General features: G+C 38.6%; 1 protein-coding gene across 1 annotated transcript; it reads right to left on the bottom strand.

The window, feature by feature from the left end:
• Positions 1-64,393: 64,393 nt before the first annotated feature.
• UBE3D (ubiquitin protein ligase E3D) lies at positions 64,394-143,847 on the bottom strand. Its single transcript, XM_077782526.1, has 12 exons — positions 143,786-143,847; positions 143,500-143,694; positions 143,041-143,353; positions 142,775-143,003; positions 140,720-140,810; positions 136,247-136,478; positions 132,031-132,100; positions 129,548-129,617; positions 128,613-128,721; positions 123,493-123,662; positions 96,888-97,026; positions 64,394-65,319 (listed from the first exon to the last, which is right to left on the bottom strand). Exons 1-12 carry the CDS (start codon positions 143,845-143,847, stop codon positions 65,299-65,301), a joined length of 1,701 nt encoding a protein of 566 aa, XP_077638652.1. The 3' UTR covers positions 64,394-65,298.
• Between the last annotated feature and the right edge of the window lie 332 nt (positions 143,848-144,179).

Below are 144,179 nucleotides of genomic sequence, written 5' to 3'. Positions count from 1 at the left end.
TCACAGGTTTCTGGTGATGCAAAATAGGGAGGCCATTTGTACCTTTTTTTATGCCAGAGTCACTTTTTACTGATGCTTTCCCACTCAAAGGCTAGGACTTCTGACTTTGCAGAGCCTTTTGATTCCCTACAGCCCTTGCAATATTTATTGATAACACTATCTGCTTTACCCTGGTCTAGTACATTTTATTCAGAGCCTATCTTCACCCTGCACACAAATTCTCTCCCTCCTTTGCTGAAATAGATTTCCTACCACCCAGTTCCAATGTTCTCAGAGTAAGTCCAGTCCATAGCTGTAACATAACTGGGGTGCAGAGAGCTGTGCTGGGTACCCACACATTGCAGCTGCCCAGCCCCAGCACAGAATGCAGTGCTTGCACGGGACCCTGGTGAGGAGTGGGGCAGGGTGCCCACAGCTGCCTCGCACACCACGGACACCTGGTTGATCCCCACCCAAGCCAAGCACTCTAATGCTAGCACATGCATCAGCTTTAGCACAACAACAGCCACAACATTTTGCCCTTCATCCCAAAATCAGAGGATAGGTGTGAAGCCAAACTCAAGAAACTGGAGCAAAACAGGATCTTATACTGAAGATCCTCTACTGCAGCTTTAATTTGCAAAACATAGTTTAAAATAAGAAAGAGCTCAACATTTGTCTTTGTCCCAACCACTTGAATAGGAGCAATGCAGAAACTAAGAATATTCCCAGATGTGCTTCAAGCCTAGAGTAAAACCAGAGTTAGGTTGATGCTGAGGGTCAAAAAGGGGTCAGAAGTCCTTAGCTTCACAGGTAAGAAAAAGATTGGGTAAATGTAAATTATATGAAATTCTAAAGGTGTTGTGCCTGTCATGCCAGAAATATAGATAAATACAATTGACTTCAAACTGAAGAATTCTTGATTTTGTGTACCAAGCTACATTTGCCTGTGCATGACCATCAACTCAGATCTGCAGAAGCTTTATAAAAACAAGCCCCCAGCTGCATCTAGGAGGCTGAGGTGGGGAATTAGAGGCATAGAATCACTGCAGCAGAGGAAGTAGAATATGGGATCTGGGTTAGGAGTCTAGAGGGATAAAGTGTTAGAGGGGGTAGCTTGCAGACAACCTCCAGGGAATGCACATGAGAATAAGAGGGGGAGTGTGTATATTTAGAAAGTGACCTGGAAAACATAATTCATGGTTTCTGTTGTGCTGAGACCACAATGAACCAATGTAAATGTTTGCCCTCCCTTCCTTACTGCAGATCAAGTAAATGCCTGGCTCATAGGGATTTGTTTTTCAGATCTGTATAATTGTACAATTCTAATTAAAAGTTCCAAATTTTTTACTCATTTGTGCAAACCCCTTGAACACCCTTTAGTTGAGTCCTGTTATGTGAAATTTCTCACCCATTACCCTTTTTGTCAAAGCAATACTAGTTAAAGACCTCTAACTGGGTTCTAGAACCCTGCCTTTGACAAAGAGTGTCAAAATGCTCAGAGTGTCTGCTCCAGGCAACAGCTGCATCTTACACCAAAAACTGCTCCAGGAGTTCCCCAGTTGGCACTGACTGGTCAGTGGACATTTGAGAAATGTGCTTCTCATGTTAAACACATAGCATTTTATTTGAAAATTATTATTAAAGATGCAAAATAAAGAGTATATTCTGCCATGGGAAAAATGATAGACATTTAAATGGAATATTAGAAACAATTGCTAAAGAAAAATAAGAACATGGAGAAAAAAGGGATGAGCAAATAAAAGAACTGTGTAGGATATGCCATTGAAAACTCCACTTCAAGCCTAATCTCCCATCTTTGACACTTTGTCAAAGGTGTCTGCTTTTTTTCAAGGGTAAGGGAAGGCAGGCTCCAGATGCAGACCCAAAGCCTCTAATTTCCTTTTATCTCCCTCCCCAGGTTGGAATATTCTGTATTAGTTATCCATTTCTTATGAGTCTCTGCCTTCTTGGATCCTCCAACCCAGTACAGCAGCATTATATACTGAAGGGAGAGTAGGTTCCCGTCATGTGGAAATTAACCTTTCATTTGGTTTTCCTACTTGGCACTTCTTCACTGTATTCATTGCCTTTTTTTCTTTTTTTCTGACTTCTGCAGCTTTGGGAAAGCATTGTGTAAAACCTCCAAAATCATAAACCATGAAAAACAAGCAATTCATCATTTTTTCAGGCTCAAAATATTATTGCCAAAGTAATAGTGTCTGGTGCATACATGCATGCAAAGTGCCAATTTTTCCAATCTAAAACCTTTTTATTTATTCACTAGGTTAAAAGCCATAGAAATTCAGAAGTTATGATCAAGATCTGCATTGCAAGTTTAATACACAGGTAGTTATTTTGAAGGCAATGTAATCTGTGATAAAAAATTGAGTGAGTTCATAAGGAGTAAATCACACCAGAAATCTGACTGTTGTGCTTGAGGAAATTATGAAAATAAATGGGAAATAGGAATAAGGTGGATGGGTTATTTTGATTTTGCAAAGCATGTGAGAAAGTGGCATGAAGTCTACAAAACTATTACATCAGGATTAGCTAGAAGATGAACAAATGGTTTCAAAGAGATTAAAAAACCGTAACAAGGGATAACAAATAATTTTCATGATAAAATGTCACTAGCTGTGTGATGAGATATAGAAAAAATACTGTACATTTTGACGATATTTCAAGACAGCATTAGTCCTTTAAAAATCTAGATTTTGATCCTCTTTATGGAGCAAAACCAAAGAAAATCTCAGGAAACACTTTTGAATCTATGGGCATAATAATCACATTTCAAATCCAATAGGAAGAGAGCTGGCTTTGAGAAAGAAAATTTAGGAGTTTAAAACAAATCAGAAATCAGTTTAATCTCCTACTCTATTAATATTGCCAATGCCTTGTAAACAACTTTTGCTGATGATCCAGAAAACACATTCCATGTATAGGCAGTGCTGAGATAGAGAAGTTTGGCAAAACCATGCAGCTCTGAAATTATAACATAATGAGGATCAGAAAGAGCATAAATATTAAGCAAATTAAATCTATCCTAGGAAACAAATGTGTTGCTGTAAAGCAAGGAAGATAAAAAATTACAAACCATACAGAGAGCTAAAATAGTAGTGAGGCAAAGCAGGGAGGGACTGGTGCCAGCTGGGGCTGTGCAAACCGGCACAGAGCTTGGGGTGGGCTGGGCCTCTGCACACAATCTGTCCAGGTCTGAAACTCTGCGCTTGAACTGTAAGCACAATGAAGCCCTGGAAAAAGCAACAGAGGCAAAAACTTTTTAAAGAGTCTGTGAAAACAATATAAAAGGAGCCAAAACCTGAGGTGGTGTCCACTGAATAGCATATAGGTTTTTGCTATCCATCAGTCTAAACCCCGGTTTATTTATTCAAGGAACAAGCTGTCTTTTCCCATTTTTTTTTCATATTTTTATGTCCAGCCTACAAATACTTCCCCTTATATCACCTGAAGAGTGTTTTAATCCTTTTATTTGCATTCCCTGCCTGTTATGAAAACATGCAGAAAAACAAAACAGTAAAATGGATGAGAAAAAGTTGACTGAATCTTTGTAAAACTCTAGACAGGCTTCAAATGAGAAGAGGGCAAGGTTTTTGCTCTATTTTTATTTCAGTTGGAGACAGCTGCTCATCCTTAATTGTGATTCTGATGAACACAGACAAGCATGACCTGTTGAACACTATTGGCCCTATAGTATTTTCCAGGTTCTGCAATTGTTAATATGTCAAACAATGGGATGTTTGTGCATAAAGAAGAGATGCAAAAAAATATTTCTCTAGAGTAGGTGATTGCCTACAGGCTGCTCTCATTTACTGAATTGAGAGAATGGCACTCTTCTAAACTTGTTCACAGTTAGAATAACTTCTACCCAGATCATCAAAAAAATGTCCTGCTCAAGACAAAGAATGCCCCCTAGGCACAGATAAAAAATAATGGATATTATCTACTAGCAAGCTGTCTTGGAGTCTGGAGTTAAGTTAGGGCCATACCATCACTGGGAAGGACTATGGTGTTTTCAGAGAGGCAACAGGGTGTTTTACAATGCTAACTGCAAGAATGTGAGAAGACTGGAGACTTTCAGAGGGAGAAGAAGAGGAAACTGGGAAGACTGAAGAAGCACAAAACTGTCTGAAAGGTCAGATCATCTGGACAGGGTTCCTGGTGAACACAGAACTCAAGGAGACCTTACCAATACAAGGCCATCTGAAAAGATAACATTTGGTCCTTTTTAATCAGTTCTGCTCATCTTGTTACCTGTTTAGTTATAATTTTCATACAGAAAGGTGGCCACAATTAGAACATTAAGTATCCTACCCTACATTAACTCTGTAAAGATGCTAATGAGCATTTCTGGACACTAAAATACAGGCTGGAAGAACAGCATATCAGGTTTTTATCTCCCATATATCAATACTTAGAAAGTCTCAGACCATTTTCAAGTCCCACTTCAACCCCTGGGTCCAAAAATCTTCCATCACATGTAATGATACCACAGCAGGGGAATGTTAGCCCACCCAATGACCACTATCCCTCTGAATGCTGTATCTCAAGAGTGTCACCAACAGCCACAGAAGACCACAGACGCATTTTTCCCTTCTGAACGTCATGAATAAACTTCAAAGACAAGATTATGTCCAGTCAGGCCTTTGTTTTCACTCCACTGACAAGACAGGGCATTCCAGAAGTGGCTGTTCACTTTCCATTGGAAACAAATGCATGTCTTCAACTAAAGAAGGCAGTGCTTGGATGAGCAAAGGGGACATTGCCCTGAATCTGAGATATAAAATATCTCAGTGTTAAAAGGACAATGTATACTGTCATTGTTCACCAGATTTTCTTGAAGAGAGCTAGGTGAGCCATGCAGTAAATTCAAGGTCTTAGCCTTCCATTAGAAATTGAAACATAGATTCTGGGTACAGTAAAGTGTTTCCGGTTGTTCTTCAAGTAAATAAAAATGTTGATATACATTTAGAAAAATTTCAAATTCTATTAATGAAAATAATCTACAAATTAGATTTGTAAAGACATACTTTCGTACCAAATGCAATGTGCTATTTTCCAATTCTTAATGCCCTCTGGCACAGTGCATCCTATATATATGTTGTCACCTCTGACCCAGGAGTGTTCATCTAAACTTCCTTTTGGGAATGATCACTGAACCATGCAATGTCACGCTGTATATTGTATGTAAGAGAAAAAATATGATCTAAGAATCATCTGTATCAAAATACTTTTCTGATTTTTTAAGATAGAATAAATATAATTATTGCCAAGAAAGTTAAACTAAATTATTTCCTCAGTGACAAATGGCATATTTCTAGTATAAAATACTACCCAATTCCTGTATTTATTCTCCCCATAGGTCTTCATCATCATAAATCTCTTTTAAGCCAAACTGCTCCTTAGGTTTCATACTAATAAATAGAAGTTCAGTAAGTACGTTATCTATGGGATGATTTATATAAATCAAACACTTATAGATCCTACTCTTAATGCTCATATACATAAAAAGACCTTACATATTTTACAGAGATGTGGGGTTGTAAATGGGTGCATAGATGTGATGGCAGAATTCACTATAAGACAGAGAACATAAGTGTAATATTTTAGACATCCAAGGGACCCATTAAATAATCTTGGCTTATTTCTCAAACAGCTGTTGATAAGAAGTACTTAACTTCTTAATTAAAAATTTGCCGCTGATTACAGCTGCAGCTTCCTACTCAGCATGATTGAAAGGGCAACTGATAATTACTTGAATGTGAACACAAATGCTGTGGTCATTCAGGAGCACAGAAAGGTTCAGTATCACTGCTACTGACAGCCTTGGTGAAAGAGGTGAGTGGTTCTGAACATCTTGGCATCTCCCCATCCCCTGCACCTGCCCGGACAACTCAGAAAACTATTTCAAATATTCAGCAGAATATCCTGTTTTCTTAAAAAAAGCACAGCCCAAGACAATGTTATTTTCTTGTTCAGTTTTAAAGATATTACATATGGGGAAATCTCCTAGCTTGTTGCCTATTGGAGCAAAGGAGTGCTCTTCAAACTCAGTCTCAGTGATATGATTAGGAGACGCCACTGGAAAAGAACTGACTGATGAATAGGTACAAGGGAGTAATCAATCTATCATATGTATTTCACGTAAACTCACATCCTCATCCATGAAATCTGCCATATGCTGAGGTGGCTTTTTTTTAAAAAAAAAAAAAAAAAAGCCCTAACCAAATGAGAGGAGATTTAAAGCCCCAAACTGTCATTTTAGATGTTATCAAAAATGGACAGAAGGTTCCTTTGGGGATAAAGGGAAACAGCTGAGATGCACAGAAACTTCTGTTGTTTGTGTCATTTTTGAGAGGCTCTGTTTCTTTGAAGACAGAGCAAGACAAAAATAAACAAAACAAAATAAAAATGCAAACAAACAAGCAAAAACCCATCAACAACCCCAAAATAAACCCCAGAAAAATCAACAACAAAGAGAAAATTTGTTTAATTAATGTCCATGTCAGACAGTTTTTCTTATCAGAGGAAGACTTACTCCTGGAGGAAGACAAGCCCAGGTCTGAACCTTCTTGAGTCCAGGCAAGCTCATGTCAGCTCCAGATCATGTAAGAAGGTTTTGTTTTTAGTGCCTTCCCTAGCTGTAAGGTTCACTGCAGTGTTGCAAGATACCAAGCTGGTCAAAGGCACCTTTTGAAACAGAAACCATAGGCAGAGATCTGGAGTTTGGAACACCAAAGGAATACAATGAACTGTCTTGAAGTTTTCAACCCCAACTGACACCTAGAACCCTATCTTACTCAGATCTGAAACATCTCCTAAACAGGCTTTCAGGAGGGAGGTCTCCCACGGGGTCACAAGCCCTGCCATGTGGGCTCCTCCCTCCATGGGGCTGCAGGTCCTGCCAGGAGCCTGCCCCAGCACAGGCTTCCCACGGGGTCAGAGGCCCTTTCAGGCACTCACCTGTTCAGGTCTGGGTTCCTCCAGGGGCTGCAGGTGGATCTCTTCTCCAGTATGGTTGTCCATGGGCTGCAGGGACACAGCTCCTCACCCTGGTCTGCACTACAGGCTGCAGGGGAATCTCAGCTCTGGCACCTGGAGCACGTCCTCCCCTCTTTCTTCACTGCCCTAGAAGTCTGCAGGCTGTTCCTCTCACATATCCTCATTCCTCTCTCCAGCTGCAGGCTTTTGGGCAGTTTCCTCCCCCTCCACAAATATTTCACCACAGAGGCACCACCACTGTCCCAGTGGGCCCTGCCTTGCCCAGTCTCTGGACCTGGCATTGTCTCTGTCAGAAATGGGGAAAGCCCCTGGCAGCTTCTCACTGAAGCCACCCCTGCGTCCCCCTTGTCACCAAACCCTTGCTACACAATCCTGATACAGCATTTCATTTATGAATTCCTGGCTCCACATTCCTGTTTACCAGTCACAACTTTAGCACAGTTTCCAAGCTCAGTAAAGATGGTTTTCTTCTTTGAATTCACTCGTTCTTATTTACTTAATTTTTACTAAAATGTACAATATACATTTTATGACATAAGCAGAGTGGCTTTTAACAAGTTAGGTAAGTGCAGGTCTCCATCCAGCCAATGACCCAAACTGAATGCTCACAAAGAAGCAAATCTTACCAAGAATCCTGCTTGTGGCCTGGATGTTTGCTTCCTACCAAAGAAACACAAGCCAAAATCTCTATTTTCAGTTTGTTCCAAGATTAATGGCTTTTATTTGTTCCTTATGGGTGGCCATCTCCTTCCCTTTCCTCTGGCACCTGCCAAAGTCCTCCTGAAAAGTAGAGGTCCCCTGGGAGATAGGATATTTACTGGGTAAAAGGAATGCTACAAAAGCTCAGCTGCTTTAAGAATCTTATTTTGCAGATATACTCATGAGACTTCAGTAAGGAGAGTAAATCATTACAGAGTAATTAAAAGGCACCTCACATATTCTGAAATGGCACATGTGAAATATATTATTAAATTATACAACAGCATAATCAGCCACATAGGAACCCCTACGAAAAGTCCAGCTTTCAAGAGTCAAGTAAAGGCAATAGTCATAAGATAGCCATGCATACAAAGAGGGTACTGTATGGTCCCAAAAAATTGTCTTTTGAGAAATGCCATTTCACCACTGAATGGCTATTCTGCCTGATACTATTTTTATAGGTTGAAGCTATTAATGTAGTTGTGGGAATTTTTATCTTAAAAAGGTGGTGATGAGTCACCTGGTCAATTTAACACAAATGAGAACTCACTGGAGGCTTTCTGAATGGCAATGCCTTCCTAAACTCAGAGCTCAATTAAGCAACTGAAGGCTAATTTCCTTTAGGAGAGCTAAGACACAGGTGGAAGTAAGAAACACGGTTTGGGTAGGAGATTCCAGCCCAGAAATGATATTGTAGATCTGGAGTTTAACAAGGAGTTTTAATCAGTTTGGAATAATGTTTTTATACAATAAAAATGAAGAAGCTTCATGCAAAATTCAGAGGCAATTCCCACCCAGCAGAGTACATGTTTGAGCACCCAAACTACCCACAGGTCTAGGCATGCAGGGAGCTGCAATAAGGTGTTCAGGATTGTCTGAAAGTCCCACCAGGAAAACTCCTGCCCACTACCAGGTTGTGCTGTCATGAAGAGAGTCAGGAGTTCAGACACTCATCCTGCCTCATGTTGGTCCATTGCCCCATGCCAGCCCATTGCCTCCCCTGCACAGACAAGGGGCCAGGAGCACGCAGGAAGTCGTGCCAGGTCCCTGCTGTGCATGCCCACAGCTCTGCTGTGGTTTCACCCACAGGACAGGCATCTTCCCACATGAGGCCAGAAAAAAGCTCTGACAGTGCTCCTGGGATTCCTTTCCCTCTTTTCAGTCCTGTGACATTTCACCAGCAGCCAGCATAAGAGCAAAGGCAGTGGCATGGTGCATGAACTCTCCTTGCAGCAGCAGCCACAGCTTCCCAGTGCTGCAGCATGGGTTTGCCAGCTCTCTTGGGAGCAGCCCTCTCTGAGCCCTCAGTCCAGGCACTGGTGCCTCTGGACAACTCAGAGCAGGGGAGATTGCACAAGAATTCTCATGTCTTTCATGCTAACAAATGCAGAGGCATAGTTTTGGTAATGTGTTCCCTTCGATAAAGCAAAATCTTTCTATAAAGGTGTTTTGAAATATGGGGTTTTGTCTTTTAAATGGGCTGTGTTAAGGCTGTGGATGACCATCTGAAATATTTTCATCACATTTTGAAAGAGGTATTATGCAATATTTTCTTACTGGTTTTTGGAAGCTTTGTCAAACTTACTAACTTTGAGGATTCCCATACATTATTCATTTTCTTTTTCTAATTTTCATTGTTTATGTTAGTTGGATGCAATCATGACATTCGTAAAATGTACTGACTGCTGCTATTTCCAAGCAGGGCATAGAGGACTTAGGTAAAAACTTGCTCTGGAGGTCCAAGTAGAGAATTAGCAGTTGGTTTATCAGATTAGCAGGAAGATACCTTTCAGCTGAGAGGACAACTTTTATAAGCTGTCCTTGTTCTGCCAAAAAGTAGGCTGGACATTACAAAAAGAGACAAATACCAAAACTGGAAAAGCAATTAATACTTGACAGATACTTTTCAGGACTAGCATATTTCCTGATGTCACTACCATTGCATTTGGGTTGGTTTCTAAAAACTTCAGGTATCATTATCATACATTATCAGTCTTGGAAAATGCTAAAACGTGATCTTACAAGAGCTACAGAGCATGTGCCTGGCTCCATTTTGAAGAGACCCTGGGCAGCCACACTATGAATCTGAGCCTGAGGGACAGCTTTGATGCCACTAACCTCAGGGAGGAGGAACTGCATTCCCATAGCATTCATTAGGTGTAATGGAAGTGGAAACATAGGTTAGAAAGAATGAAGAGACTAAAATAGCATATGAGAATAGGCGGGTTATTTTTACACTTCAATGCACATGGAGTGCCCATTAATTTTAATAGGAGCTTTGCACTGCAATTATTAATAGGAGAACATGGCCTGTTGTATTCTTTTATGGCACTCTGGCCATGTTCAGTGACATTGCAAAGGAAGGCTGAAGTACTGTTGACATAGGGGGAATGGAGAAAAGAAATGAAGCAGCTGTAGTAGAGAGGTTCCAATAATATAAGCCAAGATTACATGAGAAATAGGACTAGGGTTAAGGACTCTGACAAGACACCTACCCTAAGAAGAGGAGGTCAGGCAAAGGGATTGTACTGCTGCAGGTTACTGTGAAAAGCCCCATTTACTTTTCTAGAAACAGCAGAGAAATACATCTGAAGAGATCATCCAGCTATTAAAACACCTGAATGTCTCAGGCTGTCACTAACCTGAAAACTGGGCTGTGTTCTTTTGGACTTAAGGCTGCCAGAAATACTTAAAAACCTCCAAATGGAGGATTAATGGGTGCACCATTATCATGATGGATGCTGAGTGAAACAGACCAGGTCTCTATACAGGCCTCTTGGGATGGTCAGCAGAGTCAAAGGGAAAATCCTGCCCTCCTCTTCCAAAGCTAGGAAATGGTCTCAGCTGACCATTTGGGAATCTGTGTCACTTTGCTAAATGTATTACTATTTCAGATAATGTTTCTGGGCTACCATGATGACATCACCAGGGATTGTGAGCTTATAGGGCTATATGCAAAAGCCAGTCCCAAAAAGCCAAAAATATTAATAGACTCATAAAATGGGTTGGGCTGGAAGGGACCTTAAAGACCTATCACTAGACCAGGTCCCTCAGAGCCCCATCCTTCTTGGCCTTGAACACCTCCAGGGATGGGGCATCCACAGCTTCTCTGGGCAGCCTGTTCCAGTGCCTCAACACACTCACAGTAAAGAGTATAGTAATGTATGAGTATAATGTGGGTTTTGCATGTAGCTTTATAAATTTATAAATAAGTATGGACAAGATGAGGTGAAGTATGACAGTGAGGCAACATGTCTGGCTGCAGTCATACCCTGCTGATAACTTCATTGTTATCAGTTGCTTTTCCTACATATTATGAAATGTCAACACTTACATCATGTTAGAATCATATTTTTACTTTGTGGACCTATTTTTCATAAAATTAAATGCTTACAAGCATCAGTTTAATTTTCCTTCATTACAGACATTTTCCTAAGTATAACAAAGAGCTAAAGGAACATAAAAAGTAAATTATTTCTAAAATCCTGGTGATTTCATGCCCATTAACATTGGCTTTTCTAATTCAGACTAGAAGTTAAGATTTATTGAGTGACATCTGGTTAATTAAACGTCTATTTCCTATGGTGTGCTACAGGAATCATAATGCAGAAAGTCAACATTGAGAGAGTAATTAAAGTGCACTTAAAGAGCAGAACTAACCTTGTAGTTCACTGTAATTAGAAACAAAATGGGAACAATATGTTTAGAGAATTACCTCCTTTATTAGGTTGCCATCAACAGAAACCTGTTTATATATTTGAATTCTCATTTTGTTATCTTCCATTTTACTTGTACCCATCAGCATAACTTAATACCTCAGCATGGATGACTACATCAGAAGTAAGCAGAGCTCAGTTCTCTCTTCAAGACATGCTGTCTCAGGGGCACTGAAGTTACTTTGGTGTGCAACATCTCTTTTTGGTTTTAATTCAATTTTTCTATCTTTTCATCAGCTGCAGAAGATTTAGAAAGTCACCAATGATATTGCCATCATTGGTAATGTTAGAAAGTATAACGCTACCATATCACCAAAATGTACAGTGGCCTCTCCCTGGGTTTCTATCAGGTTGTGCTTTCAAACCCTCAGCTGCTTTCTGTGAACAGCATATTTCCAAGATAATCTGGCTGTGAGAGGGAAGGAAGCCTGGGGTAGTAGGGAAGAAATGTCAGGCTGGTTGAGAAATTTTCTGTGTTGTGATAAAGTAAAAGTACCTCTAACCTGAATAGACACAGGTGATCTGAGTGGCCCATTGTGCCTTGCCACTTTCCAGGTAGCAGAAGTGGAGGTGGCCATCCAGCCCTTCCCCATCAGGTCTCACCACCCACCTGAGCCCTTCTCTCAGAGCCGTGTCCCCACCCACACCTCCCTCAGCCGACACCTTCCTGCCAGCACAGGGCACCAAATCATCTGCCAGGCAGGGAAATCTGGACCTTCATTTCCATTATAACTACATTAATTAATACATTAAAATCTTCAGCTGAAGTCCACCAAGGTATAAGAAGTGACCTCCTTATGTTGGTCCAAGGATTCTGAGTCATAGAGGGCTTGTAGTATGTAGGAAATAGCCAGAGAACAAATCCCGTTTCAAATATTTTGTGTTTAGAATACTACTCTAAGTAAAGTTCAAAGTAAAAAGAAAAATTGAGATATAAAAACAATTCAGCTAAACTTCAAATCCATGAAGTAGTCTCAAGGATTTTTGTTTTCATCAATGAAGATAAATTTATTTGAGCCTTCTGCCTAGGCTACCTAATGTCATAAATCTCTTCAGCTTGTCAGGGTGATTACAAAATGAACTATTACAATGTCTAATATTATGGCTTAAAGGAATGCAGAGCAGGATTTTTAGTAAGCATTTATATAAACAAACTGCATTTTTATTCCAATGAATGAGAAAAATTCTCTTTTATTTATAAAGAACATGGATGTAAGAGGCAAGGCAATACAAGGCAGAGCCTTATGTGTGAACATGGAGTACAGCAACCTGGAAAAGTATGCTTGATCAGGGTTCTGGCATGGGATTGCTGGCAAGAGCTCCTATTTGGTGCATCTGTCACAGGCACAAGGATGACTGCAGGGCTGAAATACCATCAATTTATGAGCCGTGAGCCAAGACTGGAAGATCAGAAATTATGCAAATGAAAATTTTTCAACAGCCCAACTCACCTAACTTTGGTACCTGCCTGAACAAAGAAAAAACTGTCAAGGTGAAGAATGACAGTGAATGCATTTTACCTACCCCAGCTGCTGTCACCATGGCATATGCTTGTTTACAAGAGCTCTAAGGATTCAGACACCATGTTTTGCTTCAGCAGAGCATCTAGACCCTTTATCTAAAAATCTTGGTGACAATTCCTCCACTGCCTTCCCACTGGGTCTCCTGGGTCAGCTTGTCTGGACACCTTTGAACCAAAGGTTTTAGATTAATTTTATATTATTAGCCTCAACTCAGTTTTACTTTACTCAGTTCAACTCAGATTAGCCTCAAATCAGTTTTTGATTCTCTCTTTGATATGTACCAGCTCCAGGTTTTCCACAGTCTGTCTTTCTTGATGGAAGTTTTCATGAAAGTTTTTGTGAAGTTATTAGTGAAGTTATTCACTGGTGAAAATTCCTTATTTTTAAGAACTGTTATTTTAGAATTAAAAACAAACAAACAAACAAACAAAAAACCCAAAAGCAGCAATACAAAAACAAAAACACAAACAAATAAACAAACAAAACCACACCACAAACCACACAGTATTTTGCCCTAGAACAAAAGGAATGCCATGAGTTTGTTTACACCTGACATCAGGCTTTGGCCAGGCTCATGTTCTCTTCCTCTATTCCCCATTTTGACCTTGCAAAGCTCCTCTTTGGAGGCAATTGTCCTGGTTGTTCATCCTAAATCAGGCCCCACATCAGCCAACAGCACAAGCTTCAAAGAGCTCTTTTAAATAAATTAGTGTCACAATAACGTTCTTTGCAACTCGTTAGCATTCCCATTTCAGGTAGAAGATAATATATGCAACACATTAATACTCTTTACAGAACCTTTATGTTTCTTTTTAACTGAACAGGCATGAGAATACATCTAGTTTCTCCCCAACTCTGCAATCTAATAATTTACTTAGCACAGTATTACCAAATTGTACATTACTTTTATATTACCTTTTCTTGCAATTTTGTTTTCAGAATTGCCATTTTGTCCTTTTCCCATTTCTCAGAAATGCTTTGCACTCTGCTAGGAATGTATTCAAATGAACATCAAGACTGATCGAAACACCTAAATTTTTTTTTATTTTAGCAAGTATAGGAAAACGTACATGAAACCAAGATTTACTCCCAGTGTTCCAAATGTTTCCAGTGATGGCAGATTTTGTCACCACCTCACAGTGTCCATCACAAAACAAATAGTTTATAAGTTTCTTTGTGCTGATCTCCACCCTGTCTTAATGGTCCACTAGTACTCCTTGTTACATCCCAAATTTTACATCTTCCATGGAGTTATTTTGATAATATACACAGGATATGGAAGATCTCATGAGGTTTATAGCAGCTCTTTCATATCTAATCTCTCTCAAAATATTATCAGCAGCACTATGTCTCTGTTCTTCAGACCACTGTGAAGAAACCATGAAGGGAGCACTTTATACACAGTTCTAAGAACGAGCTGCTGCCCTGAATATCATATGGACAATCATATATAGTGAGAATTTGGGAAATAACTCAAGCCAGAGCTGTAAAATTAAGTTCTTATTAGCAGCAATTTTACTCATTGTTAGCCAAAACATCAGTTCCAGTGCTCAAGTCTGCCATTTTGTGATTAGCTGACACAGTGAATTCAATCTGGAGCTCTTGGCTGACGTCTACCACACACAGAGTACTCTTCTCCATAGAATGTAGTCTGAGTTTAAAGACTGAAGTGGGACAAAATCCATTGTATACTTGAAGCCACTTCACCATTTAACCGAATTCCTGATTCTCATTTCTAGTCCCTGAAGCTCTCTATGTGTTGTTTCTACCTATTCAATGGCTTTTTCCATGAGAAGTCTTTCCAGAGAATCAGGAGCCAGGTTGCAAGCTGCTAGGTGACTTCCAACTTGCAGACACTGGAGAAAAGGAGACTCAGGGGTGACCTTATCACTCTCTACAACTCTCTGAAAGGTGGCTGTAGTCAGGTGGAGGTTGGTCTTTTTCACCAGGCAGCAACTGACACAATGAGAGGACAGTCCCAAGCTGCACCAAGAGAAATATAGGCTGGATATTAGGAAGCAGTTTTTTATAGAAAGAATGATAAAGTACTGGAATGGTCTGCCTGGGTAGGTGATGGAGTCACCATCCCTGGATGTGTTTAAAAAACAACTGGATGTGACACTCGGTGCTGTAGTTTAGTTGAGGTGTTACGGCATGAGTTGGACTTGACGGTCTTTAAGGTCTCTTCCAACCCCATGATGCTGTGATTCTGTGAATTCTGCAAAGCGCAGGAAGGATCTTGCCATAATCATGTCTGCAAGTAACATGTGAATGCTAAACAAGCTCCCAAATCAGGGGTAACTGCTGCAGTGCAGCAGTGGCACACAGCGGTGTGCTGGGTGCGAGTGACAGGAGGCTGCAACACCTCCCCCGCGACCCCGAACCTCCGAAGCAGTCGCTGAGTGGTCAATGTGGAAAAAACGAGATGGGCCTTGCTTGCTTATCCATGGATTGTTTACTATGCCAAAAGGGTGAAAGAGAAAGCACCCATAACTCCAATAAACAGCAGAGGCAAGGACCAGGACACAAGCAGGGCAGTGGGTTTTAAGGGATGGACAAGGGTGGAGCTTGGGACCAGGAACCAATAGCAGAGTGGCAGGGGAGGAACATAAGGCAGGAATCACAATGTTTAAACCAATAGGGAGTTCCAGGGGTGGGGGACAGTCTAACTAAACCATGGGACAGCAAGGGATACATAAATGACAGGGAATTCTCTGGAATAAGGGGTAGGTATGAGGGAGGACTGACAGCAAGGACTAAACCAATGCCTCAGGGAAGGGGGGAGGTACAAAGCCAACTATTGAAAACAATAATAAAAAAGAAAACACACCACAACACAACTTCATTTTGATATTCATAAAGTGTTTTCAGTAATAGTATTTAAAACTAAACAAATATCTCCAATTTGCTTAACTCCACAAAAAACATTTTTTACATTTTATTTTCATTCAATATTAGATGTTGAAAATCCAAGATGAAGCTGGGGGTGATGTGATTTTTCTTTCATAATTCCCTTTTCTCTCTCTATCACCAAATGCCTGTCATTTTCTCATCACCACATGCCTGTCAATTTCATTCTTTTTTCCCCCAGTTTCTCTGATCTTCTGAAAACTTTCTCAGGCTTGAGTATCAGTTTCAAGGGTGTTAAAATAGCAATTAATCACATTTTTGATTCTTCTCCTTCTTCCTGTGAGAAATTTTGAAATTGGAAGAAATCTTGAAAAGGTGAGAAGTTAAAAATACAGTAAGAAAAAAAAGTCCCTCTGAATCTAATTAATTTTATTGCACTCAGTAAAAAAATGTGCATGCAGATGGAAGTTGTGCAGGCTGAGATGGAGAGAAGTTAAAATAATATTGCTTTTAAAGGATCTGGTGAAAAGTATCACCTGGAAACAACTTAAACAATAAAAACTAATCTAATATTATTTGAAAAGTTGCTTTCCTCTTTCAATAATCTTCCATTGCTCCAGAGGAACAAGAACTACTATATTGCAGTAGAAGGCATAAGCAGAAAAAGATATAAATATTCTGAAGTCATCCTTGAATTGTTCATTTTACTTAGGGGTTTTGTAAAAAGAAGTTCCAAAGGGAACAAAAGAGTCACAAAAGCATTCATTCATGAAAAATTAAAAAAAGTGTCTGTTTACAGTCACCAAACCTCTATATTGGAGCTCTTGTATTTCATATATCTGAAGATTTGCTTGACTTCACACTCCACTTAAATTGTTAGAGTTTAAACGAGAGTTTACTTCTAAATGAACAATCTTGTATTCCAACCACCTGCTAAAGTAAATATCAAAGCAGTTGCCAGTTTACCAAAATACTCCAAATGAAAACTGTAGGTGTCTACAAATACTGAAGTGAGACTACTGCTATATTTGCATGTAGCAGAACAGGAAAAAAGCCCAAGTACAAATCTAGGGCACGAGGATAAGTAGCTGAAACAGACTGCCATTTGTACTAGAAGGGAGGTGCATCTTGCACAGGGTGCAAGTCCAGTAACCCCTGTGCCAAGACAGGAAATAAAATTATATAAACAACATTATAGACCCTACTGCAATATTAGAATATTAGTTTAGTACAACTGACAGAGGCTCAAGACAAAAATTAATTGAATTGTGTTGATTTAAATCAATTTAGAGGAAAGAAACCATTACAATCTCATAAGTAAAGGTTGTTCCAATTACAAATCCCAGCATTTCATCTTTTTAGGAAGGGATTACATGAATCAAGAAGTATTACAGGAAAAAAATACAATGGGGGGAGCATAACGAGTTAAACTGAAATCTCATTAATGAGAAAGATAAGCAGACTCATGATAAGTTGTTACTTCAATACAAGTGAAAATGAGGACAAAGCAAAGCAAATGAAACCAGGATAAGCTTGATGTGAATTGTGTTTTAAATACTTACAAGTTAAGAACATACCTTGTATGCTTTAAAAGTATTTTATAACCTGTGAAACGCACTCATCCACATAATTTATCTGAAGGCGATCTATTCATGTATTCATTGCTCTTTGCCAAAATCACAGAGCTAGATGAAAGCCTTTCTTTTTGGCACCTTTATATATCTATGGCATATGGTGGCAGCATCTTGCATTACTTATTTGTAATTGGGTACACAGAATTACACAGTCTAAATTCATGCCAGAAAAATTTCTACTGAATACTGTTGTGCTCATGAAAGCCTTCTATGACTGCTCACCAGGACAGGAGTGCCCTCCAGGCTCAGTTAACTCTTTCAGCTAACTTCAGTGGATGACAAAGTCCAACAAAAATTATGTCACCACTATTAGACAAGGGCAAAAGGAACCAGCATAGCCCCAGCTTATAAATTAGTGACTCTCACTTGACCATAAACCTCTCTCCTTCCCTTCCATTCTTTTAATGTAGAAATATCTCCATAATTTATTTAAATCACATTAAGTAAACCAGTAAATTAATTGATTTGTGCATTTTAAGAGCAGAAGGATACTCCAGGATTATTTATTCTGATCTTCATATTGAGGATGTGGAATGTAATCCAGTTACTGCTGGGTCACATTATCATGAAGTCATGAAGTGAGGCCAGCACAAGTCTTCTAGAGGGACACACAGGCTTGATCAGAGACTTCAGGCCATGGCAATCCAGAGCAGCTAAGGATACCATGTACCTCTGTTTGCCTACAACATGTTAGAAAGAAGCATCTCATTTCCATTTGGGGTTTGTGCTGATTCGGCTCAAGGCACTTGTGAAATCTTCCACTGGCAAACTGAAAGGGATGCCAAACCCCTTTCTGCCACTGTACATCATTTCAGACTATGATGAGGTAACCTAAATGAAAACAAGCAAAGAGCTGTGTATTTCCTGAATAAAAAAATTAATATCTATCAACCCTAAATTAGAGAGATGAATTAGTACAACCATTGTAACAGCTTTCATGAAGCCATATTAACATTGGCTGCTATGTTTTAAGGGGAAAAATAATTTCTTCTTCTATTTTGTACACACCACTATTTGTTGAATATTAATATATTTAGATGTTAAATTCCTATTCCCCCCACAAGGCATTATATAGCAATATATATGCAAAATATTAAAACAGAAATAGATTTGCCTACACATCAACATTTCAAATGCTCATTAACACCAGGACAAACAAAACACCGTGTTCCAATCCTCTCTGCATCATCTGTTATTTGGAAACACTAGGTATAATGAGGCAGAACCTTAATATTTGTCAGTAAAAAAAAAGTTGTTCTTCATCTTTCATTTCCAACAAACATGATACAATGCCCTTACACAGATTAGAAACCAGAAAGCCCCAGGCCTGGATAATGGAGATACAGATCCACACCACAAATGCCCCCAAGAAAGAACTTTTTTCCCATGTACTCACCAGCAGTTTATGGTGCTTCTGCCACTGCTCTTGGTCCATCTCCTTACTGTTTGTTCTTTGCTTCAAACTGAGAGACAAAGGAGTCTGGTTTTCATTAAGGACTAACCTAAACATATATGTGTGGATGCTCCAGTGCCAGAAAAAAATGTAATTTATTGCACATGTCTTTTTCAATGCTGCACAGTGAATTTATTAATCCACTGTGACCAGTGCTGAGACCAGTTGAGATCACCAGTCAGTGGCCATATTTAGTCAGAGTGCAGCTTTGTGACATATGATGTTATTAGTGTTAAGAGATGCACCTGGGGAGCTTGCAACAGAGGAGACAAGATATGTTTCAAGGAGTAGAATTCTCCTCAACAGCACAGACATTTTGTTTTCACACCTGTTCAGACAGCTTCTACTGTGATTGTGTAATGACAGGTGGGAAAAATCTAAAAAGTCATAACACAATGTATGCTGACATTATTTCAGTTTACTGTTTGTGAGGAAGTTTCTGATGGAACAAGATGGAATTGGATGATAAAATATTCTGGAAACCCTGATTCTAACCTAAAATACATATTTTGTGAGACCCGGCATGTTGCCAACTCATCAATTTACTACTGTCCCTGTCTTTTCCAAAGTAATGCTCAGACGAGTTCTGTTATGACAAAGTATTCTGTTGGAAAAGTGTGACATCTTCCATTTATTTTGTGTTAGAATAAACTACATAAGAAAAAAAAAAGAGTATAAAGGATCACCAAAAGAATGAGGCTTTGCTTTTCTTAACAAAAAAAATGAACAAGGCTGGAACAGAACTTTCCAACTGCAACAGTAACCCACTAAAGATGTATTTGCATGATAATACAAATCATGGCAAATCAGTTTTAAAATCTTTAATTAAATCACCTTTTCTTGCTTTTCAGAGATATTTAGATTATTTCATGTGAGGGGCTTTTTTAAAAAAATTGCTTTCTTTTGTTGTAAGAGTGACATTTTAATGCTGCCCCTTGATATAAAAAGAATCAGAACAGAATAACTAGACTTATAAAAATTAAGGGTCAGTAATAAACACATAGAAAAGTTTTCTATTCTTTCTTGTCTTTCTCCACCAAGGTCTTGAGCAGCTTTCAATTCTTTTTGTAGTTTCCCTGGTTTTCCCCTTCTTATCTATTTGAGGGATGGAATCTACTCTGAAATCTGAGTGGCACTAGAAAGCTTTAGCAACATATTACCAATTTTCTAAATATATGTGTGCCAGTAAAGCATTTCAGCACACAAGATGCCAGACAGATGTGTATAAAACTGAAATTTGAGAGTATGTAGCTATTGCTGTGATTTGTAACCTCTTTTCTATTCTTCAATCCTGTAAATCTGCTAAACAAGATAGGTATACCTGTTAAAGAAGGTATAAGTCACCAGAAAAAAATCACCTCCTTCTTCTCAGATATTTGGCATTCTACAAGAGCCATCAGCAGATGCCATTTAACTCAAGATAGAATCATTATTTTTAGCTTGCAGGAATGACAATATAATAACATAGGCATAAAAACAACCTCATAAGCATCATACAACCTGAGATAGTCCTTTATTGACTAGTGTGCAGCTCCAGCAGTGGCCACAGATGACTCTCCTATGGGTCAGAAAAGTGGCACAAGTGTAAGGGATAGCTGTCAAGATGAACTCTAAAAAACAAATCCCCTGGTCTCCCCATGACCCATCTCCTCTGTGGTCAGACTCTAGGAAAGCTTCAGCCCCCAAAGGTGCTTTGCAGCTCAAACTCAGTTTAGCAGCACTCACTGAAAAACATTTCTTGCTGCTTTTCCTCCAAATTGAACCAGAATTCCATTATACCATCATCAGCCTCCACAGGATTTTATTCCTCGTGTATCAGTGGCATCATTCTTCCTTTTAATCCTGTGAAAAATCAAGGTGAGCTTCAAAGCAAGGTGGGCTCCACTTGGCCAAGGCAGACAGTAAGTGTCACCACCAGGACCAGACTTTTGGGGATGGCAGCATGGGAAGTTTGTATCCCTTGAAGTCACCAGCAAATAAAGAATAGGGAATCACAACTTTTAGGAAATGTGACATCAAAAAGCAAATGAAACGACAGTCCTTTCCTATTCTAAAATTTTTTTTCAAATATTTGTTGAAATAAGAAGTCTTCTCAGGGCATCATCTGTCCTCTGGTATAATTTCTTTTCTGCCACATAAGGACCAGTGAGTTTGGTGTGTGGCTGACTCTTCTATTGCCTGTGTTGACCATGGCAGCAGAGATTCATCATCACATCTCCTGGTGGCCAGGAAATGCTTAAACCTGATTGATGTTTTTAAAAATGTGGAAAGATACCTATTACTACTAACCTTTCCTCAGGAAACCACTCAGCAAGGACAGTTCCAGACTCCAGTTGATTTCTACAATGGTCTCCCCAGGTTAGGAATGACTAAGGGAGTCCTTGTCCTCATTGCCTACTGCTAGGGAATAATTGAGGAGGGAGCAAGGTGGCTCATTGATATTGCCAATAACAGGCATAAGCCAAGAAAGTGAGGGTACAAGAGGTCTTTGCAGTCACCTGCACAGCTGACTCAGCTCACTCACCAAAGAATATTTATTGGCTAAATAGATCCCAAATCATTTTCTGTGCCAGATAGGACCTGGAAGCACAAGGCAGGGCAGTGCTGGCTGGCTGTGCATATGTAGGTTCTGGATATGTTCCCAGATGTGGAACATCTGGCAGTGCTTCCTGGGCAGCTTTCATTAGAAAGGACTCGTTTATACTCTAAGGACCCTACTCACAAGAGTCACAAAAACCAGAAGCAGATTGCAGGTAGTTCAGGAAATTAAATGCCAGCATCTGATCAGCAGAACAAGGCCACTGAAATTTTCACAGTGAATTAGTAAAAATTCTAGATGGCAATAAGATGTCAAATAGTAAGGAAAAACATCCCAGTTAACTTGTTTTTCATTAACTCCGAAAGAGGCATTATGATATGTGATTTTAACTTGTGCTTGTGCAAAAATTTGGTCTATCATGAGACATCTTATTTCTCTGGAATCTTCTAATATAATTTCCTGCTCTTTTTGTCTGTTTTCTCCTCCACAGACTGATGGGGCCTAATGTGAGCAAGAATCAGACCCTCGGTTGCCCTTTTTCTGTTCAGCACCTTCAATATCCCTCTTCAGAATCGGGTAAAACATAGCACTTATCAAAGTCCTGGGGCAAGCAATTAGTCTTTCAGTGATTCTGATAATGACACTGTTTTAGGTCAGAGACCTGATACAGCTTTAAATCTGAAAGCTGAAAACCTCTTTTAATAGAGTAAGGCCTCTTATTCCAGCCATCTAAGGCTACATCCGCAAAGACTTACATCCTATAATTAGAATTTGTTCTCTAGGAACTGCAAACATAACAGATGGTCAAACAAAGGGCAAATCTGTGGTCTGCTTGGGATAATGCTGAACATCAGCTTGTTTATGTCAGGTTGCAGAATGAATGGAATACAATATGACAAAACTATGCTTTTCTCACTTGGCAAGAGCCAGACAATGAAGATGCTGCAGAGCTTGCAATGGTGGAGCAGTATAGTTCATTTTAATAAATTGCATTACTTTAGACTTTTGACTTGTATAGAACAAGTCAGGATTCCTTCAAGTCGGCTAACTCATGTCCTTTTAATGCCCAAGAATAGGCAGTAGTAGCACTCAAACTCACACATATGTATACATGCACACCTGTGTATACATTTATGCTTCATGAATGCAGCAGTCAGCAATAGCTGGGAAGCCACCTTTGTGCATAGAAGCTGTCCTTCCATTCCTCCTCCTTGCTTATCATTCCAACTTTCAAATCTACTTCTATCCCACTTATTTAGGTATGTAAGCTGTGCTTTGTATACAAATATATTTAAATGCCTCAATACTTAGTATTCCATCTTTCTGTCAATTGATGTTTCCACTGCTAAATACACAGAAATTCATTATGTTCAAGGCCATTGTTTTCTCAGTATCATTAATATCAAATATTTACAGCTTCTGGCTCTTACTAGTACTTCTACATATGTGACAAATGTGTGTAATCAGACTGATACCATGCACTTTATGTTCAAATTTAACCCTGTACATGCATTAAATCAGTCATTTGTTGACAGAGATCATGTCACTCATCACACAAACTATTGAGTTTGAAAGAAGTCATGAAATGGATGTAACAGGGACTGCCTCTGCCACAGGACAGCAATGATGCACTAAATAGTTTAGCTAAGGTGGTAGAAATCCAGGTCTCCCTACCCACCTGTGTGAAACAATGAGAAATCCTCCAGCAAGACAGACACATAGAGAGAAAGGTGCTAGCTCTAAAACAAAGATGTTTTCTTTGGTGTGAGTAGGAGAAAGAATTGGAAATGAAGACAGGAAACTACAATTTTCTGATAACTCACATAAACCTTGTCTGAAAAATCAGCTGGTTTCAATACCTTTTCTCCTAGTATCTCATTTAGATATTAGGAGCAGAGAAAAATCTTGACAGTAACACTGAATTTACTTGCTTTGATTTCTCAGAGAAGAATTTGTGACACTGAATTTTAGAGGCAATTCAAAAGAAAAAGAGGAGATATGATAATACAATACATTTTAAAAGCCTCATGTCATGTTTCATTTACGCTTGAAACATGACAGATGAATTTCTGACAGCAGAAGATGATATGTACGCATTCATGTATTTCCTAAGGAAAACAAGTGCAAAAAAAATCCCTCAAAAGGAGAAATGCCTTGTACAAAGCTTCAGCGTCAAGAGAGAAGAAGGTATTTTGGGAGATAATTTTGTGACAGCAGACCAACAAATACCATTGATAAGATTAAGTGACTTCTCTCAATTATGAAAAAAAATCTGTTTTAATAAAAACCAGGGCACAAAGGAATCATCTTAGAGATTTATCTGTTTGTTAGGCAATTGCTTTTAAATTAGCTTTGAAATTTCTGTTCCTCTAATACCTCTTGAGATTGCCTGCTTTCTTTGCTTATTGTTACATATATGTGATAACAGCAAAGGCTGAGGGGTCTGTGGCTTAGCACACTAAGCTGAGAGTGGAGATGCAAGATTCCTGCCCATACAGTCTGATCTCTCCAGGACCCAGTGCCTTGGCCCAGCAGCCTCCTGTGCACAGACACGTGCTGATAAGAAGCCACCAGACGAGGACATGTGAAGGTCTCACTCGAGGGACATCACAGTCAGAGCACAGAAAAGCCCTGACCACGCACCTGGCCAACAGAGCAGACAACTGCTTGCATGGGAGGCAAGAAGAGGGAGTCATGCAGGAGGACAGCAGGCATCAGAGATTCGAGAGGTCACAAGAGCCTGCATCCACCTAAAGGGCTTGGTAGGGCATCACGGGTGCTGGTGGCTGGTGTGGATCCTTACACCTTGTTAGAGAGCCCTGTCATCCCCCAGAGCCCCAGCTGGATGGCACAGCAGGAGCAGAACTAATTACTGCTCAGGGAGGAACATGATGGAAATGTCTACACAACATAGTGCTTAACTTTCTTTTCTTAACAGAGGAGCTATTGAAAAAGATGTTTTTTACCTCATTGAGAGTTCCAACTCAACATCTGAATTTCAGCTCCATTTTCCATTCAATTAGGGCTATTAAAGTCATCTTGACATTTGAGAAGTTAAAATGATTTACAGAGTACATAAGCTGGAGCTCAGTAGATAAAAGAAGCTGTTTTTTCATTGTGAGCCTTATGGATTTGATACTAAAAAAAGGCAGCATGTCCTACACAAATACTCCCCGTTACAATGCCAGATGGGAATCTGGCACTAGAAGCTGGAGCTGGCAATAAGCAGGGGTCCTGATTTGTGATGTGAAAGGCTCAGAAATAACTGTCAATCATTGATAGAGATGGAACCATTTTGGTAAAATGAAGTCTAAGTAGCCCATCTGAATAATTTATTGTCACAGCATAAATCTGCAGATTTCAGCTGTGATTACAATATGAGACTCTATTAAAGACTAAAAAGTACAGAGAATAAAGCTCAGAATAAATCAGAATTGTAAAACCACTGTCAGCAAGAGGAGAGAAAAAGTTCTCGGCTCTGTGTGCTGAAGGCATCATTTTGGGAGTTTCTGAGAATTTGGTGCATGAGTTCAGATGACAAGTTAGAAATCTAAGTAGCATTCTTGTTTTGTTTCCAGAAAGATGTTGAAGTTCTTGAAGTTAATGCAAATTGTGGGCATCAACATTTCTGGTAATTCAAGAACTTACGAATAGAGCTTTCAATTTGAATTTCATAAAATTCAATGCTTGGACACTGCCACAAGAAAACTGAGTATTTCTGAGGAAAGTTCTGTCTCTGCAGATTATTAGGTTTTGACAGAGAAACTAACACAGTAAACTCTACTCTTCACTTCTGCCTCTAAGCTCTAACAATTATTAGCCTTAAATTGTTAGATAGCTGAATAAATAAAATACTGAAAACACTTTATAAATGGACCTTAAGTCAAATAGTGGGATTTAACCCCTTTTTCTATAACAAGGGACTGCTGCATTTTCACCTCAGTAACCACTCTATGGGACAAGCCCTAACTTACCTTGAAATGCTTTTTATGACTCGGACAGCTGTATATGACACATTGGTTTTATTCTTGGGGTTTTGAAGGCACAAATGCTTTCGAGTCCAGCCCCAAAACAGCTTTGGAGATGGCAGCTGTCTCCTTCCTCTCACACAGTGGGGTCAGTCAATGACAGCGGCTTCTGGGCAGTTTATAATGAGCATAAATAAAGAACCCAGAGCTTCCTGCACAGGCTCTGAGAAGCACAGGAACAAAGAAAAAAATGAAAAATGCAGGGGTCCAGATTAAAACCTGATGGATAGAAAGGCAGCAGTAATGTTTGCACAGATGTCTCCCAGTGGAACCTGTCTTCAGTCTCTCCATGTTAGGCCTGTGATAAATGACATGGAAGGTACAAAAACTGTGATTTCAATTCAGTAAGAAGAGGATGTAAACTTACTTTAAAATTAAAGCAAAACCTAAAAATGTGCTTTTCTCAGCAAAAAGTGTTAACTAGATTAAACCTCCTGCTGAGAACAGGTCTAAGCAGAGGGAAGGGAGAAGTAAACAAAAGATTTCTTGCAATTATATTTGTGTCTTCTGGCCATTGTTGGATCCCCAAAGACTTCTAAGAAAGGGAAGAGAAAGAAACAGATCCTGATACAGATGAAGGTAGCTGAAAGGTATTCCAGGGAAATTTGGACACCTAAGTTCAAACTGCATCACTGGGTTTCTTTGCCAGCCATATTCCATAAACATATGAAGATATAGGCAAAATGAAAACAGCAACAACAAAAATTTAAGAAAATAACTCTGTGCTGTAGAAATATACATGTGACAATAGTGCATACAGGTAAACAGCTGAATGTCAGAGTAATCCCCTACATTTTTAGAAGGGATCTTTTCTACCTTGTGCACTTTCAGACTTTTTAAAAAGGTCAGCCCTAATGCTGGCTGGGTGTCCCGTTCCATCCACCCTTCACTCCAGGGGAACATACCAAAGCTTTCTTTGCTGGTATCTATGGCCGAAGCAACAGTTTTGTGTTTTCCAGTTTTTAAGGACAATAACATGTTGCTGGATTAGACAACAGAGATTCCTACCCAATCCTGATCTCTGTGGTGACAGTAAAAGTGGTTATTTATGGGAGCACAGGAGCCTCAACACTTTCTCATACTTTACTTTTACTAGATTAACTGCATATTCCTACAATTTTCTGTTTATGTACTTGTTGGACATAGATGTGTTTAATCCCTTCTTCAACCTGCTGACACGTCCTCATTCATGTCCAGTGGTGTCAAGCTCCAGAAGCTCACAACCTGTTTTCACAGCAGCCTCTCCTGCATCTGCTTTAAACCATTCTGCTCATTTCAATCAGTGTCCCTTTTCAGGATATTTGATGACTACTGATAGCACAGGCAGCATACCTGGTACCTCCACAGTTCTGAAAAACCCCACTGAAATTCCTTCATACTTCTTCCCTACCAAGGAGGTGAATTCTCAGGAGGTATGGTTGATTTAGAAATATTGTTTTCATTACTCAGATGTAATTTGTCAAAACTGGCAATGACTGCATAGTAACGAGAGTCCTTGGAAAGTGCAGCAGTCCGCAGTGTGAAATGGCATTTACCAACAGTAATTACTGTATTTCTATCTCTGTGCTTAGGTAAAGAAAATAGCTGTGACAACACTTGGCAAACCAAGTCCTCATGATAAATTCCATTCCACCAGCAAACCTGTGCTTATTTTGGTTAGTTCCCTTGCCCTTCACTGCACAGCACAAGTAAAACCTGCTCTAGTGTGTGGCAGTTTGTAATTTATCCATCAAAGATATTTATAGAGCACTGGTCCCTGGAGAATTCATGCTCTAGACCCACTGATGTGTTAAAAGAAAGAGAATTCAGCTTATTACAAGGGACTCCTTAAGCATTTTTCTTGGAAAAAGGCTTGATGAAGGAGTTTGTATAGACCTTCCTTTGAAAAGCTAAAGGTTTTAGGAAAATATTATTAAAGGAAATGTTACTGTCTGAATGCACAAAAAGGTGAAGACAAGAAGATAGCCTAAGCTGTACAAAAACATCTGTTTAAGAATAAATGTAAATAAAGTTCAGAAATAATTTTTTTTTTTTTAATATAGTGAGAAAATTAGTTCACTTATTTCAGGTAGTTCCATTCCTGCCCAAAGCACCAAGATTCTGAGCACCCAACTGAAATAAAAGGTCATCCTCATCAATCAGAATCATGTTTTCATCAGCAAAATTGATTGTATGGTGAGATCTCCTTCCCAGGGAGACAACCATGGCACAGGAAAAGGTTATGGGGAGTGAGGTCTAGTGAGGGACATGAGCTTTTAGGATTTTCCCCTTTGATAGTGCTTTATGCCCATCACCCCAGTGTTCATCTCCTCTGAAAGAGCTGGAAAAGAAACCAAATTATGGAACCACACTGGCTGGAAAAGCTCTGGTTTTAGACTTCTTATTTCCAGCCACAAGACAAATGAAGAAACTTGTGTCTCAGTGTCTTAGGGTGTGATTTATGCTCCGCTCAACACCCTGAGGCCAAACTGACACTGGCAAAAGCAGCTCGATGGGAGCCAAAGTCGAACCCAGACATGAGGTTTATGCTGTACATCAGCTCCACAAACACTTAGAAATAGAAAGATGAATGAAGGCTGTTAGCTGGACCATGGGGGCTGCTCTACACATGGCAGATTTGCACTGTCTCAGCTCAGGGTGAAGAGCTGCAGCCTGCCAGCCCCACATTACTCCTCCTAGCACATTGAGCCCACCCAAATACCACAGATGTTGCCAACAGCCTCCTTCCCTCTCCCCTCTGTCTCCAGAGGGCACTGTCAAGAAGCCTTCCTGGCAGCATTTTAAAAGCAGATGAGATCAAGCATGCATTTAAGAATAAATATATTTCAAACAACAAAGCCCTTAAAACCCATCTATTGCTGCAGAACATAAATTCAAATACTATTCATACACATTTTAACTCAGTGCTCATGAGAAAGAGAAAAAAAAGATGAAGCTATTTGCTGATTTCCCTGACAATATTCATATGGTACACCCCTTCTTGGGACTAAAAAGCTGGTTGTTTTTCATGGCTATGCAGCACAAAGTGGTTCATTTTAAGGCAGGTTCTCCTACAGCCACTGGGCAGGAAAAAGTGAAGGGTTTGAAGACTGAAGGTTGAGGGATATTAGGGGGTGAGACCTAAGCACCCTACAACTAACAATGAGTGAAGAAGACACAAAACGTTGGAGTGGGATGGAAAAAAGCAAACTTCCCACAGAGGGAAACTGGAGCTCCTTTAGTGAAAATAACATACTTTAAGCCAGGAGATCCTTTTCCAATGCCCAGGAGTGGGACAGTGGATTCATGTTATCCTTACTCAGCCTTGCTGGAAGAGGCAAGCAGAGTTTTACCTCCCACAGGTGAGAAGTGGGCAGTGGGCACGGTCAGCACAGGCACTATATAAGAGGAAAAGGGACATCAACTGGCCCATGGAGTGGCTGGGAGACACACAGCTGGCCATTTGGCAATCCAAGTTACTGCGTTTCAGCAAAGGCTTTTTATCTGTCATCACCACAGGAGCTCATGTTTTTTTCCTTTGTAAGGCAGCAGCTGGCCTCTGGGTAACCTCACCATGGGTGAGAGAGGGTCTAGGAAGCTTCTCACAGCAAATCAGGCTGGCTTCTCTCTCCTGCACAGCCAGACAAGGAGGGAGGGCCTGGGGGGGTGGGGGAGAAGGGAGGTCCCAGGTCAGATGGGCAGCAATCAAAAATCAAAGCTACTGGCTTTGCTTTTGCCCACCCCACACTTGGCTTCCCCCCTCCTGGTAATGCTAGAGGCAGCAGTGGCACTCTGGTGCTGAGACTGTCTGCTATCAATCTGATGTGATGCCAAGGCTTTCCAGCAGAGCATCAGTGAAAGAAAAAACCAGCAACTTAACAGCCTATATCTCAGCTAAGTATAAATGAATTTTCATGGGCAGGAGTGGAGAGGAAATAGCATTATCTACCCCAAGCACTTGTCTTCAGCTGAAAATCTCAAAAGCCTCACACAAGCAATGCTGCTAGACTTTCTTATAAAAGGGCTCCAAGGAGTTTTATAATAGCACATAATACCCTAAATACAGGGTTGCTACTGACTTTCCTTAAAAGAGGCAACTATAACACAAGTGGTCCTTGATAAAAAAAAAAAAAAAGTTTAAACTACTTGTTCTAAAGAAATTTCCTCACCCAAGACATCTTTGTTTAGTTAATAGAAAGAAAAATATGAATGGACAGTATGCTTGACATTACTTTTCATCAAACCAATGTCTTTCTTTTCTTTCTTACATGTGTTTTATAAGAGGAAAAAAGTCAAAATGGACAGCAGCAATCCTAAGACTAAAAAATATAAGTTATGAAAAGACATTAGAAAAGTATGTTCATAAGTAGAATTTTAATAGAAGTGACCAAAATAATAAGACGAGATAACAGAAGCTTCTTCTTTAGCTTTATTGCAGAAGACTGAATAAGGAGAACACAATTGGAAGTTAAAAAACATAAATTCAAAGTAAATTTTAAAAAAATCACTTTACATCTCTCATAGCTGTAAGCAGGTTGAATGACCTGCTGCTCAAAGCTGTGAGGTGATGACCTTGGGGCTGCTCAGGAAGGGGACTGGACTAGAAAGTGTTGCAAAATTAGGAAACTGCGCCAAGTGAAATAGCTGCTACTTCCTGCTTCCCATGTGTTCTGCTTTTATAAATGTTTCTGCTTTAAATATCATCTACCCATGCTGGTAAATCTAACATTCTGCAATGTGATTTTCCAAGCTTGTAGAAATATTAAGTATTTATTTAGACCAAGAAAGCAATAAGTTTCTGTAAGAACTTGAGATTTAAGTAACTTGATATTTAGGATGCAGCATATAACCATCATTCTGATGTTTTAGACACATGAGAAAATAAACACTGCTTATCTCTGTACACATAACAAGTGTAATCATGCTAATGACAGAAATCATAACCCAACACAGATGTGAGAAATAGTCCCAATATAATAAATGTATATTCTATTACATTTGTGCTACAAGGGAAATTTTCTTCAAGGTGAAAGCATTGAAATGAGCTCTCGGCTACCATCACCATTACATGACAGCCTGGAAAGATCCTTTTGAATCAGCATCTCTTTGGTGCCCTGGTAACCACCCACAACCTGCATGAAGCAGGACTGCCTTTGCATAGGTTTCCTGGAGAGTGGTTCTGCATGGCAGCTATGAGGCACCAAAGGCAAAGCTGTTTTTATTTAGCACTTCCACTTTCTTGCCTGCCATAATAACTTAAGCATGAGCTACAAAGCTGCTCTGGCTTATCAATTCAACAAGGCATGCAGGAAGGCACATTTGAAATAATTCTGAAACGAGGTCTGAGTCACTGCTCCAGAGCCAATAAAATCAATGTCTTCTTCGGATTTTGGATCAAAGCAAAAGCTGGTGTGGTAGGGATTTTTCCTCCCCACCTGCTTCATCCAGGCATCTTGATGCTCCCCATGCAGATTAGGCAAGTCACTCTCCCTTTTGAGCTGTGTCTTGATGGCACAGAAACTAAAGCAAGCATCCTTTAGCTGTGAGGGCTCACATGCACTAATGGATTAAAGCATGGCAAGGGTTTGATTGCAGGCACCAACATGAACCATTCTTCCAAACAAAAAGTGAACAAATGCTGGTAATTGAAATTTGGCTGTTATAATGCAATTCTTCAAGTAGAATAATTTTATATGTGGGCAGTTAATCAGATTTGCTAGATGGTATATTTTTTTTCTTTTTTGCTAGGGGTATGTTTTTGGTTTTGTTTCTGTGGTTTTTTTTTTTTTTGTGGGTTTTTTTTTGGGGGGGTTGGGCTTTTTTGTTTGATTGTTTTTTTGTTTTAATTTTTTTGGATTTTTTGAGGGGATTTGTATATGTTCTGTAATAGAGATGGTTCAATTGAACCTAGTTTCCTCTATCACATATATTGCAATAATAGGTACATATAAATGGGAGTTTAGATCATAAGTACAGAGTTGACGGTGACAAACAGAACAACTCATGTTGTGGACATTAGCAAACACAACCTAAGCTTTAATTTTCTATCAGTTTCTTTCCCAAAAACCTTTAAAAGTTTGACATGCATTTAGTCAAAGTCATCACACTGGCTGAGGAAAAAGCAAGATTTAATTAGCTGTCTCCCAAACATGAGACAGAATTTTACTTAGGTTTGGGATAATTTTACATGCCTTTCTAACTTCACATCCCAAAAAGACAGGTTTTTTTCAATAAACCTCTGTTCAAGCCTTGATTTAATTATGCAGATAATAAATTGTTGTGAAGTAGTTATTCTGTTCTTCCTTTGATCCTCTATTAGAAGTGTCATTATTTACATGACTTTGATCACACATGTGAGAGTAAATTTAGGACAAACAGCATTTGAAACAAAAAGGTAAGTCCAAAGATAGCCCACTATATTTTTTTTAAGAGACAAGATATCATCTATTAGATTTTTCTGGTCTGTGAAAAGTTCTCCAGACCCATTTACTGAAGGTAACTCAGATTGTTTCTGCAATTAGGACCGAGGAGAGAGTAAGATATCCACATCAAGGTGCTGACTCAGCACTTGTTCAGTCTCTTTGAGTGACTCCTCAGAGATGCCTTCATGTCTTCCCATGCCAAAATGCTGATGAATTTGGACTGGTGGTGTCTGCTCTTAAATTCTCTGGCAGCAAAGTGTAAAGGACAAGAAGTGCTGGCCTATGGGAATGGCCTGGCACACAGGAAGGATGGCAGGGCAGTGTCACCCCCTCTATATTGCACTCCTCACAAACTTATTCCACTAATTCTGTGTTTAAAGGCAATTTGGCTGATAGAGGTATGCAAGTCTTACACTGCTCTTCTATGTGGCTCGCTTGCTATGTGTCTCCATCTCCAGGTTTGTGAAAATCCTTCTTCAAGAGCTCTCACTCTCCTATTCTATATAGGAAAATATTAAAGAGTGACATATGAGCAGTCCATTAAATTTCTTATTGTTTCAAGTGTTTTTCTATAATTTCTCAAGAAAGAATTACTGGTCCATAATTGCCAAGGCCATTATGATAGGGATTTTTTGTTTGAGCTTTCTTTTTCTATGAATAAATTCTTGGCATTTGCAATATTAAAGTCTGTACCAAGCTGATAGAAGAACTCTTACAGCACAGATTAGCACAGTTTAGAAAATGGACAGAAAGTGTATCTCGTGTTCAACAGTTTGACAAGTATCTTCTCTTGATATCTTTAACCTCCAACAGTGAGTCAGTTCTCCTTTCCAAGAAAAAGACTCGGCAAGCATCTTTTGGCATCTTCTGGTGAAAATGGAGGTGAGGAGATGTGAGGTGAGGAGGTGAGGCTCCTGTGCTGTCTTCACATTACCTCTGACTATCCTACTTGTTCTCAGACTCCCCAGCTAATCTCATATTCGATTCTGCTTCCAATTTTCAGAAAAACCCTGCCCACTGAGGTAAAGAGGAATGACTGTAGCAAACTCAACACAGCTCTTAAGAGCTGCATTTTGCAGAACTGGAATGGATCCCTTTGGATGTGCTCTTTGTCCCCCTCCTGAAGAGCACAGATTTGTTTCACAAACAGGTCTTAGGAAAGGGAAGGAAAACATTTCTCTTTATTAAAGTTTTTCCCCAAAAAGAGAGAGAGAAGGGCTGTGTGTCTTCAGAGTCATCTGTGCCCTCAATACATTCAACATTTGCACTAAAATGGTGAAAAGAGTGAAAAGGGTATTAGTTCATACTGTACCATTCATATTTTATTCATGCTTTAAAGTACAAGTTTAAATGAGAAACATCAAAAATAAATCTTGACAGATGCTTACTAATGTTTTCTTTATTCATCTGTATGAAAATATAACAAACACTTCAGTCTGAAAGCTTATTTCTTTTTTTTCCCCTAAAAAATAACAGAACTCTTCCTGTTTGTTCACAGCAATAAAGAAATTACGTACATATACATAATTAGCTGCAATTTAAATATAGAAACATATGGATACATGGAGGAAAATATTCCCAAATGTGCCTATTTCTGTATTTCAGTGGGTGTTTAGGTTATTCTGATAGAAATTATATTAAAATGAGAGCATATATATAGAATTTTGTTAATTCTAATGCAGTTACTTGACTTGTATAATGGTGCATAATTATGTAATTTGGGTAAATATACTTAGTACTTGCAATATGGAAGTATCCGGGAAATTGCTATTGAGAAACACCAGCACATTGTGGTGGCATCTGCAGGCTGGTTGAAATAAGGCAATCACAAAAGTTCCTCCCTGTCCCATTTGTCACAGGAATTCCCACTTGCTCACTGCACTGCAGTCACCCTTGCCTTGCTGCCTTGCTTCCATCCATGTTTACATTTATTTCATATCCACTGGCACCTTCATATGCGTTTCACTACTAATTATTTTCCTCTACCAAGAAGGAAAACATTGCTGGCACTTCTGATCTTATCTAACTGGGCACCACTTCCTGTCTAACCATGCACAGTGAGCCTTACATTTTCCAAGGGTTTCCATTCTTTTTCTGGGTGACCATCCAGCATAAGAGACCAAAACCAGCAGTGACTTCTGACCTTTGTCTCGATCCAATAAAGCACTAAAATTGCCCTTTCACTGCAAAGGCACCACATTGGGTGCAGGTATCAAGACACTGGGAGGCTGCAGGACATAAGAGATGGCCATGGGCTACCCTGTGCCAGGCTCAGACATTTACAGGCAAAGGAAGGAGCAGCAGAGAGGAGCAAACGCCCATTTCCTGCTCCCCTGCACTTCTTGGGGGGTGAAAGATCAGGAGAGAAGCAATGAAGCTGAGCAAGAAAAATGGGGAAGGGAAGGTGCTGGTTTAATATTTTTCATTTTGTTTATCCCTACTCTTATCTATTTAATTGGCAACAAATTAAAATTAATTTTCCCCTAGTCAAGTCCTATTTTCTGTCCCCATCCCACTGCAGGGAGTGAAGTGAGCAGCTGGTTGGGAGTTTGGCTGCTAGCCGTGTCTAAGCCTCAGCAAAAAGATTTTGTCTGGATGTTTGTGTTCTAAATCACCCAGACCTAAGAGAATTTCTATCAAGCCCAGAATTTCAGAAACAAGATTCAAGTCCTACCTGAGCTCTGCTCTCCTCTTATTCCTGTTCCAACATTTCAACAATCCATTTAGATGCAACAGCTGAGCAAAGCATTTGAGTGGAATTCAGGCATTAATGATTAGAAACCTTCATTTTCACAGCTGAAATACTGGTTCAGTTCTCTTTCTGCCGGTTCCTGAGAGGCCTCCAAAAGTGTGCCACATTATTCTTACTTAGCTTGCTTTCTCAGAATACTAAACCAGCCTATATATATATAGCTGGAAAGCTAAGGCATAGTTTAACAGACCTTCTCTGGGTATCTCCCAAGACTGGAGGAAGGTAGGCACTCACACACACACACACAGAAACAGGAGAAATCTGCAGAGAGACATAATTAACCATTGAGACTTAATTAACCATTGAACAGCTGCTAACTGGACCATTTGTTGGAACATCTAATACTACTTTTCTTGAGTAAGAAATGTTACTGCTGCACTTCCAGGGACTGTTTATGTTCTTGTGGGGCGGGGGTCTGGGTTCCAGATCTCCAGTTTGAGGCCTTTAGCTCTAAAAAAAAAATGTAAGTTTTAGTTTGATCCTCTGCTCTGCAATTAATTACAAATTTCACTAAGGGCAAAAAGGCTTTTTGCTATGTCATATCATTTTGAAGGGAATGCGCGTTGTGACAGTGACTACTTAAAGTGAACACAATCACCCTTGCTCTGAAACTCTTTAACATTGCAGGCATACAGAGAGAGCTAAAATCTGTATTTCTTATTGCTTTTTCTGGGGACAGGTCTGCACCCACAGATATTCACAATGCATTATATGAATTTGCTCAGTATTCTCCCAACTCGGAAGTCCCAGTCTTCTAAGGTCTGCAGATATTCTTGCAAAGGATGTCATTACCTAATCTGACAAGTTCATGCACCAAGCATGCAGAGTACACTTTAATACAAACATTGTTAATTAAACTTTGTCAAATACCATTCCCTATTAGAAAGAAACTGCCATTTCAAATCAGCTTCATATTTTAGTTATAGGTTTCTAATATATCTTTAATTACAGTGATTACAAGCCTTTATAAATTATCAGCTGAGTCTTTGCCTTCAACTCTCTCTGCATTAATTTATTGTTCCTAAAAAGAGGATAATTATCATTTGCAACCAGCTGCTCCTTAAACCCACTCGAGGAACTCGAGATTTGTTTCTGAATCTCTTTCTCAGTAGTTCCTCCCTTATTTTTTTTGCACAAGCCCATTTCATGTGTTTTCTCTTTTTGGCCAACAGACAGACCAGTCTTACAGACTCCCTAACTGGCCACCACAAGTTTCTGAGTTTTGAAGGTCTTTCAGTGGATGCCAGGAACATGCCCATGAGGACCCACGTGGCCACCCACACCCTGGCCTCTCTCTGTACAACTGAGTCAAGGTCTGCCAAGGAGAGCAGGTGCAGTGTGTCCCTGCCCCAGAAGGTGTGAGAGCCTTGCACTCATCCAGGCAAGCAGAAGGGTCCCTGCAACTGCAAGAAGGGAAATGTGAGCAAGAATTAAATTAAATGGCAAAAAGTCAGAGAGAGTAAGAAGGAGATATTTACTTGTCTTTGTTTTTTGGGGTTTTTTTGTCAGTCTTCTGGTCTGTTCTGCTGAAATACAGCAGCCAGTAATAACATACACATATGTGTGTGTGTGTGTGTGTGTGTGTGTGTGTGTATGTTTCATCAGTTCTGTACTTAATCAAAAAGGATAGACTCAGGCCCAGGGTCCCAAAAGATGCAAAGCTTAACTGCAGGAAACTCCTCTCCAGTATTTTAGGTGACATGGGAGTATTGTGCTCTCAGACAGGCCAAGAGCTGACACAAACAGGCTGAGTGTGGTGACCTACAGATGACAGACACTGGCATGAGCCTCAAGTGGGCTGCGGACTAGCACCTGATGGAACAATCACAGAGGGATAGCAGAATATCAGCATGGCAGGAGGGACTGGTGGCCAGTGCTGGCCCATGGCTGTAATGGCCCCCAGGCTGGTGACCAGGCAGTGCTGGATGTCACATGGATGTCTGACACCATGTAGCATCAGAGCTGGCCCCATCTTGGGCTGGAGGCAAGCCCAAAGCTCAGTGCTGGGACCAGCTGGAAGGCGCATCACAAAGTCATGGAACAGATAAGAGAGGCAGGGCTCAGGTAATGGGTGTGTCAGAGTATGTGAAAAGCTGTTTCTCTCAGAGCCTCTCTCTTGCTTGCTCTGCTAAATTAGGCTCAGCTTTGCAGAATTGCATCATCTGGTGTTCCTTTCCCTCCCATTAGCATTAGGTAAATCACATCATAGTGAATTGCAAACTTAGAATATTCATTAGAAAAAGACCCAGGAATTCTGTATCTTTGTCCCAGTAACAACCCTAGCAGAAAAACCTACTGGAAAATTCTTATTACAATTTTGAAATTATATCAGCACAAAGGAACAAAGAAAAAGCTGAAATAGCTGTAGATAAAATCTTATTTAGAAAAGCAGGGCCATGGTACAAGGAACAGAGCCATCAGTCTCCTTCAGGGTAACAGGCAATGCTTCTCATGAAGTTTTGTTGACACAAATAGGACTGCTGTGAGTGAGCTAAGGAGAGTGTAATGAATCAAGCCTAATGTAGCATTCTAAATTTCAGTGCTCTGTAAGAATTAGAGGTAGGTAATAAACAGCAGGACTGCAGCACATGTCTGTTAGAGACAACTTTGGCAGAGGACAGATAAAATAACACTGTAAAATACTGCACATTCAACAACGGATTAAAATCCATGGTTGCTTTTGGGCAGAACACTGTTGCTGCCTTTGGATTGCAGCTGACATTGGTCAGCAAACCCACAAATGCTTTATTGAATTTATCCATTTTAAATTCATAGGAAATTGTGCAGACAACCTCGATGGCCTCGATGGCCTTTATTAACATAGTCTCAATGATTCATCCATGCATCAAGGAGACAAGAGGAAGGTACAAGGCATTGTTTTGTCACAAACAGGCAAGATAACCACACAGAAGAAAGCTGCATTGACTCTTTCCCTTTGTTTGTTAATGCCCCCCCCCAACCTTTTTCAAGTGGGTATCTGAAACTACAGGAGTCAAGCTAGTGCTAAGGGAAATATTTCACTATTTCAAGATGTTTAATTTCAGGCTCATACCTCTGAGATCAGTAGTGCTTATCCATGTGCTATCAGGTTACTCAGCAGTACAAAGACCCAGAGCAGACACAGGCAGATGGTCATATTTCTGTTGAATAACCTCCACAAACAGCAAGGGATTTATTCTAATTTTATGGATTCAGGAGCAGTAGCTGCAGAGGATAGCTGAAACCTGATCTTGTGTAAAATTTCTCAGTATGAAGTTACCCCATCCAACTTTTCTGGAATAAATATGAACCCACAGGGTGACTTCATATCGTGTCACCCCACTGTATCATTTTGAGTCCAGTATTAGGAGCTCAGAGACAGACATGCCATGCCATGAGCCAAAGTCCAAGGAAGTCTCTTCACAGTATCAGAAAGGTTAATTCACTTCTGAATTCACCTGAACTCTTTAGAGAGATTGTTCTCTGTTGACTCCAGAAGAGTTACAGTAACACCAACCAAGGCTTAGTCAAAAGTTAAAGAAGTTCCTACTATTTTAGCACTGAAAAAACCCAAGATTTCTGATGTGCACTCTGCAGTAGGAGTACTGCTGCAGCAGCAAGAGGAAAGACTTCATAGCCTGGACAGAAATGTGAGTCATAATTATCTTCTGCATCCTCACACTGTGACCACAGGCTGGAAGCACTGAACTACACAGCTCAGGCTGACATCATGCAAGTCTACACCATGGTCTCCTTGCATGCTTGCTTGTGCATGCTGTTACATGTTACATATTACATGCTGTGCTCATTTTGCAGGACTGGTGGCAAAAAAGTAACATCCTGGAGTCACTCAAGCCTAGAACATGACTTTTAATATTTAATTACAACGTTGTAGGTAAACCCCATTCTTGCTATCAGTGGCCTTTCATATACTTCTGTTTTTAGATTGGTAGTGGAGACAAACCTTTTCATCACTGGATGATGCAAGTTTGCTTGAGAGATATATTCCCTTAAACTTGTACATATTTGGGGATAAATTCAGTTAGTACAGTGCCTCAGAATCTCACGTTTCTCTATAATCGAAATTTGTTCATTTTAGAAGGAAAAACAAAGACATAACTGTTGCATAACGCCCATGCCAGTGTGATTTTCATCACCCCTGCAGATGATCCAAGCTGCACAGCAAGCATTTTGCAGCACTTTTTAACAACAAGCATAAGTCAATTCTTTAGGTTTTGCCTTACTTTTCTCATTACCTTCTTGCAGGAGGCTTTTTCCTGGCTCCAGGGAGAGCAGAGATCAATAACACAAATCTAATATTAGAAACATCTGCAGAAGAGCAGGATCCACGGGCGTGCTCCTCACATGCCATGTCCCCCCCAGCACCAGTGCCAGGGCATGACCCTGGACCACACCAGCCACACACCAGGGGATATGATCACCCCAGCACCCACTCCCTGCTTGCAATAACTGTATCCCCTGCAAGTAATTGGAAGAAGGAAAGGTGTATAATAATGTTTACATTATTACTTTCAGCCACTGTATCTGAAGGGTAGATTAAAATTATTCTCAAATTGAGAATAATATTATTGCAAGGCCTAAGGAGCTACAGGAGTTTGAAAATAAGCTGGATATTGCTTTTTCTTTAATACTGGTCTCAACTGGAAGACAGTTTGCAAGTCTGACAATAGGAGACTGCAGTTTGCTACACAGCCCTGGAATTGTATGGTTCTCACAGAGCAGCATCATTGCCAGCACCCTCATCCTGCACACATGGCCAGGTATGCTTAGACTTCCATGGGTTTAATATCCATCCACACAGATCTTCGAGAGGAGACTTATATTCCTGCCTACAGACATCTCACTTCTGCCAAGATCTAGACAACTGCATTTTCAAGTAAGACCATTTGTTAATAAAATGCAAAAATAGCTTAAAATTTGCTTCTTTTAGCTCTTGTTTCCCAGTGGGAAAGACAGAATAGAGTTCTGTAATAGCTGTCTAATACCACAAAAAAAAAAAAAAAAAAACCAAAAAAAACCAGTATCCAGATGTAGCAGGGTTATTTTTTAGTCTATCCAGTTTTCTACGAGACATTATCTTCCATCAGCACTCTCCTTAACTTTTTAGCAACATAATATTCCCTTTGCAGCTTGTTCAGCTCTCTTTCCAATGCTTAAATATGATTTTAAAAATAACTCTTTCAGAAACCGCACAATAACATTTCAAGTCAGGTAATCAGAGTTTGACTTAAGGCAAATGGGTAATGAAATTATATCCAGTATTGTACAGTAACCAAAAATAAATTGAGAAGAGAGTCCTCTTGTAGGCTGTGGCTCAGCATCAGATATTGCTGCTCCCAGAGGAGGTTGTTGGGGATGGAAAGCAAAATCCTTCCCTTCTCATACACCAATTTAATCCCAGAATGCCAATTTTTTTCCATAGAGACCACATCAATACCTCCTACAGTAGGCTTCTGGGGAAGTAGTGAGGGAGAGGATTTGACCTCAATTGCCAATTTCAAGTTAAAATGGACATATAACTTACAGAAATAATTAGACCTGAGCTGCTTCTCAGAATAATGCCTCCAATTAGTGAAAACTTACTGGCTGCAAAGAGATTTTCTGAAAAACCAGAAGCTAGGAGTGTCAGGGAGTCTGAAAGGAAGCTGTATAATGACAGTAGCCAGTTCAGTGGAGAAAGAGAGGCCAGCTCCTCCCTCCCCACGCTCTTTTTAATTTGAAGTCAGGAATGACAGACAAGTCCAAAGGACTAAGGTGCAATTGAAACAATCTCAAGGAAGACTCTATAGCAAATAAACCTACTATCCCATTTTCAGCACCCAGCATGAGACTGAGGAGTAAAGATGAAAGAAACCAAATAATATGCTTCAACCTTACAGAAGGCAAGAGTAAAAACCTCTATGAGACTGAAACCTGCATCTCCCTTATATCCATCCACATGCACAAGGAAATATATTAATATCAATTTACTGTATTTTTCCATCAGATACAGAGAGGGTAGGGGAAATTTGCCTTCTTTTCATAAATCGGATATCACCCAGTAGCATAGGAAGAGCCTTGAAATATAGTGAAGTGCATTCGATTTCCAAATCTCTATTACAGTGGCAATAAAATTACAGAAAGTAGAGGCAGAAGTGCCTGTATGCAAATTGATGCCTTGTAAAATTGGAAGTTTTTAAAATGTATTTCTAAAATGCAGAGCAATAAACCCATGCTTGCATTATCATCACTGCTCAGGCATTTAAAGATTTGCTAGACACATTCACCATGCCTGCATCCTGCTCCTTTTTTCCTCAGTACAATCTCATTAAAAGAACAGCGGGATAACCCTTCTGAAATGTTCACATAACAACACAGGCAAATAGGTTACTTTGGATTCTCAGGCTGTTTTTCTTTGTGTAAGTATTGTCCATCTTTGCTTTCTCATCTGTATTTTTAAGAGCATGGATAAGAAAACAAGGATCCCTTTCAGTTTGCAAAACTAAAATTATAATCTAAGAAAGTCACAATATAAAACATATGTCAGTATTGGAGCACAGTACAGATGGAGGCTGAGGGATTCTTCCAGTTCAGGCAACACCTTTGGAACAGGCTGTAGAGTAAACCAGGCCTTGCCCGTTAGATTGTCAGACTTGCCAAGAAGGAGAAAAAGCTGAGGAGCAAATGCTGAGGAGCAAGCTGGAAGAGGATGACAGCATTGTTAACAACCCTTACCTGTGTTCCTAGTTTACAAAGGCTGTGCCCCCACCAGGCTGATGGAACTGGTGGATGCTGGCCCAGTCTTGAGGTGGGTTCTTGGATCTGGATAACCCACAATATGCTCCACAGCTTACTGACCCTGTATACCTCAGAAGATGATTGATAACTGATGCTTTGTTACTGTCTTGTTGGGTTTCTGAGAGGAGGGAGTGGGGGATGAGAGGCAGAGTAAGCTTTGTGCCTTGGAATGGCTGGCAGGTAGTTGTAGGGAGAGAGCATCCCCTCATCCTGCCAGCCCACTAGGCTGCTCATTTCTGGCCAGTGCACATGGGGACAGACACCTCTGCCAGACAGACAGACTTGTATGCACACAAACATGACATGAGCTGCAGAAGGGGGGCCACTGTAATTTCCTTTGTACTATTGTTACACCCTAGGAAAGGGATTCTCCCTCTGTCAACTTCTGAGTTGGAAGTCATGCCTGGAGCACTCAGAGGCTCTGTGCCATGCTCCTTACATACAGGACATTCTAATGGACACAGAAAGCTTCACAGGGATCAGACAGTGACTTTGTTTTACAAATAGGATGCAGAGACACGGGCAAATAGCAGTCAAATAGAAGTCTCCAATTCTCCTGATTTCTAATTTGTATCTTTATCCAACTCACTATCTTCAAGAAGCTGTTGCTTCTAGTCCGCACTAGTGCCAGAGTCACCAAGCCTTAAGGTTTTGAATCCCCAGCAAAAAAATAATCTGAAGTCCATAGATGACCTAGAACTTTAAGCCATAGAAGCTGAGCTCCTGATTCACCTGCTGGGCAACGTGCCAGTAACTGGTCTGCAGCACTTATTCTTGCTGCAAGATGATATCCCTGTCAGCTGGGGATATTACTGAATTCTTAACAATATTAAAGAATTTATGTGACCAGCACTATAGTTTTTTAAATTTTTCTTTCACTTTCAGAAAAAAATCACTTCTGCTACAGAGAACTTCATCATAACTGCCACAGGAAGGGAAATTAAAATGAGGATTAGCCAGCAGATAGCATCTGCAGGTTGTATCTGAGGACGAGGAAGGGAGCAGGGTCATTTTAATTCTAGAAGCAATTTGGTTGCTGAAGCTTGTCTCCATTTCCATTTAAGTGGTTATTGCATCCTGCTTATGTACTTACATCCATTGTGTAAGTTCATAGACAACTTTTCTCTTTTTTAATCAAATACAGCTAGAACATCTTCCCTCCGTTCTCTGTCCTGTAACTTAAGCTTCAGCATTGCACACCAGTTTAGAAGACCTATTTTCTGCTGACTAGATTTTTTTCAGGTCTTTCTGACACTCCTTTTTTCAGCTTTTCAAGAAAATGGTCACCTTTCTTTTTAAAGGATTCTGAAATCTTTCATGGGCATCCAAAAAAAAAAAAAATTAGTTTCTCTCTTCTAATTTTCTATGGGCATCCAAAAAAGAAAGAGTTTCTCTCTTCTTTGCAGCACAAAAACATTACAGGGTTTTTTCAGTCTTCTGCAGGGTGAAGGTCTCAAAACAAATATAAAGTTATTTTCCTTAACAGTCTTACAAGCTTAACATCAATGCTTTCTGTGTAACTGCTCTCACCAGAACAAATTCATATAATCCCTGTACCTCAAAAAGATATTTTGCAATTACGCCAAAATCTTTTTGTGAGAAACTCAGGAAGTTTTAGTGCATTGCTTAGAAGTTAACATCTGTGATTTCCTACTGAGTTCTGAGATTTAAATCAATTAGCAGTAATTGGAACTGTTTACAGAGGCCTTTCAAGTGGAACAAGCATATGTTGGAATTCAAAACTAAATATTTAAGTCCCTGCACCAAATGACTATCCTGCAAATTTTAAAAATATTTTGATTGAAATGTGTTGTTTTTTTTAGTAACTTTTTGTTCTTAGCAGAAACTATTTCTAGTCTTTCAAACAAAAACTAAAATGATAAGGTTTGGAGGAAAAAAGTTATTTTCATTTTATTTTTATGTCCTCCACTTCTCAACCCATAAATGATCATGCTGCACCAAAATCTCATGAACCTGAAAGAACATCGGTTAATTAATTAATTGTAACAAAACAGCTAAATTTGCATGGAGTAGTCTTGGAAATTTTCTCCTGTGTATTAGTGTAATAAACCTACCACATCTAATGACATTCAGAAGTGCTGTGTGCAGTTTTCTTAAGGTATAAAAGGGATCACTGACAGCAGTAGTTAGCTGTGCAGGATTGTAGAGCACAGTTTTGAACAAACCTGCTGATTTTTCAGTATGGAGAAGGTACTAATTCAAGAAGTTAACTGGGACTTTGGTGTACCACTTCCCCAGAAGTGAATTCCCCAATTACTCCCAAGGTACTGCACCACAACAAGAGAAGGAACAATACACTCCCAAGATTTTCATGGTTTGGGAGTTTTTCCAATCCTTCAAATGAGAAAGGAAAGTGGACGGATTATAGTTTGCAGTTTCCCAGTGTGTTTAAGTGGATTTACTAGTGCTAGCACTTCTGGAAGCTGTCTTTATGGAGGAGGCCTAAAGCAGGTGCCAAGCTATTGCAGATGTCTCAGCACCTCTCCCCTCATGGGACAAGGAGCTCTGAGAAGCTGTGAGACACAGAAGCTGAGATGCACTAGAGGTGCTGAGGAGCAGCTTCACCTCCACACTGAAGGGAATGCAAGACTGTGACTGTAGATGTAAAAATGACTATTGCATATTAGAAGTGAAGCAGAAAGGATTAGTACAAATGCTTATTTCCATACTGTTATGTTGTCAGGGAAATCCATAACAAACATGAGCATTATCAGAGAAAGCCAATTCAATGGAGAAATGCTTTTAAAAAGTTGAAAGTCGATGGGAGACACAATTATATTTTATTCAGGTCAATAGGCACTTTCACTGAAGAGGACAATTATTGAATAGCAAACAAGAAGATGCAAAGCCATAATTACTCGGTAATGAACCAAGCCTGGAGCTGGCTGAGCAACTATAACCTGGGAACAACCTCATCAGCCATCTGCCAGTAACTTTTTAAAGCTAAATAAATGTTTACATGAAGAGAAGTGGGAGCAGTGGTGGGCAGGGGAGGAGGAGGGGGATGGGTGGAAGTGCACACCCTACAAATTCTTTGTGGATATACACCTGAATTTTCAAAGAGTGCTCTATGTCCCCACTGCTCCCTTTGCAAGACTCCTTCCCAGGGGCCAGGGGCTGAGAAAGTCACTGATCCCCATCATGCCTTTGCAAAAGATGCAGGGGTGAGCACTGACAGGCTATAGCAGGGCCACATCCAGGCCTTTCTTTTGTTGTTGCCACCCAAGACATTTTCACAGCTTCTTCTCACAGACATGTTTGGCTCCTCCAATGGCAGGAGCCTGCTAGATGCCATTTCCCCAAATCTTCAGCCGGGATGCCCTTCCTCAGCTGGATGTTACATGCCCTGTTTCTCCCCTCCTCTTCAGCTCTCTGTGTCCTTTGGCCATCCCACCAGCACCCTTGTCTCTCCACCCACGACTTTGCACTCCTTGTGTTGAACCTCATGATGTTCTGGTCAGCCCATTTCTGCAGCCTGTCCAGGTCCTTCCAAATGTGAATTTTGGTGCCACCAACATCTGGCACACCACCCACTGCACCCAATTTTGCATCATCTTCATCCCTCTGACCCACCTCACCTGAGGGGAAGCCAAAGCTGGGGTCCAGCCTGGAGTCCCACTCCCAGCTCTGCCGTGGGGAGCAGCCCCATGTCTCTGCTGCTCAAGCCCTCTCCAAGCAACACCCCCAGTGCAGAGGTGGATGGAGAAGACTGTGCTCCAGAAAACCCTGTTCCTGCCTCACCAGGGACCCGAGAGCAGCTATTTATTTTGCCTTGTGTAACCTGGGTCATTTTAATCCTGCCTGCCCCACACAGCATATGGATGAAGGCCGTTTGTGCAATTATCTTTCCATAACGTAATTCTGCAGAACTTGGTTCTAATCTACATCTGTGTCTCCTTTCCACTGCTCTGACATTGCAAAAATCCACTTCAAGAACATTTGATCCAGAAATTGTAGTAAAGCAAGTAAAAAATACTCTTACAGCCTTCCAGAAGTCTGTATTTCCTTTAATTGTAGTTGTTCCTTGTTATTTCTTCTCAAACATTATTTTGTGACTTATTTTCATCCTAGCCGATCTCATGTCGCCCTCCACAAGCTTTCTGCATATAAGGCAGGTGATGCAAATTTAGAAATGCTTCCTTCCAAAATTTGTCACAGTCTAATTCTTTCCCTACGTTTTCCATTTTAAGCCCAAAATATCTCTAATTTGAGGAGCTGAGTCTGTGATGATTATAGTGATGACAGACTAGAACAACTGATGTATTGTTTTTGTCCTGACATCTCACTCCATTCTGATTTAAGAAAGGCATTCACATTGACTTGAAAGATATACTTTGGGGCTCCAGCTTCACTGTCTTTACATTAATATACTAATACTGAAACACTTTACAATAATTTCTAACTCTTTATTTTCTGTTGAACGACATGGACCTCATATTAAACAGTTTCAAGTGTATTTGAGAGACAAAAGGTGACAGAACTGGTAATTACCTCATTTCTCATTAAAGATGACTTAGTACCCTAGGGACCTATATTAGAATAAATATTCTATCTCCTGTTTATTAACCTTTGTTCTTGAAAATGGTGAATGAGTTCTGATAAAATTGTTGTTATTGTGACTGCCTCAGGAGCTGCCACCCAGTCTCTAATATGATTTGGAGTCACCTTACCAAGAACAAATTGAACTTGACTATATTATGCTCCAGACTATCTTTATTTCTGACAAGTCCTTTGAACCTAAGTATACAGATAAAATCACCTGATATTTCACTATCTGAGGGGAATCTACTCTTGCATAGTTTTATATATGGTAAGATATCATATATAACATATAGCATATATAACTTATATAGCACACACATATATATATACATATATATGGCATATATAAGACTTAGAGCATATAAAATATATATATATATGCTATAGGGAATCAAGTGCAGAAATACATTAAGTCCCTAAGTTACCCTGGATAATGTTTATTTTGGAGGGGAAACTCTCTTTTGTTAAGGAGCACAAGCTTTCCTATGCTGCATGAGCAGTGTCATCTGTCTTGTTTCCAACAGAAGTCAGAACATATTGCTTCAAAATTCCCAAAATCCTTACTTTGGCTGCTAGAGTGCAACTTATTTGCTCATATACAAGACACGTGTTCTGAAGCAGAGTTTATACTGCTTCAGTAACTGATTATTTAAAATCTGGCAATTTTCCTTTAATGCCAGCACTAATGAAATATTATTATTTCAGCTGCATAGCCTTTAAAGAAACAGAACAAACAATGAGGAAATAAAATAAGCATTGGATGAATAACAAATGAGGACTGTGCCTTGATGAAGAACAGTCAGTTGCAGAATATCTGAGTGTAACCATGTAATTTTGGGCAAGTTGGTAGAACTTAGTTGAGTAAGTGTAAGAAACAAGGTAGCTGAAATCAAGAGGACTAAGCCTTTAATTGTGCTCAACTACCATTTTCAAAGTAAAGTAACACAATAAGATTTATTACCTTTGTGTATATTAATATTTTCAGGCTCAGCGACTAAACAAATTAGTCCTTCATAGTTCTACCATATATTACTTTACATAAAACTTCAAAACTTTTACAAAAAAAAGTAGCAAATTGGGTGCCCTGTAAGGATTTTAAAACCATCAAAAATACTAAGGGTTGAAGTTAAACATCCTGCTATGGATGCCTGTCATGGCCACTGAAATTATTTTAGTCATTGCCTGTCGAATATGCCACAGCCATGGACACCAGACAGTGGATGTTCTGAATCACTCAAGTTTCTGAACAGTGCACGGAGGGGAGGATAGAATATGGTTCTCTAATGCTCAGCCTCTACCAAAACTAATGGATCTGGACAACAGGAAGTTTTCACTGGCACTAAAAAATATCCGGAGAATCAAAATCTGGCATTTATATAGCCTCTTTATTTTTTGCTATAAAGATCCCAAGAAGGATGATAACCATTTTTGATAAGACCTGAAAGATATACTTAAAAGTCAGCTACACTGATTGCTTTTTTACCTTTTACCTTCCCTGCCTGATGGTCACACTGAAAAGTTTGACACTTTATTTAGTGGGGATTGGTATTAATATCATCTTGGCTAGACATTCGACACCTACTTCACCTTATTATTTTCCTATGCATCTCCTCCAAGGGCTGATACATTTCCAATAACATTTGTGGCTAGTAGAAGCCACTGGAGCACAAAATGACAGATGAAAATATGAAGACTTCAAGCTATCTGTTATCAAGCTCAGTACTCATGAGCGATGTAGGAAGCCACGCCACAGGCAGGAAATCAGGGCATTTGCTAAAGTCCCTCAAAATTATAGCTGTTATTGAGTTTGGAAGGGAGTGCTCAGCTGCCTTACTAACTGAAGATTACACAGTGTCAAATCAAAACACAATCAATCCTACATTTCTCTGCTTGAGAGCCCTGGCCAGTTATTTAAGACTACAGAATCTCAGTTTTAGTGTCTATGACAGGTATGCAACTGAAATGTGCTCAGTATGATTTTAAGTGAAAAAAAAACAACACAGTGGGAAACGCCACGTCTCACCTTTTATAGATGAGCATTTCAACTATGGGCTAGAGAGTCTTTATCAAGTTCAGGATACATTTTACTGTTCCACGAGATGTTGAGTGAGCAGCTTTGACAGGTGAGATCATAAATGTTGCAACTGGATCAGTCCAATTGATACTCAAGGAACAAAGTCCTGCTTTTCAGCACCATTGTCCTCCTTTATTCTCCCCTTCCAGGAGAAACTAAAGCAACTAAACCAAGGTGAATGTCTTCTGCTTTGTGAACTGTAGCAGTGTGCAGTGTGGTCAGAAAGCCATCACAGCTGGCGTGGAGAAGAGGGCAGGACACACAGCTGGCACTGAGTCTTTAGATGACACAAGACTGGGAAGTCTTGTTTTAGATATCCCATCCTGGTGATGAGTCTATTCGTGACACACTGATGGTCAGATCTCCTCAGGCAAAAGTAGGATCTGCATCCATGCTTCCTGCAACCCAAGTGCCCTGCCCATTTGGTCAGCTTTTAAAACTGGTGACTTTCATTTCTTCACTCCTGTTAAGAAGTAAGCCTAATGTTCATTACCACTTTCTTTAAAAAAAAAAAAAAAAGCATAGCACTTAATGCTGGGAAAGGATTTTGAGTTGCTAAGACACGGGAGACTGTCTCCAAAGCACCTCCTGCTCACCAGATTAGGTGGCTGGTTGCATTTTTCCCATCCTTGGGACCCCCAGGGATGCAGCCCAGTGGGGCTATGCACAATGTAGGCTTAATAATTCCACAGGGCTGCTCCAGCAGTCCCACATGCTGCAGCATTTCACTTTCATTTGTCAAGCTTGCTTTCAGTGTGCCCTCAGCCTTAAAATGGTTGCTAGGGAGTGCTGCTTTTTGCTTGGGAAAACAAAAAGAGGAATGTGAAAAAAAACTGGGTAAATACTTAGGTGCATGCGTTATTACATCTATGCCTTTGTGTCTTGCTTTGGAGATGGCAGCAATAATTCCCTTTGCTGCTTTACAATTTATAAGTCAGAGTAAAATGTTCTGACATAATTGCTGGTAAACTGCTTGTACCCCCAGCAAACCAGGAGCTGTTCGTGAACAAAGAAATGGAGAAAGATAAGCTCACTTTTATCATGGGTGTTCAGTCTTTCAAAGAGGACTAAAAACACAGCATGACTCAAGTGCACGGGTGACAAATTCCCACAAGATCACTGAGATTCAGGTATGCTCACCAGTGTCCTGCTAAGAGCCCTCACTGTGGGAAGAGGGGACTTCACCTCCTCACCTCTAGGTGACCACTTCCCCAGTTTCCTATTAGGGTTGTGGCAGCCTTCAGCAAGGAACATCTTATTTAACCAAGTACTTAATCTCCATCTGAGTTAAAGCAAATCCAAGTGGGAATATTTATTTACAGCATCCAAAATAGACACTGCAGCAGCAAGGGTTTTAAGGCATAATAAAGAAGGCTATAATCAGCTTACTTACAAGACAAAATATAAAAGGTCCTTTTTACTCCATCTTCTTATTTGCTGCAAGTAGTCTTCAGACATGTCAGGGACACTGCATGCCATGTGTCACAGGCTGCACTTGTTAGAGAAAAACCTTTCCTTCACACCACCATCTGTAACTAATCTTCTTTCCAGGGGCACTGAGCAGATTTATTTTTTCCTTTAGAAACTTTCTGTCTTTCCATCTGAAACTTACTTCCTTTTAACTTACTCAGCAGATGATCTTGACACTTCTGCAGTTAAATTAAGAAGTCTCACTTCTCTGGAGATGCAAATGTCACTTTGTCAGAGCAGCTGTCATCCCCTGTACTTTACTAGCCAACAAGCACCTACTTGACTGAATGCCACTTTACCTGCTGAACCTTTCCTTCCCTGCTATGGTGACTCAATTGCTTTTCATACTAAGTGTCTCCAGGCACTGAAGTTTGAATTTAAAATGAGCTAGAACATTCATAAATATCCTTGGCACAAACATCCAGTGCAACAAGTGAACAAAGTCATTATCATCTCTTGAATGAGATGGTAATGCTGGGCTTAAGGCAAATGAAGGAGACAGAGAAGAAAGCCTTTCTTCCAAACATGCATGAAAATATCTCAAAGCATTGATAACAGAACAGCCTTTGGCACCTGCAACAGATATTTTCCTGGCAAATGTCATATTTTCAATCCACATTAACTCTCTGTGGAACAAGAGGCAAATACAAATTGCAATCAAAGGGTTTTTGTATGTACACTTGAATAAGGGTCAATTTTATTTCAAAAGTCAGTCTTGGGATGACCTTCTTTTAAGGCATTCTATATGTTTCTGGATGGGATGACAAGGAATGGCAGTGGAGCTGACAGCTCTATTAGCTGCAGAAACAGGACAGGTGAAAGCTGTTGTATCACCTCTGAATAATGAGCTGGATTTCAGAATGCAGCCCAAATTCTTGCAGGACAAACCATGATGTGATGGGTTAGTGGTAGATGAAGCAACACAATCTGAGGACTTCTTTTATATCCAGGGCCTTTCCTAACATATCTACCATAGATAGTACAAAAAAGGCAGGACAAGTCCTGCATAAGAGCTGCAGGGTCAGGGGAAAGCAGATTTCAGTGACCTGAAAAAGGCTTCCTGGGTAAACCTTTGAGCAAGATGCTGTGGGTGTAGTCATCCCAGTGTTTTCCCTGGCAGCACTCCTGTCTAATCTACAGGTCAGGTTGATTATTTCTCACCCTTCCCTCTTGCAGCGCAGCTATCAGGTCTGGATTAGTGGCTCTAAAGGTGCAGGGAGTGATTTTGTCCCAAGTTCTATTCCAGAAACCTTCCTTTGTCTCTTTACCATCAAGCAAGACAAGACAGGAGTCCTAGGGAGGAGCCAGGATGTGATTCTACACCCTGGCAGGGATGGGGGCTAGTCCATTCATAAAGGCATTCGAGTGTGATGATCAAACGCAGTTACACCAGGGTCCAAGTCAAGGCTGGTGTTTGCCCACAGCCAGGAATCCCTCTGTTTGGGAATTACTGACATTCAGTGCATTCAAACCAATGTGGTTTTACTCCTATTAAAACATGCACTTGAATTATAACAAGCAGTCCAGACATGGATTGCTGCTAGGCTTGGCTAAAACATTGGCAGTTGCTCTTTTTTGTTTCTTCTTGCTTCTTCTACAACAGTTAGCTGTTGTAGAAATGTGCTTCTTCCAATTTCTTCCAGAGAAATCCTTAACTGAAGAAATTCTTTCTCTCAACTTCCCTTTATTTGCCAGTGAAAATAGAATTGTTAATAAAGACTGAAGAGGAAGGGGAAATTTTTTTTTAAAGTAACAAAACACCAAATTATTTTTGTTTTCATCCTGAGGTGGTATGATGGCCGTGATTTACTGGAAGGAGGAAAAAAAGGGAGAAAAGGAAAAATCACCAAGAGAATTAACACATTCCAATAGATACTTAGGCTACTAGTTTTGTGGAAAAACGTGGAGGTTTTGGGGGGAAGGTTTTAAACCTCTTTTTATTATGTATTTAATATATGGCAAAAGTCAAGAAAAGATCAGAAAAAGGCCCCCTATTATGTGCAAGCATAGAGATAGACACACAATAGACATGGGGACAATATTGTCTGCCATATTTCTAAGTCGAATCCTTGTCAGTGCTGCAAGAAAGTGAAAATCCTTGTAGGATTCTTTACATTCTTTCATGTAACATTTCTCAGCAGCTGCTCTCTCCCTGCATTAGCACAATTTCCAACACATTACATAATAATAAAAAAGTTAGTTCCATTGTTTAGCTTATAACTTAAGTCTGAAAGATGCAGAAGTGTCTTCATTTGTGAAATGGTGAAAATAAATTTAATGGGGAAGCAGGAGGTGCTACCAGTTACCTTTCAACAATTCTCTTATTGAATGCACTAAATATACTTCTCAAACTTATTTTCAGATGGAGAGTACTGCAATTGCTCTATCTCTGCAGAGAAAAAAGAGCAAAAAAATTGCATGTCAGCCTGAGAAGAGCAGATATGGAAAGTGTTCCACGGGACTAGAGAGTGACAAGAAATTCAGAAGCTGCAAGGCATTAGTGAGGTGCATTGATTTAATTAGCCAGCATAACATCATTTATCATGGCAACCATGAGAGATGTGCCCACAGCAGCGACTGCCTGAAGGTCACACTCACAGGTAACATTTCTCCCACGCCACACAAATGTCTGGCTGAAAAAACCTGCTCTACCCAGGCTTGGAAAGAAGTCACTGAAAGACAATTTTGAAAAGCTTCCACACAAATAACAGCGTGATATATGTTGTCATCAGGTCGATTTGATACCTTAATATTGTGAAGTTTCTGGATTCCTAATGTGGGAAGTAAACAGTAAGGACTGATTTTAAGAGTGTTGTCTGTAACAGAGTCAGAATCATCCAGTTTTAGGACATTTCATGTTTTTGTAACAGCACATCTATGCCTGTCAGTCTTTTCTGCCTTTTCATTATTCAGGAAAAAACTTAATGATGAGGCTCTGAAAGAATTCTCAGTAGCAAAAAGCTTCTTAATGGCTCATTTATGGTCTCAGCTACATAGGGGTAAGACTCAAGTACACTGATGAAGTGAAAAGAGTTCCTGGGGATACATGCTGGTATAAATGCGTGTTGCATATAAGCAAAGCCTTATGAAATAAGGGCCTTGTTACCCTTGTAAAATCCTGGCTTAGGTCTGATACTTTAGCTAATTAGAAGAGGACTATGGGAAAGTGACTCAGCTGAATTAGAGGTAGAAAAGCAAGTTATATAACCATTGTGTGTTCACATCGTGGTGCATGGTGGTTGGTTGAATTATGTTTGTTATGATTTAAAACTATGTAACTGATAAAGGTCTAACTGCTTAAAAAGGTTTGGTTTTTGCAATAAAGCTGCTCTCCTTTGCACCTGCCTGGGAACCCTGTGTCGCCTTGCTTCGTACAAATGGCAGCTTAATTTGGAGCTAAATTAGAAACCATTTGTCAGCTGGGAGCTCAAATATCCAACAGCATTCAGTGCTGCCCCTCTGACACTCAATAGGTTTCCAATTGGAATTTCCTTATACTAGTAAGGAAATTGTTAGTATTTTTAATTAAGTTTTAATGTAATTTTCTTTTTCATTTTCTGACTTACAAAGTATTTTACAAACATTTATAAAGTGTTTTGCAAATGTTTACATTTGTTTCAGTTTTTAAGCAGCACATGGGTCTGTTAACCTTTCCTAAGCATGTGTTTCTTTAATTGAAACTCCTGTTTTTAAGAAGGCATAATAGGATCCATGTTGGTTAACTTCCTCATCCACCTTCCCACCAGAACGAACTAGAAAGGCATCCCAGGAACATATAACTTCCACACCCTGGCCTGGAAGCTCAGCTTCACCCCATGAACCCTCGACCAGGGGAATTTCAGGTAGAGCACAACAACTCAAAACTTTGCAAAGCAAAAGCCCTCCTGCATTTCATGGGATGGGAAAGTGTTCAGCACTTAGATCTACACAAGTGACAGGGGTGGGATTTGGCTGCAGGGACTTCTGCTGGTGCATCTTTTGCATGCCTGAGTTGAACAAGGATGTTGGAAATTAGAACCCACTCACAGCTTTGTTAGTGAATCTATTTCTGCTGTATTTAAACTGCCTTTCCATTAGTTGCACAGGAGAGACAGACTGAGGAATTTTTTTCTCTTCCAGAGAGAAAACGGTGTTAGGTTGTTCTGGCTCTGTTATGTGCAGAACATCTCCTGACATCTAGATCTAATTCTTCTCCCTTCATCTCCTTCACCCCTTGCTTGTTACCTTTTAAAATTTCCTTCGGGGTAATTTAAAACATTATTTTTAAATTTAGCACAGTACCAAAGGACCATTTCTAGCACAAAATGGCCAAAGTAATTGCCCAGAGAAGCTGGTGTGGCTTTCAGGGGTCAGAGGGCTATATTTCTGCTGACAAAAGAGATACAGGTTGCACAGACATCAGAGTATTTGCATGGTGCATGAACAGCGTGAAAGGAAAAAGCCTGGAGAGTAGGGGTTTAGTGAGAATGCAGGCAGTCATAAGGGCCTGCTGGAAGAGTTCAGCTTTCAGCTTTCCACCCTGTTTCATGCAGTATTTGCTGTTGGACTCTGCCTGATTCTTCAGGTGCTATTTCTCTTGTGCGGTACCAAGTAGGAAGGCAACATCAACAAATTAAGTGAAATTTTGTCCGATACCATCTATTATGTGGGACAGGACATTTCTCTGCCTGCACCTCTGTTAAACCTTCCTATATTGCATACCCTTCCTAATGACCTGTAGGATGTTCAGCCCAGCTAATATGATGAAACTCAGATTATACAAAAATAGCACATACTTGAGAAGTCACCTCTTTATGCTTCTGTCAGTGGCAACAAGGGTAGGCAGCATCCCTCCTAGGTCTTAGCAGGTGCCTGTAAAAGAAGGGACACCCCTGACAATTTACCTGATTAACTGAAGTGCAGATTTTCCACTTTGGAAAAGGGGTCTCCTAGAATACCTTGCAAAGACAGGGCTTTCCCTGCTTTTGCATGGCAAATGTTATATCTGGAGTTACACCTAATCCATGCTTCTTTACATGAGGCAGGAAATTCCAAATCTGTGACCAAAGCAACACACATACTGTGTAGCCCTTTTAATTTTTGTTTTTCAAATACATGGATTAGGACAAAACAAACAGCACATACTTTAAGAAGACTAGATATTACATTAATAAAAACTCTGTAAGAGTGTAACTGTGCTGCTGCAGTTTAACAAAAAGCAGAAATTCCTAGACTTGCATGAACTATTGGCTCATTGGCTAATATAAACCTGCAGTCTGTTTGCTGGAGAAGTCCAGATACTCTGCTGATCTCAATGAAAGAACAACTGCAACTAGAATAAACACCCTGGGATCTTGAAAAACTTGGGAAGATATCAGCTCCTGTTAAACAGCACAGAAATAAAACAGTCGTGAATCTAATAAATACATACAAACAGGTTTAAGTTGTCCTCTTTAGAAATACTCTCCCATGAGTTCAAGATCTGAAAATTTAGCTTTTAACAGCTCTGGCATATAAGGAACCAATACAAGTATTTACTTGTGTAAATTTATCCCCTGTGTAAGTGCTTCACTTCTTGTTCTTGGCTACATAAATCAAAGGCAGGGTAAATGCATTACGAGTTAAGAGAAGGAAATAATATGATCTCCTAGCAGACACTAGAAGCAAAAGCTTTCCACTTATGTGCCAAAATGCCACACAATTCTTAGTCTGGAACAAGATACATCTTGTTTTAGAAACAGTCTGTAGCAAATCCATATTTCATCCACTAAATCCTTGACTGCTTAGCCTAAAACTCACAGTCTTTTAAACATGTTTCTCCTCATAATATCTCTTTCAAGACTAGAATGTGCTTTTCTCTCATTTTGTAGGCATAGATTAAGGACAGAGCTATAGACAGGTGCAGATGCACAAAGAGGAACAAATTGTCCAAATCCCAGAGTGCCAGCCACAAAACCCCAGGATATCCAGTTACACTGGTCAAAAGCCATAGTGGGAAGAGATGGAAAAATCTCTATTCTGATATAATTTAATAGTGAAGAAGGATGGATAGACTCCATATAGATGCTCCTGATACATAAAAAATACCTCAGAATTGTGGATATACCTGAAATTGGGAGACAAATGGATAATATAACATTGACCATGTTGTTCACATTTTGTGCTCACAAATCAGTTTTCTTTTGACAAGACTCATTTTTCTCAGCAGTATCTTTGTCTCCAAGCCCTTGCCAAACAGTTATAACTTCATCAGTGCATTTGGGGATACATTTAACAAAATTGCCTTTTGCAGAAGTGAGATGGTACCAAAGCAATGCAATTCTGAAAAACAAAAACACAGAGGGAAGGAGAAAAGCTATCCTGAAAAACTAAAGAATATGACCCTCAATTTCCTAATAAAATGCTCCAGTGCGTTGTTGCTTACCTATTATTCTCTTTATGAATTACAGGAAAATAAAATTACCATAATTTTGCAATGTGTGCAACATAATTTCATTATAAGGAAAAGAAGCCAAAATTGTGCTTAACTATCAAGGAATTATGTCAGTATTAAGACGTCTCTAATGTGACCTTTGATCTTGAGTTCTTCATGAAATCAGATGCACAAGGTACATAGTAACATAGCGAGCCTGGTGTCTGAAGTTGTTTCAGAGGCTGAGTCTAAACACATGACTATCTCAGAATTCCTTAATGCTTTCCTCTAAATAATCAAAAACATTTTCATATATATCAACAAACACACCCATGCTGAGATTATGTGACTAAAACTTCAAGGCAGAAAATATCAAATGTTAACGTGCATGTGTTGCTTTGTCGGTTACTGCATCATCTTTGATTAGAGGATCATTTTAAAATTAATAACTAATACTAGCTTGGCTTACCTTCTGCAGCTGTACATATGACATTTGTTGTGCATGTATTAGGGCAATAAAGAACATGATATAAACCATATTACTAATCTTCAGCAACTCTGTTCATTCATCTGTCCTTCCCCTCATAAAGCCAGGCCACCAGCCCTAGCAGGCTTTTGTTTGAACAAGGTAAACATGACATAGGTTGCTACTTGAAATGGGCTTAAGCAAGACAAAACATTCCTAGCTGGGGATGGCAGGGAGAGGAATACAGAACATCCTGAGGACAGGGCAACCAGCCCTTGGCTGATCAGTGTAGCCTGCATTTGAGAAACACTGCTAAGTGACAAGGTGAAAATTGTGTGGTGTATACTAAATATTTTTAAACACAGCTTTTAGATTAAAAAGTTTCTTCCAACTACACTTTGTCAGTGACCTAACACCTGCTGTTTGTGCTGCTGTGTCATGGAGCTTTGAATCAAGTCTATGATCTCAAAAGTCCTCTCTTCAAAACACCTGAAAACCTGGGCTCAGGATAGCTATTGCACTTCCCAAGAGAAAAATTTTTCACAGTGGCCTCTTCACTTATGGAGGGACCTCACACAGGAACTCTGGACCATGGCAAATCCAAACACCTTCCACTCCTAGGCACGCTTCTGTCACTCACCTCTTCTAACAGAGTCACCAAGAAGGTCGTACATTTGAACCAAGCAAGAGACTGCTCCATGCTCACCCCCACAAGATCACGAAATCAGGCACTTTGCTCCTCCTTTCTGCAGAGAGCAAGGGTGGGTCACACATGCGAGGTGCTGCCCATGTTACAGAAGGCACAGAGCTGCTCTGACACGGCAGCGCTGACAAACTCCCACCACGCAGAGTGCGGAGGGTTCGCAGTTAAAGAAAGCTTATGCGGGATATAGTGCATTATTATTAGCCTGTGATGTAAATAACATTACATATGGAAAAAGCAAAGCACAGATCTGTCTAAGGTCTGTCAAACATCTCTGAAAGTTTATATACTCAGGCAGGAAAGGTTTGAATTGCCCAGGCCCTGCCTGTAGCCATGCTATGGACACAGCTATCAAAGTCGTAACATCAAGCATCCAAGCTCAGGCCAGCAACACTTTCCATTAACAATACCATAATATGACCCTTGTTTTGCTCCCACTCCCATAACTTGGTCTCATCAGGTTATCATCAGGCTGTGTTTGGTATTCACAGCAGAAGGATGGAATGCAACACTGCATTTTTTAAGGAGCATTTGCTCATTAGAATCTCAATATTTTTGTACCAAAACCTAAAATTAACAAATCCCTTTGGAACAAAATAAAATCAAACAAACTCAAATTGACCAACCCATTGCTTATTTAGCAATCCATTGCTAAATAAGAATGAGATAATCTGAAATTTTTACCTAATGTCTCAAGTGTATAATACTCCAGCACTTCTCTACCACAGCGGGGGGCTCCATTCACTAGAGATTTGTCTTTCATGCATGGTCAGGAACAAGTACTGCCCAGTGAGTGTCAATAACAGCTGAAAGGCTGATTCTGCTTAGTAGATCAGTCCTGGAACAGGGCTCAGGAGGACAGCATCAAGATCCTGACTCCTGCTAAGGTCTGAAAAGAACTTCCAAGGTTCAAATCCTCATCAGAAACCCAAAAGAGAAGTAAATGGCTTGAGGGAATAATAGTCCTGCCTATAACTGATCTTATTAAACATTTTTACTAGTGACCATAGCAGAGTGACATGGTTCACTAGAAATGTTATAGGAACACTTGCTGATGTGACAGTCAGAAGCATCATAAATAAAGATGAGGATCAGAAAAACTAAGGAAAGGATCAACACACAAAGCATGAGATCATGTACTTATGAAATAATCGGATTCTTCTGCCAGAGAATAATGGCATTCTTTAGGTCTTCACAGTTGGAAATGGAAGGGAAGAAGAGCTAGGGTGAGCCAGCCTCCATCAGATTTGAGAAGCACTCACAAATACATGAAGTGAGGTATTCCCAAAAGAAGTAAGAAAGTATTAATGTCTCTTTGCTAAGATGCATATCTGATGCATAATTTGCTCACTCCCACACAATGGAGATTAATTCAAGCGGGCACAGACACAGAATTTGGTAGAATGCCAAGTTTATCTTTGGGAATGAAACCATTAATAAAATTAACACTGAGGAGATAGAATTGTTCCCTAAGTACAGAATAGGGTTTAAGAACCCAGGAAGGAAACTGCCTACATTAAGGAATGCTGTTGGCACAACAACAAACAGGTGCAGTACAGCTGGGGATACACTAATCTCAGAAATCAGAAGATTCCTATCAGAAGAATAAAACTCTGTGTCAGGTTTTCAGTAAGGATAGAAGGAGAGAAAAAAACCAAAATCAAACAAACTGATCAGTTTTAGGATGGATCAGGATATGAAAGTAGCCATATGAGAGAGAACCATGTGTAAGAGTGCCATCTATAAGAGGAGATTGGGTTTAAGGGCTGGAAAAGTCTCACAGGTTCTGAATTCCAGGTCTTTCAAAAATACTTTACAATTATGTTCTATGGCAAAAATAAAAATCATTAATTCTAATAATGTGACATCTGCCTAGGAGAGAAAAATACACTAAAAAACAAATAGCCCATGTGAGGTCTTCTTTACTTACTAGTCTTCTGGTAACTCTAACAATAAATTGCAATTAATTTCTACCTAATATACTTTGTGTAAATGGTGACTCCTGCTAAGCAAGTGTCAAAATGTAGAAGCGGAAGAAGGTAGAGATTGTAATATATCCATGGGTAACTAGAAATATTTGCAAAATAAATCAGTGTTACTGTACGACAGGATGTTATTTTGCATTCATGTGATCAATGAAAAAAAAATAGCCTAGGAAATATGTTTTTATTTGCAAATTACAATGCCAATTCCAAAACCCCCAGCTTACTCAGATGTTCATTCATATGCCTGTTGCAATTTAAAGAACACTTTTAAGGACAGAATAAATGTCTCTTTCAAGCAGGTTGTTAATATATTTTCCTTCTCAGCATCTCAGAGCCCTCTATTGCATGATGTCCTCTGTGGGGCTCACTCACACCTTGTTTACCTGCACAGAGAACTGCCTGAGTGCCAGAGTTGTGTTTGCTGGATCGGAACAGACACTGCTCTTTGTGCTCCTGAGATAAGAGGGTGCAACAGTCAACCTGGTTTTGTGCATCTCAGCCACAAAATATGATCTTAATAATTACTATGAATCAACTAAAATAACAACTCATATCTTCTTCCCAATAGCTATAAATTTAAAAGGCGCTCTTAATTTAGTGCTTTTTCATCTTGCTTCACATGTTTGAGAATATTTATTCCAACAAACTCACAAAACCTCCTTTCAGCAACAAAGCACAAGCTGTAAATTGTCCCATACCTCAGTTTTCTTTCAAAGCTCAGACAAAGGATTGTTCCTGCCCTTTTCGTATTATGTCCACATAAATCAAAGACTAGTAAAGGACAACACAAGTAATCTGAGCAAACAGACTGCACTAAATATACAACTGGATTGTTGCTTGTCATGCTTCCCATTAGTCACAGATAGAAACTAGAAACTTCTGACAAGGTTGACAAAGAAACTGAAAGTAGAGCCATTGCATCATGGATATACTCAACAAGCCTGTTAACCTAGACTCCATCATGCAGAGCTGATAGAGCACTGACTGAATTCCTTTCTTTCCTCTTCTTGTTTTACAGCCAATGGCCTTTCTTGCAGGAACAACACTTGTGAGCTGTGCAGTGGCCTCTCATTTTGATGGCTCAGTGATGGAACTGACTCATGTTTGTCCAGTTGTGTTTTCATGCTTTTCTCAGATATAGTCATCCCTGTTCCTATCTATGTGCCAACTCAATATTATATTCTGAAATAGGACTGAAAAGGGAAGACAAGAGACTTCATCTCCCTCCTGGATACACTGAACATTGTTGGCTGATATAAATTGGCAACAACTCCATTAAAGTAGGGACAGCTACATCAGCTTTATCATGTTTGATGGTCTGCCATCTGATGATCTGTGCAACTTAGCTGATGGCCACACAGGGACTTTTTTTCCCAGCTGCACTGCTGAGAAAATGACCTTGTTGCTGATGGGAAAATCGTGAGTCCTATTTTACAGTCAGATATTTAGAAGTGAGGACACACACGTAGTAAAAGACAAGATGCCCAGCCCAGTGGGGATGTAATAACCCGGTGTCAGTAATGAAGGTGTAAAGTCTGTTTCACAAGCCCCTCACTGGTGGTGCTGCTACAGGTGCATTGTGAAGCCCATCTGCAGCTGTGCCATCCTGCCTGTGCTACAGAAAACCCAGTTATCACAAAAATACATAAATAATTAAATGCCTTGCAGTTTTGAGGAAATTATTAAAAGCATGTAAGATAGACTTACAGATGTTTTATATTTTGAAATAAACAGCTTTCTACTATTTACACTGACAAATTGATATATACTTATATTATCACTGAATACAAGAAGGTAGAAGAAGCATCTATCACTAAGAACACAGATCTGACCTGCACAATCCATGTGTAAGACACCTAGCTGGGAATAAAGCCTGTGGCAGTGAGACAATAGCATTACTGCCATGTTAAGAGAACATCAGCTAAACACACTGAACCACAGAACTGTGGGACCTGCACCCAGCAATTGCTATCCACAGCAAGAAAAATGACATGCTATTCAACATTTACAGCCACACTCAGATATTAGAGGACTGATGTTGCTACTGAGCCATTTTCACGCGGACCTGCAAAATTCCTGATATTCTGTGAACGTTGCCAAATGCTCCCTGGCATCTGCTATAAGGCAACTCAGCCTGTTCTGAATGAATAAACTAAAGCTGATTCAAAAGGCAAGAGTTGCTCAATGTCTCTATAATTTGTTCATCTGCAGATTTTGCAGTGCTTCTACGACAGTGATTCAATAGTAGCAAAAAACTCCATGGAGGTATACCAAAAGGAACGAGGTTGATGAGCTAAAGCAGTACCTCAAACAAGTTACCTGTCATTTATAATGGAGCACAGTCAGCTAGGAGAGGAATGATAGGACACAAAGTCTAAAATTGAAACCACAAAGTGATCTTTGGGAGGAATGAAGATGAAGGCAGAAAAGCAAAAAGAAAATTACTGGAAAGCATTTGCATTTAAACCTGGTATGTTTGAGAGCAGAATAATCTATTGTAAATTCTAATTAAAGCTATTCCTTATATACAAAAATTTCTGTACACAGAAAAGTAAGACAGAGGCTTACTTGCCCCTCCAACTCACAGGGTAAGACCAGTAGAGCTCTGATTAACCCCTTTGTTATTATTATTCACTTTATCCTAACCTACTCTAGCAGGAATTTAAACAAAGGTAGAAAGACACCTTAATTTTGGAATTAAAAGAGCCCCACTGGGACTCAATCTGGTATGCCAATTTACTATTCCAGTTAAATGGTCACTCCTTTAAGAAAAAATAGCAAGGCCTACACAAATGTAATTGCTTTGTGAACCATTAATGACAGCAATAATATTGTTGTTGCTAATGGCAAGTACAGTCCTGGTCTGACACACAGGCCTGTTTTCTGCACCACAGCAATAACCAGCTTTATAATCTAATAACATATAAGAATTACAGCTAATATTTTTAATATCTTCTTGGTGCCATACAGTATTTGGTAACTGCCTTAGGAAAGGATGCACATCTCAGATAATGCAGATTGGAATAATTTATTAATTATTATTACTTCAGGACTTACATTGTGCTTGGCACTACAGAAAGCAAAAATTAAGACAGCTTCTGCAGTGAGAAGTGCAGCCTGAAAGAGATAAATTGCTGGGGAGAGAGGGCAATCAATAAGAAGGACTAAATATTTTGTAAGGGCACAGCTTCTAGGCTAGCCCCTATCTTGGTGCTTGCTTTTCCATTTTCATGGAGCTACTCTCTGCACACTTCGAAACTAAACAACTTTCTGTTTTGGTTGTATCCCAACACAGTATTTAAGCTAGACTAAGATATACCACTAACTCTGGACGCAAAGCAAATAATACAATAACTAATTGTACTTTGCAATTACAGTACTTCTCAAAATGCTGATGGTAATAAGCAAACAAAAATATAAAATACCCTGCTATTTAGCAGAGGGAGAAATGGAGGCAAGAGCAGTGGTAGGCAAGGGTCAAGGAAGAAGTTGTGAGGGGAACTCAGAAGTCTTTCTGAACCTAAGTCCCTTTTTTATAAGAGCCCATGGTTCACTGCAAAGATAACAAAGGCCAAGTTTTGCTTTTATAAAGCAGAGAGATTTCATGAAAGTGGCATATGAACCTGTCAAACCTCAAATCCACTACTGGCTCAGTAGGAAATGTGACATAAAAAATAGGAGGGGATAAAAAAGACCAAATAAAGTTGTCTTCAGAAACAGGAGTTATGAATAATGTATTGCCTGGTACCTGGGAAAGCACACAAGCATTTATTTTCTGAACATGGCCAAACTAATCTATTTCAAATGGAAAGACATCTGAGACAATCATATATTACCACATGTGGTCTGATATTTCCCAGTAATTTCAGTAGCTAAATGTCAGTAGAAGTCTCAGAGCTAGAATCAAAGAAAGGGAAAAATGACACTAAATATGTCAAATTGTCCTGCTGCTGGTACGGACACAGACAGACAACTATGACCATTGAGAAGGAAAATGTCCTCAAATGGGAGAGCAGCTTGAACAGAGAGATTGATTCTTTTTGTTTTGAGGATTTCACAACTTTACTTGCAATTGTGGTGGGCCAGCCCTGGCCAGCAGGTAAGTAAGCACCCATTTGGCTACTCACTCATGCCTTTGTTCCTTTACCAGCATGATGAGGCAGAGAACAGGAAGAAAAAAGCAAGAAAATATCTGAGTTTAAAGTTTAATAAATGAAGAGGAAAAAAAAAAAAAAAGATCAAACTAAAATGGAACCAAGTGATGCAAGTGCAGTAACTCATCACTTCTCACAAGCAGACCGGTGCTCAGGTATTCTCTGAGCAACCACAAACTTGGAAGACACCCCTCTTCCCCCTTCTTCCTCTACCACCACTTTCACTGCTCTGTTTGATGCTGTATAGTACAGGATATCCCCCTGGCTCATTCAGATCAGCTGTCCCTGCTGTGTCCCCCTGCTAACTTCTTGCCCCTCTTTACTGGGGAAAGTGGGTGCAGAGTGAGAAATAAGAAAAAGTTCACCTAAAGTCAAAATATTGATGTTGGAGCCACAAACCACAGCACCATAGGGGCTATTACGAAGAAGGTTGCCCCATACATGCAAAATAAATTAGGGGTAAAATTTGAAAACTATTTTAAAGATGGAATATTTTGGTGTAGTATGAGTATTTCCTTCCACAAATTGCTCAGTCATACTTAGATACTTAGATATTTATCTGTTGTTGGATATTTATTGTTTTTAGATGTTTGTTATTGTTAATTGTTTACTATTGTTACTTATCTGTTACTAAGTACCTATTATTAGAAGATATTTAAAATAGAGACTCAACAAGGTAAAGGCCTTGTCAAGCCTCTAAAGGGGAGAAATGATGCCTTAAGTTTTAGCATTCATATTTTTAGATTCTGTGCTGCCTAGGTGTGTAGTTCTGAGCTGCATATTAAGTGTTTGTAAGCTCCCTTCACAGAGTAGGTAGACAAAACAATTCCTTTTCTAGCTTGAGACCAAGGACAACCATTACAAGTTTCAGGCCCAAGAGCATAAGCAACAGTGGACTGAAGAGAAAAAACAAGAAGGATGGGACTTCATAATCTGAACCTGTAATTGGACAATTAACCCCAATATGCAAATGAATCAAAACTTATAAAAGTGTGAGACCTCGTGATTGGTCGTTCATTTTTTTCTGACTATTTTGGGTTCATCTTGGGTATTGCCCTGGTTGGGCTCTTGTGCTGCCCAAGGTGTATCCATGAAAGCCTTTTAATAAATCCCTACTTTATTCTTTAACTCTGTCTAGCCTCTGTTCTAGGTCAGCCTTCTCAAGGCATCATGGGAACCTGAAGCTGTCACAGAAATTAGGCAGAGCAAATGGTAAACTAATTTAGAAAAAATATTTTATTCATAAAATGACTCAACATTGGTGCACAGACAAAATATCTTGGAGCAAGATAATTTCATCCCTGAATACGAAAGTCAGAATAATTTTGTTCTTCCTTCAATACTGAAAACTAAAATAATAACAGAAAAATTATATCCAGAGTGGGTGCTGTGAGGCCTCAGCTCCTGGTCTTTGGATGTGTAAAACTGAGGTATCCAACACTTTGTAGGATCACTTCCTACGTTAGGATCATTTAATGAGTAAAGGGCATGCCCTTGAAATAATAATAATTATTCCAAATAACCATAAAACCTTGATTATGCAAAACATCGTATGATGTAGGAATGCAAAAACTGTCTTCCTTCACTCTCAAGCAAAGAGGCAAATCTTAATTCAGAAACAATATACATGATAAACATAAGTTTTACAAAAAAACAGATTTTATGTTTTAAAGTTGGACCTCTAACTTCACCAGAACAAAGAAGGTAAAGAACTCACATTAGTATCCATGACATTTTAAAATATTTGCTGCCACTTGTGAACTTTCCTAAGCATATATACATTGCTATCAAACCCTGGTAAATGTAGTACAAGATACACAGGGAATTTCCTTTTGGCAGTGAAGACATCATAATAATCATCCCAGCTGGATGTCATAGGAGTGACAGGTAAGCCACTTTTAGAATGACATCTAAGAATGCACTGGATACAAAAGTCAACTCTGTCTTTGGTTTTGAAACACATTCAGATACGAAGAATACACCCACCCACCCCACCCCCATTTTCTTCTGTATTGCCTGGGGATTTTCTTCTCAAAGTCCCACCACTGGAAATTATCTGCACACATTTCTGTTGAAAATAAATCGAACAATAGTTTTCAACACAGGTATCTTCATTCTTCACATCTTCAAAAAGGCAACCTATAAAAGGATGCAAAAACAATACTGTGATTAATTTCAACATTGCAGATAAAACAAAGATGCTTCTGTATTAACAGAAATTATATATTATAATCATATTTTTACTTACTATCACACCAGTGCAATGAGAAAACAGAGGCTGTATTTATTATTTTTCCACCTCTTCTCTACCTAACATGTCTCCTAAAAATTCTCAAACTTTCTTTTTTTGTTCAAGCACTGCCTGCGTTGCAGAACTAAAACTTTTTCCCCTCAGGATAACAAAGAATGTTTATCTCATCTAACTTCAAAGGCTATTTGATAGTAGTTTGAAACTAGCTTAGATTAAATCTTTGATACATTCCCAGTTTTGTCTGAATATTAGTTTGTTGGAACAGTGCTGTCACTCTAAGTCAAATCCTGATTCCAAAGTCACAATGAGAAGTCCAAAGTCATATAGAAAACTGTCTTACATTTTGAAATAACCAGGAACCTAAATCTTACTGAGGGGAGAAGACAAATACTTGTATATGATCAGAAGATAGCAAATGATGTACCTCTTCTCTTTACTGCACAAAGTGAATTGTCTAACAATTATTTAGAAGGAAGGTGATCTATCAAATACAAGAGATCTATAGGATTTCTGCTGTTCCAAATTTATTTGCTCTTGGTCACATGTATGCAGCAGTTTCTCCTGTATGGTTTTGGTTTTGTTTAGCCTTCTTCAGGATCTGCAGCATACTAATGCAGAAAGTTAAGTTAGCTGACTGGAAATGACACATCCAGATTCTTATCTGCCAAAGAGATTGCTTCACATATTTTTTGCTGACCAGTAAGACAGAAAAACAGATGTACAGATGCCTTCACAAAAACACAAGAATAAAATAATAAAAAAAAGACTACCAGGTTACACTGTCTTCTGAATAGATACAACCTATTTCTCCTGTCCGATGAAAAACATACAAGAAAAATCTTCTGAGACAGACACTTTTTCAACTTTCTGTTGAAAGCTCTCTGCAAGAGATTTCAACAGTCACTTAAGTGAAGCTTAAAATTACCATCAATTACAATTTTGAATTTTCAGAGATGACCCCAAACACCACTCTACTCAATGCTGTGATGAAAGAACTCATGAAGCATGATGAACCAGAAGGAATTGAATGCAAGCATAAAAAATCACTGAATATGCATAACAGAGGATAAAATAGTTAAAACACTCCTTTTGGATCCTGTGCCCAAAGTATGTTTAAGAGAGTTATATGCCTGCTATAAAGGATGCAAAAAAAGAGAGCAATTTTTAACATATATAAGATGGTTCTCAGAGAATCAGTCACAGAAAGGATTCATGTCTAAATAGTACATCTACAAGGCATAAATGGGACATAACAACAATTCTGGGTTAAGAATAGAAAAAAAAATCATGCAAACTCACTTCTTGAACACTCTTTTGCTACTCCAAGACTAACAGAAATAACCCCATAGAAAATTGCAGTTACCACATGGAAGGGTTTGTACAGACAACAAAACTGAGATCCCTGAAATTTCCAAATCATTATTTTCTTCTTCCAAACTGGAACTAAAATTCAAAAACATAATTTTTTTTGTTCTATATTAAATATAAGGAAGAAACTGTTTATTGTAAGTATGGTGAGGCATTGGAACAGGATGCCTGGAGATGTTGTGGGTGCACCTTTCCCTGGAAGCACTCAAGGCCAGGCTGGATGGGGCTTTGAGCAACCTGGTCTAGTGGGAGGTATCCCTGCCTGTGGTGGGAGGTTGGAAGGAGATGATCTCTAAGGTCCTTTCCAACCCATTCTAACCCATTCTATGATTCTGTGATTTAAAGAACATACATTTTCAGAAATGGTCTATAGGCAAACCTTGCCAGCAATCAGCTGTCTGGCCAGGTTGGAAGTTGGCCTGCTTTTCCCATGAAAATCTCATCCCACTGACACATGTCCATAAAGTGTTTTTTTAAGCTCCATCAGCATTTCCCAGCAGTAAGATGCTACATCAAAATAATTTCTGCCAGCTCAACCAAGGGGTGTTGTAAAAACCACAGACTACTTGTCATGTAGGGAAATTTATCCACTATGCCAAAGATTCCCACACTCAAAGAAAAAAGTTGAAAGCAAATCAATATGCTTGTCACCTTTCTCATGATTTAGTTGCTCAGAAAAGTAGAGACATATACGTAATTATGAGCAAATGTAAAATAAGTTATACAGGCTAGGAATGAAACCCTGGCACCAGGCAAATCAAAGACAAAACTCACATTGACATTAACAATGTGGGAGATTTGTCTTTGCATTGCAAGGAAAAAATAGAAAAATTAAGAAAAGCAATAACCATCTCAATACACAAGACTCAAAATTTTAAGCAGATTTTTCTACCTGAGATTGCAGACTCCTTTGCTACACAGTTTTGAAGTGCCATTAGAGTGGATATATTTGTTTAATTTGACTGCTTGCTATATTTTATAATGTATGAAATACACTTTTCTTCTCCTTTGAGTTATTTGCAGCATAATGCTTCCCTAGACTGCTAGGCTCTCCTACTGCCCAATAAACTGAAAAGCAACAAAAGTAATAAATTATTAGTGTCTGTGTTTATATTTACTACCAATGTGAATGAAAAGAGCACATTAGATCATTCCTACAGCTGACATATCAGTAAAAAAAAATGCAAATCAAGCTGTTAAAAAACACCTGCAACCCATGAAAGTACTTCAGAACAAAATCAACTGAAATGAAACCACTTATGAAGTTCCAAATTATCCATCCAAAGTTCAATATGAAGCATATAAAAGATTCCTCTATTATACTGTTACTGCAGATGCAGTTGGATATCTAAACAGCAGTAAATTATATGTTCTAATAAGAAATGAATTACTATAGGTTGGGAAAATGGGACTACGTGGTTCTCCCTCAGTTTTACATCTATTAGGATACATTCTCTACAGGACAGACAACTACTAGCTTCTTCCAGCTTTAGAAACAATGCTTTCAGCAGTCTGCACATCAGTATTTCACTGTTATGAGAGCATTTTGAAATACAAATTATGTGCCAAACAGTTATTTCATCTACAAAGGTTTATTACTAAATTCAGAATAAAAGTCAGTTCTCTAATCAGTTTTTTATTTACCTTAGCTCAGCACATTGTCCCCTTCTTAAAGTGCTCAGGATAGCCAGTATTAATCCACCCTTAAGAACAATTTATGTACTCTACCATCCACACTTCTATGACATGAGACACTGTTTTTTTTTTTTTCCTTTCCTCTCAATTATTTCTGAAGATTTAATCTTACTATGTCACAGAGTATCAAGTGTATATCAGCACTCTATCCCATTAGTTTCCACAGAGCCAGAAGCTGCCAAGACCTCTGGATAATGAACAAACATGAACTCCACATTTTCAAACATTTTAAGAGATATCAATACAGAGGGAGCACCAGAGCACCACAGACATATGAACAATAGATATATCTTACAAAATCACTCTTTTGGTAAACAACAGAGCAGCATCAGCTTTGTTAAAATCTCCCAGAGTCAGGACAAGTTAAGAAATCCAGGTAAAAATGCTCAGTTTTAGATGTGCTCTCTTGGCTTTCTCAGGAAAATCATATAATGGTTTGGGGTTGAAGAAACCCATAAAGATTTTCTAGTTCAAATTCCACTTGCCATGAGCAACCTGGTCAACTGAAATATGTCCAAACACCAAGGAGTAAAAGGTGAAAGAAAACAGTTGCAACTTCCTAAATGATTTTTAAACTATGGAGACCTAACAAATTTAGAGATAAAAGAAGATGGTTCCAGGTGACTGAAGCTAGTGAAAAGAAATCTCTTCTACCAAGTGCTAACAGTAGGTGAGCTGGCAGAGTGGATGACTGCTGTAAGAGAGGCAGGAGCAAGACAGAAGCAGCCGAGCAACATATTTTAAAGAAATGCAATCTTCAAATCAGCTAAGCAAGGAAAAAGAAGTTTAAATCGGCTGCAAGAACCATAACAGGAGCTAGATCCTTACTTGCACAAAACAGGAAATAATATGTCAAAAATTGCATTCCCATGATGCAACAAAACCTTTGAAACTGTTCTTGTATTGTTCTCTTTTAAGGAGTCCAAGTGAATTGTGCAAAAAAATCCCTATGTATGTCTCTCAAAGCTGACAATGAAGAATTTTTAATACCTATGTCTCTCCTAAGAGCTAAATGAAAGTATGTGGAAGATACAGAATTTCTCTTCAGTTTTAGAGGGAATTGTACTTCAGTTTATTCCTGCATAATTATAAAGGAAAATAGTGGGTTGAAAGTAGTTATGTATGCTTCAGTTTCAGCAGAAATTATATCTCTAAATGCTTCCTAAAATATGACTACTGCAGGTTTTTTCACTGCACAACAAATAATAAAAACACCACCCAGCTCAAACCTGAAGTTTAAATGTATAAAAGACATTTTACTATTGTCTTCTTTGAACTTTAGACCAATTTTTAAACACTACCACACCCAGTTCATAACGTTACATTGTGTTTTAGAATAACACATTTTACATGGCTATCTTAAATCATATCTACAGTGACAGTCTGTACATAGACAGATACCCATGCTTCAATCCTGCACATGTGCTAGTGTGAAATCAGGCGTGATGAAATGACTGCAGAGGAAACGCTGATTACACACCAGCAAGGCTACAGCCTACAATCAACATCAAACACTGTATTTATATCCACTCAAGGCTGACAGGTAATCAAGCAATGCCATGCCATCCATGTGCACAGGAAGAGAATAACCTTCCCAAAAAGACAAGGACAGCTGTGAGCAGACCTCTGCTCCTAGATCCAGCTGTGCTGGATGATACTAATCTCACAGGCTCATGGTGTCTCTCTTCTGCAAGTTACCATTCCCTTCTCCCCACAAAAGACTACTTCAGAGTTTCTCCTACTGTCTGTGAAATCAGACTGATACACCAAACTCTGCCTTCTGGTCTGCACTAAATGAATGGGTTTATCCTAGAAACAAGAAAGGGAGGAATTGCACAAACAATTCTCCTGGCAGATCACAGGGGAGAGACAAATCTCTCCCTGGTGGAAATGAGAGTGAAAAGATGAGGATAGTGGTTTTTTTCCACATGTACAGCTGGATTTGAAAGATAACGTATACTCAAAGACTCAGACCAGTCTAATATATCCAGATTTGCATTGCTACAAATGTTATGGCTAATGCTAAGTGTTATGACTTAAGCCTTAATAACTACAGCTAATACAACTGCTTGTGTGGTTGCAATTATACTGCAATCAAGATGCCCTGTACATAGAATACACATCTACCTTAGAAAAAGAATCAGAGAAAGTGATATAAACATGTTTGTGTGAATATAACTGAACCTACATATCCCTTATCCCCATATTTAATAATGCACTAATACCACTACAGGGACAATGTGCATAAACAGAGAAGGCCATAACCCTGCCTGACACATTTCTCACTCCTGTAAAATAATGACAGATCAACGAGTGGGAGGATTAAAGCATCTGCACCATGTCTAGATCCCAGCTCTATAAATATTTTTTTTCTGATAAACTCTGCAAGAAGTTTGGTGTTGCTATAGGTGCTGAAAAGAGACAGAGCAGGCAAAGGAATAAGGTCTTTCCCAGAGGGGAAAGTTCTCCTTCCATTCCCACACCACCACCAGAAGCAGTGACAATTTATAACTGTTACCATTACCCTTTGGATTAGCAACTAGCAGCAATAGCTGATTATAAATAGCCACATTAAATCTTAAGAGTTCACCTGCCTACCCACACCACACAGTTTATATATTTGTTCTCACCTAACAATCGAGGATCAAGTCTGCTGATGCACAAATACCCTGTTCCAGAAATACATTTGGCACCAGTGTGAATGAATGGACACAAAGCAGATGGCATTAGATGAGCAGAGATGTGAGAGAACATTAACTGCTATATTTACACTTGCTCCCACTGAATCCAGAGACCCATAAAAAAGCAGCTGTCTTTTCCAGACTTGAATGTTACCAAGCTGTTGCATATTACCCCTAGATCTCTGGGGTGGCTTCTGGGGAGAGCAAAGGCATCTTTAAAGGAAATTGGAGAGTAAAGCAGCATGTTCACTACTACAAGAGTAAGAGGAGCCAGAGACAGAATCATTATAGTTGGAAAAGACCTCCAAGATGATCCCATCAATCATTGAGATGAGCCTACCTTGACAGTATACTATGTACTTGCCCCATAGGGCCTCCTGGTAGCCTGCAAACTCACTCCAGCAGTAAAGGTGTCCTCTGTAACTCTGGTGGTTAGTTCTTTTTCTTCTGTATTCCAGGTTCTTGTGATAATAGTTGAACCTTGGGTCACTTCTTGCCTGTTTCTTCTATGGCATGAAGGTCATGTAAGCAGACTTAGCTGCTCTAAAATTGCCTCCACAGCCCATCATGGCAGCCACTTAACACAGCCTGCCAACAATAATTGTTTCATGTTCTCTCACACAGGGAAAGTTTCCCAACATGCTTTATATGCCATGCAGTGAGAAGTCTGGTTTTGAGTATGCACCAGAATATGTTTTATCCAATTATCCTTCCTTTACATTTTTGGTCTAAGAAAACCAAGGGAACATCAGCCTGTGCTCACAGCACCATAACTTCATACCACTAGATTGGTATGTCTTATTTTAAGATAGAAACAAATTTTTTTGAGCAAAAATGTCTCTAGAGGAACACAAGTCCCTTGAAAAGGTCACTAAAACAATACTACAGATTGACAGGACAGATGCAGTTGTACAAGCCAAGTTTAAAATATTGAATGAAATAACAAAATGAATGTGTAGGGTCAGTCTAAAAGTGTTCAAGACTATCACTATCATAATCAAGTTCCAAAGAAGCTAAAATACATCTGGCATACTCTCTCAGACAAACACAGCAGCACTGTGATGCAGGACTATGTGAAGGCAATAATGAATCCAAAAGAAGCACAGATTGTGGAGCCATGTTATGCCAGCAAACTAAAACCCTGCAAACTGGGTTGAAGAAAAAGGGATGTGGAATGGTGGCTTTGCAGTCTGACCTACTAACCCCTACAGGCCTCAGATTTGGGTATGGAGGAGGGGACATTCTTAAGATATTCCGTGAAGGACTCTTTACATCACTTACTCCACAGGATGTCGAGGTCATTCTTTAGCAGAAATGTCTGCAGGGAATTTCACATCTCAAATATTGTGCTTGAGTACTGTGCTTCAAACAGCTTTAAGGTCTTAAAAGAAACATAATTTTGGTCAGTGCTATGATACCACAGAAGCAGAGGAACAGAGGTGGCAATGAAAGCTGGGAAGAGCCTGGCTTCAGCAGAACTATCATCTGAAGAGTGAAATTCCCCAGAACTCCTAGGAGAAGGCTGGGGAAAGGTAAGTCTTCCACTGTACAATGTGAAAGGCACTGTACATTTGTGGGCTTTCCAGTCTTCAATGCAGGAAAAAACTGATTAGATAAATCACCATTCAGATAAATCACTTCTGTCCAAGCTGGAGAAAATGCGAAATACAACCAAAACAACCAGGCAGAAAGAGAATTAGACTCCTTTCATTCAATTTCTAGTGGAATTGATTTCAACCAAAGCAAAGGTTTCCTTCCTTAAATATGATTTCTCAATCTGATAATGTACATCCAGGATTTAATAAATAAACCCATCTATAAATCAGTATGCATTCTTTCAACCTAATCCTTCATAAAGTATTAATTTCTTATAATAATGGAGCTAGATTTGAAATGTGACAGAGATAAATGAGAAAAAGCAAGAGATTCCTCCAAAGTACCAGGCTGTGTATGTGTACTGCAAGCTATCACTCTGCTACTGTTAACAGTTGCATGATGAAACTTGCCAAAGCATTAGAGAAAAAGCCACTGGCAGTTGCAAAAACAGTAGAAAAGAAATCCCTGTATGTTTTTAGCTGATATGAAGACAAGCAATTTTTTAACATTTTAGATCAAGTAGTTCTTTGTATGAAAAGAAGGAAGTTTTTTTGGGTTTGTTTTCTTTCAGAATGAGATGGCTATTAATCTTTTTGTTTCTTTACATCTAGAAGCTCCAAAACTTCATGGTTTTATTTTGTTTTCTGCCAACCTTTCCTCATTAGCCTGTACTATTTTTATTTCCACAGCAGATGTTACTTCTTGAGGTACCCGTCATTGAGACAGGCACAGAAATAGCAGTATTATTTACTCTTGCTAGTCTTAAAAACACTTTTTTGAATGTAAACCATAACAGTGGGTACTAATGCTACATTGCAATTACAGATATAAAACAAACTGAGCTAAAAACCCCATAGAATCTGGGATTTTCTTAGTCAACACCAGATGAAGTTTGGTTTTTACTGTAGTAGTCACCACACTCCAAACTTAAAACTAATCATGCAGTCAGAGCAGCACATATGTTTCTGCATCAAGTGGTTTTAAACTGCAGCAGAAAAACATTTGTTTAAGCATATATATCTGCTGTCTTATAAAACAAAGGTCTAAACAGAGAAATATATTAATTTATTTTGTTGACCATGAAGCAAGTGAATTGTACCTAATTCCAGAGAGAATAAAAAAGGTGAGCTAAGTGGCCACATAACCTCACTTAAACAGTGAATCTTCTCTCTCAAAATTAAGCTGTTAAAGTATGATGCATGTCAGGTGTGTTTCACAGCACACAATGCATTTATTTATGTCTTTGATTAGATGCTGACTTACCCAGATGTGGGATGTTCTGGTCATTTGCATGGCTGTTGCTCTCAATTAGAGGCTCTTAGGTGGTATTCTCTACAACAAAATTTATCCTATCTCACCAAAATACCTTCTTACTCTATTTTAATCCTATTATGTCTTAAAGAGAGGGAAGTGCTAACATATGTGAAAGAGAAGAACTGGTTTTATGTCTTTACTACACAGTAACACAGCTGGATTCTAAGGTGACAAATGTGTCCTTTCCTCTCCTTTTAGACATGAAGTACTGTAGCATACTCTAAAACAGAAAGGTGACTTTCAAGTGCTGCATCAACCAAATCAGAAAAATTAGTAATATGTTCTTCTATTACCAGCTTAATTTTCTAGCTCAAATGATCCCTTCACCATAAACTAATATTTTCTCTATTATTCCCTATTATTGAATCATTCCCCACAGTAACTCATATTGTCTTTCTCTGATTTTTAACCACTACTCCTAATCAATCCTTCTCCTTTAAACCCACAACACACCTTTCATCAGGATTTACCTCCAACCTGCACTATGTCAGCTATACCGCAGTAGGAGATAAAGTTTTGCTCACAGTTTCTCCAGGAAAAGCAAGATGACTATAAAAATAGTTATTTATTTCCCAGCTGCAGCAGCAGGTAAAATCTAGGAGTCAGAATCCCCTTCAGGGCCTTGCTGGAGATGCCTTTCCTTGCTTATGTTTCTTTTTTCTCTCCTCAACTTCCTTGACCTTTATAGGAGTAAAACAGCAGGTTAAGATTATTTCAGGTCTAGAAGAAGCATGGTGGAAAGATAAAGAGGAACTGAACAGGAAACTTAAGAAGAAAGGAGAAGAAAGCAATATATCTTGCTACAAACTAAAGTGTAGGCAAGCATTTGCACTAAATAAAAGAGACGTAATTGGGGTGCATTATCAAAGCTATCATGCAAGCATCAACCAAAGAAATTATTTGGGTTTCCCTCACACTCTCCTTAACACCCAGTGTAAAAGCAATACCATTATCTCCAGGATTCACAACTGGCAAGATGCCAGAGACATTACATATTAATGTTGTTGTTCAATGCAACTTTGAAATTTAATTTAATGAAAATCAGTCTTTCTCTTTTTGTCCAAATTTAGGCTCCTGTTCAGAGTCTGTTTTAGGCCAATCATAAGACAACCTTCTCATCTCTTATGTTTTCTGAAATGCCCCAGAAAACACAACAGACAGGTAAAACTGACACGGGAAATTATAGAGCAGCACCAGAGGTCACACGCTCTGCCACCAAACCGTCTGATTTATTAAAAACTACTGTGGTAAGGTGCTTTACAAACAAAGTGGCCACAAGGAAACAAGCCAACCACTTTTTTTAATTCTCCACTTGCTGATGGCCTGGAGGGTATAATTGCAGTTTAATTTTGCTTTTGTCTCTAAACTGTTACATTTTTTATCTAAAAAGAAAATCTGCCAAACCCCGAAAGCCAAGAAATAGTCTACCCTCTTCATATCCTGCAATTTTTATAGTTAGTCATGTCATAGAAACCAGTACACAGATGTAAACTGGGTTTCTAAGAGTCTCCCTTAGCAAATGCTACAGGAGCAGAGCACACTGTTATGTCATGCTGAAACTTCTGGGATATCTTGCCACATACTCAATGTTGCCACAGTGTTAGACATGGCCATCTCTTGGGTGTACACCCATTTCTCAACATACCAAGCCCAAATGCTACCTGACATATGATTTGAAATACCAGTAAAATGTAAGGAGGGGAAGAGAGAGAGCATGACATAAAATGGATGTATTAGACAACAGAAATAAATTATATCTTTTATTGAGAGATTTGCTATCTGCTCACATTTAGAAACAATCTTTATTTTTACATGCAATATAAACAATCAAATCTACCATAACTCAAAAAAAAAAAAAAAAAAAAAAAAAAAAAAAGTAAAGGAGATTAAAGGACAATGTGGTATTGTTATGTAACACTTTGAAACTAGATAGGTTGAATATATGTCTTCATTAGGTTATCTTTTGAAAACTTAATGGAAAAAAAAAAGCAAGTTTGGAAAGTTAGCTGCTTAAATTCTCTCTTTGCTTCCTGGCAATTAAAGCTGGAATGAGAATAAATACCTCCCTGCATGAGGTATGAGGATTAATTTGTTTGTGTATATAAATGGGTATTTAAGTATCAACTACTATTTTATTTTTAACACCTTATTGGGACTACTGCATTCCTACCAGAGTTCAGCTTTTGGCAAGAGATTAAGACTGAGTTAAAACAAGAACAGGTGTTTGGAAGATGATATGGCTGCAATAAAAGCACAAACCAAGAAGATGAAGGGGAAAAATTATATAAGGCATTCATTTGTATCCTGTGAAATAGAGAGACATACAGAAGAAAACAAAACCACAATAATTAAGAGATATTTAGGGAAATGTGTTTTCCTACTGTGATTCATTCCCAAGGGGACAGAGTCTGAGCAGGGCTGTCCTTTGGTCCCAGGTCATCCTGTTCCTGTACAATCTCATTATGCCTATTAAATGGCCAAGCATTCAGTAAACACTGCTTAATACTGGTTGGGTAATAAAACATTTTCAAAACTTCTAAAGGATGTGAGATTTTAAGGCCACTCTCAGTGAGATCTGAGCTCCTAAATTATATCAGGTATTTTTACAGTGTGGATTTCTGGTCTCTTAAATCCCTATAGCCATTACTAGGTGAAACTGATTTTTATTTATAGGGATTGAGCACATTCTTTTGCCAGCTGCAATCAGAACAAAAGCTGAAACCATCCATTTTAAGGCTCAAACTCATGAAAACAGATGTTTTCTTGGTAAAAAAAACTGTTACTGACCTCGAAGCTTCATAAGAAAATACCATTTTTAGTATATACTAAGTATATACCATACTTGGTAAATACCAAGTATTTACCATTTTTAGAATATTTTTCCCATAGCAATAAGATAATTGAAGATAAAAGCTTTCAAGTAGTTTGTTTTTTTGAAAGCAGACAGTGTTCAAATATCAATTCTGCAAGTTAAACCTCTCCATCAGGATTTACTATTAATTTCATACTAAAGTAAAAGTAAATAAAGTGAAGATTTTTAAAGGCAAAGATCTATGGGAAAGTAGTTGTTGAAAGACGTATGAGGTTAGTTACTACTGTGTTTATTGACACATTCTAGTGAGAGTAGAACATGATATACAAAATAAATAAAATTTAACTATGGAGATACCGGGAAGACTCTCCATGGGCAGCATGAGCCTTCAGCTCTGGGAACTCTCAGTGTGATTGAACCTCAAAAGTCAAAAGTTTGACTGAGAACATCACAAGAAATTAAAATGGTTGTCTAGACTATATTGAAGTCCCTTATGTCTTTCATTATGAAAAAGCATGCCTGTAGAACAACTGAGAGAAGGAATGCAGTAATGTAATTTCTGCATGCTAGATGCTTATTTTCCTGCTATTATATGATTCTTGCATTTTAAGAAGGTTTAATTCAATCAACTTTGACTTCAGTACATTGACATTGCATCCTTTTCTAAGTATTTCTTGTCAGTAGTCACCCATGAGACAGAAGTCTATTAAATTAGCAAGAGAGTAAGAAAGATTTTTAAAACAAGTGATGACAGAGAATTCTCTTTGAAAACAATACTGAAAAAACAATTTTGACCAGAGACAAATTCCCTTGTCCTTTTGATTCTAATGATTTCCTCAATAATAACATGGTTATTCAGAAGCTGAACTTTGCCCTGGATCTTTGATTCTGTACACACATTGGAACATCTCTATTGTCCAAGGCAGGCAATTATTCATGTGGTGAAGTGCTTATGGGAGTCAAATCTAGACTCATAAACAGCTTATGGATTCCTGCCTCTGACAGGCACCAGACAATTTTAAACACTTACCCTCTATCAGGACAGATTTGGAAAATTTTGATGAATGCATCAATTAATGGCAATTGAAAGTTAATTTGCCTTCTAAAAGGAAGGGCTGTACAAGGAATCAGGGGATCTTAAGACAGAGGTTGACTCATTGATTATCCATAATGTTATCTACCATAACAGGACTAAATTAAACGAAATACAAGAATTCCATGAGGTCTCAGCTATAAACCAGACCAATTACTGTTAGTCTGTGAAGTAAACCAGAAGCTAGGATAAACATCTGATAACAGAAAATCCAGAGCAAAACCCTTTCTGAACCAGTCTCTTCATCAGAATCCTATCCCAGTATGTCATAAGAGCAGCAACAGTGGGAAATGCAAGTTAACACTCTCAAGCAGAGGTCAGACTGACCCTACTCACTGGCATCAGGACAGCAACTTCCACTGCAGGGACAGGACTCGCCTTTTGCAACAATGACCTCTTGCATACTGTAGCATGACTGGAAGATTCTGAATCTCAGAACCCTGATACAGTTCTCAACCATGACTATTCAAAAACAGGAATAAACCCCACACATAGACATTTAATTATTCAAAGCCAAAACCTCATCCTAAGCACAGCCTTTTTTCCTCACCAAATGAAATCTCAAAGATTTCAGACCCCAGCAGATTTCACTATTGTATTTCACCAGAGAAGTATGCATTTCTTTGGTGGGAGGTTAAGCAATAACCAAACACTCTTGCAAAGTTCCTCCCACTGTGTTGGCACACCTTCATAGTCACTAGAAAATGCCAAAGATGCAGAAGGAAAAGGTTACATGAACAAGAGGCTGGGGGAGATGGAAAGGCTACCTTAGATTAGATGTGTTGCTGCTGAATAGAAAACTACCACTCAATACCACACCAATGGGAGCTGATGTACAGATCATTAAAATAGTCAAAATAAAGGTACAGGCAGTATCATGTGAATGAACACTGAATGGACATGGTATTAAAACATCTGCAAATGCACTCTGGAAGCAGTGTGCTCCACAGGCAGCTTTTTTCACCTTTATATAGAGAAATCAAATAAGGAAGCAGAATACAGAAGGCAGCTTTCCATATCGTATCATATCATATCATATCATATCATATCATATCATATCATATCATATCATATCATACCATACCATACCAACCATCATATCATATTCTGTTACTTCCTGAAGTTAGTTTCATGTCTGATTTATCATGGAAGATATAGGTAAATGATTCCATATGTCTTCTCTGAACTCCAGGTGACCCTGCCTAGAAGCCCCAGACCTCTGCTCTCCCCAGAGATCTCTGTTACTTCCTCTAAATTGCGAGGAAGAGTTCACATCCTTAAAGATGTGAAATGTAACAAAAATTAAGCAAGCAGGAAAATATCAGGCATTTACACACATTTAAACACGACACCAAAACAATCTCCCAAGAAAACCTTCAGATTTAGATCCAGAGAACTGGATTTAAAAAGTGGAGTGCAGGTGCATCTACTGAACAGTGCACCCTCTCACATCACTCTTATTTACACATTTCATTTCTAATAAGAACATATCAGCTCTGAAACTGAGGGATGTGTATGCTCTACTACCACAGCATATGCTTGCACTGTGACAGAACCAAAGGGTTAAGACAGAAATTCCTGTGAGCACTCCCTATCTCTCTTCATAACCATTTTATGGAGCTCATAAACAAACTGCTTCCCCCCATACTCACTTTCTGCAGCCTCTCTTTTCTGTCCACCTTTGTCATGCTTTGATTTAAATTTGAAATTATCTCCTTGGATCATGCAATATGTTTTTAATCTTTCAGCCAAGTGTTATGCACAGCTTTTATCTGTAATAGTAACAGATTGCCCAAGGACACACACAATGAGTCATGGAAAAAGTAAGGATTTCCTGGCTCCTAATCCAATGCTCAGACAAGGCCTCTCATGTTTCCAATTTTCTAGAGCCGGCAGGTGGGGAGAAGACAAAAGAAAAGAAGATGGGAGGGACACTTTTTTAGGTAAGCAAAATAGTCAACCAGAAAAAAATCTGCACAAGCTCTTCCTCTTCTCAGTTTCAGCTAACTTATGTAAGAATAATCACAGAATCTGCTGAAGAGCTTATATCTGGTTTTAAAAAAATGCAATGGATAGAAGAGAGGAAATATATCAATCAGCAGGAAAAAGACACAAAAAAAATTCTTAAAGCAGCAAGTAAAGAACAAGTTTGCTCAATAAGCCTGGAAATAGAAGAGAAAGGAACTTACTTGCTTTCAGGGCAAAGGGATTTGGAATCTTGCTCCCAAATAGGAGTGTAGGTAGCAGCATTAGCATATGCCCACCATAGAACTGTGAAATAATCTGGGGGTTGTGAACATAAACCACTTCTCACCTGAACACACTCCAGAAACACTGGTCTATTTAACTTAGGAAGCTGATTCCCCCCAAGACCAACTATAATTAGCAAGAGATGAGGAAGATTCAAGAGACAAATATGGAGTTGATGTATCAGCATCCCCAAAATAACTAATATCCATCCTAATAATGCCATCTACTCCAAAACACTATGCAACTGTTTACAAGACCCATTATGTCACAAAAGAACAGGAAAATAATATTTCATCCCCATAAAAGTAGGCCACCCATCACATTCTGAAAAGGGATCCAAGCAAAAAACTAAACAGATTACAATACTAGTTGTACTCATTTTTCACTGCTAACACAGCTCACACATGGGCTTTGACAGCAACGTGGATAACTGGCTGAAATAAGACCCATTTAAAAAATGAAACAGACGTTAAAACACTGGTGTTAGACAAAGACATTAACTGCACATGTGTATGGGATGCGTAGGAACTGCTTGTCTCAATGGCTGGGATAACGTAATTATTTAGAAACCACTGTCGAACCAATATTCATTCCTGACCTAACCATCACTGAAGAGATCTAGTGCAACATCTAACAGGTGCAGTCAACCCTACACCTCAGAAACTGAATGGCTTCTTTGGGTCCCTACTCACCCCAGTTAAACAGCTGACTGCAACAGCAGCCATCACCACGGACAACGAACTACTGTTAGCAGAGGGTGAGAACGAGTGAGCCAGCAGGTAGCTCCTTCCAGATTCTCAGAGACACACAAGCAGTGAGCAGCACAGCATTAGCCTGCATGGTGCCCAAGGCCCTGCTGACAAAAGACTGAGGGACTCAATGTTATTCTTATGAAAGGCTGAGGTACTCAATGCTGTTTTTACTTCAGTCTCTACTGATAATCAGCCTGCAAGAATCCCAGGCCCCTGAGTTCCAGTAGGGAACTCTGTAAGAAGAAGACTTACTCTTCGTGAAGGAGGACCAGGTAACAGAACATAGTGGACATACATCTGTATCAGGAAAAGTGTTGCCAGCAAGTTGAGGGAGGTCATCCTTCACCCCAAATCAGCACTGGTAAGGTCACATCTGGACTGGTGGGTCCAGGTCTGGGCTCCCCAGTACAAGAAAGATATGGACTTAATGAAGTGAGGAAAAGGCTAAAAAGCGATACTGAAGTGTTTTTCATATGAGGAGAGGCTGAGAGCTGGGACTGTTCAGCCTGAACAAGAGAAGGTCCAGGGGGATCATATCAATGTGTAAAAATACCTGATCAGAGGGAGTGAAGATGAGAGAGCCAGACTCTTCCCAGCAGTGCCTGCTGACAGGACAAAAGGCAATAAGAACAAATTAAAGGGCATGAAATTCCTTCTGAACACTTTTTGACTGCAAGAAGCTGCCCAGGGAGGTTGTGGAGTCTTCATCCTTGCAGGCATTTAAAACCCAGCTGGGCATGGTCCCAGGTAATCTGCTCTAGTTGACTGTGCTTTAGAAGGGGGTTGGACTAGATGATATCAAGAGGTCATGTCCAACCTCAATGACTCTGTGACTCTGTAAATGTATTTCTGTTGCATGCATTTTTAAAGTGAACCAGTAATTAACAAAGATTAGTAGTAACCAAGGCATCCCAGAACACAAATGTTTCAAATGTTTTGTAAAATTTACAAACTGGACTTTATCTACTCTACTCTTTTGGTGGGGTTTAGACAGTGCAAATTTCCCATTCCCTCTTAATTTTTCTGCCTAAATTTCTTTTTATAAATCAATCTCCTTCATTCACTTGAAAGATACTTTAGTCAAATATGGACAGAAAATACTTCTGAATTAAACCAGCTTTGGTTGACTTCTCTTCTTCCTTCCTCCTTTGCAACCTCTTTTATTTACATTACAATACAGTATTAATCTGTCCTTCAGCTCATTGCTCTGTGTAGTCCATATTATTCTCTTCAAGCTTCTTTTCCCTCCCCCCTTTTTCCTTTTTCTTTTTCCCAACCACTGAATACTTTCCAGTTTCAGATGAAAATAACAATTAGGTTTTATTATTATGAGACATTTTCTTGTACTGATAAAAATCTTATGCAAAACAAAGCTAGAACAAATTTTTTAGCAATGAGATTTTCATGTTCATTTTTAACTTCTTTTTAGAAAACATTAATGACCTTCAAGAAGAATCAATTTTTCAGATTCTTTTTTCCAGTTCTTTTTCTTATTTTTTTAATCCAATTTTACCATCAAGAATAAATATATATGAACAAAGTGTACACTGGAGTCATATCTCCCTAGAGACATCATTTTGGATTATTGAAGTATAATTATTACAGCATATTGGTCTGCTCTAATACTTCAAAAATACTGTTTAAAATATCTTCCTTAGGGCAAGGCCACTAAAAAAATATGCTGTTGAACCACAATTGTCTGTGTTATTAAAAAAAAAAAAAAAAAATGTAGCATTTCCCGAAGTTCAGTGAATGAAAAATAGCATAAATTAGTAGAAATGTAGAAAGATGATTATCAAAATGATTAGAGATGTTCCAAAGCTGAGGATTACAGCATGACCTTAAGGTTTGAAAGAAAAAACCTGAAGTTCTTCAAAATTCTACCAGCTTTATAAGACAAACACTAAGAACTACCAAAGATCAAAACCAGGCACTTAACATTTCTGCATGAAAACCTTTAATAAAACTGTACTGAGTTAGTAGAAAAAAATAAAAATAAAAAATTGTTTGCCTCAAACTTCTACAACAATCATTCTCCCAGACTTCTCACACTAAACCCCTTGTTGCTGGACATACAACATGAATAGATTTTTTTTATTCAATCTGAACATCTGCCACATCATTTCACTCACTCTGTATCCTGAATTTAAGTATTTTATATAAAATTCTATTGTATTGCATACACAACTAAAAACAACTCTCAAAAGGGATTTTGAACCCCAATACCCTAAATTTCCTTCCTAAGCCAAATTATATGAGCATAGTTGCTTACATGTTCAAGGGTTACTTTTATAATGTGACTGATTCTCCCTACCTTGACTTATTTAAAATAATTAACTGCCCCTTAGCTTGCTTTTTAAAATAGGGGTTTTAATTTTTAAATCTGAGGGAACGTTCAAAAAATCTATTTTTTTTCACATTACACATTTTTTATGCACAGTCATAGATACATGTCCACTGTGCATTACACAAAGTCCAACTAAAGGAAAAAAATGCTTTGTACTTTTCCCTATCTTCTATCTCTGGCTGATCTATTTCCAACTATAAAACACAAATAAAGCCTGTTTAGAAGACAGAAAGACTGAAAAACAGAAGGAAAGAAAAGCACAGACCTTGAACACCAGGAGTGAAATTAAATTACTTAACTGCTAGAAGCATGAAGCATTAATGAAATAGAAACAGAGAATTTTTCCCTTATGAGGAACATTTATTCAGTGTTAATTAAATTCTTTTATTCAAAATCTATACTTACCCAAGTGTAAAAATATTATATCATATCAATAACTGCAGAGTGTAAGCAAGTACTATATTATAGGCATCTTTTCCCCATCTAGTGGAGTGAGGCCTTTAAATCATTTATACTGATTGAAGTCTTCAAATAAAGAACAAAAAAAAAAACCCAAAAAAAAACAGAGAACCCTCTGCATGAACCAGCAGCCACAGCTATTAATTCGCTTGTCTAACGAATAGCTATTGGAGATTAGCTTCAAGCATTTGCTTGCAAAGTTCACATGCAATAGTGTTAATGAGGAACTTTCAGAGTCTGCAATAATTATTTCTCTACAATATATCCAGCTGGCTGGTTTATTCATTTTCAGGCCAGTTCTGCACCACTGAAGCCAAAGAAAGTTCTGATATTAACTTCAAAAGGTTCAGGTCCCTGCCTACAGTGTTGATCTATCACCACAAATGCTTCAGGTGAATTTCTGTAATACCACACAAAATAATTAAAGCAAAGCTGCCACCACAAAAGGACCACCAGTATAATTTTGAAGCTTAAAAGATGAGAAAAAGGCTCCTAAGTCTTCAGTTGGACACCCCAAATGATTGCCTAACCTTAAAAACTACTCAGACCACTCAGTATTTGTTCATTTGAATGAGAATTCTAGGTACTCCAAAGTAATCCAAATATGAATGAGAATTCTAGGTAATCCAAAGTCCTGTCAATTTTTATTGGAATGGTGAAACTGGACTGACAAGTCACTTCTGCATAAACAGAGTATCATGTAAGATTAAGATAAATTCTTTTTAAGATAATATAGTAATTTACATGAAATTCTTTTTCTGTGACTTGCATCTCCTTCAAGATTATTACCTTGTAAAAAAAATATTATGGGGTTGTTTTGAGAATCATATTGGAATAATATTGAATATTTAATATGTCACATTTATTCAGGCGTTCAACTGCTTTGTAAATTATCTCAATGTAGGCTGGAAAAGGAGTATAATGCAACAGTGAAACTGCACTTTAGTAAGTATTAGTACTTTAACTAGTATCAGTATTGCTGTAAAAGAGTCCCTTTTGACTTCTTCATTGTTTTGTATTAGGAATGCATGCTCTGCCTTTGCAGGAAAGGCTTACATAAAATGATTAGCTATGAAATGTCACCAGGGTTTTCTCCAGCTTCTGAGCTACTCTTAAAAAAATATGTAAACATTGACTCACTTCTGACAGCTCATTTTAACTAAATTACAGGAACACAATCATTTCCAAGTGGAATCGGAGCTCTGCTTCATCTAAATCGAGTGTTGTGGATACAACCTTGTTGCTTGCTAGAATCCTCAGAAGATGATCTAATTACCAGGCAAATGGGAGGATGGTCTCTCCCCAAACTCCTCACACAGGAGTGGCCTAGAAAACATAGAATAAGACTCAGTAGGTCTTTCTAAATCATTCTTAGCATTGAGCCATATAGCTCAGACAGGTAAAAGCTTACAGAACAGAATACAGTAAGTTTTACAGACATTATTTAGACACATTATACATCCTACCTTAAAATAGGAAAAGCAGTCACTTAATGGAATATATCCTCAGGACAATCATGCAGAATAGACACCTCTGATTAATTTGACTAGTCATTAGCTACTGCTCCATAAAAATAGAGCTGAAAATGCATTTCCTTTCTGTGTAAGCAGAGAAGGCAAACTGAAATATGAAGGTTTCTGTGTGTTCAGCAGACATTTTTTTTTTCCTTAAAGTTTAAGAAGTACTGTTAATTCTACTTTGCTACAAAGAAAGATATAAAGCCCTGTTGTTCCCCACCCATACCTGAAAAGAGGAAAATACAATTACGTAACTGTAAGCATTAAAAGTTAGTACCTAAACAGGGAAAAGGTGCAAGAATTACAGTGCTGTCTGCTCATAAATGGCTTGGAAACAAAGTAAATTTATATCTAATAAAAATGAGAGAGTAACATGGAAATTCATCAGTGTGTAAAACTCAAAGTGGTTAACAAATTGGGAAACAAGAAAGTCCTAGAATTTAACTTCTGTAAATCTAGCAAATGATGAATGAAATAGACTTTGTATGAAAACATTACATAAAAAGTCAGCAGCAGGCTCTCTGGTGAGTTAAGAAAGAAATATGTTAGCTAGTTACCCCCCATTACACAATAATAGACTTTTATTAATTTGGTGGGACATGTGAAAATAGAAAATATGTCAAAGACTGGAGCATCAACAGCAAGAAAACCTTTTATTTAAAGCTGAACTATGCAGGTATATAGCTATCGATAAGAAACAGAACAAGGGTCAGCAGTACCAGTCACAGGAAGTGAGAATATCTGAGCAGTAAAATGTTCAGTCATTTTCAGGATAATATTTAGAAAATCCATGCATTCTGGAAGAAGTTGGAAGTGGACTGAGTAGCCAAAAATTCAGATTAAAATAATGTCTACGCTTGTACAGATTTTCAGACAAGATTCTCTTCCATGCCAAGGTGCTTAATAATTTTTTTTTCCTTCTATTTTCCATATAAAACTCAAGCTCACTAAAAGCAACAGAAGAAATATAGCTCCCTGAACTGGTTTCATTTATCTACAATGCCATAGCTTACACAAATAATGGAGACTGGAAATTGGTGTTTTAAAATAGTCTCTTTCTCTATATACCATGCTTTTATAGTTTATATTAGCTATATAGGAATGATTTTTTTCTTTCTTTCTGTAAAGTAGAATCACTTCCTATTTTACTTGTAAAGCTTCTGGGAAACAGAAGAAGAAACTTTAACCAAAATGCCTGGCAAAAGTCCAAACAGCAATCACATTCTGCCCACCCAACACTCCCTGTGATCTCACTCTGCTACGGCACCTTCAGATTTCTGCAAGTTTTTCTACATATTGCTAAATGGTTGTCACGTTTTACCTCAAGGCATGACAGCTTTCTATTGGATGCTAAACAGTCTCCTTATTTCAGTAGGTTGTGTTAATGCTTATACACCCTTTTGCCCTTCTCTTTCTTCCCATGGGAATATTCCAAGGAGCTCTATAAAATGCATTGGCTGAGATACCTCCACACACTCCCATGGGTAAACCAGCTTCCTTTATATCAAAAGCAGTGGAGCTATTACAAAGAAATATTCACAGAACTGATCTTTTCTACAGATCAAAGTAGCAACCAACTTTGAGAAAGAAATAATCTTGTCCTTTTTTTGGCCAGTCACAATTATGTTGGTATATGCCAACGAGAACATCACCAGCCTAGTAAAAGCGTAGTTGGTCTATCTCATCTCCTACACTTCCCTTCAGGCTTTTCCCTACCCCTGGACAGACAGTGCTCTGTCCTGTTTCCCCATGACATGTGTCTGTCCATTCTAGATTTCCTAAACAGAGGTTTTTCTTTAAGAAGCAGAAGCTTTCAAGCAGGACCATTTGTCATCAGCCACTACCCCTGGAACAGACCTATGATTTAAGAACAAAGATTTAGAGCACACTGCTCTCTTCTGACATTGCAACAGAATGATGGACTTATGCTTCTGAGGGAAAGCAAATTGTATGTTTCTCACTGGAGGCATTACTGACTTCTTCACCAAAAGATCCATTCCAGACTCATTTTCAACTGACAATAAAAAGAGGAGAACTTAACAGCTCTCTTCCTTTTTGTCCACTATGTACTTTATCATAGTCAAGTCATCGATTCAATTATTATGCTCTGGGTTTAGAGCCTTCTGTTTATTTGTCCATTTGTCTCCTTGAAGACATTATTACTGTTTCTAACTCTTCAACGTGTAACACTCCTGAGCTGCTCTAAGTGCCTTGGCAAGCTGACCTGTCTGTTAATAAAATGCTAGAATTTATTGACAACCTCCCTCAGGATTCCTCAAAATCTTGTAATTTGTGACAACATCATATCTACTTCAGCCTATAGCTGAAATCTAAGAGAGTTGTATCCATCTGTTTTTAAAGCACTTTTAAACCTACTAAGAATCATCCTTATAATAAATACATCTTTTATTCTGCAAAGCTTTCTGGACTCCTCAAGTAGCTTCAAAGCTTCCATCCAGACTCTTAATGGAAATGAACAATGTTGTAGCTTTCCATAACAACACACATTCACAAAACACACAGCATAACATGAACTTCTAAGGAAAATCCCCATTATAGAATCATTGTTATCCAATGACTCAGTATTATTTTTAAAGCAAAAGACCTCTTTGTAGCTGATAATGTGATTTCTGTGCATTTTTAGCTACGATATTGACACTTGCACCTCACATAAATCAAGCTATTAATTGCAATCTGTGTAGAGCTAAGATTATCTCAGATGCCAAAGTTTTGGAAGGAAGTAGCCTTATACAAACCACATTGAACATGTATTGCAGTATTTGGCTGCACACAGGTCTAAATATATCTTTTCAGCAGAGCTTGTTTCTCAGTCACAAACAGCTTCAATTAATAAATAGGAATGGATGTCCTAGTAGTATATCAGACCTCCCATAAGACTTCTTTATGTATATATTCAGGTACATAAAACGTGGGTATTTGTCTTTTCCACAGTGTGGTGCCTATTGATAAAGACAAACTCTCAGTTTCTGCTTAATTGTGCATTACCTACAAAACTACTCAATCATTAGGACATAACAACTGCACTTTCTGATTTCAGAATTACTTGGAAAAATCAGACAGTTCACAATAGATGAAAACAGGAAAAATTAGTTCTGTCTTCACCCCTTTCAAGCAGTTTATTCACAGGCTATACCAGACTATCTAAACATGATCCCTGCAATTAATTGTACATTAATATCTAAATGGTAAATGACTGCATTGGTTTTGCATAGCAAGGTTTTGGTAGCAGGAAGCTGCAGGGTGGCTTCAGTGAGAAGCCACCAGAACTTCCCCCATATCACAGCCAATGCCAGCTGGCTCCAGGATGGACCCACAGGTGCTCAAGGTTGAGCCCATCAGTGGTGGTGGTTGTGCCTCTGGGATAACAGCCTAAAGAAGGGGGGGAACCCTATTCAATAATCTGGGAGACAGAAATGAGCATATGTGGGAGGAAGAGCTCTGCAGACACCAAGGTCAGTGAAGAAGGAGGAGAGGTGTTCCAGGTACTGGAGCAGAGGCTCCCCTGCAGCCCATGGAATGGAGGAACCTGTGCCAGAGCAGGTGGATGCTTGAAGGATGCAGTGACCCTGTGGGAAGCCTGTGCTAGAGCAGGGTCTTGGATGGATTTGTGGATAGAGAAGCCCACACTGGAGCAGGTTTGCTGGCAGGGCTTCTCACCCCATACTGGAGCAGTTAATGAAGAACTGTAGCCTGTGAGAAGGGCCCATGTTGGAAAAGTTCATGAAGAACTGTCTCCCATGGGAGGAAACCCACACTGGACTGTTGCAGATGATAGATAAATATGATTGTTCATAAATAATACAGCTAGGATGAGAACAGTTCTCCCAGCTGGCCAGATGACACCCCAGCCTTTGGATGGGTCCTGGGGTGAAATGGACTGTTCCATCCCACCCCCCAAAAGATGTATGGTCCACCCCACACCTCTATCCTTCCCTTAAAACATTAGTGCATGCAACCCCATTGGATATGCCTTATTCCAACCCACCTCGAAGCCCCTGATAAGGAGGCTTCAAAGGGCCACGCGCTCTCTTGGAACTTCATCCTCTCTTGGAGCTTCCCCTCTCCTAAACCCTCCTTTTGTCTCTCCCCTCCCCCCCAACTCAGGCCCGGCCATGTGCTGCCCCTGGGAGCACGAGGCAGGACCTTCCTGCACCCCCAATAAACCTCCTTCCCCAAGAGCAAACTTCAGAGATCTCTGCCTCCATTCATCCACACCATGCTGGAGCGTGGTATTTTCCACACTGGACCAGGAGAAATGTGTGAGAATCCTCCACGTGAGAAGGAAGGAGCAGCAGAGACAATGTGTGATGAACTGACCATGGCCCCCATCGTCTCTATCTTTGCACTGCTAGGAGGAGCTGTCAAAGAATTGAGAATATAGTTCAACCTGAAAAGGGAGAACTTGGGGGTTTTTTTCAAGATTTTGTTTTACTTCTCATTATCCTACTGTGATTTGATTGCTAGTAAATTCAGTTAATTTCCCCAAGTCAAATCTGTTTTGCCCATGACAGTAGCTGGTGATAGTTTTTTCATTGACCCACAAGTTGCTCATTGCAGTTTCCCCCCCCAGTCCAGCTAAAGAGGGGGGTGATAAAGCAGCTTTGGTAAGCAACCAGGGTCAAACCCCCATGACGACATATCTGAGCATCTTTTCGAAGCAAACTGCTTTGAACAGTATAACCAGATGCTTATGTAACAGGCATATTTTGCCATATTCTAGGCAAAAGGAATTTCACAGAAATGAATTGTTCTTCCAGAGGATCTTCTCTCTCAAGCAGCAGGAGACCATACTTCCAGAGGAGGCACTTGCTCGCATGCTACATATTCACTGCTTCTTACTTGGAGCCCATGGCTTTTTTTGTAATTTAATTTACTTCTGTTTATAAGTGCAGGTTCACTCTCTCTTGATTTCCTCTTTACTGAAGAACTGCCTTGGAAAAAAAGAACCATTTACCCTTTCTGAGAAACTGATGACAAATTTTGAATCTCGGTTTAGGGTCACTGCTGTCAAGGTTCTGATTTTTCACCACTGAGCACTGAAACAACCACAAGTTTCAGTGAGCTTCCATAAGTAAGCTCAGCTTGCATTTTTCCTATTCATAGCTTCAGTTTAGGCTTGCACATGATTGATTTCATTCTGTTTCAGGAGAGAATATAAATGGGCAGCTCCTTCCCATTAGAGGAAATGTAGCCACACCACATATTAGATAAGGGACATAATACCTTCCCATTAGCATGTCCAAAGCAGCCACAGATATCACAAAACCATAGCCTAGAAATGTGAGCCTGTGCTGCAGATATGCATGAGTCATATAGGGACACGTAAGGACATACTGACATTGTTCAATAAGCTCTGTATATACAGAACTGAACAGTTCTCAGCCAGGACACATTATGCTTTAATAAAGTGTATGCAGAATCAGTATGAAACGTTTTTGGTACAATTTCCACAAGAATGTAAAAATACTAATTATAGTTCAACTAAAAAAATTGCTCCCTCTGAGACTGAGGTTAACAACAAAAGAAAGGGATAGTCTCAACATATATGCCTGAATGCTTAAAAGATAGTTTACAGTGAACACCTAGTCAGATAACCTGAGTGACATAATATAAATCAATTTAATATGGAACAATTAAGCACTAGACAAAATATTAATTTCTTAATTGAATACAGAAATTTCTATAATTCTGCAAAAAAGTATTCAGATTTGTCATTGAAACACTAACTCTCTTAATATCATTTGCTCTTGGCAGTATCTATTCATAATTTTATATTCTAATTTGTTCATACAGTTTTATAATTTTTTCCTAATTATTCGGCAGTGTTTCAATAGATTTATTATGGCTCTTACTAAATGCAGAAAAACATGAAAAAACTCCCAAATAGATACATTATAAGTTCTTTTATTTAAAAGCCACTGGAATATTTGTATGTATATTTTATAAAATTATGTCTGCTTTCATATATAAGATATGAGTACTTCTTTCCTTTTTAAATCATTGAAATTAAAATTAAAAACTTACACATAATAATCACAAATAAAACAGAAAAAAATCCATTCTGTGTCATACTGGAAACCTATCTGAGTTAGTCAAAACTACAAAAAGCAAATAGCAGGCACTTCTCTAGTAACCTGCAAAAATCAAAAGATCATTATTTTGGGTAAAATCTGAGTAGCCAAAAGAGGCTGGCTGGGTTTGTTTACATTATATAGAACTGGTATATAGTTTACATTACAAAGTTTACGTTATATCTATATAGTTTACATTATATAGAACTGGTCCGCTAAGGAAAACAAACATGACTGCATTTAAACAGATTACAATGTATTTTCAGTGGCTGCTTCATAATATTGTCAATGTTAATGCAGAAGTTTCAAAGACATAGGCAGTTGCAAGCTTGAGAGAAATATTTTTTAAAAAATTGTATTGTATATAGGAACTCATTATTTGTCTGTGAAATACTACAGAATATACATATTCAGACCTCAAATTTATTTTGTGGGAGATTTTCACTAGGCAAGTAATAGCCTGTGATTTACAAAAATGTTTAAAGGAATAATAAGCCATTTTACTGCATAAATTTACTTATTTACTTTTCCTTTCTGGCATAGTTTAATAAAAGACACAATATTTTGAAACCCATTTCTTCACTCACAATATTTTCTTTTATCATATTTTTGTCCTGTCTTTGCTGCTGTTTGACAGTGCTCCAAAGGAGTGGAATCCAGCTTAAAAGAATATTTACATCTCCTATAGCTCCAAATGCCCAGAACAAATGGAAAAGCTGAACAGATTTTTGTAAATTTTACTCAGCTGTTAGCTTCTAAAAGGACTGTCAAAAGACAAAAGTGCATCTGTTATCTTCAGCTAACTTCTTGCAATAAATGATTTTGAAATTGCTTTTCATATCCATAGTGACATAAAAGTATCAACATTAAAAACCACCAAATATCAAGGGATACTTTAGTTTGGATCAGGCATAGACTTGAGAGACAGCAGTAATTTTATATTTTGTTTTCCATGACCCTTTTGATACTCATATACTAGAGCTACTAAACTATAATGAATACTGTATTTATTAATTCTAATATTTTCTGAGAAAATTATATTCTATATTTCTAAACTGACTTGTCTTTAGCAAGTTTCCTGCACTGTATTAAGAGACTAAATGACAGAGAATTGACAGGCTATTCTATGAGAAACCTTGGGTTTTCCTTCTTTTTTGAAAGCAAAATAACTGCAAATGAGTTTTTCCTTCAGAGACACCACTAGGGATTCTTACTGCAATGTCAGAATAAACAGTTTTTTGTTTTTTCTTAAAGAGTGGCTTCACTCCTCTTAACCAAAGCAGACAGTACTGAAAGCTACCAGGGGCACTGGATGCAGCTCCAAAAACTATCAAGAGCTATTTGAAACAAAATTTTGAAACAGCTCAGGAGTTCTTAATCTCAATATTCCCTCAATTTCACGCAACTGTAAAAGTAAAAATAAAACCATGATCTGTTTAACTCTGAAAACTGTTGTTTACAGTCTGTGGCCTTATGAATAGTGCCTTGATAGGGCAAATAAAATGTCTGGTTTCCTACAACAATGGCAGTGAGAGAAAATGTGCTCAACAGCCCCATATATCATCATAAGAATTCAATATCCAGGACATTTCCTGTTCACTGTGCTTGAATTCAGAGAAAGACGAGATAAGGTTAGAAAAACACAGCAGAGATTACTTGTCACTTTAAAGCATCTCCCTGTGTTAACTGTTCTGTGCTGTAGGCTCTGAAATACCAACACAGCCTCTGAGACTGTGCTGAGAAGAAGCAGCCGAGCAGTGCTGTGATAAAGTACATGATAACTCAAATGGGTATTAGCTACAAGTGTTTGCAAGAATTAAGAATAATACACAAAGTAAAGCCTAACCATACCTAAAGCAAAGGGCTGACAGCTCAGGTGGTGGGCAGTCATATAGATTGAGTGTGTAATAAGGTAACACAGCTTTCCGTGCAGTGTAATGGAGCTGAAGAGAAAGTGGCAAAACAATGCTCAGAGCAAAAGAAAACTAAAAAAATTAATCTTTTGTAGTGGCAAACTCCTCTCTCCCTTCTTACTGCTTTTCTCATTGCTCCAGGGTAAGTATCAAGTGCCTCAGTCAATCCTATTACCTTGATCTGAGACATCTTTAGTGTGGGTGAGGGATTACAAGCCTGGGAAGGTACAAATCAGGGCTGAGAAACCATGTTCTCCAGTAAACCCAGGAGTTGCCATCAACCAGCAAGAAACAGTCTAACTTCTTTGGTCCTTCAGAATTTACAGGCTCAAGCTTCCTAAGATTTAACTCTCTATCATCTATCACAAAATGTCACTGCAATTGTTCAGGTGAAATAAGAGCTGAGCCAAAGACAACTTAGTACCTAGGCTCAACAACCTGGGAAACTTATAAGCTGGCTGTGAGCACCTTAAACTCAGCAGAGCTATGTAGCACAGTTTGCTGCTGCTCTTTTCTTCCAGGCTTCTCTAGCAACATAAATCATACTGAAAGATCTTTACAGGGTCAAAACAGAATTGAGAAGTGATTTCAAATATTATGTTACTAAGCAGTAGCACACCAATGGCAAATAAAATGTAATTTATGTCTCAGCACTGATACAGAGTCTCCTAGTCCCTGAGAGTACTTCCAGAGCACAAGGCAGAACAGAGTTTATTACAGATTATTAGCAACTAAGCAGATTTCCTTTGTGTGCTTTTCACAGCCTAAGCATCACCCAATGCAGATGCATACCAAGTAAAATTCTGGCTTGTCAACACTGCAGTACTGTAATACAATTGGGAGAGAGGGTAAATACATTCTCAAAAAACATGGGTGTCAATGAGATCATTTTTGGTTACCTAATTAAAACAAATTGGATTTAAAAAGCCATCTGACAGGGTATCAGGAGTTAAACTGTAACTTTTAGAACATAACATTAAAGCTGCCTGTTAGATACATTTCCAAATACTGTATGAAAACATAAAGAAAAGCAACAGTAGAAAGCAGTGGTCCATTTAACTCATCACCATGTCTCCAACAGTGGAAACACATATAAATGAAAGGAGAAAACTCTGGCACTTTCTGGAGCTGTTTTTTCCTGCTAATTCCTCCAGCATTCAGTTGCAAGAGCCTGGCCCCTGTTGAACAAGAGAGCCACTGTTCCACTGCATAGACAACAGGGAACTCTGTAATTATTTCCAGTTCAAATACAAGTTTCATTGTAATACAGAATTAAAATGTTTTAAATTTTTCTAGACAACTGCCAGATTAAGGTCTACCACAAAATAAAGCATAACTAGTTTTGTCATTTTGCCATTACTCCATTAAGATACATGAAATATCAGTTTTCAATTAGCACCCTTTTATTATTCCCTTTTTGGCTCACAATCTTCACTATTTTGGATGCAGTGTGATCTTATGCCCAGGCAACAGCACAATTTAGTATCATTATTCAAGCTCTCTTCATATCTTGCCAACTTTTTCCAAGAAAAATACAGAAAAACTAGGATCTGTAATTCTTGTATTTGCTGAACATGAAGAAGCAAGCCAGAAAAAAAACTCAAAAACAATAAGGCTGGTAGACCATTATAAAGCATCAGGAAAAAGCCTGGGCAAACTTTGTTTCTGCTTCATGGATTCACTAACTGAGATCCAAACAAGGTTTATAAGGATAAAAATAAATAAAACAATATTTTACTGGACAATGTTTGCCCCCTAGGACAAACACTTGGTGATATTGACTGTCTGCCAAGGAGAGTGACAGTTAGAGTCACAGAATTTTATCAAAAAAGCCGTTTTCCTTTCCTCCCACTTGGCAAAATAGAACATTATCTTAGCAGAGCAGGTTTCTGAACTTGGGCTTTTCAAAAACTGCAAAGTGTGTTGCTGTGAAAGACAGGACATTGTCACCTTGCCAACTTTGGCACACAGGCAGGAAAACCACAATCTGTGCAGGCCAGTGCTCAGTAAAAGAGCTTAGCAAGCTTAGCATCTTTGCTTTCATCTGTTCTACAGAAATCTGGGGCTGAAAGGCCATGGTCAAAGGGTCTCCAGGGGATGCACGGGGATGTCCCACCGCACAGCTGACATAACCCTATGCTTTCAGGACCTCTACCAAGTGCCTCTAGGGCAATGGTTTCTTTACAGAGGTAGCCTCACAAAGCTAAAATCATCCAGGAGCAAGTGAGCACAATTGTCCAGAGCTGGCCAAGGAAAAAAAGGAGTTCTGGGTATGCACAGAAACAATACATAGGGCCCCGGCATACAGGAAGAGACTCCTATTTAACCTGTCATGAGTAAAGCAGGGAAGACTTCTACCACAGATTACCGGTAATGTAAGAGACAAGGAATATATCCTCTTGCATTAGACAACCAAAATGTTCACTTCTTAATAGGAAACATGGACTACTCAACTGCATGGATTACTACTGCAGGCCAATCCTTGAAATATATAATTATTGCAATCTATTGGCATCCAGGAGATTCTTTAATTTCATGGTCTCTGAATGTACAACCCAGTAACGATTCTGACCTTGGGTATTAAAATAGCATTGAAGTGATTCAGCGGCTGCTGGTGTACCCAAGTGATCACCATGCACAGATTCCCTGTTTCCAAGCACACAAGATGCAAAGTAAGAAACAATGCAGGTACCTATTTCACACAAAGTGAGATGCAAAGTGAGAAGCAATGCAGGTACCTAAAACAGGAGTTTTCAGCAGCTGTACATCAGTGTAACTCTCTTAAAGTCAATTACTTGATTTTGTTTTACAACCTTTTTTTTGCTTCAAAATCTACAAAAATACTACTTTTTGGTAAACATATCTCAGGGACCCTAATTAGATGTGCCTTAAGTACAAACAGGAAATATGGGGGAATAGAGGCTACCTGATTTCACATTAGACACCGTTAAGGACACTCAGTCCAACTAAGATGATGATTCTTTCATAGCTGCCAGAACAAACACAGACTCAGTACACTTCCTGCTCAACAGTGGGTTACTTTAGATTTGTATTAATACTCAACCTACTGACTATGTAACTACAGGGGAACACAGAAGCATCATAAAAAGGCTGAGTTGTTATGTCATATCATCATGAATTCAGTTGTCTCTGTTGCATTTGTAAAAGTCATACTCTCCAACCACATCACAAAAGAAATAAAAATCACAACATGCCCGCAACAATGCTTCCTTCGGAAAATTTCTATGATTCCTGAGAACTTCCAAAGTAACACACAGAATAATATTGTCACCACTGGAAATCTTTATTTTTTGATCAGGATTTTATTTTAGGCCCACAAGATTCTAGCAATTGTAGCCTAAGTTTGATGAAATTTCTTTAAATTTCATCACTTTAAAGTGATGACATGAACTGTTTAAAAACCTAATGGCATTTTCCACCTTGGTCTACATTTTAATATACTGGAGGGTCATGCAACTACAGAAGACAAACCCTCTGAAAGGGATTATCGCCCACATAATTTTCCAGAAGTAGTATCTTTATAATGAAACAGAAGCTGTTCCTTACCTGAAAAGAGTTCATGCATCGAAGTGAAGGTGGCAGAGATGTGGTACTCAAACCCAGTATCAACAATAATTCCAAACATGTTTCGGATGGAAACTTTAAAGGATGAACTCCTAAATCATCTTCCCATGCATCAGCAAGCCTACAGAGTTAAAAAAAAGCTTCTTCATTTTCGTAAAATATAACTAAACTGTAAGTTTCAATTAAGTATTAAAATGTATCATAGCACTTTGACAAAAAATTCCCTTCATGTTTTCCCCGTAAAAGTCAAAGATCAGTGTGTTTTACCAGAAAAACGTGTATTTAGATAAAGTGCCTTACCCATACCACCAATATCTTTCAAAAATATACAAAATATGAAAGGAAAACATAGCATATTTTATAAAAATTTACTCATGTTTCTAATTCAAAGTTTCATTACTTCTGAACAAAATTTCATCTGTCACTTGTAATTTCCCATTATATTTTACACATAGAGTATTCTTTGCAGTACATAGTGCCTCCACTTTTTATTTTGTTTCTAGAAAGAAAGATTCCATTCAATTCTGAAAGACAGGTCAGGCATAATTTTCAAAACTGATGTTCATTATGCTCACTGGGAACTTACTAATAGTCTATGCCAAGCAAAAATCAATTCCAGTTCACTTTTATTTGGATGTATTAAAAGAGTTCAGATTTCTAGAGTTACTCATAAAAACAACATTCCAGAAACATATTCCCATAAACTGTTCCCACTATCACATCCTAAAGAACAAGATTAGTTCAACAACATTTACTCAAAACACAAGATCATTCTGCTTCCTATAGTTCATTCTGCTTCCTATAGTTCATGCTTATGTCTTCCATAATACACAAACTGACAGACTGATCAGTGATCCAGTTACTTTAATAACTTGGTCTGTGTAGGTAATATCAGATAGTCCTGGGTAAGATGAATGCCATTTATTCTCAGCTGACCTGAGTGCCTCACTTTGGAAGAAAATGTCTGCTACCCTTCCCTGTCCAAGACTTCAACATTTCAATAAACAATCTTAGCATCAGCTTTCACTTTTAAATTCCTCCAGCTCTTCTGACTGAACAACTGCCTGTGAACATAACAGCTTATTTTAATGTACTTTCTACAAATAGCTGCATTTTTTTAGACACTTGGGGCCCCAGCACTCAGCATGGTGAAAACTGAGCAAATACTCTCTTCATAGTATCTCTGTCATCCTGGATGGTTCTCATTCTCTCTGGCCTCCCAAACCCAATATTTCACTGTAAAGTCTTGCTTCTTACACACAGGTTTGCATATACACTTTATACGCAGCACCTTCTTAGTTCTTCTAGAAGATGTCCTACTTCGCATAATTTACACATCTTTCTTCAAAGAGTGGGTGTACTTTCACTTCACTACTTTTACCTCCATTTGTCTGAAACTGGCCACTTGAATTCCAACTCCAACTTTTGTCTTTTCTAATATTTACATTTTTTTCTCTTTCCTAATTTACCTATGCATATATAAGAATCCAACTCTGCTTTGATACATAGAAGCAAGACCTATAATGCACTGAATGTCAGAGGGGCTTTGATCTCCCTAAAAGAATTTTCGCTGTTTTTTTTTTTTTTTTTTTTCGTCCCCACAATAAGAAAAAAAGATAATCATATCACATCTAGATTATCAAATGCATTATTTATTTTCTCAAACCTCACCAGAATGAGTCATCTTGACAAAAGAAGATCTATGTCATACATGGTAAGGAGAAGGAGAAAGGCACCCCTTGGCTCTTCTAATGGCAGTGCATCACTTAAGATTTCTAACATGTCTGAGACCATACTAAAGGGCAGAGGCCAAAACCTCCCACACATTAACAGCCTTTATAATATGTACTATCTCACTGGACATTTATAGTGTGACACATGATCTGGAGAAGTGGTTAAAACTACTACAAAAAACCCCAACTGACCACTAGGACAGAAAGGTGAGATGTTTAGAAGAGACTCTGAAGTATTTTCATTACTGGAAGTTACAAACCTCCAGTTAAGTCACAAATACTATGTCTGTATTGAATGGAAACAGAATTATTTTGTAAGACTACAGACTACACAAGTGGCCAAGCCCAGAAAAGGCAGCCCTGACTGGTTCAGAGTTCCAGGTTGGATAGGGCTCTCAGCAACCTGGTCTAGTGGAAAGCGTCCCTCCCCACAGCAGGGGGACAGCAACTAGATGATCCTTAAGGTCCCTTCCAACCCAAACCATTCTGTGATTCTATAAATGTCTCAGGAGGAACACTTAAAGCTACATGATGAGCACTAAGTAATCAGTAACCAAGGAGTCTTGTTAACTGTAATCCAGAATGGAGTTTTACATTTCCTTCACTTGGTAATTTCATTTCCCCACATAATTAGAAACGTAGCTTTATACACTCCTTACTCATTATTTTCTCTACATTTTCTATAATCTGGTGATACAGGAAAATTTAGGTGAAGCTAGCAAAATAGGGGCTCTCTTTTTCAGAAATCAGCAAGTCTAAACAAAGCACTGGGCAGACACCTTCAAACACAGCTAGAGAGTTTGGAAAGTGGAGGTGGTATGCTACGGTTCTGGGTCTCAGGAAGGTGTTTCCACAGATCAATACCCTTTCTTCAAAGAAACTTTTTAGATCTCCAGGCAATATTAAAAACATCACAACTTACATCAGCACCTTGATTCTATTATTGTGTTTTGATACAAGGATTTTTTTGGAGATGCCTCCTCATATGAAGTCCAACTACTACAGCCCTGACACTGAACTGGGGATTTTTCTTTTGTGGCTGTTGGTTTATCTGAGGGAAAGAAGGTTTGCATAAAGACATTTAGCCTAATTATATTTGAATTCTTGTTTATTAGCTCAGTTATTAGTATTTCCTGAAATTATTCCAGTGTAGTCCCTTATTACAAACAAAACATATATATTCCCAGCATTTACTGCTCCAGGAACACGTTAGGAATTAGTCCTTGTGACTTGCCCTTTCACAGCATTCAATACAAATGGTTGTAGGAAGTCACTGCTTTGCTAGAACATTTCTCTTTGTTCTTCTTTATCCCAGTTGCTTTTAGAAGCACTTTTCCATAATTTTTATTGTAGAGGAAAGAGATAAGCATCTATGCATAAAACAAAAGCAAAACAAAGCACAAAGAATCCAATGGTTTTCACCTTAGTTTCATGGTCTTTCTATATAAAGGGAGCTGTCTCACTTCCAGTACAGGAGAGGAGACTGTTTGTTTTCTGTTTACTAGAAGAGGTAGATGGGCAGATAATACTCCTCAGGAGAGTGAGTATCCACAGAGGACAGCTCAGCTGATCACCTCCCAGCACAATTCCCAGACAACACAACACAGCTTGCTTACACTGGCTGAAAGGAATAAGGGGGAGATAAGACATAAGCTTGCAGAAAGTGAGACTGACAACAGAAATAATGCTGTACTTCCTTCAGCAAATATTCAACTCTTCTACACCACAAAGAAGTCTTGAGATTCTGGACTTCACAGTCTGACACAAAAAAATACGATCCTCAGTAGCAAACAAAATTCATAAATTCTAAACAAATTCTAAGTAAGTCACTGTGGGGTGCAAGGCTACATCTACTTTGGATCAATTTTGTGACAAGTAAAATCTCATCACTACCTATTGGCATTGCCAGTATTTGAGGGAAATGCGACCCAGCTTTAGGAACCAGGCTTTAAAAGAGTAAAACATACTCAGGAAAATGGTACAAACTCAGACCATGCTCTGAGTCAAGAAAAGGACATGCCAGAGTGATTTTTTTTTCACCTCTGTAAATCATCATTATCATCCAGTTTGTCTGACAGTGACTCACCAATAGGAAAACACAAATAATTATAAGCATTTTGTCTCTCTATTCTTTCCATTTTCTCTCTTTTCTTTATCCTACTCTTCCCCAAAACTTGTATTAATCCTTTGAGCTTATTTCAACCAGATTTTCTTAAAAAAAAAAAACAAAACAAAACAAAAAAAAACCACAAAAAACCAAATAAATTAGGTTTGGGGAAGTCCCATGTTTTCCTGATTTTCAGGAGAGTACTGAGAAGAAATGTACATTAGTTGCCCTACAGAGAAAAGCTGCTAATGGATCACAGCAACATATATACCAGATAATCAACTGGTATTTACCTGGGAGTATATGAGCATGAATTTATTAATATGGTATTTCTATCTAGCAAAATCAACTACTACAAGCAAAGTAATCATGTTCTTAAGAGCCCACCATACTCCCTAATGAGTGAAACAGAGAGACTTGGTGCTTTTACTTAAGTGCCCTCTATGTTGTGGGTTCAAGACAACTGGAAAAAACAATCTTGAATTTTGAGGCAGGAAGAAGAATTGGGGGTAATGGAATTGATCCCTAGTAAGAACAACAGTCAGGGGCTTCCTCAGTGTTAATCAAACCTGAGATGCAGTCTCTGCAGATCAGAGTGAAACTTCAAACTCAGAACTACTTTTGTTCAATCTAAGAGATATCTATTATTAGTCTCACCCATGAAAACACAAGAGATCGAAAGATATAATTAGAACTTCACATAACTTTCATTCTGAAAAGGAAAGGACCACATACAATGAATGCTAATAAAACTTTAATATATTTCTGGCACACAATTCAGAACTGAACTGAAGTAGTACAGAAAGTGAAGAAGTAAAACTATTCAAGGAGGGTGATACTTGGCTAGATGCTGATGCAAAACAAAATGTGCTATGCGCTAAATTGTCAGAACAGAGCATTCCAAACAAGTAAGAAATAAAGATGACAAACTGAGACTATCTTCCCTCTTGTCAATAGTTTCTCTAAGGAACTGTTCATTTGAAGGAGAAATTTATAATTTTTTATATGATTCTCACATTCCCATAACCAATCAAAGAAATACAGCTAGGAAAGTAAAGTTCCCATAGGCACATGTATAAAATGCTTTTATAAAATGAAGTGGTATTTAAAAAGTTGTTTAGTTAATAATGTGAAATCCAGGAAAATTTTGATTTCTTTAAAAAATAAAAAGAAATCAACAAATGCTCTCTGAAATTCAATGAATTAATTCTGAAAGCAGAGAGGAGTAGAACTTGAAAACAACTACTCAGATAATGTTAAAGACAATTACTTCTCTAACAGAATAATTGATCACAATGGTTTTAGAAAATGTTTTACATTTGAATCACCATGCATCAGGAAATGGTATTTGTCCACTGTTCACTGTGGAATTGATCCCAATGAATTGTCTATATAAGTTAGAATAACATTTCAAAACTGTGTTCTTAAAAGCAAGTTTTTAGACACCAAAATAATGAAATATATTTATTTCATAATTTCTTGATATAAGAACTAGTAAATTAACAGAGTCATCCATCAGGTCACAGAAACCACTCACGACATCCTAAGTGTTCATGGAAAAATGCAATATACATGGCACATCAGGGAAGCAAAAGAAAACTTTGTAATTCAAGCCTGAGAAAAACTGATGAAGATTCTCACAAGGTTTTGAAAAACTGGACCAGACTTCTGGACAAAATTCATTTATTTAAAAAGAAGCCTCTTCCATCAGTCCTAAAGACATTTATCAATAATAACCCTTCATCATACATGAGATTTACTTTTAAATGCAACTGAACTGTCTCAGCAAGAGACATAGTAAGTCTGCTTTTGAAGAGGAACAGATAAGCTCCTTTTTCCTTTCCAGAACATCCCCATCATCAACTCTGATTTAGCAGGCTACTTCTAAAAATACACTGAGGGTAGTCTACACAGGTCAAAACTGGAAAATGCAAAAGCTCTTACTCAGTGTTCTGCTCAGTGTTGCTGAGGCAATGTACTAACTAGATTTTATTAGTTACAATCTAGGCAAATGTGCTCTGCATTTAGAGCTGCAAATGCTGTAAAACTCTTGAAGGAGATGTTAACTGTAGCTCCAGTGCTTTGATGAATCAAGCCTGTGCTGAAGAATCCAATATAAAAGCTGACAGAAGCTCAGCCCTGAATCTCAGAACTCACTGATGTTGTTAAAGCTGCCCTTTCCACAAACTACAGCTCTGAGAGAAATGATAGATGACTTTACTGAACCAAAGGACAAACCTGCTAAATTAAATAACTATTTGTAAAAGTGATTTAATCTAAAAACAATTCTTAATTATAGTTGATGGTGTGTCTATATACTTAATGTACCAGGAGGCTAAGATATTTATACTTTTAATTATCCTTTCAGCAATCTAAAAATGGCATAAAAATCAATGCCTGCTCATTAGCTACTAAACTCTTACCAAAATTTAAATAATATGGACGACTAAGAACTGCAGTATTTCACAGTCTACAGTGAAAGGACTTCTTTCCTTTCGAAAAAGCTTGCTTTGTAGAACCACTGCTTCTGTCCTGAAACAAACATCTGTGGTTGTGTTTATTCATTATTTATCCTAAGAAGCTGGGAGTGTCAAGTGTGGGCTTTGAGCAAATTTTCCCTGGGATCTTTACTAGTTGCATGATATCCCAAATCAATAGGTATTAAATCTGTCATAAGAAAAAAAAACCATAAGAACAGAAATTTAACCCACTAGTGTTCCTGCAAGGAAATGAGCAAGAAAAGCAAAATATTTAGGGAAGAAAGAAGGTAGAAAGCATGTCTCTTTGTATTTTTTGCAATGGACTACAGTGATCAACACAGAAGCTCCATCTTGAAGTTTTAAACGTTTTCTTTCTCAGTGTAGCACTACAGACACAAGACTTCATTTAACTGAATTTCTGTATTTTCACATGGTCTTAAATACTATCGCTTGCAAAGCATTCTCATTATAAAATTACTGATATATAATCCTTACAGTAAAGTGCATCATATATATAGCACATAGTACGTATACTTTAATGTAGTATATATATTATATATATATACAACAATGCTATTAACATACAATGACACATATTTCTATAAATTACCATAATAGTTGCATATATAAGGACATGTTCACTTGTAACAGTCTTCTAGCTTTTTTTCTGAGTAATGAATACTTTGATTGGAAAAAATATGCAATTCTGGAGTCTAGTCAAAAGAAGTTAGCTAGAAATCCACTGCAAAAACAATTCACCAGGTTAAGTATACCCTATCCTGCAAAATGTAAGTCCTTCTTGAACTTTCAATGTGTCACATTTGAAAAAGGCTTTTCACTTTCAATGTGACACTTTCAATGTGTCATTTGAAAAGAAAGCCTTATAATGAAAATTCAGATTTAATCTCACCAGACTACCAGTGTCATAATATTTTTCAGATGGGCTGACATAAGAGATACCAACTGGTCTTGTAGTATTTCAAAGTACCTTTTAATTAAAATTATGCTATTTGCTCTGATTAATGCTTTTATGATTTAAAATCCATACTCCACATGCAGTTTTCTCATTTCTAACTCCAATACATAGCATGGATTAGATAACTTATGCTAAAAGGTACGTTAAAAGGCAGTGGATGAAATAATTTTGTCTGCATTAAACAACTACAGATGAATCTCAATAATATCAATTTTATTAATGCATTTGGAATTATTTTATAGCTTCTTGACATGCTTTGATCATTGTAAGCTATTTAAGGGAAGCCAGAAAGAGAAGGAAAGCTGCCTATTTCAAACTGTAAAGCAAAGCCCAAATTACTTCACACCAACCAACATTTTTAGTAGACTCAACTGCCCTATATTAACTTAAATGTAACTACATTGGTTTTGGGATATTTATTAGGAAATGCTATTTGCAGAACAAAGCCTCTAAATAGTCCACAGAATTCCATTCTTTTTTTCTCAAAGGGTAAATGGCAAAAGCAGAAAACCAAACAGCTGTGTTAATATACCGTTCCAAGACAGACAAGGTTGTTTACAAGCAGATTATTCCTCTGAAGCACAGGAAGATATCTCCACATACTGCAACTTCTTGCACAGCAATAAATCTTGACATTTTAATTCTGTCCAGGAGTAACTTTGCCTTGGAGTATGTAATTTCAAAGGAATGCTCAACATACTTCTCTAGACTAAATATTCTTGGGTGTTCACCAACTTCTTTTCTACATTGCCTTCCCTCCTCCATCTGGCTGCTATGCAATTTCAAAAGCATTAATTTTAAGCTGCAAAGTCTTATCACACATAAAATATTTTCATTCCATTGCAAAACAGCACCAACTGTACAGTCTCTGTGGAAGACAAAACACAATTTCAGCTGCAAGAATCACTGAAATAAAGCTTAAACATCACAGAAGGAATAGCAGGTGTTCATCTATTCTGAAACCTGTAGGTTGAAGATTCATAGGATTTAAAATGGATGTATGAAAACCTAAATCAAGCAACAATGTCTAAAGCAGACTTATGTTCAATGGGACACCTAGATACATGGGACCACAAACACTAGCAAATGTACTAAATTTAAAATTCTTGACAGTACTCAAACTATGTACAGATGGTCTGTGACTACACCTAAGACATATTTAGTCTTTATTTATTTTCAGCACCAGGTAAGCAGAAATAGGCTCATCAAAGAATGAAGAGAAGAAGTGGTTTTAATTTTGTGGGGACTGGTCTTGGATATAAAATCCCAAACCTGCTGGGTATGTCCCAGAATATGCTCTACCAGCAAAACCACAGTCCATAAAGGCATAACAACACCAGATCTAGCCACAGAGCCAACCCATAGCAACAACTGTCCACAGAGAGAGATATTCTTCATTCTTCTACAAGATCAACAGCTTACTGCAAAAACAGAAGTTGGAAAAGCAGAAAATTGCTGCAAATTTTAATCAGTTACAGTGAAGCTCTTTTTAGAGCATCTGACTGAGGGATACAAGCCCATGGAGAAAAAGCTTCTGCTGGGCTTGTGGTGTCAAACATATCTAGATATAACAGGACGAAAACATGGCTGATAGTGAATTCTGTCAAAATATATATTTTTTAAAGTACTTTTTAAAATTCCTACGTTATTTTTGCCTACATGGGTGCAAGAGTAGAATCCACATTAATTTAATTTTCCTACAAAACCAAGAAAAGCACTGGAGTTTAGCTCTTACTGAGCAACACCTAAAGTCTGCTGTGACTGCTCTTAAACATCCACACTATGCAGAATTGCTGGTGCAGCTCCAAAGTACAATGCAATTGCTGACTTCTCAGCAGCAAAGTAATGTGGTCCCACTAAAAGGAGAAGCAAATTACTCTCATAAAAACTGCATGGCCAATGCTTTAGAATAAGCTTCTTCACCTTCATAGCTGTGTTAAGGCTTTAAGCTGCATTTTTTTTTCATGTCTTACTGCATCCCAGGTAGAAAGAATTAAAGTAACTTTCCTGAAAACAATAAAGATCATATTCCTGCAGCCAGATCTCTGCTGATAATTCACCATAGCGGAGGATGGCAGTAGCAACAGTAGTACTATGACTCTACAGTGCAGTTTTCTTGAATATGGCTATAAAACTCAGAATGAAGGGATAGATTAGAATGCCTCTTAAAATACTTTTCTTCACCTTATGCACTCTCGATTCCTTGCTGGATACATCTTGCTCTAAATTAGAACTGATTGCTCATAATTTCCCTAATGTTTGACAATAACTGTAGACTACTGTGCTTAGGATGGATGCAGAGGACACAGCAGTGAGCTACTGACCTAGGCTAACGGCTTGACTGGTGCCATCTTACTTGCAAGGAATATCAAATGCGAGCAGCAGCACCATCAAACCAAAAAGCCTCTCTTCCCAGTATGTATGAACCAAGTACTTGAATTCTCAGGTTACATCTCTTTTTTCAGTTTTTTCGAACCTCTCAACACTTTGAATATGTATTTAAGGGTATATAAAGGCCACTTGCCCCAGCAAATATGTGTACACCTTTTCTAATAGCGCTTATTTCCTGAAGGGTACAAGTGCATAGTAGAGCTGTAGAAAAACAAAGTACTGTGTAAAAGCTCCTTCAGGGCACCTGCTGACATCAACATAGTTACTCTAGTAAAAGCAAAGCAATTCCAGACAGCTCACCCTTAAAAGATTAATTTAATTTTAGGGAAACCTGCTTCTGAGACTAGTGATGTCTGCTGGACAGGCTGCCTTCCTCAGCAGACTCTTCTTCAACTGTTGTTGTCAACCTATAGATTTTTCATCATTAACAATGTATTCATGTAGATGAACACTTGCTTTACAAATATTGTGGGAAAAGTATAATCCAGAAAGTTTATCTCCAAAATTGCGCAAATAAAGCAAATGTGCTTGAATGTCAGGGCAGGAGAAGGAAGGTGGAGATAACTGGCAAGAAAGACATTAAATATAAAAGAACAGAATCATTTTGATTGGGATAGACCTCTGAGATCATACAGTACAGCTGTTAACCTAACACTACCAAGTCCAAATACTGCCACAAACACTTCATTTTCCCAGAGAAAAAGAAGGTATTTGCCTTGGTGTATTTTTCCATAACCAACCCCAAGAACTTACAGAACCTTATCAAGGGACTCTGGAGATGGGTCATAAATGTAGAGCACCTTCTCCTCACTGTACATTAGCCAGCATCTCCTGCGTGCAGCTGAGCTTCCCATCTGAAGGCTGAGACAACAGGCTGTCTCTCAGCCCCTCCAGGCATCAGGGGTAGAAGGACCAGAGAAAAGTCAAAATACCTCTGCTGTCTCCTGGGCTCCACTTCCACCAAACTCACACAGGAATGATTTTACAGACTTTCCTCACTCTTTCCCTTCTCATGGTTGGAAACTCCAATCATAAAATAGGAGACTCAGGAGGAAGATATGTCTTTTCCAAAAATATTGCCATGTCTAAATTTTTGAATGCCCAGATGTTATCAATAACATTACTCTCCTGAAAGTGCCTTTACATCTCTCCATTGAACTATAATCTTTATTTAAAAATCATCAAAATGAGGTGTTATATTAGTGAACATAAAAAATGTGGTTTCAGGTATCCTACTACAAATAAAAAGGCCCTTCACAGAAGGTTTCTCTCTGTACAAATGCTATATCCAGTATCTGAGAAGTATTTTTCACCATGTAAAATGTGAAAGGTTGATAAAGAGGCAACCAAAAAATCCAAAACCATCATTCTAAATAGTGGCAAAGCAGATCAAATGCAAGAATTAAATTTTTGTACTAGTTCAGTACAAAAAGTTCCAAAAACCTCATGAGTAGTATGCCCAGACCCACTGAGGGTCAGATGCTTAAGAAAGAGAAGACCTATGTAATTTGAAATGATATTTAATTCACTTCAGTTCACTCAATCACTTCTCAGGTGAGCAAATTATTCTACGAGTAAGGGGATTAAAAAAAACCTGGAGACTGTAAAGATAATTTAGCTTTCAAAATAAAAGTTCTCATACTGAAAACAGGGGCAGTGAACCAAGCTGCAGTACCTTAGCAAGGAATTTTATTAGTATATCTATTTCAAAATAAATTTGTATACAATGTCAAAGATTTTAAAAAAAAATGTACTTACTATTCTTAATCTCTTATAATAATTCTAAGCATCACAAATGCAATGTCAAGAATTGTTTTGAGTTAATTAAGCTCCTAGTTTAATCGGTGATTGACTTGTTTTCTAGTTTCATCAGTTTGAAGTCCTCCTTCATTCACTGAGATACTATTGAAATCAGTCCAAAAATATCTGGTCTGCTTGCCCAAAACAGGTACTAGATGATTTCCAAATTGGTAACTCTGATTGAAATACCTACAGAGCAGCAGCAACTATGTCATGTGTGCCCAACTGAAATACTCATTATTAACAAAATCTCAAATCTCAGAGATGCTGCAGAAAAAACAAAAGAAGGCCCCACAATAACAAAACAATTCAAGAGACGGACAATAATTGTTTGGTGTTTCATCAGATTTAAGATTTATTAACTCTTCATCCTTAAAAGCAGAACTTTGTAACCAGACTAAAACATTCTACATTAAATAAGGAGAATACAAGGACATTCCAAAATAATGTTCCCATCACTTATTGAAACAAAACATCACTATTCGGGGCACAGGAGAGATTACATATTCCTGTTGGATCTGCACACTGTAAAAATACATGCAGATGCTGCTGAAAGACCAGCACCTCTAGCTTAATCATTAATCTAGAATATCCATGTGTCTGCATTATGTCATACAATATTCAGTGTCACTGCTTGTAAACACAGCAATACCATCCCCAGCCACATTCAGGTTTCCATTTTTTATTCCAGGTTTTCTGTGACTGTGCAGCTCAGTTACCTGTAGATTGCCCCTTATGAACTGTCAGTGAATCTAAATACTTTCACAGCAAATACTGAAAATTAAAATAGTAATTTACCCAAATAGAAAATAGGGGTAAATTGAAATTTTCCCAAAGGAAGGCTGAATGGAATAGTGTACATTTTTATCAATCTGTAATACTTAGAAGAGGAGAACATGTGGTTTCTTGAGAGAGACAAATAATGCACTTAAGTTTCTGGATAGACAGATTGCTCAGGTTTAAGCAAGGGAGTGAAAATGTCTAAAGCAACTCTGGTGCTTTGAAAGTGTGAAACTTAAAACTTCCTGCCAACTGCACTGTGGCTTCCTGTAAAATACCCTTCCTAAAAATATTAGGTTCAACTTTTATAATTTAATTAAATGGCCTAATGTTAAATCAGGTTTTTAATTTTCAAGCCTGTGGAAACAGTTTAATTTCCTAATTACTGAGAGAAAACAAGAGGGAGCTGAACATATCTCATGAAATACATTCCACTTAGTTTTCCTTGTAGAGTTTCCCAGGAGAAGGATGCAGAGGAATGCTAAACTGAGGCCCCAACAGTGGCATACCTGAGTAAAAATTATTTCTTAGAGAAAGAACAGAGATTTGGGTGCTGAAGAGTGGCACTAAGAAATCAGATTAATTGTACAGGAGAATGAATTCTCCTGCTAGGGAATGAGATCTATCTCCCATCCTCTGCTTTTTCTTCAGTATTGTAAGTAGTTTTCTTCTAACAATGCTAAAGATTTCCACTGCTGGTTGCCAGTCTAGTGAAATAGCCTTAAAATTCAAGAGCTGCTGCCACTCCAATTTACATTTTATATTTGTTAATAGCTAATGTGGCTTTGCCATAAAGGAATTCAGAGTGAAGATCCCTCATACCTTTCTCTATTATTTCAATTCTATGTTTACCAAATTATCTTCATTTTTAAAGTGCTGTCTGAAGAGCAGCTTTGCTCTGCATGGCTAAACATAGGAAAGGTTTTGTCTTCAAAAAGGGCTTAGATATATAAACCCAAATCTCAGTGGGCCTTGTTAAAGTAACATCATAAATTTTTTACACATCGTTATGAGTTTGGAAAAAAAATTATTCTACATATCAGTCTGAGCTTTTACTGACTAATGTGGCCTTAGGGAAGGGACTGCTGAAATTCATGCATCTAGTCATTAGAAATGGATTGATACATGCAATTACAATAAATCAGCACAGGTTTATTAAGTAAGATTTTTTTTAATTAGCAGGTGAAAAAAAGAAGACATTCAGACCCAATGCATAAATACTGTAAAGCTGGTATAACCTGCTATTTCTGTGCACTGTGATCATACTGGGAGATATTTGCATCACTCAAGTCTTGGTACTCAGTGACCTGATGGATGAGCAGGGGTGAGATAGCTGATCAAGCTACTGGCCTCAGCAGTTGACCCTGCCTGGACACCTGAACTGCTCATCACTCATTTCCTAGAATTCCATGGTTCAATGTGCAGTGTCTTTAAGCAATCAAAAATTGGCAACAATTTACTTTCAACAATATACTCTAAACTGCAGCACCTGAGGACTTGACCGTCAAGTGGCTCAGATGTCTGTGCTGCAAAAGCAAGGCAAACAGTTGGTGCAGTAACCTCACCTAAGACCAAGACTGAAAAGCAAGGTTGGCTTCTGCACGACAATCTGAGTTTCCCATCTAGGCAGTGCAGGGAGAGTGGCAGAGAGGCGGCAGCAAATGCAGTAAGCAATGTGCTATCGATCCCCTTGCCTTGCTCCTGAGGGTCACACCACTGTCCCCAGGAAAGGCTCTGACCACAAACCATGGGAATTAAGCACTATGTAGAAAATACAGCCCTAATATGAGATCATTGCCTCTGTCACACCAGCCAGCAGTCTCAACACTGTCACTGGTATCAGAGGGATGGTGTCTTTGATACCCTGCCCTAACAGTATTGAAACAGGTGTGCATTCAGGGCTGTGGAATAGCCACAAATAGTAACACTGGTTGTGTCAGCAAACTAGTCAGGCAAGCAGCAGAGAAAAATTATTTAAGAAGAAAAAAATAAAATTAAATCAAAGCTGAATGAACTAATGGTCTGTATGATAAGATGGCACTGCTGTTACTCTGTACATAAAGCTCTAAGTTCCCTAGCCACAGTATAAAGCACTTGCCTGGGTGTTCTCAACAGAGGTTATTCCTACCAGCTGCGCCACATGAAGATTTATACATGCTCCATAAACTTTAATTCCCTTTTTAAGTCCTATTATAACAAGCAGGGGGCCATTTCTGAAGTTGAAATGGATTTTCAGAACAATATAAAGATGAAAATGTTTTCTGGACTCAGATTTTTAAACCTTTGGGTAAAACTAAATCTCTTCCACAGCACTGTTGATATTCCATATAGAAATATTCACAAATACCAGGCACTTCAGAACATTATGTCTGAATCCAAAGGGAGACGTTATCCTGCTGTACAGAAAAAAATGCTGTAATCACTGTTCATAAAAATCTCTCAGCTTGATGCTTTGAAGTTTTTTCTGATGTACTGACTTCAGAAGAGAAGGAAACTCAGTATTTTAAGATGCAATTACCTGCAGTAAAGCAAGTAGCACCACAAATAATAGAAGTGGTTAATCCTAAATTTGCTGACAGCAAGATTTATTCTTTCTATTCATTCTATCTAAACCATTGCCAAACAAAGTCTAATGACTGAAGTTAGAATTTCATATATGTCACATTTTCCCTTTCACACTGAAACCACAATTTTAATAGAAGTGTTTATTTTTATCATCGTTTTCCCGCTCCACAAAAAACTATAACTCTTGCAAAAATTGTACAGAAGCTCACTCTATGCAGGTAGCACAAAACAAGTATGCAATGTGGCTAGATGTCAAATTTAACAAGCAATTAAATCCTAAATAAATAAAACGAGCAGTCAAGAGCACAGCTTCCTCTCCTAAAAGTAAACTTCAAGTAAAGTCAAAATCCTAAACCAGTATAGACTTTTTTTTTACATCTTTTACTACATCCCACAGCTCACTGGAAAGTCACAGCAGACCGACTGCATATCTCGAAAGACTCAAATTTCCACTTGCCCCTTTTCCATGTCCTCTGCCAGTATGTGTCCTCACATGTCTGTCAGTTTTCCTCTGTGCAGGGAAATACTCTTCCATAAATAACCCCTCCACCCTTCCCAAAATTGCCCCTAGTTTTAACACCTCCTCTCCTCAGAGCTATTTCCTAAGTTTTCCCTTTCATCTATTCTGAAGCTTCCCCCTTTATGCTACAGAGATTTACCAGTGCCTGTTTAATCCTGGCAGAACTGATGGAGCCCTTGGCAGTTCTTAGGCAGAGCTGTCCAGAGTCTTGCTGTCCGGCTGCAGACAGGGGGCACAGCAGGAGGAATCACACAAGGCCACACACCAGCCTTGTGAGAGCACTGTGGGGGCTCTCACATACACCTTGACACAGTCAGATTGGTTTGGCTCTTTAGTTTCATGAGCTTTCATAAAATGTTATGGGTCAAGAAAAAGGGAAAGCTAGGCTCAGCTTAAAAGCACAAGATACAGGATAAGGGAGGCATGCAGCCTGGCCAGCCGAGTTCTGGACATTGAGCAAGAGCGGAAGGTGAAAAAAGGAATAGAAAAGGGATTCAGATGGAAGACTTAAATCTATGTTTAAACCAAGTCAATGCTGATGCAGGAATTGATGTTACAGACAGACTAAAACAGATTTTTGATAAAAGGAAGTGAAGTAGACATGGAAAAACTGTCACAGACACCAGCTCAATGAGAAGTCTTTCAGAAAATGTTCTTGTTCAAACAGGAGATGCAACAGCTGAAAACAAAACAGCTATAAAACTTTTGTATATAAAGTTAATTAGAATGGATTTCAGATGTAGGATAACACAGCATAGGTAAAGAAATGAAATCACACTTGATAATTAACAAATGAGAACACACCATAGGTAAAGAAATAAAACCACACTTGCTAATTAACAAATGTTTGACTAACAGTCCGATCAAGACTGTGGTACCAGTGTAGCTCTCTATGCAAAGATGTTCTGAGCCTAAAAGGATTTCTGGCTTGAACCATTTCAGGTGCACGTGTGGGAAGGGGCAGGTTGGGTCTTGCCTTTCATGAGGCGATGCCATGCCCCACACATCCCACATACCCCCAGGCCTGTATCCCAGCCCTGCTGAGGCTGCCAATCCCTGGCACACTGGAGGCAACACTCCTCACATGACTCCAGAGCCTCATTCTAACCCCAGAGTGACCAGATGACCAGAAGCCCCACCAGGGGGAGGGGCCCAGAAAAGCTGAAGAGTATGTAAGCCAGGACATGCAGAGAGCACATCTTGACCCTATCTCGGAATTTCTATCAGCTGAACACTGCTGGAACTAGGAGTGGTAGCTGTACATGTTCTTTCCTGTATCTTCCCATCTATCTCTTTCTTCTACTTATTCCTTCTTCTCATAGATTTGAGTAACTTAAAAATGGATGGGAATGAAGATTACAAAGTCAATGCTTTATGTTTTTATGTTGATTAAATGCTGCTCTTAACTTTTGTTGAAGTTCTCTGATTTTCCAAAGTTGCCAGAATTTTTTTTTTATTGTCTTGACCTCTTCAGAATATCTTACCAGTATTCTTCCCATGCATCTCAGTCAGAGTACATAAAAAACCATAAGCCCTTTTAAGAGTCTTGTCAAGCATGTTTTTGGGGCCTTACCGATGTCACTCCAAATGACTTCCAGAGAGCAAAAGAGTTATGTTGAAAGTGCATTTGAAAGTCTTTTGGCAAGGGTGGAAAACTAAGCTAGACATTTAAAGCTAAAATACTCACCTCCTTGCAAGAACAGCTATTGGGCTGTTATTCTTATGGCCATACACAGTGGGAAAACAGGCCTAGTCAATCCAACATCTCACTCCTGAGTAGATCTAATAGTCCAGTGTTTTGGAAATTACTTGGCTGAAGCTCTAAAATTCCACACAATTTTATTCCCTGGAACAACCCTTCCCAGCTTTCCAGTCAGATCTCCTCCACATCTTCCTCAAACATTCATGCCCACATATGGTGAAGTGGATTGAGAACTGAATGAAGGACAGATCCCAGAAGGTCCTGATCTCTGGCACAGGGTCTAGCTGGAGGCCTGGACTAATGATGTCCCCCAAGGTTCAGTAGTGGGCGCAGTATTGCTTAACTTATTCCCCCATATCCCCTCTTTGTACCTGTTTGGTTCATCCCAGCTTTCCCATCAGTACCTGTATGTCCATCAAACCCCAACCCATCCCTCTGTCTCCTCTCAGGTGATGTGTCCATCACCTGGTGACCCTTCCCCTTTGTCCAGATCCTTCTGGCAGGGTCACCAGGTAACTGGACCCTGGCTGGGACTCCTCCCTATCCCCTCCTCAGTGGTCACTCTGAGGCCTTGCCCCCCAAGAGCCACTCCCATGTCCTTCCCCCATTGCCTGCTCGGGTTTCCCCACCCCCCTACATCTGGCAGCTCCGGGCCAGGAGACCCTCTCTCTTGCTCTGGATGCCCTTCGAGGTCAGATGTGGCCTGGGATCTCTCCAGGCCCTCATTAAACTTTGGAACTAATCCTGAGGGAGAGCACCTCTTTCCTTTGCTTGTGGGACCAGCTCGTCTTTGGACTCACGAGGGAGCTTCTCCAAGCCCCCCAGGATCCAAGGAGAAGTTCCTTCCCTCTGCCCGCCTCGCCCCACTGCCCAGCTGGCCGGGCTCCACAGGGGATCTGTTCCCGTGGATTCAAGGGTGAGACACAGCAATGTGGTATTCACATACCCTCTGAACAGAGAGCGCCTTAGCTTTCTCAGGTTTTCTCCTGAGAGAAGCTGTGAGAGAAGCAGAGAAAATAGAAGCAGAGAAAAGAGAATCAAAACAATTCCTATCTCATTCACTGCTCCTGTGTTTGTGCCCATGTGGAATGTGTTCTGGAGATTGTTTACCCAAGGTGATTGTTTGGATTCTGGCAATGGTGTTTTAGATTCATTGACCAATTGGATCCACGTGTGTGTCAGAACTCTCAGGAGAAAGTCACAGATTTGCTGGTTAGTTAGTTAGTGATAGTTCTTGTTAGTGTAATATAGTCTAATATAGTTATAGTATAATATACTTTAATAAAGTAATTAATTAGCCTTCTGAAATCATTGGAGTCCTGTACATCATTCTTCCTGCATCAGGGATCCCAGCTCTGATAGAGGGGCAGAGGCCTTCTCAGCAAGTTCACTGATGACATAAAGCTGGAGGAGTGGCTGATACCCCAGAGGGCTCTGCAGCCCTTCAGAAGGGCCTCAACAGAGTGGAGAGAGGGGCAGAGAGGAACCTTCTGAAATTCAACAAAGGCAAGTGCAGGGTCCTACACCTGGGGAACAGTAATCTCTGGCCCTACTAAAGGCTGGAGACTGACTTGCTGGGAGACAGACCTGGGGGTCCTAGTGGACAACAAGCTATCCATGAGCCATGTCCATGAGGGCACATCGGCATGTGGCCAAGAAGGCCAATGGTATCCTGGGGTGCATTAGGAAGAGCATTGCCAACAGGTGAAGGGAGGTGATCCTGCCCCTCTATTCAACTTTCTTGAGGCCACATCTGGAATCCAGTTCTCGGCTTCTCAGCACAAGAGAGACATGGAGCTCCTGGAGCAGGTCTAGTGGAGGACAAGAAAGCTGATGAGGTGACTGGAGTATCTCTCTTACGAGGAAAGGTGGAGGGAGCTGGGCCTGTTCAGTCTGGAGAAGAGACAACTGAGAGGGGACCTCATCAATGTCTATCAGTATCTAAAGGGAGGTGTCAGAGGTTGGAGCCAGGCCCTTCTCAGTGGTGCTGAGCAACAGGGCAAGAAGCAATTGTAGAAACTGATGCACAGGAAGTTCCACCCAGACATGAGGAATCACTTTTTTACTGCACAGGTGACTGAGTATTGGAACACATTGCTCAGAGAGGTTGTAGAGTCTCCCTCACTGGACATAGTCAAGAACCATCTGGGTTCAATTCTGTGCCATATGCTCTAAGATGACCCTGCCTGAGCAGAGAGGTTGGACCAGATGGCCCCACAGATGACTCCTTCCAAGCTTACCCACTCTGTGATTCTGTAATAGGTATCACTTATTATGCTTATTAATTATACAAATAATTTAATTTATAGCTTAAGGCCAGTATGCAGAGGAGCCATCATAAGAATTGCTTGTTCTGTTTTGATGCTACAGCACTCAGGCAACCAGCAGCAATATCCATTGTTGCTGCACACACAAAGATGAAAGTATCCTGACCAATTTTATAAATAAGCCTTTCTTCTTTGGTGTCAAGTCATACACTCCCAATTTGCCTTAGCCTTACCAATTTAAAAATATTTCAAGTAAAAGTGGCAGCTTAAATTGTAAAGTATTGTTAGTTTACACAGCCTGTCATGGAGAAATACAATAGAAACAACAAATACTAATTAATTTAAAACAGGCCAAGATACTAAAATCCAATAAATAAATCAAGTTTTGAAGTTTAAGTAGTTCATGTCAACCATCTGTCCAATAAGCTTTTTTTTCACTCTTGGCTCATTATTTGATTCCTGCCTGCTCAAATAGATCCTGTTGTTTTAAAGGCATTACAGGAGTTGAGTACTTACAGTTCCCAAGTGAACCCAACAGTCTTTATAAGTCTATGAGAAACAAACTGCAAGCATCCAAGTGGAAATCTGCTATGTTTGATGTATGATTATAAAATTACCCTCAGTGGATCAGCACTACTGTATTTAGGCTATCTGGCTTTAAAGAAAACTGTGCTACAAGGAAAGCAAAATGAGAAATACACATATACATAGTAAGACTTGAGTAGACATGACACTGATTTTTCTCAAGCAAGCAAGTCTAGCCCCTAACTGTAATAAGCAAGAATACTGCATGCTGTAGTTTAGGATACCCATGTCTATTTATCTGGTGGGAATTCTGAATTGTGGTTTGCTAATCTCCACCCAAAACCTAGCAGGACATCATTTCATGGGAGGTTAAAAGAGTACTACACATCAGTAGTGAAGTTCTGGAACTTGTCACTTGATTGTGGAGGCAGACAGCACCAGAAGCCCAAAAAGTATTTATTCAAGCAGATGATCAAAAGATGAATGAACAGTAAAGGAAATAGGCAGGGCTGTATCCTCTGACATCCTTAATATAACTACAGAGCTGAGCACTACAAGAAAGTGCTCACAACTACTCTGAAGAACATTTCTGGATGTTGGAGGGAAGATGCAGAACTACATGCTAAAGTGCTCTGACCCAGCATGGCATTTCTATACATTCCTATCATCCTATAAGTGTTATTAACTACCTGGCAATTGTTTCAGACAATGCATTTTAAATTAGTTTCAGATAGTCTTGCTGCTTTTAATTTACAATTTTTTTGCCACCCAACTTGACATTTCTCTTATTACCAATCCTAATATTCCTCAAAAAGCTAAACTACAGCAAGATGAGTCAAAGACACATGAAAACTGCGAAAATTGTGCTTACCTGAATTGCAGTGTTTCATACATAAATATGAAGAATATGGGAAAAAGTAAAAGCCTGCAATTTACTTTTTGTTTTACCACATTACAGAATCACAAAGCCTGATTCATCATATTTGTGTTCAGGGTTCTTAAAGGAATATTTATCTATCTTTTCTTTTAAAAAAATAAACCATAAGAAGTATTTAAGCAATATCCCTTACAGTCAATTTCATACTTTTACATAGCAAATTATTCTGCAGATAGCATTTAACACTTTTAATGAAGAGAACAAAAGCAGTACCATTCAAGACAAGTACTGATACAACAGTATCTTTCACAATACACCAGAAGAAAGGCAGGCCATCAGTCAGATTATCAACAAATGGTTAAGTGATTTGGGATTACAAATCCCATTTCAAAAACCAGTCAGAATCCTTCCTCCTCTGACTTCAATGTGAAATTTCAAAAGATGAATCAAAGAAGCAACCTAAGCAAAAAGCTGAGCTGAAATGAAAAAAAGAGCAAAATTTTTGAGCAAAAATATGAGAATTTGCTTAGTAGAAAAAAAGTTTATTCCAACAGTTTTCTCTACTTCAATTAGTACTTCTAAGACCATTTTAAATAGCAAAGATTAGATACCAAAAATACAACAGCTCCCAAGAGCAGAAAGATATATAAGATCTGTGTTCAAGAGCAAGAACTAAGTTCCTAAGTAACTATCATAGAAGGCTGCTGCACATGGCAGGTATAGTTTCAAGAAAAAAGAAAGTCAGGATATTTCTCCTGAAAGTTATACTTTTTCACAGAGGTGCGAAAGGATGTTACCAGTACTGAAGAACAGTCTCATGCCTAAGCATTCAAATGTCATGAGGCTTATAGCTTCCACTTGTCTATCAAACTCTGAGGAGTATTCTTTTCCTTCCTGTCCCAAAACCCTGATTGGCATCTGACTCTATCTTTTAAAAATTTCTGCCTGACTGTTCAGTCATCTCTTCTAAAGTAACTCATCCCACCTATGGTGTCAGTTCTTTTAACTCAATACGATGAAATAATCCAAGAAGGGAATAGAAAAAAAAAATCTGAAACAAACCAGACCTTTCATGTTCTATTTACAATCACATCTACTCTTTCAATTATTCCAGGCAGAGAAATCAGCTTACAGAGAGCACAAACCACAGAAACACTGGTCACTCCTCAGTCAATCAATTATTGATCTATGTGGTCCCATGTGTTTTCGACAGGCAAGAGTTACTGAAAAACTACGAAAATCTCAGACATTCAAAAATCAATGAAATAGGACACAGTTTGATGTTTTTATGAGGAGCGAATTACTCTAGAGTCATATACAGAATGAAAGCCATTCTTGGGAGAAATAAACAACATTCTGAAATACATCAATAACAGCTTCATAAACAGCTAACTATACATGGACTGTAATAAAAGCAGTAGGACTCAAACCCTCTAGGTTTTCAGCCACAAACTCAATTTCCCAGCTTATTCTTGTCCCTCTAAAGCTAATAAAATGAACAATTTCTGGAAGTAATTTTTCAACCCCCAAATTATAAGCAGCAAATTTTTACATAGGAAAAGGTTTCTGCAAAAGCTGTAAACCATTCAGAGATGTATATGAGATACAAAAGTCTATTGACGACCTTTTGACAAAGCTTTGCCTAGCAGTCTACTCTAAAGGGAAAAGTACAATTTTCCTCCCACTGTACCTTCACATATATTTTCTGAACCAAGTTATGGTCAAATTGCCATGTAACCACATTTTCAATTTTCTTCATACATTTTTACAACACTCTCACTTCAGAAGTATTTATTATTATCACTCCAAGCAGCTCAGGCTGTTTGCATAAGGTGTTATTTGCCAAGAACCTGCTACTTGAAAGGAAGACCTCTTCTGTCTGTACAGCAGATTTGTAAAAGCAGATCAGAAAAGTAGCCTTGCTGAGAGAAAAGTGGAGGGAACCAACATAATCACATGCACATGATCCATAAAGAATGGAGCAGAAAATGCATGAGGTATCCTTCTCTAATGGAACTCAAACACATTTATAAGATACTCTTTTCATGCAGTTTCACTAGTTTTGCTGTAGAAGAATTTTCATAAATCTCCCTCAAGGGCTAAAAGCCTAACTGCAGACAGACTTAGCCAGAACTTGTGTTATCACACAACACACATCTAAGTGTTTCTAGCCCTGTTTCACTGCTGAAGGAGTAAGATACAAATCACTACAACACTTAAGGGCTACCCTCAGAAAGATAGAAGAATACAGCACTAAGGAGAAATGACAAGAACTACTATAAAGAGCATGTCTGGATATACTTAACCCTATTTTAACTTCACAATGCCTTAGAATTTATTCAATGTCCACAATATATAGACATTCTCTGCATTCTCTGTATATTGAGGACATTCTGAGCACAACTGTTAAGAATTCCTTGCCAAAATAAAGGTATATGAAGAGAGGCTTTACATGACATGTTCACAGTTTGTTTCTATCCTAAATGTCAGTCACTCTCCCAGAGACTGGAAGTCTTAAAGGAGATGCTTCTTCCTTCCACAGACAGCATTGAGCAGGGAAGGGCCATCAACAGGACATACACTGGGAACAAAAATGGCCACAACCAAGAAGGAAAAAATTCTGAACAAAATTAGTATGTAATTTGATAAATGATACCTGCGCCAAAAAAAAGAGGAAGGCTGCTTATTAGACCGCAATCTACCTGGAAAGAAGATTGGTCAACAGATCAACAAATTTGACATAAAATCATCGTATTGTTGATGCCACACAACAGGTAATTACCTTCACAGCAACGGTCAGCCTCAGACCACAGCTTTGTTAGAAAAGGCTTCAGGATCAGTCAGTCCTAAACAGCAATAACCCCAAATGGGTAATTACCAGTCAGCATTATCAGTAATGAACCATGGACATTTATCCTACTTGAATGTTTGTTTCCTTTGCATTGTTAACATTTAGAGCAATATTGAATGTAAGGTACAGTGATAGATATGCTAGTGATTTGCTGGAGGAAAGAGAGTTCTGTTGCTCACTGAAGCAGTGTTGTTCACAGGACATAATTCCTAGTTTAAGGGAAAAAACGCTTCTGTATCTGAGAAAGACCATTAAGTTAATTACAAAGAATGGCAAAACTGAGCTCTGAATAAAGGAGGGATAAAATGAGTTTTTGAGTCAGAGAATAAATTTCTTCTGACACCCTGTAAGTCTTGAAATGAAGAGCACACTCAAAAGCTTCTTTCCCCTCAAGAAAAATATTCAAGTGCATCCCCAAGAAATGGTGCTTGAATGTGAATTATTAGGCAATATCAGTCAGATTCTCTTTAGCAGCGGCATTTGCCAAGGAAGAACTTCACAAAGCCCAAGACCTCAACTACTACAATGGAACCGTGCATTTATTTCACAATTATGCCTGTGTATGCAAACTAAGTACAGATTTTGTTTCATTTCTTTACCTATGTTTTACAAATATGTGATTATGTTACTATATTTAGATATTAAAAACAATACTTTTACTTCTAGTTAACATTAATCTGTTTTAACCTATGGCCCAGCTAACCAGCAGAGACTCTGAAGTGTCCACAAGTAAGAAAGGTCTTTCCCTCCCACCACACAGATCAGATTCTGGCCTTGCCAGAATCGGACAGAACCCAAGTGTACCCAGGGACTCCCAGCAAATGAAGAGGCCCTCTGACATAAAACAGGATGCCAGACTGCACACTTATCCCTTGCAGCTACTGGAGATTGCTGGGGTCTAGGTCCCATGCAGACCTTTCTACTCTGGAGGTGTCCTTGCTTATTCCCCTCTCAAGGGAAGCAGGCCCTGGCTCTGAAACCTTTCCATTATTCCAAAGGTAGGTGTATGTGCAGAAGACAGCAAGATAAGTATTATAATTTTTATCAGAATGTGGCCATCTGAAGTTTTTGAAGCACTAATCAAGAAATCAGACACTTTGTTCAGAATTCTTGAAATAAAATTTGAATTCTAAATGCAAATGCATCACATTAAATAAGTCATACTGATTTTGTTATTTTTGCTTATGTTGTGTTTACATTCCCGTTTGATAGGGAAAGATTTCAGTCTGATTGGACAGATTCGTGTGGTACTTGAAGCCAGCTGATAAATGAGTTAGTGGAAACAGATTGAAGTGTTAATGTCCTTTTTACTGCTCTTTCCTAGAAACATAAAAATGGAAAAACAATACTAAACCAACAGTTTGGTTTCTGAAGCTTAAAAAAATTTTCCATTGTTTCTCTTTCATTATTTCACTTGTCCAGGAACCCTGGATAGAGAAAATACCAATTACTGTCAGAGAAGAATTAAAACCTCAGTTGTTCCTTAACTCACTGCAAAATTCCAAAGATAAATACAAAGTAGTAGAGTGGAAAAAAAAAGTTGAAAAAAAGTGATTTTTAACATGTCTGTCTGGGGAAACAAAGAACTGAACATAATCTCACACTAAAATACTGCTTCTGAGAACTCCATTAAAGAAAAGCATTTGTGAATGCTAGGAAAATGATTTAGTAGATGGCTTTTATCTCAATATGTCAGAGTAGATGAATGTGTGTCAAGATAATTTTTCTCAGTGATAAAGAAATTAATCTTGAAAAGCAAAACTGTAAGTTACACTTCTGTAAGACTTAAGAGTAGTAAGTGAAATATCTTTCATTTTAGACAGATTCTTGCAAAACATCTCCCATTCTCAGAATATGCAGTTTAAATCATAATACTTCAGGATGTATTTTGGATCCCTAAATAACATTTAGATCATAAAGGTTTTCCAAAGCCATCTTCTGAAGCTATTACATGAATAAAGGTATTTTTTTCTCTTACATGACTAACATTAGCAATGTAGAATTACCTTTTTTCTAAATATTAAAATTTTGCACTCTCTCCATTCATCAGAGTTTATTTCTGCTATTCAATATTGCTTCTGATTGAAATATAAACAGAATACATTTGGCAACATCCAGGATAAATACACTATAACAAATCATACATGCTTGTAAGGTATATGTTTCTCCTACAAAAATATTAAATTAATATACATATTTGCTTGTCTCTGTGAGAAAACATTTCTATTGTAGTTTTATGAGATCTTGGGCTATAAATTATTTGTATATTGACTGAGTCTGGAGTGAATGTCTTCATCCATACTTATTTCTTTCCCCAAGTTTCCAAAGTTTAAAGAAAAAACAACAGCAAACCACCATTTAAGTGGGACTTACACAAAATCAACGCTTTCTTTTTTATCACTGCACAAAGAAAGCAGTAACTTATGCTTAAATCATTCTTCATCATCTGCAAACACTGGAGCCACTGTTTAACCAGCATGCTCTTATCTTTGCTCTCCAACAGATAAAGGCTCTAACATGTTAGGCAGTGTATGTTTCTCATAATGTCAAACTCAAAGCTTGCTGAAATCAAATGTTTTCTTTATGAGGGCTCCAGTACACTCAGACCTATCAAAGAAAAACATTTTTATGACATTGTATTTAACTACATTCCTTGCCTCTTTTCCCTTCTCTCAGGGCCCTGCTTCTTTTTGAAATAACATCATCACTGGGCTGAAAACAAATTAAATTTAAACGCTAATAACTAAATTACCAACAAGTGCCTTAGAAACAACAGAACTCTTTGGTCTATATTTTAATATTACAATGCAAAAATCTAACAACTAATCTCTCTGGCTGTAACAGAAACCAAATGCTACTCCTCTGGTATTTTGCTTAAAAAAACATTTTTAGAAATATGCAAATTCAAAGAGGTTTATATCTGAGATTAAGAGGCTGTCCAAAGAACATGAAAGAAATACTAATGCAAAGCAAATGAACACCAGAATCTGAGTTTAAAAAAGGTTGTACTTACTCCTTATTTCTGCACTGAATGCATGGCTGGTAAAGGACTTTGAGAGCATTCCAGGTTCCCACTGGTCCAGAGCTAGGTGTAAGGGTATCTCCAAACAGTGTAAAATCACGGCGGGAGGAGGAACTTCCTGAAGACTCTACCAGCAGTGTGTCAGAATTTAAAAGCCAGATCTATAAATGGAAAATAATTTTGTTTACTGTACATTACATACACTTCAATTTGTTACTTTACTGTGACCCTAAAGCAGCTGATAATAAAACCACATTCTTACAAAGTTTCTAACGAAGTATTAACAGACATAAATTGATATTTTATTATTTAGCATACTCTGCACGCCTGCAAGAAAAAGGGCAATACAATACTGATTTATCAGTCTTGAAACGACCTCTTTTTGTGACTGTAGAACATTCCCTTAGGTAGGAACGAAAGAAATAGTCCTAAGTAATCTCTTTCAGCACCAGATATATTATTTCTCCAATTTAATAATTCTTTAGGCATTAGTCAAGCATATAGTGTTGAGCAACTGAGGGCTAAAGACAGGGAACTGAAAGACTGCCCACTGAAGTGCCAAAAATTGAGGATTTTCAGAAGAAGCATGGTGGTTATGGACCTAATACACGCAAGGAAAAAGAAAGCAAGAAAGCAATTAACATAGTCTAAAAGGCATGTTGGAATTTACAAACAGCTGCAGCAGACCCTCACTTGGAAAATAAATATCAAATTTCATAATGGGACTAGCATTCTTCGGCCCTATTTGCTCACAAACTCGAGAGATATTTACTGGGGAGAGTTTTCAGAAATTTGAACTTTTTGCATCCCATTATGGATCTTAATTAATCTTTGTGTGATTTGGTATCAGTGTTCTGACTTGAATTCAGGGCTTTCCTGCAAAACACCATACAAATAAGTCAGGCTTTTCCTTAATTCACAGCCTGTAGTAATGAAGTGATCCAGGTTAACAATGGAAATCGATTTTTACAAATCTGGCATCTGTATGAAATGTTTATATATGAAATATTTATCATAGAAAATGGGATTAATACAGTGTTGCTCACAAAAGAGCAAATCTTCTGCTTCTCATGATCTAATCAGCTTCCAGTAAAACAAGTTACATGAAGTTAGGTAGCAGACACATGATATCCCCTGTGGAGGGAGAAAGCAGTCATTAACAGGACACATAGTATATGTTGCAATTGAATGTGACAGTCACAATTTATCAGAGCCCAAGGCTCAGAACATTACAGTGGAAGCTTCATAAAGAAGGAATGAGATATATTGATAAAGATATCTTGGGCGGGGATAGGAGGAGGAGAATCACTTTAGCATATGCACATGACTGATGACAAGCAACCACACTTGGCTTTGCAAGTGGTTGTTCATCAGTTTTGCTCTACTAACTCACTGTACACATTTATAGCCTAAACTGCAAAATATACCTCATTAGCTAGGACCATTACACAAGGTGCTTAAAGCCAAGTGCTGAAGAGGTGTTGGAAGAAAATGGTGCAGAAACACGGGCCACTGCCAACACAAACTGAACAGCTTCTTCCTTTTGAAATTTCTAACAATTCCATGTGGAAGGAGCTTCCTGGGATGCTTTTCAACACAGGAATAGCTTTCAAACTAGACAGGGGAACAAAGAAGCAATAGCTGTCTGTTCCTTTCAGAACCCTTCTGCAATCTGCTGCAGAGACAGCAACCAAATCATTTCATTTGCAACATAGTCCATTTGAAAAGCACTTCTACACAAGTGTCACATGTGGTATCTTATCATCATGTTCTAGGACTTGTATAAATGTCATTGTCTCACTAGCAACACAACAGATCTGTATTAATAATTTAGCACACAATATAAAGAAAGTAAATGAATCTCTGGGGGTGGAAGGATTCCCAGCCATGAGCAAAATTAACTTCTGAACTACATTTACTTCTTTAGTATTTTCATTCTTTTCTTCATGTATGAATAATTTTTTGATCTTGTTTTTGATCTGAGTGAACAATTGCTCACCCAGACTCACTGTGTTGACTCTAAGAATTTTATATGTGTATTTCTGGCTAACAGTTTCATATTTTGAGCTCTGCTTTCAACTATGATATTCACAATGTGCAATCTTTCCCTTCTTTCTACTTCTTTGTACAGCAGAGCTGGCACAAGCAATTTCCTTCTACATCAACTCCAGTAAGAAAAGAAACTTTACAGAAAAATATATACATAAAGTGCAGAATTCATTCAAAATGCCATTGATTACCTTTTCTGAAATGACAGAATCAGTAAAAAAAAGTATTTGGGGGTTGTTGATCTTCCTTTCATTGTTTTCTTTTGGTTTCACATAATTTTGTCAAGAGACTTAGAAAGATGTTCTTTGGAGAATAGTGGCAACAAATTTACCCCAGTTATACTTCATGGGATTTGAACCAAACAGTTGAAATACAATTTAGATTCTGTGACCAGTTTCCCTGTATCTCAGTCTGATTTTCCAGCATCAATTTGAATTTAACATGGGTAAAAAACATGCTAAATCTCTTATTTTTCCTTGCCAGTTCATTCTTAGTTATTGCAGACATTACCATTACTTTCATCATCGCACAGGTCACTAATGCAAACATCTTTCATTACAGCTATTTCATTCTCATACTCAAGAGTGCTCAGGTAAAGATTTTGTTTCCACATATTTCACAAAGAATAAAGTTCCCTGAGAGAGCTGGACAGCTAAGTCTCAGCAAGGTTCTCATTATCTCACTGCTTGATCACTGCAACATCCACCCCATCTCTAATCTTAACAAATGCAAATCAGTTCTGCTCATGCCCTTCAAGACAGGGACAATAATCAGACTGACATATCTCCCCCATTTTGTTACATATTCATTTTCATTACATTCAAGCTACCTTGCTTTCAAAACCCTTTACAGTCTGATCCCACTTTAAAAAACATCTTTCTTTCAATACTGAAAGACTGGAAAAGATTACAGGTGTAATCTTTTTGGGTCTTATGAGGTTGATCCCATCCATGAGATGAATTTCCTGTATCTATCCAGAAAACTATTTATTTACTGCTTTCAAAGCTACACTTTTTGCAGTACAGAAAAAATAGGTATCTATTGAGATGCTGCTATGAAGACCAATAATGCACTGTTTTGCTTGTTTTCTCCTATCTCACTATCTGTTTGCTGTTCTCTTATTCTCAGCTTCTAAGTCATGCAAGTACAAGGCAGGGAACCCTTCAACAGTGGAGCAAAGAGAGGAAGCAAGTGATTCACAAATGTGAAGAGGGCAGATACAGTTAGGACAAATAAGGATACCTGTATGTACTACTTTTTTTCCCCTGAAACAAAGAAACTTTTTTTAATTTACACCCTTTAAAAATTAAAATAAACCCATCATCCTAAGCAGCATTATAGCTTAAACAACAGAATATGTGTAACTTAAAAAATGAAAACTCATGTTATGGTACGTGTAAATAATATAATTGATAATGTTAAGTGATACATCCAGAAGAAATGAGGAAAATAAGTATACATATTATTTGTAGTTTAAAAAAATTTAAAATATTTGTGAGAAACCTTAACCTTAATTATCAGATACACGGTCTAAGCTATGTGTATTCATGTAGGTAAGCACAAACACTGAACTAGAATCTTCGGCTCATTATCAAAACAAACAAGTGGGACAGCTGGTTCATGATGCATCAGTGATGAGACTACTTGTGTAACTTGGCTGTGTACTCACAGCATCAAGCACCCACATTTTACTATTGAGCAATTGACAATCATTAATATAAACAGAGCTTACATTATACTTGTGTCCACAAGGCCTCTGATTCCTAAGACTTAATCCATGACTCCAGAACACGGTGTGTATACACCACCCAGAACCTCACCCTGGACAGGAGTAAGGACTTTCTGATGTTAAATACTAATAACAACTGTAAAAAACTAACAACTAACCAAAACAAAGGAAAATATGCCAATTAGAAGCCAGCCCCTATCTAATTCAGCCTGCTCCTCTAATACATATATTGGCAAAAAAGCAGCCCAGAGCTAAGAGTAATGGCAATCTACTAAATAAAGTGATTTTTCTGTTAAAAAACAATCCGTTTGCTGTATCTAAGGTATTAGACTTAAGCACCATGACTTTACGTAACTTGGGAACAGATAAACTACAAGGGGAAAATCACAATGACTTTTTAATGACACCTCAATTAGACTATATATAATTATGGTTCTGCTCATGAAGCCTTCATTTTATCATCACAGAACTGATATTTCTCAGTGGTTGTACAAATGTTGTCTTGGCACTTTTGATTTAACACCAACAAATATACACCTTCCTCAGGATCTGGATGCTCCAAAATCATAGAACTTGGACAATGCATACACAAAACAGTTTACTGCCTCATGAAAGTGAATTTATAAGTTTATCCAGGACAGCAATCTCAAATAATGTATTTCTTTGTGTCTACGAATAGCTTGTATAAACTGCAAAAATACAAATTCCATACCCATATTCAGTTCTGACATAAAAAAGGAAACATCTTTGGTTATAAGTGTAGAGTATTAAGGTAACTCTTATCCATCTTAAAAGTTTGAGGAATCTAGCTGTCACCATCTAAATATCAAGCTTAACCAAGTTTAACAGCATTAGAACATTAAGTACAATAGGCAATTTTATTTTTGTTTTCACTTCACTTCACAATGCAATGTACTGACTACATTAATAGTCTCTGCTGACTTGAGACAGTGCTTATGAAAGATGCTATACAATTTGATTCACTTCTGGTGATTAAAAGAAGAAGTGCTGGAGCAAGAAGGTGAAATATACATTAAAAATTAAAACTTAAGCTTTCCATATTTTCTGGATACAAAATAGTGTTATTTCTGTGCTACTTATGGTGCATCTGCAGTACTTTCATTACTTTATCAATAAAATATCTACATGCACATTTAATTAGAGTAAAAACTCAGGGATATTCTTACTTGAACAGATGTACCTTAAAACCACTTCAAGAACTTGAATTTGCTAATTTTTTAAACATACAATAATTAACACCATAAAAAATACATTTAGGTACTGGGATACATGGGTTAATATTCTTCAGCAAGATGAAGACTTAAAAACTTACCAGAATATAGGTTTTTCCATTATCTCCTTTTATGGTGAATCTAAATGTGCTTTTAGCAGAGGATAATTCCAAAAGACACTGAGCAACAATGCTCTGTACAAACTGAGACCTGTAAAAGAATTAACCACATTATCATATGTTTTCATAACAACTACACAGACAACCATTCACATCTATGCACTATGGGCAAATGAGCAACTCATACTTCAATTCCACTACATCCTACAATCACATTTTAGTGAAAGATGGGGCTTCTTTGTCTTCCTCTCACTCAAAACAAGGGTTTTTATTTCCTGCAACTGGATTTTTTTTTAATAGATCAGGATTCTAAATTGCTTTACACCCTTTATTTTGTTGGTTGGCTGACACCAACTGTCAAATGGGGAATAGAAGCTTCTCCCCATTGTATTTTACACATGTGAAGACAAAGCCCACAATTATGCATATGTTTCAAATATAATTCCCAAAAAGAAAGAATTGTGATTAAGCCATTGTACATGATACCAGATCAAGTTCTGTTTCATCTTAGTCTTAAATTCAAACTGAATTACTTGAAAATTCAAAGTTCTCACTTCGAATTAAGCATTTCAAACTTTATATGAAATAAACTTCTGTTTCTATAAATAGTCACCAGACATTGTGCAAAATTAAACAGTTCAAAATAAAACACTATTTTATTTTGGCTTATCACCTCAATATTGAGACACTGTGACAAATTATACACGAACTCCTGCATCAGACAAAAAGATGAGCAAACAAAACTGCACATGAGTGAATTCAGGCTACTTTGCCTTTACAATGCTTAATTCTGTGATCATTATATAAAATTGCACTCTGTTATTATATGCAATTGTTCAAGAAACTCAAACATTAGAGCATTTCTAACATCCTTTCTAAAACATATACTCCAGCAAATTATCAGATTATTTTGTTACCTTGGTGTTGGACTGAAACTTCCCTCATCTGATTGAATAATCACCTCAGTGACATAATATTTAATGGTACCTAAAATGACAAAAATATTTTTCCACTATAATAGAATAACAAACTTATTAAGATTAGACTGTAAGTCACCATATCACTATACTAATTAAATATTTGTTCAGTAGTCAATTAAGAGGTGTAGCAGACAATCATATTTTGCTTGGGTTTGTAGGAATAGAAGCAACCATAACAAAAAACCTACACTGCCTGAAGAAAACTGCTCCAAGCTAATTACAAGATCAGCAATTTCTCATTCATATTGATCTTTGTTTAATGGTGGGAACAATCATCTTGAAACCAAGCAAGCAAGAGCTCAAGCCAAACCTGAAAGATGAATTGAAAGAACTTTCCTAAAGCACTGAGATCAGCATAGCTTACATAAGTATTTTAGTACCCTCTGCTGCTTAGTAATGCTGCAGTGAATCACTAGAGACAGTTTTAATAACAGGCTCACATGGGGGAATAATTTTCTTCTTTGCTCAAAGAGCAGAATGGAACTTCTTTCTGAAAATCATGCTCACTCAACGTTAATACTGCATACATTCTGAATTTCAATGTAACTGTTCACCAAAAGCTCCACTAAGACAGCTTTTAACACTAAATGGAAGTGTTTGAGGACACTTAATCCCCATCAATGAAGGCAGGTCAAAGATGATCACATTGAAGATCTGGATCTATGCTGCAAATACAGCCTAACCAGAGGGCCAGCAAAACAGGTTAAGAGTCATAAATTCATTCTACTCAGCCTCAGCATGTGAATAACTTAATTTAGTCCACAAGTTTTAAGGATGGAAGGATTTTATCCGATCTCTGTCCATACATACCATTAAAATTTGATGAAAACAAACATTTCAGTAAGACAATCTGTTTTAAACCCTCTAAAGGCTTAGTAACCCCACCCCTTCTCCAGGTAAATACTACACTTTCTAAATTATCTTCAGTGTCAGGAAGTTATAGTCTGCCTCTAAATTTAATTAAGTCTGCTCCATGCTATATTAAGTTCTTGGAGACAGGAAGAAAAGACAGTTCAGTGTCTCTAGTTCCTCAGCCATTACCCTGAGTATAGAACTGGTGCTACTGCTACAAGGGTATTGGGAATTCAGGAGATGTTTGCTTGCAGAGAGATAGATTCTGTGATTTCCATTAAAAAAAAAAAATCATACAAGTATATGTGGATAGTTGGCAGCAGGAATAGCCCCATTGGGGAATCTCAAAGCTGCCCCTGGTCTCCACAGCTACACCTAATCCTGTTTTATCTTCAAAACACTGATACTTGCTCATGAAGAAGTACCAAAGCATGACAGTCAAGTTTGCCCTCTAGTTTCTTTTCACAGAGATGGTTCTGCCTTGACTTATACCATACATCTCTTTTGTTCTCTGAACTCTACCAAAATTTCCTGCGCTATTGAAGAAACATGGTCAAAACAATGCATCTCTTATCTAACTTCAGCCCTGTGCAGAGTCCATACCAAATCCCTGCACATCTATAGTGTTTGCCTTTCCCCATTCCCACTGATCTATTACTCATGACCTTGTTATTCATGCTCTTTTCCCGGCACTTCTTTCCCAAAGTCACATCTTGCTTTGTGGGCTTTCCAACATTGTACCTTAAATTTGGTTTCATTAAAGCCTGTATTGTTCAGATCCCTGTACAGGACTATCAGAACATTCTGTAACAGAAGACACAGAAGATCTTCTGTCCCATCTCACCTTATGGCATTTCTTAAACAGGCTTTGCATTTTCTGAGAAGTTTTTATACTCGCCAGATCTTGAAATGAGGCAGGCTCACACTGACTGATGCAGTGGAAGAGAAGGAGGATGAAAGAATGAACCCTGTTAATAACATTGCTTCTCTTCCAAGAATAGCTGGATTTTAAAAACAACCAGACACTCATATTTACACCACATCAGGTAAACCCTGATGATCCAATATAATTACAGCTTTGAAACTGATAATCCCATCAATTTATCAACAGATGAGGATGAGATATAACCTGTTTCTTTGAATAGGTTTCCTCCCCACAAAACCAAGCTGACTGTTAGCAATCTTCAGTTCCTAGTTGTTTTGATCAAGTTCTGAATTTACCTTTTACTTATTCTGTAGAACTGACAGGAAAACAAGCAACCTGTAATTTCTCAAGTCTCAGTTTTTACTGGGATTCCTAGTAAACTGGAATAATGCATTGAGTCTCCCAGAGGTTTGGAAATAGTCAAATATGCCACAGAAACAAGGATAATGAAAATTCCTGCTGAAAGTAATTTCCAAGGTCTAACACTGGAAGCAACAACCTCATCTGTTCCAGAAGGGAATGAGACAAACACACAGGAATTATCACTGTGCCTTATTGATAAACTATTTTCCTTCAGTGGTTTTAACCTCTAGTGTTCAATGGTTGATGCAGTCAAGTCTAGTTTTGTTTGGACATCTCATACCTGATGAAACTTTTTCTCCCAGCATTGCCTTGCAGCGCTTACAAATTACTCTGGTATTTTCTTTTGACTTCTGTAGGACAGAAAAAAAAAAAATCATTTAATGTCACTCAGATATTCTGAAAAAAGAATGCATAGCTGTAACATAATTTACAGAGCAGATAGGAAACTTCTTGTTTCTGTCCTCTATGTTTACATGCATACATATCTGCCTTCACTACTTCAGCTTTCTACACTTGGACTTGCCTGCAAGTTTCATACTAATTTTAAAATCTGACAATATATCCACACAGCATAATCTGTAATGGCTAAGAGGAGAATCTTGTAATATTGAGTGACTGGATGATAAAATTATAAGCGAAATTTGATTGTGCTAAGGGTAAAATAATGCATCTGAAATGAAGTACTCCATAATACATACAAAAAATAGTATGCTGCAATGTGCAATTACTCAGTAACAAGTTTTAGTAACAGTTCACTGTGGACAGTTTTATAGGAGTTGAATACCATTTCAATGTTCAGCAGAGAGCAGAAAATGTCTGCAGATTATTTTGAGTTACTAGGAAACAGCAGAAATACACAATACAGCACAGTATTCCAAAAAGATGCAGTGGATTCTGTTCTTGAACAACCTTTCTCCCTCTATTCAAACAAATACAGAAAAGGTATTGACAAAGAATAATTGTCAGAAGTGCAAAACAGTTTCCATATGTAGCATGAAAATACATGTAACAGGAGAACATATAGAAGACAGAAAACTGAGGGGTATCATTGAGATACCTAAAATCACAAATGTTAAGGAAAACCTGAACAGAAAAAAACCCAAACATATGCCCTCATAGCTCATGCTACGAAATTACAACACTGTATCAAAAAAACAGGATGGCATTTCTTATACAATGTGTAATACAGTGTGGTACTCACTAAAGGAAAGCATTTTTCATATCAAAAGTACATACAAGTTCAAAAAGTCTTCATAAATTCAGAGGAAGCAATGTCATCAAGGATTTATTGGAAACAAAAATGTGGATAAACAATATCTAGTTCAAGGAGTCTCTACACTCTCCAAAACAACATCACAGAATATTTGCCTTAGCTTTGTGCATCTATTACTACCCTTTGAAAAAGATGAAATCTACCCTATTAGACTCCTACTAATTAAAATGTTAATATTTAAATTCAACACATCAAACAAGCAAGCACAATTCTTACTTAATCCAAAGTCTAAACTTCAGAACTGGTTCTGTGCGGGCTTATTGACCTGGGTGTAGCACACTAGAGCTCTGATCTGAAAGCAGTACATATATATGTATATATATATACATATATATATATATATATATATATATATATATATATATATATATATATATAAAACCTTAATGATGGTCAGAAACAGAGAATCAAACTAACAGCCTGAGACCTGACTATTTTGGAAGTACAGTCTCCTTGTTATGGAGATCAGGAAAATCATCTGATTCCTATATATGCAGTTATCCCCTTTCCCAGTTCCTACCTTGCTACTCCTCTCAAACATATGCAGTAAAATTACTTGCTCAGTGTGAAAAGCAAGGATAAACAGACAAGGTTTTTTGTAAGCCAGTGTTTCAAACTGGTACAAATACTGCACAGTACAAGTACAGAATACACACTACTTCCTTGAAAGCTACAAGTTGAGTATTTTTTTTTTCTGACTATAGTTACAGGTGCTGACTGAGAACTGTGCCTAAAAAACATTACTAACTCGTATCATGCTTCAATGGAAAAAGGGATAGTTTTAGCTCAACTAATTAAAACAATTTATCTGTTTGACAACTTGCAGCTGCTGGCAATCTGCAGATGCAGGTGGATCACAAGCCTAATAGCTTCTGTTCCTATACCTAAGGATCCCAGATATGGTGTCAGGAAAAATATTTTCCCCAAGAGATACCATTAAGATGCTGCAAGACCATGTGACATTTAAAAACTATGTTACACTGGAAGACTAATAGATGTGAAAAATATGTTTGCAATGGATGGATGCTGTCTTGGTCCCACTGGAGTCTGGAAAAGATTGTTTAAGCATCTCTGGTACATTCCTGCTACTATTTTGGTCATAGGCAAACCCTTCCCAAAGAACTGCAATGCAATTAAAAAGAAACTTTCATACTGGGGCAGACTGCAACAATATTCTTTAAAATGAGAACATTTATGCCAATAGCAACCTGCCTTGCCTGTAACTTTCTATTAGTCATATTATGGAAGAATTTTCTGCTTCAGGATGAGAGTTTTTTTTTCCTTATTAGTCTAGCTTCTGCTGGATCTAACAGTTGTGCTCATTTGCTTGGCAACTGAGTGATGCTGGAAATAAGCAAACACAGAAATGAGAATTCATTGCAAGTGTGAAAGATGTAGAAAAAAGGATTGGACACAACAAGGAACAAATTCTCAACTTCAATGCAAATACAAGAAAGCAAACATGAAAATTCATCAGACTAAACTACTATTATATACCCCTGACATAAAACAGCCTCCTCCCTCATTCTAAAGTTCTGCTGCCATCCTGGTCCGACCCACATCTCAATAAAATTTTTGTTCCACATCCTTTTATTATGTTTCTGCCTCCAAATCAATCCTGTATTCACAAACATTCTCTTTGATGAAGAAGTGTGCAGTATGAACTCTATGAGCCCTACCTCTTCCCATATTTATTCCTGATATTCTAAGATCTCTTGTAAGACTACTGAAATGTGAAAATTCATTTTGGCAACCTTTAGCAGAAAGCACTATCCTCTTGGAAATTTGGTATCGTCTACTCCACCTCCTTCTTAAGGAAACTTAGAAGTAACTCCATTGTCACAGACTTAAGCCAAATTAATCTGCTTCTGCCATGCTGATACCCTTACAGCATTACCAGTCCTTATTTTCCTCTCTACACATTCTGTTTTTCAAAGAACAATGGAACAAAAAAACAAAGGGACCAAGCTGCAAGCCTTGCAGATAAGGACCACAGGGCAGAACTGCTCCCCATGCAGAGAGGTTGCTTGGAGCATCACACCAGCAACCACTGAATTGCGAGAATCCTGGTGATTCTTACCGGGAATAATATATATCACTATAAGCAGCAGGTAGAAATCAGGGAGTCTGGTTCTCAAGAGATTAAATGTTTCATGCTGGAAACCTCTACGGAATAAGCCATCAATTTTTACAGATACAAATCGCCAAGGCAGCAACGTAGACAGTTTAATATTTTGTACTGGGAGAAAATACAGCATGTGTGGGCCCAACCTTTGTCAGTATAAAGGCAGACAAGCAGTAGATTAACAGAAAACGCTTCTTTATGGAATGTAGGTTTTGGTGAACTGAGTTCCTGGATGTTCTTCTGGCAGAAGAAAAGATCATTGCTTGAACTTTTATACAAGTGCTAGATGTCCAAAAGTAAAGCACTGAACTGTCTTTCTTCATGGTCTTTATCCCACCACTGAAACATAACCACCACCAAATGGTGATGGGCAACAACAAATTTTGATATTTCTAAGCCAAATGACAACCTTCTTCCTACAGACTTGGTTGGTGAATTTATCCTGGAACACCTCAGAAACATCAACATGAAGAGCTATAATACAGGATGGCAGGTTCCTTTCACTAGACAGAGCAGTCAAACAAACTCAATTTCCTTACTGTGCTTTAAGAACCTAAGACAGCCACATCTAAACACAACACACATATACTGATATTTCCAAGTCTTTCTAAAGCTAAAAAAAAAAAAAAAAAACACTTCTCTTTAATCATAGTTATGATTATGCCTCAAGTCACACTGCAAGAAAAAAAACAATCGTTACTTCAATTTCCACTTCATTCATTGCTCCACTACCCTTTAATGAACACCTGACCAGTCACAGTTATTAACTTACTGAATTCTGATGTGCTTCACTCATTATAATTTTTGGGGAAAATATACGGGTTTAGAACTACATAATTAAGTAGCTTCTGTTTCTAGTACTAAGTTCTACTTGCATATTGAAGTCAGTATCAAGACTATGGTGTGAGCTTTAGAAAACATAAAACACAGACTGGAATATTTTCTGGCTTCTGTACAGCTGAATGTCAAGAACTCAATGACTTTCAAAACAGTTCTGTAATACATACAAATTAAATAAAATAAGTGAAAAAAATAGTAGTTTACAATTAAAAAGTCCAAATAACTTCACCTAAGAACTATTTGAAAAAAATACTTTACCAAGTTGGAGCCACTCTGCAAAACATGGTGTCCATATTCTGAGCAGCACACAGAAGATTCAGGCACATGTGATTCATTTATTGAGTTCAGCAGAAAAAAAGTGTCTCCAACAAAACAGTCACCATGCTGAGGGTGCAAAGTTCTTCTGGCAAAGGGGTCAGGGTGACAACACCACTCATCAACTAAATCACTCCAGTTTTCACTCGGTAGAGGAAGAACTCGGAGAAATTTTCTTAGAGGGAAGAAAAGATAAATATTTCAGTTATGTTATAATTAATTTCTAAGACACTAAAAGAGATTTTAGGCTTCCTGCAAATAGTGGGGGAAGTATGGCATTTTCTCAACATGAAGGGCTTGACTCTCTTTCCTGCCAAAGGCACTTTCTTTCAGTGAATTCTGAAAAAGCAACGGCTGAGTTTCCTGCCAAATCTGTGATGAAGCATTTCCCAAAATCATTTCTTCAATGCTTTTAAGTCAGAATTTGAAATAGTCCTCTCTTGAAATTAATCATGTGGCAAAAATAAAACAGTTCTAATTAGTAATGAAAAACATGAAAATAAGCATTTGCAATTTCATTTATTATTACTTCTTGTACAGTTCCCTTGCATCAAATGTTGCTATAAAACCAATAGAAACAGACTCATGCCACAGCAAGATTCAGCATGTTCTTTGTTTCAGATACCAGATATGAAAAAGGTAAAACCTGAAAAAAATACCACAGTACATCTTCATTAAAAAATCCAAACAAACAAAATAACAAAGGATAATTCAATCTTAATTTCTATTCAGATACTCAGATCCAACTTTCAGAAGTCATATACAAAAAAGGCAAATCCTTTTCTCCTGGGTGGTTGTATGGACCAAGGATACTGTTTCCGGAAAAACTACTTTATTTTCATTATCAGTTGTATTGGCTTTGCATTTTCTGCTCTCTGCCTAGTTTCCTTGAATGGTTATGCTATTTCTTCAGTTGTCACCTGAAATCTTCACCAGAGTTTCTTGATTCTACTCCTTACTAAAAACTTGCAAATACAACTTTGCTTATGGTGCTACTTTGCAAATAAAAGCACAGCTGCTAAGCCAACCCTGCCTTTCCTGCAGATCCCAGACTAACATTTTCTGAAGATGTCAGTCCTTCCCCTTGTAGCTTCTTGGCCCTTTTGAATTGTTCGGTGGGTGAAAGAAAAATGTTTTTTAAAAAATCCTTTCTATCTACATAGACAATACATTTTAAACTCTGCTTGCTCCATCTGCAGGTGAAAGGAATAACTGATCCTCTGATGCAGCTTTACCAAAACGAAGTAAGATCACCTCTCAGCACTACCCATGTCTGTCTTCATTTTCTGTAGTCTCATATATTGTTTGAGATACTACTCAATTCTGCCAAAGTGACAGTTTAGTTCTGATGCTGACCTATTAACTGATTCTTCATCAGCCTTTACAATTAGTTCCAGTGCCTGGACTCACATTGCAAAAACAAGTCTTCCTGTATTTACACAGAAGTAACAAAAAGCTCAGCAATGTTCTTGTAAGTAAAAAAAAAAAAGGCAGACATTACCTTAAGCTGCAGAGTCATGCTGTCCTGTTTCATTAAATCAACCTTTCTTTATTCTCACAGTCTACAACATAAAGATTTTCACTTCTTTTCCAACAAAAAGCAGTTTTCCCAACCATTAGGAATTTCCTAAACGAACTCCTCCTAACTCTGAGCTATACAGAAAATCTACCATTTCCACTGTATATAGGCTTTTGCCACTCATGGGTGGGAAGCCATGTCCTGGGTCACCAGAACTGGAAAAATGTAACACATATAAAAATGGAGCCTTCTTAGAAAAACAAACAAAACCAACCAAAGGTTTACTAGGTACTGACTACCTAGCTACTAAGTAACATGACAAAACCTACAAAACAGGGTGACCTATCTCTCCAAACTTGCTCCTAATAACAACTAAGTTTCTACTTGAAAACAGCCACCTAGGCTGCCTTCACAGTCAGAGAGCAACAAACAATTCTTAGGTTGGGAACTTTTAGGAGTAGCTTTCTCCTGAAAGTGTCTAATGTAGCCAGGCTGAATCTCCTGTTGTTTCCAGATTCCAACCAGAAAAGTAGGTAATTAACTTATTTTTAAAAAGTTTGAAGTTGAGCACTAGTCTATAAGAGCCCTGCCATAAGGATATAACTCTTAAATGATCTTCCAGGCTAAGGTAAGTATTTGACCATAGAGATCCCTGTAAGACTGGATTAAGAAAAGTAACCCCAGATGGCATTATTAACTAACACCCAATAATATCATTCTGTCTATTGAAAATACTGAAAACTGGAAGTAAAATGGAGTTTAGACTTTTAAACATATAATAACTGTTCAGTTATATCAGAGAAAAACAACTGCATTTCTTTAACTGCAGTTTCCCTTATTTACTTATTAAAAAATCTTGGGACAGCCCAGCTTGTCAATTAACTGTCTGGCTTAACACTACTTATGTAGGAAAAAGTGTTAGATTTTCCCTGCCATGAGTTTTTCCATGGAATATTCGTGCAGTACCAACTATTATTTTTTACATTTAGTCTCTCCTGTCCAGCTGATGAGGGGAGTGCTAGAGCAGCTTTGGTGGGCATCTGGCATCCACACACCACAAGCCTTTAAGAATTTATTCATGACAGAAATAAAGTCTTAAAGAATTATTTTATATATGAGGCACACTTAGCCAAACTGGAAGGAGAGAAAGAAAAAAGAAAGTATCCCTAATTCTTTGCAGCTTTTGCAGGATGGAAGAAAAAAAAACTAATAATTTTCTCTAATGTGTATAATGTGAGGGCAATGGAAAAGAATGAAAGAGCATAACCCTAACCTCTGAAGAGCTATCAGATTTATGAAAGGAAACAGACTGAGGCAGAGGATTTCAGAAAATGTATAAATTTTTGTTCACCAAGGAAGGATTACTTACATTTAACTCATTCCTAATACATTTCTTAATCTAACCTTTAAAAGGAAGACTTCTTATGCAGTCTCTAACAGCAAAAATATAAGCTTTAGAATAGGTTTGAGGTGGTTTGTTGGTTGATTTTTTTTTCTTTCATTTTAACCTAGATTCCTCTTGCTTCAACTGAGGATTACTGCCACCTTCTTTGCAGCAATTTCCTAGATATTGGAAAAACCTTATGTCTTCTCCACAACCTTATCTACACTAAACCCCGTTTATTTCAATTTCTTCTTAAAGGTATGATTTTCTAGATTTCAGGTGTTTCTTATTACAGACTCTTGCCTAGTAATTCAGACTTTAATATGCTCTCTTTCACACAGTTCTGCAATTTGCCTTCAATCCTTCTACCTCTGCTGTCACTGTCATACTTAATTCTTCCTGGAGAGAGGAACACATGAATTCTGTAGCTAGAAGTTCTGATTATGCTACTCTCTTCCTTTTGGAAATGCTGGAACAGAATGTGTTGGATACACCGGCAGCTCCACTTTTCTACTAGTGTCTTAGCTTTTTTTAGTGGCAACATTCAAGGGACTCAGAGGCTTCCTGCAAGGAGAAATGCCAAGTAAAAATGCATCGACATGCATTCTTTGTCCTTTCTCAAAAATTTTTCTTGTGTCACATTACAGGATCCAGAACCAAAACATGTAAATATATGCGTGTGAATTTGTTGTGCTGAAATTCAGGCAAATTCCCACTCAGAGATGCAAATATAAATGTGCAACATGTTTTGAAAGCAAAAGTTATTGACTAGAAATTAGAAGTTCCACTACTTTACAAATATCAAAATAATACTAGACTTTCCGATGAGACGTTTCAGAAAAGAAAGTTAAGAAATTCTCATTCAGTTACATTCAGCTAGCCATAAATCCATACCTACGACAAGAAAGTAACAGACATTTAGAGAACGAGACACATTTGTATTACACTTTTGAGTACCACATAGATCATAAAAGGCTGTAAGTGCACCTCTAACAATTCTTCTATATTCAGCTGAAGCTGTCAAAATTGTTAATCAGAAGAGCTAGACAATGCAGCACCTTTTTACTAAAATTCTCATTCACTCTGCAGACTTTCTAAGGAACAGAGATAAGAACAAGTCACACAGCTAAGACACAATTCCTGTTTCCCAAATTTAGCATCCCTGAACTATGTGGAGGCAGGCTTTGCTTAAAATATTAAAAGAAGCTGTGGTCAATATCCCCATTCTGAGCATCCACTTTATAATTACAGCATGATGACTGAAGGAAATTTATAAGAGACTGAAAAAAACTGAAAAGGATACCTGAAATACAGAGGAAGAAAGAAATCAAGGAGTAAATTAACAAAGAGCTAAAAACTGCTTCAGGTAATTTTGCTTTTTGACATTTGCAGTGCTTCAGTGTTCTTGTCTAGCAGTGTTAAAACAAATACCTGTCTCTCAGTACACAAAACAACATGAATACCAATCACTATGGCATTTATTGCTATAAATACAAGACACTGCAGTACTCACCGGTTGCTCACTACGATGTCACCACAGGACTGACAGTAAAAGATGTAATTCTTGTTGGATTTCAGGCTTTCCCTCAAAGTAAAAACCACATCTATAGATGGAAGGAAATATATTAATCTTCAAAATTGTGTAAAATTTTCAGTCACTTGTATGAAAAAATCGTGCCAAATACCTGAAACCAAAAAGGATAATTCTAACAGGCAAAGAAAAAGGCTGACATTTTAAATACAACCTTAATTCTTTTAAAGGCAAGTATTTAGATTTAGGAAAACCTTGCCATCTCCACCTCATGCTCCATATTACTGAGTAGGAGCTGTGTATGTGAAGAATTATTTTCAATGTGCAAATCCTTTTCAGAAGGAGAGCTGAAATATTGATATAATTGAATAGATTATAAAAATCAAAATTCAACACTACTCCTTTGTAAAGATATTTCTGATAATCAAGTGTATCTGCAATATGAGGGGACACACCAATATGTAACACAAATAGTCAGGATGGGGAACAGGGTCAGACACTAGTTTTATATTTTCAGGCAGGTAAGAAACCAACCATTGTGGAACCACTCCAGGAAAAGATAGTGAGCAACGGCCTCTGCAGGCCAGGAAAGCAAAAATAGTCTCACAAAAGGCAGCTCAAACAACTTCTCCAAAGTAAAAAAGAAGTTATCAAAGTCTCCCCAAATTATCTGATAACATTAAGTGGAAAAAAAAAAGGAAAACTGTAAGCCTAGCTCTATGTATGAATATGCTTTGCATCATCCACTTTCAAATACTTAACAATCAAAGTTTATACTCAGCATTGACATTCAATATTTGAAATTTAGGATTCAATCACAACTGAAAAGTACTTTAAAATGTTCCAGAACTTCAACTATTTTGCATAATAATATAAAAAAGGGTAATCAAGACTATCCAATACACATGTTGATTACCACCTGGTTCACATACTTACTTTTCACTAGCATGACTTTCTGAGGTTGATTTTTAAAAGTTCATCATTGGTCTTTTGAAACATTTTCATTAATAGGATGTATTAAATAATTTTAGTATAACTGAGTTGTCAAAGCACATGCATAATTATAAGTTAATGTACAGATGCCATCTCAGTATACCAACAGAGTATTCCAATGCGTTTCTGGTGCTGCATTACTGTATATTACATGTTTTGTCATCCTTTTCTACTTTAATAGCTCAGAATGGCAATGTTGTGTTATTTGATACATCTTTCTGTGTCATATTGTATGACATGAATCTAAACGTATTGAGCTTGGATGCCAGAATGAAAGAAAGCAACAGCTGCAACACCCATGCTTTATATTTATTGCAAACACATCCTAGACCTGAATTAGCATCATAGAAGTAAAGAAGGTAACTTTGCAGATGTTACCTGCGACCTTAACCCCTGAAACCCCAACTGCGAGAATAATGAGTCCCAACACAAACCCATAATCCTTTAGGATTAAGACATCAGGGATGGACAAGCACAGTCTGCCTAGATGAATCACATTACTCCATTACTGATAGGATGGGGAGTAATGGATAAAATTGAAAGAAAGGAAGTTTAGGTTAGATGTTAAGAGTTTCTTTACTGCGAGAGTGGCGAGACGCTGGCGCAGGCTGCCCAGGGAGGCTGCAGATGCCCCAACCCTGGTGGTGTTCAACACCTGGTTGGGGAAATCCTTGAGCAACCTGCTCTAGTGGGACATACCCCTGCCAATGGCAGTGGGGACTTGGGAATACATGATCTTTAAAGTCCGTTCCAACCCCTTAGCATTTAATAATCCAATGCTTTTCAGCTGCCAAACGCGGAATAGAAGAGAAAGAAAATAATTTTGAAGTACTATGGGGAAGCACGGGTGGGGGAAAATGCGAGCAGATCCCAAACATCGCGTTTCCCTTGCATTACGTCATTTTTCAATATCTGACAATTCCAGGAGGTGTTTGCACTGCAGAATTTACACTTTACAGCCTCTCTCCCCTAACCGTGCCAGGTCCCGGGCCACCCTCCCCCGTTTCGCAGCACGGCCCCGGCCCTGCCCCTGCCCGCCCTCACCGGCGGCGGGCGGCGGGCAGCGCAGGCGCACGCGCAGGTGCAGCCCGTCCCCGCGCAGGTGCCGGAGCCCGCGGCACGAGGACGGCGCCAGGCTGACCCCTGCCGGCAGCGCCGCCGCATGGCAGCTCCCGCCGCTCCTCACTTCCAGGGAATCCGCGCACACCGACACCTCCGCCGGCGCGCTGGGGAGCTCCGCCGCCGCGCTGCGGAGGAAAAGCAACGCGTATGCCTCGGGAAGGAGCTATCGGGGTGCGCTGCTGCCTTACACAGGCCAGCCCGAAGCTCCCCCGCAGCCCCAGTCGCGCCCCCGGATCCACGCGGTGAACGAGGAGCAGCCGAGAGAAACAATCCACCGTTCTCAGGAAAAATTTATTTGCACAGTAGTGCCGAGCCGAACAAGCAGGGGCAGGCGCCCGCACAACCCGCTCCCCGCGTTGAAGGCTAAGGACGCCGAAAGCCAGACCCGCCGCGCCCCCGGCTGCCCCGCACGGCCCGAGCGGCGGCGGGCGCAGCGCCCCCGCACTACCGGATAACCGGCAGCGCCCCCGCGCTACCGGGATAACCGGCAGCGGCCCCGCGCTACCGGGATAACCGGCAGCGGCCCCGCGCTACGGGATAACCGGCAGCGCCCCCGCGCTACCGGGATAACCGGCAGCGGCCCCGCGCTACGGGATAACCGGCAGCGGCCCCGCGCTACGGGATAACCGGCAGCGGCCCCGCGCTACCGGAAAACCGGCAGCGGCCCCGCGCTACCGGATAACCGGCAGCGGCCCCGCGCTACCGGGATAACCGGCAGCGGCCCCGCGCTACGGGATAACCGGCAGCGCCCCCGCGCTACCGGGATAACCGGCAGCGGCCCCGCGCTACGGGATAACCGGCAGCGGCCCCGCGCTACCGGGATAACCGGCAGCGGCCCCGCGCTACCGGGATAACCGGCAGCGGCCCCGCGCTACCGGGATAACCGGCAGCGGCCCCGCGCTACCGGGATAACCGGCAGCGGCCCCGCGCTACCGGATAACCAGCAGCGCGCTCTGCGTCGCCCGCCTGATCTCCACCAGGAACGCTCCCGCCATGCCGGCACCGCGCGGGAAGCGCCGCCCTCCCGCCGGCGCAGGCGCGGCGCCGCCCGCCCGTCACGGCGCCGCCTGCGCGGAATCGTAGAGTCAGCCCCAAACCACATTACCCAGCGCTGCCTTCGGATGATTCTTGAACACTTCCAGGGTTGGCGACTACACCGCCTCCCTGGAACATCTGTTCCAGCCCTTGACCGCCCTAGCGGTGGAAAATATTTTTCTAATGTCTAATCTGAATGCCTTCTGTCTCAGTTTATGGCCATTCCCGCCAGTCCTGTCACAGAAGGCAAGGTAGAAGAGACCGGCCCCCAAAACTCCTTTCAGGCAGTTGT

The sequence above is a fragment of the Lonchura striata genome, chromosome 3 (genome assembly GCF_046129695.1).
Source record: "Lonchura striata isolate bLonStr1 chromosome 3, bLonStr1.mat, whole genome shotgun sequence".
In the NCBI taxonomy this organism is placed as follows: domain Eukaryota; kingdom Metazoa; phylum Chordata; class Aves; order Passeriformes; family Estrildidae; genus Lonchura; species Lonchura striata.
The sequence above is the reverse complement of the archived record's forward strand: the minus strand, read 5'-3'. Positions and strand labels throughout refer to the sequence as shown.

What these genes read in the sequence shown, in the direction of transcription:
- UBE3D (XM_077782526.1), bottom strand. Translation starts at nt 143,847, where the DNA reads ATGGCGGGAGCGTTCCTGGTGGAGATCAGGCGGGCGACGCAGAGCGCG. An exon ending in GACATCGTAGTGAGCAACCG is followed by an intron (nt 136,479 to 140,719) that starts GTGAGTACTGCA and finishes CTTCCCTCTAAG; the next exon opens with AAAATTTCTCCGAGTTCTTC. An exon ending in GGGAGAAAAAGTTTCATCAG is followed by an intron (nt 129,618 to 132,030) that starts GTATGAGATGTC and finishes TTGTCATTTTAG; the next exon opens with GTACCATTAAATATTATGTC.